Here is a 140684-nt window from a genome sequence, read left to right as displayed (position 1 = left end):
TGTGAAAGTTGCCAAAGGGAATGGTAAAGGGGTGGTAAACGTTAGAAAATTTACCATCCCTAGAAGATGTGATAGCCATAAACATAGGCAGGGTCAGCTCCCTCATAGAAGGAGGTTGCAAGAGAAGGGCATGCCCAGCAGGAGTGCCCGCTGCTCTGATGAAGGCGACTGTGCTTATACCACTCTCCCTCTCCCCACCATCCTCTCTTTGTCTTCCTCCACCTCCTGGGGGTGGCAGGACCTGCGGGAGGAATGCATCAAGCTGAAGAAGAGGGTATTTGAGCTGGAACGGCAGAACCAGATGCTGAGCGCCCTGTTTCAGCAGAAACTTCAGCTCACAGCAGGCTCCCTCCCTCAGGTGGGCACAAGAGATTCTCCTTCCTTCCTCACATCTCGGCTTCCTGCCTCCCCCCAGCCCTGTCAATATCATCACCCTCTCTTCTCCCAGACACCTACAGAAGTAGGCCGTCAGCCATTGCCCTCCATTCTGGGGGCTGTGGCCATCCAGGGCAGGCCAACCTAGCCTGATAGACCTAAGCCTTAGATGAGGGGGAAACTTCCTGAGTTCCCTTAAGCTTGGCTCTCCCCCACCTCCCAGGTGCTCCCCGCCCAGCTGGATGGTATCCCTTCTTGTTGACAGAGGAGATCCTTGCTTCTTCCGCCTTCAGATGGGTGGAGGCTGGAAATGCAATTACTTCGAGCTCCCAAGGGGCCCCTTTGGCCACTGCGTTGCCTTCTTGGCCAGGGGCAGGGGTGGGGCAGGGGTGGGGCGGTGTGTAAGGCACCCAGTGCTTGGTGTCACAGAGAGGTCAGGAAGGGCACTTCACCTGGATGACTCTGTGCATGCCTAGCTGCATGGGCTCACCCACTGACCCAAGCATGGCTGCAGACGCTGTCCCTGCTTCTAGCCCTGAAACCTGCCTTACCCAGGAGAAGCAGGAGGCTACTGGGAATGAGTCCTGGGCTCAGTTAAGATGTCACTTGGGGTCCACTGTGTCAGGAAGCCCCAAGGATGGGGTGAGACCTGGGTGGATCAGGAGCAGCTCCAGGTACCTGAGGTGAACGGTGGGTTCTGAGGTCAACCAGCACACCGCCAACCCACCCCGACCTTGACAAGAAGAGAAACACCTTGTGTGTGTGTCTGAATTTGTGTGTCTGTGATGCAAACCAGGCAGCTCTTGGCCCCCAGATCCTGAGCAGGATGCCCTCAGCTCTCTGGGAAACCTGACCCCTGGCAGAGGAAGCGTCTCACCACCATGGCCTTTCTGCAGCCCCTGTCTCACCAGGCCGGTGCAGACCTGGGTGAATCAGCAGCAGTGACTCTGCAGCTCCCCCTGCCCTGGGTCCGTCCCTGCTGTAGGGTTGACCCAGGAATCCCCAGAGGCCTGACCCACACCAGCCAAGCTTACCCTGTTGTCCACACCCTTCTCAGTGACTGATGATAACAGAGGTGTAGATCATCCTGAAATCGTTTGTTTTTTACTTATATGAATTCTGGGATTTGAATTGGGAATTTTTAAATGAACTTTGGAGTTTGGGACCATAGATTTATCTTCCCCAGAAGTAACATGACATAATGGAAAGAGCACGAACCTTGGCCTCAGATAAGCTTGGGTTGGGTCCCTAACTTATCTAATTCTTAGCTGTGCGACCTTGGGTAAATTATTTAACCACACAAACCACAGGTTTTTCCCCTTATAAATGGGGATAAAAATACCTATATTGCAGGTTGTTGTGAGGATTAAATGAGATAATATCTAGTGCTTGGCCCGTAGTAGATAGTCAATGACTGGTGGCTATTTGTCATTATTAATGTTATTTCCAAGTTGTGCTTTGCTAGGATGGAAGCTCCATTGAGCAAATGTTAATTAAGCTCTTACTGTGAGCAGTGCCTTTGCCAACAGGTATGGAATTGGACAGAGCTGTGGCCTGTGCAGAGCGAACGTAACCGCTGAGAGCTGGGGCTGCTGGACACTAAGGCAGGGCTACAGAGTGTGACACTGCTGACCAAGAGCCCAAGGGGCAGAGAGGCCATCAGAGATGGGGTGGGGAGGGTTCCTTGAAGGAGGTGACGTCAGACCTGGGCCCTGATGGATGGGAGATTTTAAAAGACTGCAGTTAGGGGTCTGGGAGAAGGGGTTCCCTGTGGAAGCAACAGAGCAGGGAATCCTAGGGAGCCGAGAGTTGTTTAGCTGGACTTGAGCAAAGGATGTATAAAGAGTGAGTGACAGAGAGCCGGGGATGGCGTCAGGGAAGAACCAGCAGGCCCAGCCGGAACGCCGGCAGAGGGGTTCAGACTTGTCTCTGGAGGCAGTGGGCAGGCAGAGGAGGCTATGAGCACAGAGACGCTTTAGACAAAAAAGAAAAAGATGCTTTAGGCTGCCTTGTGCACAGGAGATTGAAAAGCCACCCAGCCAGGTCAGAGAGACTGAAATACTGAGCAGTGTCCAGGCCAGAGGTGTGAGGATCATGGGCCTCGGGAGCGGCTGCAGCTGGCCAGGCTGGAGGGGAGGCAGAGACACCACAGAGACAGGATTTAACAGCCATGGAGAATGAGACGGGGACAGTTAAAGCTGACTTGTATCTAGTCGAGATGCCTAGCAGAAGGGGAATGAGAGAGAAGTGATCCATGATTAAGTACTACTTTTGTGGGAATTTCCTGGCAGTCCAGTGGTTAGGACTCTGCTCTTCCACTGCAGGGGGCGTAGGTTTGATCCCTGGTTGGGGAACTAAGATCCCACATGCTGTGTGGTGCAGCCGAAACAATACTACTTTTGTAATCCTCAGAGCAGAGACTTCACATGAGGCCATTCAGGGGAGACAGAAGTGATAACTCCCACCATCTCTTTTCCAGGACCCGGTAACAAATGCCTCTTCCGTTAGTCTCAGCCAACCCTATGGATGCTGGGTCACGGGTAGTCAGAACAAGAAGGGGCCTCGAGGCTCACCCTCTCTGTAATCAGGGAGGAGGCCCCTCAGAAAAGCAGAGGGTCCTGGAGGCTCGCTGGACACCTGGGTTAGGCCTGCCACTGCCTGCTGGCCCAGGAGCACTCCTCTTTCTCCAGATCTCCCTACCCTGTCCCACCTCCCGGCCACCTGGGCTTGCACTCCTTCAATCTACCTGTGCTGTGGTCTCCCGAGGCTCCTCTGACCAAGTGGTGAGAGCCACACCTTGGGCCGGGAGACGTCACCCAAGGAGCAGACTTGGAAGAATGTTTCCCTGCCCCTGGATGGGAAGCCATAGCCTCCTGTGGGAGTAGGGACCTGGGACGGACAGCACCTGTGCTAACCTCGCCTCTCCCCTGCAGATCCCACTCGCCCCACTCCAGCTGCCTTCAGAGCCACCAGCCTCCCCCTCCCTGAGCTCCGCTGAGGGACCGGCCACCTCGCTGCCTCTGGGGCGCTGTGCTGGGCAGAGAGAGGTAGGAGCGCTGGGCACTGTGGTCTGTGGCTCCGCTGGCTCCGGGCTCGTCAGCCGGTGCTCCACGGCTGTTTCCTAATGAGTCCCAGGGGAAGGGCTGCTTCCGGGCACACAGATTCTTGTCCAGGCTGGGTGTGAGCCCTCAGCTGTCAGCCTCGTACCAAGAAAAACAGATCCCCACCCCCAGCCACTAGTCTCACGAGCAAAGGCGTTATAGTACAGCAGTCAGACTCACAGTTAATACTTACTGAGCTCTTAGTCTGAGCCAGGCACTGTGCTGGACACCTGGATCTCATTTATCTTTTTTTTTTTTGGTAATTTTTGGCATAAATTTATAATCATACACATATTTATTTATCCCAGTCCAGAACTATTATTCATTCATTCTTTTGCATATCTGGTTTCATTCATCTTGTTTTGTGAGATTAATCATAATCACCATCCTATTTTACAGGTGATACAATGAAGCTTAGAGATTAAATAACTTGCTGAAAGTCATATAACTAGTTAAGCAGTGGACCTGGGTCTTGAACCCCTACAATCTGGCTCCAGAGCCCATGTAGTTAACCACTGTACCAGATTAGACGGGGCCTAAGAAGGGGCCTGGGAGAAGCAGGAAAGGGTTTGCAATGGAGTCATTCCCAGTCTGCTTCTCCACGGGGATCGGCTCAGCAGGACAGCTGCCTGACCTGAGGAGGCCCGGGCTTGCCTGCAGCAACTGACTTAGGACTTGGCCACATCACATCCCTTTCTTGAGTCTGTGTTCTTTCTGGAGCCTGAGAAATGGACAGGCCTCCCTCCCCTGGGGCAAACATAGATACGAGGGTTGTAGGTGGTCAGCCCTGCTGACCCGCAAATACTGGTAGCGAGTGGTGCTGAGATAACCAGAAAGGGAGATGGGTGCCCACCCAACCCTAGGTGTGCCAGGAAGGACAGTTGGGGTAACCCGGACTCAGAGACTCTTGAGGAAGCTTTCCAGCGTATCCCAGAAGCTATCAGTTCCTTTTTGGGGACACAGACCAGGCCAGCTCTGCTCCTGGCATACCCAGTGATGCCAGCTCGGGTGCCCAGCCTGCATACGGTCTCCTCCTCACGCCATTTCTCCCCCAAGGTGTGTTGGGAGCAGCAGCTGCGGCCAGGAGGCCCAGGACCCCCGGCCGCCCCACCCCCAGCGCTGGAGGCCCTATCCCCGTTCCTTCGAAAGAAAGCCCAGATCCTGGAGGTGCTGAGAGCCCTGGAAGAGACTGACCCCTTGCTTCTGTGCTCACCTGCCACCCCCTGGCCGCCTCCAGGCGAGGGTTCCGGCTCACCAGAGCCCATCAATGGCGAGCTGTGTGGCCCACCTCAGCCTGAACCCTCTCCCTGGGCCCCCTACCTGCTACTAGGTCCTGGTAGCCTGGGAGGCCTGCTGCACTGGGAGCGCCTCTTAGGGGGCCCAGGGGAGGAAGAGAGTGCTGGGCGGCCCTGGGGCCCTAGTAGGGGCTCCCCACAGGCCCAGGGCACCGGTTCCGGGCCACCCTGCGTCCCAGGCAGCAGCTCCTCCTCCTCTTCTGATGAGGCAGGTGACCCCAACGAGGCACCCAGCCCTGACACCCTGCTTGGGGCCCTGGCCCGCAAACAGTTGAACCTGGGCCAGCTCCTTGAGGACACGGAGTCTTACCTACAGGCCTTCTTGGCCGGGGCTGCGTGCCCACTCGGCGGGGACCAGCCAGGTCCCAGGCAGCCATCCTCCCCAGACCAGGGGCCCCCACAGCTGTCCAAGTCCAAAGGCCTCCCCAAATCAGCTTGGGGAGGGGGTACCCCGGAGGCCCACAGGCCGGGCTTTGGTGCTACCTCAGAGGGCCAGGGGCCCCTCCCCTTCCTCAGTGTGTTCATGGGTGCAGGGGACGCCCCCCTGGGCTCACGGTCTGGCCACCCCCACTCCTCATCTCAGGTGAAAAGCAAGCTCCAAATTGGCTCCCCTTCTCCCGGGGAAGCCCAAGGACCCCTTCTGCCCTCTCCAGCCAGAGGTCTCAAGTTTCTAAAGCTGCCTCCAGCCTCAGAGAAGGTACCCAGCCCAGGGGGCCCCCAGCTCAGCCCCCAGCTCCCCCGGAACTCCCGAATCCCCTGTCGGAACAGTGGCTCAGATGGCAGCCCTTCCCCGCTGCCGGCCCGCCGGGGTCTGGGCGGAGGAGAGCTGTCCCCAGAGGGGGTGCAGGGTCTGCCCACCAGCCCGTCACCCTGCCCCACAACCCCAGATTCTGCACAGCTCAGACCTCCCCAGCCAGCTTTGTCCACTACGCTTTCCCCGGGACCAGTGGTGTCTCCTTGCTACGAGAACATTCTGGACCTTTCCCGGAGCACCTTTAGGGGGCCTTCCCCAGAGCCACCTCCATCCCCACTGCAGGTCCCCACCTACCCACAACTAACTCTGGAGGTGCCACGGGCCCCTGAGGTCCTCAGAAGCCCTGGAGTCCCCTCCAGCCCTTGCCACCCAGAATCCTGCCCCTATGAGATTGCCCAGGAGAAGAGTTTGGACAAGGCAGGCTCGGAGTCTCCCCACCCTGGCCGCAGGACCCCGGGCAGCTCGTCCAAGAAACCTGGCCAGGGGCCGGGCCGGCGACCTGGGGATCCTGGCTACACACCTCTGCGGGACAGACTAGCAGCCCTGGGAAAACTGAAGACTGGCCCCGAGGGGCCCCAGGGCCCAGAAAAGAATGGTGTGCCAGCTAGGCCTGGCCCTGAGAAGGCCCGGGGAGGAGGGAAGTCAGGGGAGAGCACTGGAGACACAGCGCCCTCTGCCTCCAGGCCCCCTGAGCAGCCAGAAGCCAAGGGGGCCCTGCGGGGGGCCGTGGCCTTAGGCACAAGCAGCCTGAAGCAACAGGAATCTGGGCTCCTGGGGGACCCTGGGTCCCGAGTCTACTCTTCCCACTCCATGGGGGCCCGGGTGGACCTGGAGCCTGTCTCACCAAGGAGCTGCCTCACCAAAGTGGAGCTGGCCAAGAGCCGGCTGGCAGGGGCCCTGTGCCCCCAGGTACCCCGCACCCCTGCCAAAGTGCCAACCTCAACCCCCAGCCTCGGCAAGCCCAATAAGAGTCCCCATGGCAGCCCGACAAAGCTGCCTTCTAAGTCGCCCACCAAGGTGGTGCCCCGACCTGTGGCCCCACCAGCCACCAAGGAGCCCCCCAAGCCTGACAAGGGGAAGGGCCCACCCTGGGCAGACTGCGGCGGCACTACGGCCCAGCCCACACCCCCAGCATCTGGCCCTGCCGACCCAGGCCCAGGCCCTGAGGGGCGGGCCCCACACTCGGCCATTGAGGAGAAGGTGATGAAGGGCATCGAGGAGAACATGCTGCGGCTCCAGGGCCAGGAGCGGGCCCCCGGCACCGAGGCCAAGCACCGCAACGCTAGCAGCATCGCCAGCTGGTTCGGCCTTAAGAAGAGTAAGCTGCCAGCGCTGAACCGCCGCACAGAGGCCGCCAAGGGCAAGGAAGGGGCTGGCGGGGGCTCCCCGCTCCGGAAGGAGGTCAAGATGGAAGCCCGGAAGCTGGAGGCCGAGAGCCTCAACATCTCCAAGCTGATGGCCAAGGCGGAAGACCTGCGCCGGGCACTGGAGGAGGAGAAGGCCTACCTGAGCAGCAGGGCCCAGCCACGGCCCGGGGGACCAGCGCCAGGGCCCAGTGCAGGCCTGGGGCAGGTGCAGGGCCAGCTGGCCGGCATGTACCAGGGTGCAGACACCTTCATGCAGCAGCTGCTTAACAGGTGAGAACCTGGGACCAGCTGGCAGGGGCTTGGTGGCTGGGGGCCCTTTTCTCTACACGGGCATCCCTGGGGTTGGGACTGCCTTTCCCAGGAACTGGGCCTTCCTAGAGGTCAAAAGGTGTAGGAGGTCAAATGAAATGGCACCAAAGCATCTTGAGGGTTAGTGGCCTGGCCCAGAGGAGAGACTGGGGCCTCAAACAAGGAGCCAGGGGTTTGTGCCCCAGCTCCCCTCCTCTCTGGCTGGCTGACATTCAACTTGCTGAGACCCAGTTTCTCATTTGAGAAGAGTTAACAGTCCACATTTTCTTGGATTGTCTTGAGTCAGATGAGGCAGCCTGTCTGAGGTGCAGCATGCAGTAGTTAAGGGAGTGCTAGTACCTAACGGCTGATGCAGGTCTTCTCCCTCCGGGGTTTTCTATCCTGTAGAAAAAGGAGGGCTCCCGTCCTATCTTGCCCTTTGGCACCTGCCACAGACTCAGCAAAGGGAACTGTGGTTTAGAGAAGGGGCTACCCCATCTTGGGGTTGCTGTTTCTGGTCCAGGTAAGGCAGAATGTCCTCAGGAATCGGGCTCCAGGTAGGGTGTGGTTTGGACAGCAAGTGCACTCAAAGTCAGCTGGGGTAGGCAGGGTGTGTCGCATGTGGACCAGGATGTGACCGTGTCCGCTCTCTACCGGCAGACATTATCGGAGAGGTCTCTTAGGCTTGACCCTGGGTAGCTTTGGGGGAGTTCTCCCATATTCCCTGCCCCTGCTGATCCTCTGGAGTTTTCCCTGGGGTCTTGGCCTGTTCCTGGTGTCAGGAGAGGTTGATGTGGGAAGCCACCGTGATATGTCCTCTTCCCCAGGGGCAGGGGGCAGTGGGTGCCTCACTAGGCCCAGCACCATTGGAGGGAGGGAGGCCAGAATGTATGAGTGGGCCCGGGCCTCCCTCATGGCAATCTGCACTGCCGCCCCCAGGGTGGATGGCAAGGAGCTGCCCCCCAAGAGCTGGCGGGAGCCCAAACCTGAGTATGGCGATTTCCAGCCAGTGTCCTCTGACCCCAAGAACCCCTGGCCGGCCTGTGGGCCCCGAAATGGCCTGGTGGGCCCTCTTCAGGGCTGCGGGAAACCTCCTGGGAAGGTAAGTTCCTGGGGCGGGGGCTGGGTGGAGGGCCTGGCTCTGTGGCCCTGCCAGGTCTCTTACCGCCTGGAGGGCTCCCCTTCCCTGGGGCCTGGAAGCTGCTGGATGCCTTTCTGGTCTCCGAGGAGAATGGGGAGGGGAGAGGGCCTCCTGAGGGCTGGCAGGTTGCCAGGACTCTCAGACCCATACTCCAAGGGTCCTGATGGAGGGGATTAGGGTGGAGGAGGAATGGGCTCTGAGGTCTCCTGTACCCTGTACAGCCAAGCGGCGAGCCGGGGAGGCGGGAAGAGATGCCCTCAGAGGACAGTCTGGCTGAGCCAGTGCCCACCTCACATTTCACAGGTCAGCAGGGTCAAGGGCCAAGGCTGGGACCTGCCCCTTACCCCCTGCTCGCTTTACTCCTTCCTGTCACCACAGCAGGTGCCAGGCCCTATAGCAACTTGGTGCCAAGCATCAGTGGGCACTGGGGCTGCACAGGAATAAATCCCTCCCTGCCTTATAGGGTACCTGCCCTGCCCTCTTCCCCAGGACTAGGGGAGGTGGGGCAGGGCAGGCAGGGATGACTGAGCCGGTGGGGCCAGGAGGGTCCCTGACCAAGGGTGGAACCTGGGCAGGGGCAGAAAGCCATAAGAAGGCAGAGGGGCTGAGCCGCCTGCAGCTTCACATCCCTGACTTCCCCTCCCCTCCCCAGCCTGTGGCTCTTTGACTCGAACTCTGGACAGTGGCATTGGGACGTTCCCGCCCCCAGACCATGGCAGCAGTGGGACCCCCAGTAAGAATCTTCCCAAGACCAAGCCACCACGGCTGGAGCCCCCGGCCGGGGTGCCCCCAGCTCGGCCCCCACCCCTTACCAAAGTCCCCCGCCGTGCCCACACACTGGAGCGTGAGGTGCCTGGCATAGAGGAGCTGCTGGTGAGCGGGCGGCACCCCAGCATGCCGGCCTTCCCCGCCCTGCTCACAGCTGCTCCGGGCCACCGGGGCCATCAGACCTGTCCCCACGGTGAGTGCCTGGGCAGGGGGGTGGGCCTCTCTGGGAGCTCCACCCACCACCCACCTTCCCCTTGTCCCCGGATAGATCCTTGTGAAGACCCAGGCCCTCCTGCTCCTGTCCAGCTGGCCAAGAACTGGACCTTCCCCAACGCGAGGGCAGCCAGCGGCTCCTCTGACCCTTTCCTATGCCCGCCCCGACAACTGGAGGGGCTGCCCAGGACCCCCATGGTGAGCATGGCCGAAGGGGAAAAGGGAACAGCACTGGAGGGCAGGAGGGAATGACATGGGGTGAGGTACAGCCCTGTCCGGGAGGAGGACTGAGTGGGCAGCACCCCACCCCCCATCCCCCGCCTTCTCATACCCCTCTTGGGGAAAGGGCTTCTCTCCCTTCCGGAACCTTGGTGGGACTGTAGGACTGTGCTCAGTCGCGCCTCCAGCGTGCTTCCTCTGCAGCGCGCTTCCTCTGCAGCGCCCCCGTCAGGTGGGCAGAGCCTCTCAGGCGGGGAGGGGTGAGAGGAGCTTCCTCCCGAGCCTTCCCTCCTTCCCCAGGCCCTGCCCGTGGACGTGGACGGAAAGCGGAGCCTGGAGCCCAGCCGCCCAGCTCCTGCGCCCCAGGGCCCAGCGTTTGGGGGTAGCCGCACCCCCAGCACATCGGACGTGGGCGAGGAAGGGAGAGTGGCCAGTGGGGGTCCCCCGGGGCTGGAGACCTCAGAGTCTCTCAGTGACTCACTCTATGACTCGCTGTCCTCCTGCGGGAGTCAGGGCTGAGCGATTGCAGCGGCCACGCCCCGCTCTGGCCTCGGAGACCATGGACTGGGCCCGCTCGCCTCACGCCCCGCCCCCTCGGGGCCCGTGGGGCCCCTCCCTGAAGGGACCAAGCAGGTAGATGGACAAGAAGGTGAAGGGGTTCCCCGGCACACCCCACTGCCCACCGCTGCTGTGGAGGAGATGACCGCTCTCAGCTCAGGGAGAGACCCCACCCTTGGTCCCTTCTCTCACCCAGAGTAAGGCTCTTCCTCTGCGGGACTGGGGGTTCAAGGCCGCTGTGTCCCGGCCCCCAGCTCCCACTTCAGGCTGAGCCATCTTGTGGTGCTGGGCTTCCTGCCCACCAGCCGTGCCATCTCCACCCACCCTGGCAGCTCCCCTGCCTCAGAAGCCCCGTGCTGGTGGAGTTCAGGGGCGAGGGGTCAAGTTGCCTTCTCTCCGTCTGCCCTGGCCCTCCCCGCTGTCTGGATGGTGCTGCCCTCTCCTGCCCCATGTCTTTGGGGCCCATTTGTCTGTCTTTTTTGGGTTTTTTTTTGTTGTTGTTGTTGTTTTATATTAAAGCACCTGGCCCACTCTCCACCCACCCGCGCCCCCTCCCCCCATCCCCGCACTGCGGTTAATTTATCTGTTGTTAAAAACGCGGCTGCTCTGCTTCCAGCCTCTGCTTCTGCCGTATCCCTAATAAAACGTGGAGGCCCCTCCCTGCCCCTGACTCAGCTCATTCTGTGGGAGGACTCAGGGATGGACAGGCAGGTGGAGACTGCGTGGGCACCAGGGTGCAGGACTCCAGGCTCCCTTGTGAGGCAGCTCCCTCCACCAGGGCCACTGGCTGGAGTCACCCTAGAAGGTAACTAAGGGTTGGGGAAGTGGGGTCTGTTTAGACCTGGAATGGTGCCTGGGGGTGGGGAAATTCCCCTGGCCCAGGGCTTGGGCAGGGCAGAAGGCTGGGCTGCCCCTCAGAGAGAAGAAGATGGGGAGGGCAGCTATGGGCGTGCGCTCAAACCCTGGACATACCAGCTCAGGTGGGACGTGCAGACTCTGAGCTTCAGGGGCCCAGGGGTAGACAGAGTTAAGTGTCCACAGCCTCCCATTGTCATGAAGTGAGGTGCAACTGGGCCTCCAACTTGCTGCCTTCTAGTCTCTCCACGGACTTTGGGCTTTCCTCAGAGCTTCTTGCCCCTGTTTCTACCTCAGATTTCAGCCAGAAGTTCCCCTGGCTCTCAAATTCTCACTTTAGGATGGGGAGGCCAGGAATGAGGCTGTGTGGAAGGGTCTCCGTGTGACGTGAGAAGGCCATGGGGTGGGTGGTTGTCACCCTCCAGCCCTTGGATTTCCTGTTGGGTGTGGAGTTGGACAGTGACCTGAAGGTGACCCAGGTGGGCCCCAGCCCATCTCACATTGGCCAGTCAAATTGGGCCTAGGAAGGCCTCCTTCCGGCCCAGGTTGCAAGATGTGGGGTGACTCGTCTAGAGCACCCCCCCTGCCGTTGTCTGCACTCACTGCCTCCCCATGACATACCGTCTGGAGGCCACCTGGGCATCATGCATGCTGAACACCCCTGGCCTTGTGGCTGGGACTCTGGACAGTTCATCATGGAGGTAGGGGCCCCTGTACTGAATACATGATCTTTCTTGACATCACAGGCTTGCCAAGCTGAGGTCAGGGGTGCTTGGACAGGGAGTAGTGCTGGGCCTGTTCACAACTCGGTTATACCACTGGATGCTGTCCTGTGCTCTGCCCAGCCCAAGGAAGGTCAGGGGCGGGGAGGTTGTTAATGCCTCCCTTTATACTAGCTCCTTTCAGCAGTGTCTCTCCAGCCCTGAATGGTCCAGAGAGCAGTGAAAGAACTCCCCGTTAAATACCTACTGTATTGCCAGCCTCCTGATTCATTTCATAGATGAAGACATTGAAGCTCAAAAACATTCAATGGGGGAATTTCCTGGTGGTCCAGTGGTTAAGACTCTGTGCTCCCAGTGCAGGGGCATGGGTTCGATACCTGGTGGGGGAACTAAGATCCTGCATGCCACATGGCGCAGCCAAAAAAAAAAAAAAACCATTCAGTGATTTTCCAAGGCTGAGAAGTGATGGAGCCTGGTGGGAGTGATTCTTTTTGGGTGTGTAACTTTGCTCTCTTCTGCCAGGACTTTAATCTCCTCCTCCCTTTTTGGCCTTGGATCACTTCTGAAGGGCAGGGCTGGAGAGCACTAGACTGGGCGTCAAGAGTCTGTCTTAGCCACTGAGTCTGGTTCTGTGGGGAAAGTTACATCCCTTCTGTGGGCCTTGGTTTTCCTTATCTATGGACAATTGGGAAATTGGACCAGACCAGCTTTCTCCTCAGCTCTCTGCTCTTCCCACCCCTCTCCCAACCTGGCCGTTCTCCCTCCTGTTTCCCTTAGTTGATGTCATCATTGAGGAAATTAACACGACTTAGAGAAGGGTCGAGTCAGACGTCTTGATTTTCTTCAAATGTCAGGATCGCATTTTCTTCTATCTTCTGCTTCCAGGTAGCTATCCCACTGTCCCTTCTGCTTTTAGGGGCTTAAGGATGTTATTCCCAAGCTGCTGATCTCTGCCTCTTGCCAGGCGGGCTCAAAGAAGTCTACCTCCTTCTCTTTTTATTTCTTGGTTTCTTAAGCCCTTTATTCTGTTTGAACCTGATGGATTACCTCATTTCCTTGTTAAAACAGAATTGTTCGCCTACAGGATATTTATCCTACTTCCTTTCCGGGAAGGAGCTTGGCATGGTGGGTTCAACTCTGGATTCCACCTCCTACAAGCTGAGACCAAGGATCCGTGCATGTTTCTGTCACCAGGGTCTGCTCAGTCTGCTGCTGGGTTCTGTCCTGCAGTGTTTGCAAATGCAAGGTAGCCTCTTAGGCCCCAGGGCAGCGTGGGCCACCTGAGAAAAAGCTCACTGCCAGTCACCAGGGCAGAGTAGCATCAGCCACACCTGGTACCTGGAGCCAGCCCTTCCCTACCAACTCTTCCAAGGTGGGCAGCTCTCGTCCCTAGGTCCCCCAGCGTGCCACTAAGGGGTGCTGAGCCCAGACAAGCCACCCCTGGCGCACATGACTGTGTGTGCCCTCCACACAAACAGAATATTCCATCTGAAATAATTCTGTGGCAGGGGACACACAGGTGAGTTCAAGACACTCCTGGGAAACCAATTTCTCTTTGTACTTCAGGGAAGGGTTTGGCTAAAAGACCACTTGATCCTCACTATGGCAGGACACTTCGTATCTCAGTTTGCAACATCTGCTTGCAGGATTAAGGTGACCTCACTTTTTTCTCCATGAACAATGGGTGCATGTTTGCCTTACCATTGTGTATGACCCTTTCTGCTGGATTTCCCAAACAAAAGAAGCCCAAACTTCCAGACCCCCCTTCCTTGTCCCCCACAAATGGCATCAAGTCATCAGCAAAAGACTATAAAAAGGTTCCAGATTCCACCTTAATGGGTACCCTGTCTCTTGCAGGAAATGTCCCAAAATGTTAACAGGTTTTCTGTGGGTTGCCAGTGGTTTTTATTTTCTTCTTTACCCTCTTCTAGATTTTCTACAAATAGTGTTTTGTTTCCTTTATCAAAAGTTTTTAAAGGAAACAGTCATTCTCTGCAGCAAATTCTAGGTATATATCCCCTTCTATAGTCCTGGGTGAGTTAATTCAAGCATATAAGTAATTTTTTTTAAGACATATGAATTTAAAGTAAGTATAGGTGAGCATTTCTTTGATCTTGGGGTAAGGAAGACCTTTTTTAAAAACCTTCTTTTGTGGGCTTCCTTGGTGGCGCAGTGGTTGAGAGTCCACCTGCTGATGCAGGGGACACGGGTTCATGCCCCGGTCCAGGAGGATCCCATATGCCGCGGAGCGGTGGGGCCCGTGAGCCATGGCTGCTGAGCCTGCACGTCCGGAGCCTGTGCTCCGCAACGGGAGAGGCCACAGCAGTGAGAGAACCGTGTACCGCAAAAAAAAAAAAAAAAACCTTCTTTTGTAATTGTTAAAGACATAGATTATAAAAGTGCATGTTCGTGGTTTAAAAAATAATTGAGATTGAATAGAATATTCATATAAGGAAGAGGAAGAGTCTCTCATATTCCAACTCCCAGTCTTACTCCCCAGACATAACCCAAGTTGATTGGAATTCCTTTCAAATCACTTTTTTTTTCCTTGAAAATTATGTTTTATTCGGCAGACATTTTGAGGACTTCAAGCCCAGGAGACAGTCTCTCAGATAGCTCTAAGGGACAGCTCCGTCAAATTGCTTTTTAAATGCACACACACGCAAACACACAGAGTATGTTTATGTTGACCTTTTATTAGACAATGAGATTATTCTATAATTACTGATCTGCTTCTTTTAGCACTTACTAATGTATCTTGGAGATCTTTCCAAAGCCCATGAATATCCATTATCCTACACGGTCTTCCATTGTATGGGTGTGCAATGTTTACGCGTTTTCCCATGACAAACAATGCTGCAATGAACGTTGCATATGTGTCTTTGGCCACTCTTGTGTATTTCCATAAGATTGCTGCATTATAGAATATGCTTAACTAAAAAACTTTTATAGGTATTAACAAATTGCGCTTCATCAACAATGTATAAGTGAGACTATCTTCTACATGATTGAGTAGTATCAAACTTTTTTTTTTTTAATTTATTTTTGGCTGTGTTGGGTCTTCATTTCTGTGTGAGGGCTTTCTCTAGTTGCGGCAAGCGGGGGCCACTCTTCATCACGGTGTGCGGGCCTCTCACTATCACGGCCTCTCTTGTTGCAGAGCACAGGCTCCAGATGCGCAGGCTCAGTAGTTGTGGCTCACGGGCCTAGTTGCTCCATGGCATGTGGGATCTTCCCAGACCAGGACTCGAACCCGTGTCCCCTGCATTAGCAGGCAGATTCTCAACAACTGCTCCACCAGGGAAGCCCAGTATCAAACTTTTTATTCTTAGCCAATTTGGCAGGATTTAGTGATCATGCCTTGGAGTCTTGGAGCCCAGTGTAGGGACTTTGGCTTTTACTCAGAGTGAAATGGGGAGCAATTAGAGAGTGATAAGAATAAACCGTAGAGGGCAAGTATGGAAGCAGACCAGTAAGAAAGCCTCTTGGGCAATTCCAGTGAGAGATGGGGGCCTGTTCCACGGCAGAGGCACTATAAACAACAAGATTTGATAATGTAATTGATGTGGGGAAGAGAGGAGAGTCAAGGATAACTCCGACATACAGATGGCCAATAGGCACATGAAAAGATGCTCAACATCCCTAGTTGTTAGAGAAATGCAAATCAAAACTACATCGAGGGGGGCTTCCCTGGTGGCTCAGTGGTTAAGAATCCGCCTGCCAATGCGGGGGACATGGGTTCGAGCCCTGGTCCGGGAAGATCCCACATGCTGCAGAGCAATGAAGAGTAGCCCCCGCTCGCTGCAACTATAGAAAGCCTGTGCGCAACAATGAAGACCCAAAGCAGCCAAAAATGAATAAACAAATAAATACATTTTTTAAAAAAAGGATGACTAAGGTTTTTGGAGCAATTGGTAGGAAGAAGTTGCCATTAACTGATATGGAAAAGACTGTGGATAGAGCAGACTTGAGGGAGGGAAGCTCAGGAGTTAAGTACTGGATGTGTTAAGTTTGAGATGTCTATTGGACAATAACCAATGGAAAATGTGGAGTAAGCAGTGGGTTATAGAAGTCTAGAGTTCAGAAAAGAAGCCCAGGCTGGAGATATAAATTGGTAAGTCATCAGCATATGGATGTTATTTAAAACCAGGGGACTGTATGAGATCACCAAGAGAGTCAGAAGAGGAAAGGTCTGAGTCCCAAGCCCTGGGATACTCCATCTCTTTAGAGGTCAGAGGAAATAAAGCAGAAACAGCACAGAACATAGTGGGAAGGTACTTTGAAACTATGTAAATATTTCACTTTCATCAAACTTTCTATTTATGCATTTATTTATATCAGTATGGACTCATGGTGTCCTATTTTATTCAATGGTTTATAATCCATTACTACCATTATTTACTTCAGTGCTCAAATTGTCCATGATTTGGCCAGTAGGATCCCTTTAAAACTGGCTTTTGTTTTGTTTTGTCTTTTGACAAATCTCCATCATTCTTTTTGAGTACATACTTTCTGGTGTAACATGTTCAAGATTCATCTTCCCAAACCCAGCCCTGAAATCAGCCATTTTTCCAAAGAGTCCTGGTTTCTTTCAGTGGGGAACAATCTCTAGAAACCAAGATCTGGGGGCTGGGTGTGCTCATTATTATGGAGGAGTTGCTGTTCCCAGGCTCTAAAAGAGGGTTTCTTTTTTTTTTTGGTGGGGGGTACGCGGGCCTCTCACCGCTGTGGCCTCTCCCGTTGCGGAGCACAGGCTCCAGACGCGCAGGCTCAGCGGCCATGGCTCACGGGCCCAGCCGCTCCGCGGCATGTGGGATCTTCCCAGACCGGGGCACGAACGAACCCGTGTCCCCTGCATCGGCAGGCGGACTCTCAACCACTGCACCACGAGGGAAGCCCTAAGAGAGGGTTTCTTAACGATAGAAGTTAAAGCATTTTCTTATGGGGATGACAAAACAGAGAAAATTTGATGATGCAGGAGAGAAAAGAGGAAATTGATGGGCTTCAGTGCACAAGTGGACTTAAGCAGCATCCACAGGTACAAGAAGGCAGGTAGGTGAGTGTATGTGGTGGTGTCTACTTATAGAGAAACTTTATTTATTTATTTATTTTCTTTTGGCTGCGTTGGGTCTTCGTTGCTGCACGTGGGCTTTCTCTAGTTGCGGCGAGGGCTACTGTTCATTGCGGTGTGCATGCTTCTCATTTCAGTGGCTTCCCTTGTTGCGGAGCACCGGCTCTAGGCACGCAGGCTTCAGTAGTTGTGGCGCGTGGGCTCAGTAGTTGCGGCGCACGGGGTTAGTTGCTCCACGGCAAGTGGGATCTTCCAGGACCAGAGCTCGAACCCATGTCCCCTGCATTGGCAGGTGGATTCTTAACCACTGAGCCACCAGGGAAGTCCCAGAAGAAATTTTCTGATTGCTTTTATTTTCTCAAGGAAATAATCACGGTCATTGGCCAAGAGGAAAGATGGGAGAAAGAGTTGCTGGGGGTTTGAAAAGAGAGGAGGTAGAATGAGTAGCAGTCTAGGAGCTCAAAAGTTAGTGAATAGGTTAGAGAATATAGTAGGATTACCAGGCAGCATGAAGGGTCCACTTGAGGTGATTAGGAATTAAAAGTGAGACTTACTAATATGAATGTGTTGGGGGGTTTTCTCCTGCCATATTAGGTACAGAATAGGGAGCAAGTTGGATTAGCCAGGGCTGCCAATTTGCCAAATAAGTGCAACAAAGAGAGAGAGGCAAGGGAATCAAAGATACATGCATAGAAGCGATTCCGTTAACTGGCTGTGGGCTTTACACTGGTTAAAGCGGGAAGAGAGAGCAATAAAGGAGAGAGGCATGAAGTGGGGTAGAATCAGTAGATTGAAGGTCCTGGTGGAATCAAAAGAGTTTTGGAGATAAAGTACTAGGGGGAAGGAGTTGGAAAGATGTTGGGAAGAAAAGAGGTGACAGTCAGAGGGTGGGATGCATGAAATGGAGATTATGGGAGAATGGGAGACGTTATGGGTTGAACTGTGTCCCTCCCCTCCTTAAAAAATATTGAAGTCCTAAACCCCAGTACCTTGGGGAATGACCTTACAGAAGTAATCAAGTTAAAATGAGGTCATTTGGGTGGGCCCTAATCCAAAATGACTGATGTCCTTATAAAAAGTGGAAAATTGGACACAGGGGGAATGCCACGTGAACATGATGGCAGAGATCAGGGTGATGCATCTGCAAGCCAAGGAATGCCAGTGATTGCCAGCAAACCACCAGAAGCTAGGGGAGAGGTCTGAGAGGAGCAGATTCTCCTTCAACAGCCCTCAGAAGGAAGCAACCCTGCTAACACCTTGATCGGATTTCTAGCCTCCAGAACTGTGAGCAAGTTAATTTCTGGTTTTTGAGCCACCCAATCTGTGACACTTTGTTACGGAAGCCCTGGGACACTAATACAGAAGGGTTGCAGTTATGGGTAATGAGAAGGACCAGGGGATGACCATGGAAGTGAGTAGCTCAGATAGGGTAGAGGGCAAGGTCATTGGAAAAGAGGTCATGGAATGCAGAGGCCAAGGTATTGGGAGGATTACCTCTGTAGATATTGAGAGCTCTCAGAATTAGGACAGAATTAGCATCAGAGGGGGTGACAGTGAGGCAGGAACCAAAACCTCAAGAAATAAGAGGAAGTAACCCAGAGATTGATAGACAAGTGGAAAAGAGGGGCATGGTGGGTGGAATAGTCCGTTGACATGAGATTCAAAGCTGAGGGACTTTAGGGAAGAAAAACGGTCTGAAAGCACTGAGGAGTACAGGGGGTGCCTATACACCCACTGGCCTCATGGCACAGGGGCTGAGGGAGAGAAAGCAGTGCCCACTTGAGAGATCTGCAGGGAGGGCATCCTCAGGGAGAGCCAGGAGGTCAAAGGGAACATTTGAAGAGGCTGTGTCCATGAGAAGTTTGCTGATGAAGAGCCATGAGCTTGAGAGGGCCCAGTGGAAGGGTTTCGGGAGACGGGAACAGAGCAGGGAATGTGCAGGGCTGTGAGGATCAGGGTGTGGGAGACAAAGGGTCATCCCGTGTCAAGAGGATAGACTACAAAATATGGTGGCATGTTTATCAAGTTACCACAGAGGGACTCTTTTTTCACTGTAACCTTTTATACCTTTTGAATTTCATACCATGTGCATGGGCAAAGTGGTGACGATGTAGAATGGTCACTGCAGACAGAGCAGAGGGACCAGGGTAAGGACAAGCCAAGGAATTTTCAAAGGAGGCTGGAGCCCAATGGAGGCTGAGAAGGAGAAATGTCCAGTGGCACAATCTGCAGGAAAGTGGGATTTTTGTGGTTCCTGTTTCTTCTCTTAGCAGGGTGCAGAGGCCTGGTTCTAGGACTAGAAAAGGAAGATTGTGGGCTTAGTGCAAGGATGGGCTTTGTTGAGGTGGCTGGTGGTGTCATCCGCCATAGACTCCAGCTTGAGCAATAATAATAACATATAAGAGCGAACACATACACAGCATTTACAGTGTGCCAGGCACTGTTCTAAGTGCTCACACATATTAATTCAATTCATCCTCACCACAACCTTTTTAGGTAGGTTTTTTTTTTTTTTTTTTTTTTTTTGGCTGTGTTTGGTCTTCGTTTCTGTGCGAGGGCAAGCGGGGGCCACTCTTCATCGCGGTGCACGGGCCTCTCACTGTCGCGGCCTCTCTTGTTGTGGAGCACAGGCTCCAGACGCGCAGGCTCAGTAGTTGTGGCTCACAGGCCCAGTTGCTCCACGGCATGTGGGATCTTCCCAGACCAGGGCTCGAACCCGTGTCCCCTGCATTGGCAGGCAGATTCTCAACCACTACGCCACCAGGGAAGCCCCGGTAGGTATTATTTTAATCCCCATTTTAATATAAGAGTGAGGCTCAGGGAGCTTACGTAAGCTGCCCAAGGTCAAAGCTTGTCTGTGGAAGACCTGTGATTCAAACCCAGGCAGTCCAGCTCCAGAGTCTGCAGTAAACAAAGACAGAGGTGATGCCTGAGGGGCCTTGAAAGGAGCAGGATAAAGCGGAGGGGTTAAGGGGCAGGACTGGAGTTTCAATGCACCCAGAATGCAAGGGAGAGAGCATGCGAGAGCTGGGACGATGTGGGCTGTGGGCTGAGAGTGGAAGAGTAGACTTCTATACTGACTTCTATACTCTGAGGCTAGCTGAAATGAGCCAGAAGTGAAAGTCCTGGGAGGGGTGAAGATCGAGGAACCAGGGAGTGGGTGGTGGAGGACCATCCACAGGAGCACAGTTGAACACGGGTCTCTGATAAGTGCCGCGGATGACTCCTGCGGGAGAGCGAGTGGGCAGGGAAGAGTCTGAGCAGAGGGCAGCTGGGGCCTAAGGTGGCAGAAGCCACCATAAAATCGGGTTTCCGTCGTTAACTCGTAGGGTAGCTAACAAGGTAGCACTGGGGGCCTTCTCTAAGGCAGAAGCAATCCAAGGAGTTATTTAAAAGCCTCAAATTCAAGTATGCCGCATATGTTCTTTGTTTGAGATTCTTCAACTTGAAAAGAAAAAAATCATTTACTACGGAACAGTAGGAAAATACATGGCCACCAGGTGGCGCAATAGCGGCAGCGCCCATCTAAGAGGTTTTGCAGGCCTGAAGTGCCACCCTGTGGCGAGAAGACGAGATGCAGGGAGCCCTCCCTTCACCACTGGTGACCATCACACGGCATCCTGGCTACTCTCTCCCCACACCCAATACACGCGTTGCACAAAGTACAGAGAACATGAATACGTGGACTTGGACGGACATAAACTGTCCCTGTCAGAGTCTGTTTCACCTGGAACCTCCCTCGCCAGTCCAGCCCCAGCTGGACCTCAGGGTGGGCACTTTTCCCACAGCCAGTCCCAAGGCAGGCAGCGTTGGCAAGGGCGCAGAAGGGACTCTGGGCCTGGTTTGCCTCTCTCTTCCTGCCCCTTCTGAACTCAGGACACTCTGCAGGGGCCCTTCCGCCCCACGCCGGGCCTCCCCTTTCATTCATTCATTTCCTCATGCACCCACACTGTTGTTGACACAAGGAACATTCATTGAGCACCTAGTAGGTGTGAACACTGAGCTAACTAAACCAGGGACCCAGGGATAAATGTGGCATGTCCCAGCCCTTGAGACTCACAGTTCTAGTGCGTGATGCCAGTCACTGGGTGATGGATCGTAGGAGAGCGTGGGTAGTGCTCTGATGGATGGTGCCCGGATGCTGTGGAGGCCCCAGAAGGGGCTAAAACCCAGTCTTGGGGGCTCAGAGAAGGCTTCCTAGAAGAGGTGGTATCAAAACTAAGAACTGCAGGGTGGGTATGATGAGTCAGGCCAAGTGGGTGTGGGTGAGAGTTCTAGGCAGAAAAATAAATATACCAAGGCCTAGCAGTGAGGGATCAAACGGAACACTCTAGCATAAATATGAGTTTATTATGGCTGGAGGACTAAAAGATAAGAGGACAGAGGTAAGCAGGAGACTTGACTGTATGATGGGAAGTTTGGACTTTATCCTGACAGCAAAAATGAGTCATTGAAAAGTTCAGTGCTCGCCATCAGAAAGATTCGTCTAGAAATAGTGTGCAGAGTGCACGGGAGAGACCCAAGGCTGGGGACTGGGAGGCCGGTAAGGAGGCTGGAGCAATATTCCAGGCAAGATTCAGTAGGGCCTGCACCTAGGCAGCAGGAGTTGAGTTTGAGGGTAGTGCACAGATTTAAAAGATTTCCATATGCTCCTTAAATGGTGAGGTTCCTGGAGTTCCACTGGGCTCACTCAATCTTCATAAAATAATGCCTTTGAGATGCACCTGAGTTGTATGTATCTATAGCTTTCCCTTTTTATTGCAGAGTAGCATTCCATCGCTACTCTGCACGTATTTACATGCATGTATTAGTTAGTTTGTACATTCCCCCGTTGAAGGATGTTTGGATCGTTTCCAGTTTTTGGCTATTACAAATAAAGCTTCTCTGAACATTCTGTCCAGATTTTTGCGTGGATACAAATTTTTATTTCTCTAGGATAAATACCCAGTAGTGCAATTGCTACGTTGTATGGTTAATACATGTTTAATTTTATAAGAAACTGCCAATTGTTTTCCAGAGGTTGTACCATTTTACCTCACCACTTGGCAGTGTGAGGGATCCAGTTGCTCCACATTCTCATCAGTACTTGGTTTTATCACAATTAACAAAAAAAAATTTTTAGCCATTCTCATCAGTGTATAGTGGTATTTCATGGTTGACTTCATTTGCATTTGCCTAATACCTAATGAGGTTTAAGAGCTTTTCATGTGCTTATTTGCTATTTGTGTATCTTTTTTGGTGGTCTGTTCAAGGAGCTGACTCATTTGTATGGGTTTAAAATGTGTCAAATCTTCCACATGTCTATCCCTGACTTCTCTCCTGAGCTTCAGATTTATATGCAAAGGGCTCCTGGCACCTTTGTGGAAATCCCTGATGGTGGCCTTCTCAGCATGTTCAAAACCAAAAGTGCCATCCCACCCCCAGTCCTGGGCGTCCCCAATGGAAGAGCTAACGCTTGGAGGATTTACTATGTGCCAAACACCACACTAAGTGCTTTCTTTACATGTTTTAATTAACTTAATCCTCATAATCATCCTATGAGGTAAGTCTGTTTTTACCTCCATTTTGCACATGGGAAAATGAGACACAGAAAGGCTGACTGATTCTCCCAAGTTTGCAGAGCTGGCAAGTGGCTGGTAGGACCGTCCAAGACACCTGAGAGTTACCCTAGATTCTTCTCTCTCTCCTCTCTGCATCTATTCATTCACTAAGGCCTGGACATTTCACCTCCTGAATATTTTATTTCATTGTCTACATTCCTATCCTTATAACTACTGCTCTATTTCAGACCATCTTTTCTCTTGCCTGGACCATTGCTAAGTACCTTTTTTTTTAAACTATTATAGCAAATTTCAACCGTACAAAAAAGTAGAATAGTACAGCGAATATGTCCATTGCCCAGCTACGACCAATATAAACTCATGACCATTCACTTCACCTATACCCTCCACTCTCTGCTGCCACCCAACCTCATTATTTATTTATTTATTTATGGCTGCGTTGGGTCTTCGTTGCTGCATGCAAGCTTTCTCTAGTTGCAGCAAGCAGGGGCTACTCTTTGTTGCGGTGCACGGGCTTCTCATTGCAGTGGCTTCTCTTTTTGTGGAGCCCAGGCTCTAGGTGCGCGGGCTTCAGCAGTTGCGGCACGAGGCCTCAGTAGTTGTGGCGCACGGGCTTAGCTGCTCCATGGCATGTGGGATCTTCTGGGACCAGGGCTCGAACCCGTGTCCCCTGCATTGGCAGGCGGATTCTTAACTACTGCGCCACCAGGGATGTCCCTAACTGCATTATTTTGAAGCGAATCTCAGACAGCATATTAATACATCTATAGATATTTCAGTATGCACCTCTAAAAGATGACTTTTAAAGAATATCATCACAATTACATGATTAGCAGTATTTATATTAATTATATTATATACTTAGCATTAACAATACTTCTTTAAATCCTCAACTATCTAGTCCGTGTTGGTATTAGTTATCTATTGCTGTGTAAGTTAGTTAGTGGTTCAAAATAACAATAAACATTTATTGTCACTCAGTTTCTGTGGGTCAGGAATTCAGGAGCAGCTTAGCTAGTTCCGGCTCAGTGTCTCCTGAGATCGCAGTCACTTGAAAGCTTGACAGTTCCTGGAGGATCTGCTTTCCAGGTGGCTCAATCACACTGGCTGGCAATCCAGTGCTGGCTGTGGCTTGGTTCCTCTCTGCAAGAACTCTCCACCGGGCAGCTTGAACGGCCTCAGAACCCATGCCTGGTTTCCCTCAGAGCAAGTGCACCAGAGAGCCAAGGAGGAAGCTGCAATGCCCTTCATGACCAAGCTTCGTAAATCACACACAGTTCTGCAGTATCCGTCCCATTTTATGTACCAGCCTGCTTCCATGTAGAAGGTATGAATACCAGGAGGCCAGGATTTTTGAGGGGTGGGTGGGTGGGCATCCTGGAGAATGGTTACCACAGGTTCAAATTGCCCCAGTTCTCCCTCTCTCTCTCTCTCTCTCTCATTTACAGTTGGTTTATTTGAATCAGGATCCAATTCAGGTCTTCACATTGCATTTTCTTGAACTGGCTCGTAAGTCTTAACCTCTAGGTTCCTTTCCCTCAATTTTTTTTTCTTATTTCATTCTTCCTTCTTCGCCTTTTCTTTTTCTTAAAAAGGAATCTAGGTTGTTTGTCCTTAGAGTTTTACTAGATTTTGCTGCTTGCATCCCCATTATGTCATTTAACATAGTCCTCTGACCCGTCTTCCTTGTAAACTGGTACTTGATCTAGAATGTAATATGCCTGAGATTCAACTTTTTTTTTGGAAGTGTTGCTTACTTCCATCAGGAGGCATATGTCAGGTTGTCTCTTAATATGATGTTGGTGGCTATTGATTATCATCTCCTAGCTTCATTATTTCGTCAGAGGATTAAAATAGTGATACTAATCCTATAATTCCTTCATGTAATAGCTGGAGTGCTTCTATAGAGAGAAACTTTTACTTACTTTTCGATTACCTTGAAGTACAGTTTATACAGAAAAGAAAGGATAAATGCTGCTGTTTATTGACGAAGTGACTGGTTTCTTGCATCCATCAAAGCTGACCAATATTTTTAAAATATCATGAACTTTTGAGTTTATTGATGCTCAAATTATCCCATCTTCGGCCAGGAGGAGCCTCTTTAGATTAGCCCCTGAGTCCTTTTGAACGATACTACAGTAGTCATCTTTGACAGCTCCTTTGCTTTCTGGCATAACATTATGTTCCAGGTTCATCTTGTACATTTCCTGGGCCATTTCTCCAAGGAGCTCTGCTTCCTTTTAGTGAGACAGGAGAGAGACCACATCTGGGCATTAGTGTATAATTGCCTTTCAACTAGCCCCCTTCCCCAAGTCTACTCTCTAGTCACCTGAGGTGTGAGGACGTAAATCTGACCATTCCCTTGCTCAAGAAGCCCTTCAATGGTCTCTGCTGCCATCAGGACAAGGCCAGCTCCATAGCACCAAACAGCAGGCCCTCAGTTATCGTTCACCCCCTCCTTCTCATTTCCTACTGGTCCAATCCGTAAAATTTACAACCCACAATTGCACTCCCAGCACTCCCCATGCTGAATCATGCTCCTGTGCCTCTTCTCATACTAATCCCTTGACCTGAAAACACCCACTCCTACCACTGCCTTTCTAACCTCATCCCTTGTCTCACTTGACTCAGTCTTCGAGAGTTCACCTTAGTTCAGGTTATCATCAACACTTTTCCCTGAACCAGGAGCAGGGCTGTCTCTGTTGTCCATGGCCCTGTGTTTACCTGTAAGAACTTAATGTCTGTGTGTAGCTCTCCTGCACTGCTCCGCCACGCCTAGAAAGCAGTAACTATATCCACCTCTAGCCCCAACATGGAGCACATTACCTGACACCAAGTGGACGCCCCCATCTGATCCCCTGCTTCACACAACAGACCATCTATTCTCCCAGCACAGACATCCTTCCACTTCCGCTGCCCACCGATGCCTTCCCCGCTCTAGCTCAGCCTGCAGGTCTGCTAGGCGTGGAACGAGCTGTGTGTTAACCTCTTCCGTTTAATTTGTGACTGGTGGGCTAGTTGGGTTCGGAAGACTAAAAGGGAGCTCACTGTCCTGCTCTGGTTACAAAGATTGAGGGTGCGAAGATAGTACCTGAAACACCTCACATTTCCCGCTCCACCTCAGCTGGGGCCTCAGCCAGGAGTCAGAGTAACAGGAAGCTGTTTACAATGAGGGTGACAACCAGAGGGCAAGCGTGACAAAATGGAGTAACCTGACTGTAATGCAAATTTTGGTTTATAATCACATATATAAACTCTATGAGGACAAGGATTTTTATATTTTCACTGATGATTCCTACCGTCGAGAATAGAGCCGGGCCCAGTGGGTGACCACAGATACTGCAGACCACGATACTTGCAAAATGAGGGAATTGTCATGCTTTTTCCATTATGCATCCCCAAATGTCAAAGCTTGGCTGTATATTGGAACTACACGTGCTGCTACCATGAACCCCCTATGATAAAGGCTGGGTAGGAGGACCAGAAAAAGGCCTGGGCTGTGTATGGAACAGAGAATATCCCCAACATCTGTGGCAAGCTGGGGCTACAGACTGAGAGGCCCAAGTGGGGGTCTCTTTATTTCTATTCATACCTAGAACGAACTTACTCCTGTCCTACTCCCAGCCCCAAGAACAAGAAGTCAGACAGCACCCCAAACCCCCCATTCAGCTGTGGCCTTGAATTTCACACACACTTACACCAGGAAAGGTTAAGGAATTTTCTTTATTTTTTACAAATTAAGACTATGTAGATTCCATATATTTCTGAATCAAAAACACCTTTGTCTTCACAGTATGAGTTAGAGAATGCAGCTTGAGCTGGAAACCAAGGAACTAGAAAAGAAAGTGATAATTACAGTGATTACTGTATTAAAAACCTGTTAGGCATTTTCTTTAAAAGTAGTTTTTTATATCTTGTCATTCTTGGCACTGTTTCTAAAGAAAAACTCCTCATCCCAAGCAAAAAAAGCACAAGAGGTGGAGTTTGGCTTCAGGAGATGTAACTCAGATTCTCAGGCCTAGCAGAGAATCAACAAATGTATGGAGAGTTGCCATTGGGGGCTGAATGGGAAGGAAATCCCTTTTAGTAAATTCTCAAGCCACAGGCTGGAGACAGCAGCTAAATCAGAGGGCAGCATCCTCTGCAGAAGCGAGCCATTCCGAGTCGCATGCCACTCCAGAAATCACACAGCCTGGGAACAAAACTGTTTCATGGGATGGCACAGTGATGTGGTGCACTGTGAACCAGTAGCCATTGGGTCAAACTGGGTACTGGTTGTGAACAGGGAAAGCCAAAAATGGTGTCCTACTAGCAATGAGTTTTCAATGGCTCAGTTCCCCTTACTCTGAAGCCCTGTGAGTAGCCAGAGCCACAAATACTCCCAAGGGTGCCTGATCTTCTGTGCCAGCTGGCTGTGGCAGCTCACAGGGAAGGAGCTGGTGACCCCATTAGTACTGCCCCCCTACACTTGCAAACACAGAGCTGTAGGAAAGCAGAAGTCTTGCAGGTTTGGTTGCCCAGCCCCTGCCTAAAGAAGGCTGCAGATTTCCAGAAACAGGTGAACAGACCAAAACCTGAAGTGCATCTGTAAAATGGACATTTACCTACTGCCCCAAATCTCTGGCCTGACACTACCTATTAGTGCCCAAGATAAGACAAAAACGCACCTAAGGACTGTTATGAATGCTGCCTCCCAAGCCATCACGGCCCGTGCCACTGGTGTGAACAAAGACCCACTCAGTTAATGGGGGAGATACTACTCTCCCCTGCCCCAAACAGGCCCTCATTTGGGTCTGACAGGATTAGTCACAATTACCTCAGAGGCTCAGCCATGCCGCCCCTTCTCTATCCTTCCTCTCCCGGGACCCTTAATCACAGCCACCTGGTAGAGGCCACTCAGTAACTAAGGTAGTGATCAATTTAACCAAAAAAAAGGGCAAGTCTGGGAACTCTACATTATATCTTGCCATACATAATCAGCCATTTCATAGATGCCTGACAAGAATTTCCCTTTGTGCTGAAACCCTCCCACCCCACGGATGGAAAGCAGGCAGATTCCGAGGGCCAGACAAGGGACTGGAAAGGGAACCTACACAAATCTACACTCCTTTCGTAACAGCAAGGCAGAACGGCATGTATGCCAGACCAGCAGTGACTCCGGCAGCTCAGGGGAAGCAAAGCATCCACCAGAAGAGGCTTTTCATGTTCTCTGTAGGGGTTGGCAGCTCAGACATAATAAGCCTGAGTAACAATGGGACCAGCAAACATCTTTCCAATGGAAAACACACTGCCTAGTCCCATAGGAAATGCGCATAAAGCAAACAACGCTGAGGGAAGAAGGGCCGAGCAAGGCGTCTCTACCAAACAGCTCAGGTCCACTGGTGAAGCTCAGTCGTAAAGCGGACTCCTGGAGTTTGCTTCCTCTGCGGATCCCGCTCCTCATCACGGCGGACTGGCTGCCTGAGCAGAGGAAGAGGCTAGGGATGGGGGATGGCAGAAAAGGGAGCGGGGAAGAACCCCAAAAATATGAAGCCAAACTCCAAACTATATTTCGCTAATCAGTTTTTTGATCAAAAAATTCAAAATAGAGAAAACCACAAAGTACAAAAGCTTTTCTGATGCTTTTCATTATCACAGAACACGCAACCTGTAATGTGTGCAAAGAGGAAATGAGGGGCGGAGGGAGAGGAAGTCAAATTGGGGAAGGCTGGATGGTCATTTCACTTCTTCTCCTTCTTCTTATCCTAGAAATGGAGGAAAATTACCCAATTAACTTCTAGCATTAACATTTAAGCTAAAACTCTTGAGTCAGCCGATACCTCACTGCCTTTGGTTAGTGATTGGAAGGGATCCGGACAGTAAAAAGGGAGGAGAGATGCTCCTTCAGTATAGGAGGAACTAAATCTTAACCATCTTCTGCTGGAGGTCTCCCAAGTTGCTACAGACTTGACAACAATCAAGGTTAAGCAGTTGTTCCCGTTGCTACCCCATGAGTAGCTAGGTGGGCTGCCTAACCACTCCTGGCTACTCACAACCACGACAGCTCAGATACCAACCACTGAAGGCTGCAGACCAGCGGTCTACCCTAAAATAACTAAATGAGAGGCCAAGACCAAGCCAAGATCAACTTCCCATTAGGCCTAAGAAGAAAGCATAAATCCTCGGCATAAATCAACATTCGAAATAATACAGTCCAGTTGAACTCTTCATTGCACTGGGGGGAAGCCCAGGGTATCATTACATGGATGAAAAGGATGTTGTTTTGACTGAAACTGGAGGACCTGCTTGGTCCTCAGTCCAGTCGCGGTACGGACCAGACAGAGGACCACCAATCCCATCTGGTCAACTGCTTCCATCACCACTGCACCGACTCACATTCCACCTTACATTCTGTTAAGAAAGGCCTGTGCTTTCATTTGTTCCCCTACTACTGGAGTGGATGATGTTTGCCACTCACTAACCCTATATAGAATGCCTCTCTTGAAAAAAATTAAGACTAACAAATGGGTAAAATTGGCCTATTTCTAAAATATATATACAAAAGCTGGTGGTATTATATAAATCCTCTAGGATATCTTTTTGAGTCACAACTATCTTTACAACCTTTAAATTCCTCATATAGTAGACTGTTTCTTGTTGCCACTAAAGCTCTTTTCCTTTTGAAACTAATCTCAGGGATTCATTTTAAAAAGAAAAAAAAAAAAAAGGATGATTTTTACTTGTTCCTTTTTCTCCAACAGCTAAAGACTTCTAGTTGAACTCTTACTCAGTGGCCTGCCTTACAGTTACCCTGGACCCACACAGTGTGAGCAAGTTCTCAAGCTTTAAGTACACACAGATGCTGAGCTCAGGAGCCAGTCTTTCATCTTTGGGTGGTGCTAACCTTCTCATTCATAGCCAGGATCATCATGAGTTTTCTGAAGAGAGTAACGAAATCTAAGAAGAGGTCAACGCAGTGCCTGAAAGAGAAGAACCAGGTCACAAACTGCACTTCCCACTTTCCTTTATCCACAAGCCCACAAAGGTGCAGAACACAGAAACCCCGCCCCAACCCCAAGAGTCAACTTCACCAGCACTCCACCACCAACTAAGTACAACTCTAGTGTCTGAGATCCTCTTCAACTCAGTGAAGCCATGGAGCATAGAGAAAAGAAAATTTAGACTCTGCAGAGGCCTAAGTCTGAACCCTGGAACTACCATTAACTAGCTGAGATGTTGAGAGGATTACTACATTAAAAAAATTATATGCGTATCTTCTTCTCATTGTTAAAGGCTTAAAGAATACAACAGTATTAAGAGTAAAAGGTGAAAGATCCCTTTCCCTCTCCTCTGCCTAGAGGTAACCACTATTCAAAGTATGGATAATTAAATACATATTATTAGTCCAACTTTTAAAAATCTGATGTCTTTCAGGAATTGAGGGAAATGATGCTTTTTGGTGCACAGTTCCAAAACCATAGATATCCTATCACGTATGCCCCTGAAGGCTGGCCACATAAGTCAGCCAGTGCCATCTGGTCCACTCTTATTCCTACCGATGTGGAAAGAAAGGGGAGCCAAGCAAAAGATCATCCCAGAGAATCAGAAAAGGGTCGTCGAAAGGAAGATTATGCCTCCCCGCTTCATACTCATTAAAGACCAGGTTTCACACTCACCAGATATAATCTTTATCTCCATTTTCAGCCTTTTCAATAATGAGCTGAGTATCAAAAAGGACAAAGCCACACATGACCACCAGCCCCACATACAGGTTTGCCTAACAAAAGAAGAATGAGATGAGGTTACCATGTGGTAGACATTGTAGAGAAAAAACAGCCATACCTCTTTCTGGCCCTTGGCCGCTTGAAAGTACATCGAACGCTAACCCTACAGACATTAACATTCATGGGAACTGAAGCCCACAGTGAAGACCGTATTACTTCCCTAGGCACAATTCTGCACTTATTTTTTCAGGTCACTGGAAGAGCTTCAATCATTTTAACAAGGAGCCACTGCTGGACTGGCTTTAGAAAAATGATCTCTGAGCAAACCATATCCACTGCAATGCCCAACCCCTGTTCAGTTTGTACTTCCACCTGTAGCAGAAGGCTCTGTCCTGGGAGGGTGAGTGGTGAGGCTTCAAGAGCACTGCCCCACAAAGATGAGAATTCTGAGTCTATCTTGGCTAAGATAGACTTATTAAGCAAGAAAAAGAAATGCAAGGTAAATGGCTGCTGCAAAGTTATATGCAAATCTCACCTGGAAAAGCCAAATGGATCCAAAGAAAAGATTCCCCAGAGAAGACAAGAGCATCAGGCTCATGGCTGACATCAAGATACCTGTAAGAAAAGACAAAAAGCCATCTTGAGAAAAGCCAAAGCAAAGCAAGGCAACCCCATTAAGGCCATTCTTTACTTTCCCCCCAAAATGAAGGCTTTCAATTTCAACCCAACAGTCACAAGTTGGAGGTGAGGGTAAAGGTCCTAGTGAGAATTCTGGCTCAAGTGGAGACCCTCTCCCTATTTTCCAGTCCACACATACCTCCCAGAAACAGGTAGCTACGGCGCCTGGCATAGAGTGCACTCAGGGTGAAGCAGGTGAAGATCATTGCTGTGCCCAGGAAGGCGGTGGGAAGGATGCTGTTAAGGGAAAAGACCATTGTATCAAGGGCTACAGGTATATAACCTATATTTAGAAGGTATATTTAGAAGGTATATTCATAAGACACTACTAACATAGTTACCTGGGGTTGATGGCAATGCACAAGTCCAGAGCAGGGCCCAGGCCAACTCCTAGAAAACAAAAAGCCGCAGAACACAGCATTAACACCAATTTCTGAAGAGGATTCTCATCCAAAAGCTGATCATCAATAGCATGGGCATGCCTACAGTCCTAGAAAACAACAAAACAAGTGGACTAACGTAATTAAATCTTTCTCTCTTCCATCCTTAACTGTTTTCCAGAGAACAAATACTCGACTGAGTTATTTATGGACAGACCTGCACAACTGTCCCCTTGGCTGAAAATCATAGATGACCCAGGAGGAATAGACATTAGGAAAAATGAAGCAGGCATGTCAAACATTTTCCAGCTAAATTATAAGGCTGCAAAACTCTGAAAAGCAGTGATGTGAGACTGTAATGTAGGCCAGATCAGGAATTAGATGAAAAGGATAAAGAGCAAAGCAGTGCCTTGTGGCCAACAACCTGTAGTCATGAAGGCTGACTCCCTCTGTAGCAGAAAAGGCCAGACCGGTTCTGCAGGTGGACACTTGCCAACAGGAGGGTGCAGCGGCAACCTGTTCCAGCTCCAACATCTCCTCTACTCTGGTTTTTCTCTCCTTTTGATAACCCCACCCCTTTAGTACCTTCAAAAACTAGCTTTCCCTGATCTAAAAATCTTAAATCTCTAAATCCCTTCCTTTCTACAATTTCTTCAACACTGTATAGATTAGACGCACTCAGAACGAGCTGTACTAACTCAAATGTTGCTTTGCAAGTATTTTTACTATGTACCTTGAGACCTGTTTTCCTTAATGACAATTCTAGAAGATCTGCGCTTTTAATTCTTTTCTTGAGAATCAGCAAAGTGCCCTGTAGGATGGATCTCAATGTATGACTTTAATTAACTGTCCACAAGATTCAGAAGAGATGCTCCTATGATAGTTGCCAGTTGAGTTCAACTAGGTCAGATTCTTGGCCTAGTTTAGTCCCATGTCCACCATTAACAAGTTATGCTACCTAAGCTCTTAAACGTCATTCATTCAAGCATACAAATGCTTATTTTTGGATACAAAAGTAGAAGTCACAGACACTAGTCACAAAGAGCCCTCTAGATGGGGAAGCAAGATGCACCTACATGCAATAAGAAAGCAACACAAGGCACACTCAAATACAAGATAGGATGGTACAGTGTGCCAGTTGGGGTGCATCAGAATAAATATATATCTTGGGCCTTAATCTAAAGAGATACTAAAAATACAGTGTCCCTCCCTCAAAGTTAAACCAATCCCTTAACATACCTGTAAGGAAAGCAAATCCAGCAAGAAGTCCCAGTCTTTTTCGCTCAGTTTCATGGCTATGAGGTGTTGCCATCAGCCAAATCATCAACCCCAGGGAGCCCAAGGCAGAGAGCAGGCCAGCCTGTTAGATGCAGTCAATAATTAAACACTTGAAAGTATCAAATTTATTTTGCAAGAGACCTTATTGGGTTCAAATATTCACCTGGACTTCCTAATATTTGTTTCTAACCTGGAGGCAGCAGAAAAGGCAGTGAGGGCTGAGGAGAAAAACCAGAAGCTTGAAGGACAAGGTCAGGACCATGGTGGATGCTGGAGGCAGTCCATTAAGTGTAACTGCCCAAGTCAAATTATAAGTCTGACCCAAGAAACAGAAAAGATGAATCAAAGTGACAAGTGCTTGAAGCATATTCCAATCTGCAGAACAAGTAGGAATGACCTCTTTTTGATCACTTTAAAACACACACACACAAAAAAAACTGAATGACTGTGCCCACCCCCTCAAATTCATGTTTAAATCCTAACCTGCAATTTAATGGTATTTGGAGGTGGGGTCTTTGAAAGGTGATTAGATCATAAGGGTGGAGCCTTCACAAAGGGAGATTAGTGACCTTATAAAAAAGATCCCAGAGGGCTCCCTTGCCCCTTCTACCATGTGATGACACAGGAGAAGATGACTGTTGACATAGGAAGCTGGCCCTCACCACAGAACAAATCTGCCAGCACCTATCATGATCTTGGACTTCCCAGCATCCCAAACTCTGAGAAACGTTTGTTGTTTAAGCCACCCAGTTTATGGTATTCTGTTATAGCAGCCTGAATGAACTGAGACAGAGAGTAAGAACCAAAATGTTAATTTAGGATGATGGGGTTTTATATTTCCTTCTTCTCATTAGTCTGTTTTCTAAATTCTCTACAATGAACATGCATTAGTTTTATAAGAAGAAAAAAATTTTTTGTTTTAAAGCAAGTGGGAAAAGTTACAAGCATTAGAAAGAGAGGAAAATCATCAAGGATGTATGTGGACACCAAAGTTCCTTCCTTCTTTTAAAGGTAGAGTCAATCCTCAGTTTTCACAGTAGTTCTGCTCTATACAGCCACTGTAAGCAATGAATCAGTGATACTGAACAAATGCTCCTGGAGGAAATAAAGGTTTAAGCTCTTTCATTGGATATATATTGTCGACTCATCAACATAGAACTCGTGCCCAGCCGCACTGTAATTCATGCCTGAACAAAGCTTATCTAACACACGTATTTTCTCTATAAGGCACATCACAGTCTTGCACTTAGCAATACCACTCAGCACTTTTTAGCACTATGCCTGAGGCCATTTTAAACATCAAAATCACCAAGAAAAATTATAAAAACGCAGAAAATGTGGCACTAAATAGACTATGAAAAAGACACTTGTTTACAGTATGAGAGCTTGAAAGAAGGCAGTGTTGCCTTGTCCAACCTCAGCTAGAACATGGTGCAACGGACAACTCGAATTTTTTGCCACTCTGTGTATGGCTGCAAAGGTCCACAAAAGCACCGTGAGAACTGATTTTAGGGTTACAAATGAATTTTGCTGAGTAGGTAAATCACAAATACAGAATCCATGAATAATGAGGATGACTATATTTCACTATATTACTTAAAAAAACAAACAAAACACAACCAGAAACCAAAAGGGCCACTTCTGCCTAAAAGGTAGAATATGTTTTAGTCTGAACTTGAGGGATCAAAGCCCTATCTTTGAGTGTCTAGAGTAATATTTCACACAACCTCTGCCAGGAGGTGCCTGAGCAAGGGGATGCCTGATCATGCCACTCCCAGCAGGGGCAAATGCCAACACAGGTACACCCCTGTACTTACATTAAAAAGGTCACTCCAAAACGGACAAGTCTTGGTTTGTGAGCTTCAAACTTTTCGAGTATTCCTCAACCATCCCTTTTATTGCTTCTAGCCAAACTCAAACTCTCACTCAACAAAGGAAAATGAGTTTCTCCAAGAATAAAATGGGCCAAATCCTTAAAGGTCTCAACCCTGTCTCTCCTGATAATCATACAATCAGTGTTTTGTATCCAAGTACTACACAGTCATTCAGGCAAAAAAAAAGAGGAAGAAAAGATAAAAAAGTTACTGTGCAAAACCACCCCAGTACGCAGACGTCTCCCCAGTGGGTGGGGGTCTTGTGTGTCAGCAGCACACTGTTCAGTGTCAGGGCCAAAACATCCTGTTTTCAGTATCTAGAGAGGGCAGAGTTGCCAGAAAAATTAAATGGTTCTGCATGTCCTGATTTACAACTGGCTCTGGCTGGGTTCAGATCCCAAACTACTGAGAAGTATTAAGGAAGGACATAGGCTTGTACCACCCTGCTGAACTAGTTTCTTCCTAATGCGATCTGGGCCACAGCAACTAGAGGAGAAAACTGCTCTTACCTGAATGAAGTGGGTGACCACATGGACATAGGCCCCGGCAGCCGCAACAAACATACTGAGGGCAAAACTGGCATAGACCTTCTTCAGGTGCTGCTGTGTCGAGGGGGTTCTAGGAAAGAATGTTAATAATGGCCATTACTCTAGGACCAATCTCATCTCTAAGCTAAGAATAATTTTCCTTCTTCTTCCCAGGGAATATGTAAAAGTTTTGGCACAATAAAAAAAAGAATGCTTTGAAAACTAGGTTCACAAACAGAAAATCTTAAATGCTGAGGAAAGCCCCAATGCCCAAACTATGAACAATCATTACCCAAACTATAATAACTAAATGGCTTTCCAGCGACCACACCGCAGCCCTTAGACTTTGGGTGCTTTTATCAGATCCTCTGGATTCTAGCAAAGTTAATATGTTAGTTTATACGTACAAAAGTTAATACTCCAGGAAAAGGAAAAGAAACAAGATATAAAGGGAAATGTAATATGGAAGTACAGTTAAGGTCAAAGCACTTACATGTGGGAAAATTTAAGGAGTGCATCAAAGTTGATCTTCCGATCAAATATGTTCATGATGCTAGTCTGTGGGACACAGCCTCCACTCTGTGGAATCAAGGAAATAAGAAAAGTTATTTTAAAGATACAAGGACACACAAAATAACAAACAACTTTCTTATGAAAAACAGCAACATACAAGTTTGGAAAAATGAAAGTTATATCTAAAATCCCACTGCCCTAACACCACCATTTGCATTTTTATATATTTCCTTCTAGAATACATTTGCAATCATACACAACCATTTTAAAGGGGTCAGAGGAACCCATCTTCTTCTCCCCAAACTGTTTCGTTACTAGCATTTGATTTCTATTCTTTCTTTTTTTTTTTTTTTTTTTTTTTTTTTTTTGCGGTAGGCGGGCCTCTCACTGTTGTGGCCTCTCCCCTTGCGGAGCACAGGCTCCGGAGCACAGGCTCAGTGGCCATGGCTCACGGGCCCAGCCGCTCCGCGGCATGTGGGATCTTCCCAGACCGGGGCACGAACCCGTGTCCCCTGCATCGGCAGGCGGACCCTCAACCACTGCGCCACCAGGGAAGCCCTGTATATCCTGAAAACAATGATCAAAATCAGTAAATTAACAATAATACAATACCATTATCTAATCTACAGACCTTATTCAGATCTTGTCAACTGTCCCAATTGTCAGAAAGGGCATTTTAAAACTGAACTACAACCAGGTTACATTACATCAATACCATAAAGTCATGATCTTAAGTTTTGCTCCCTCCCCTACCTCAATGCAATCCTAAATAAACACATTTAACCTACAGAACTAAAAATCTAATCAAGAGCTTTCATCCTTCCTAAATATCAATCCTCCAGATTCTTATTAGACCCATAATACCCACTCATTTCAAATCAGCCAAAAACGGGGGAGAGGAGGGGATTAATGCTAAGTTGTTTGAAAGACAGGCCTACTACTCACACCCATTCTATCAGCACCTAGCCCAATACTCAGCAAAATTAATCCAGGCAATAAAAGTTACAATCCCCAAACTGACTTCCCGAGGAATCCTGGGCCAGTGGAAAGATGCCATCCTTAGAGTCACAAGCATCACTACCGCTTGTTTCCTGAGGTTCTCTCTCATATATGGAACAATTACAATGGCTGGCTTGCTCTCTCTGATTTCCTCTTTCCTTTCTCACCAACATCCCTACTCACCTCAACTGTATTGTTAGTTTTGTTCTTAAGGATATATACAGTGAGAAGCTGCAGAACCTACTAAAGCCGTTCCTCTCACCTCCAAGTCACGGGGTTCTGGGCCCTCTTGATCTAGATGGTGCAATGGTTGCAGGCTATTGCACAGCCAACCAAAGCCTTCCATAACCATGATGAATCCGTCCTCTAGAGAACACACTTACAGGGTGGCAGAATCCAGCACCTGGAAAGTGTCTTTGTTTAAAGCTTCCATTAACAGCCTTAATGACATCCCTAGACAGAACTTGCAACAGCACCGAAGCAACCTTCAGAGCCAAGTTTCTCAGTATTCACAACAAAGCTAGAGTGCCTCCTGCTTCCAATTTCAAGAGTTCAGGTGTGTGTGGGGGTGTGTGTGTGTTAAATCCTCAAATATCCTGGGGATTATTAGTCAGAAAGGGGCAACACTCTGTAACCAGACCCCACTGAATGGAAACTGTGGGAGGGGAGAATGGCAGTTTGCTCTCTGGCATTTCCCAGGGGGTATTGACTGTCTCTCTTACAACTGCTGATGGAAAAACCAAAACCATCAAAGGTTGTGAGGGTAGGAACAGAGGTGTCAAATATGAATTTCTCCATGATTTAGTGCCTTGCAATTTAAAATGATTAAAAAATTAATTAAAACCAGTTTTCCAACATTACTACCAACTCTAAAATTTAAGTGAAGTATGTAATCACCAAATTTTCTGGATGCAAAGGTACACAGCAATTTTAGTAGCAGCAGCTTCATGGGGAAAAATGCAATAAAGTACACATTTAATAAATATGACATAATTTCAGAACTGTTAAAATTAGAGGGGAAAAAAGTTAGGTCTTAGAATCAAGGAAATATACGACAGTTTGCTCTTGGTCTGTTCCAGACAAACAAGAACTAACATACAGATAAGTAATGAGTTAAACTGTTCTTATAACTTTTGCCAGATAGACTAAACTTACCAGTTTTCTATCTTAGCCTCAACTACTTGTGCTCAGAAGCTGTAGAGAAAAGGTATCTACGTTTCAATGGTTCATATGCAAACTCAGCTAAACAAGATTAAATTGCATTCATAACTCAAAAATAGCAGCTCCCATACCAAAAGTATTTTCAGCCCACAGGGACAGACAGCTCTCAACAGGGCTTGAAGTATTCAAAACCATTAACCAAGTAACTCGGCTAACATTCCAGAGGGGCCCCCATAGTTAGGCGACAATCTCGGTTTAAAAAAAAAAGTACAGGGAATTCCCTGGCAGTCCAGTGGTTGGGACTCTGCATTTTCACTGCCGAGAGCCCAGGTTCAGCCCCTGGTCAAGGAACTAGGATCCTGCAAGCCGTGCAGCGTGGCCAAAAAAATAAACAAAATAAAAAATAAAAATAAATGTAAAAGTACATTAAAATGATTAATTTTATGTTATATATATTTTACCAAAATAAAGGGAAAACGTATACTACAAGTTACTCAAAAATTATTCATTATAGGACTCCCCCTAACATACACTGAAGCCCATTACGGAACGGATACCAGCACTGGTCTGTCTCACCCTGGACCCCAACTCATACAGAGTTCTATACTCAAATCTAAAATAGGGAGGTGGACAGTGCCTCAGAGACTCATGGGAAATATGCCTGTACTGCATTTGTAAATGAGAAGTAAATGTTCAGGTGTTACATAACCAAATTCCTTTAATTTAGTTTAGAGACTCATTTTATGCCTTCGTACTTTGAAAGGCAGGATACCAAAACTTGTCAAAATTTGTCATGCATATATTGCTCAAGCTTTGTTGGAAGTGTCACCATCCGTGGTTCCCCAGGCCAACCTCTCTGCCAGAGCCACCCGAAAACAAAACAAAAAACATATTGCACAATAGGACTTCCCTGGTGGCTAAGTGGATAAGAATCCCCGTCAATGCAGGGGACACGGGTTCGAGCCCTGGTCTGGGAAGATCCCACATGCCATGGAACAACTAAGCCCATGCGCCACAACTACTGAGCCTGTGCTCTGGAACCCGCACGCCACAACTACTGGTGGCCATGCACCTAGAGCCCGTGCTCCGCAACAAGAGAAGCCACCACAAGCACACACATCGCAACAAAGAGTAGCCCCAGCTAGCCACAACTAGAGAAAGCGCGCGTGAAGCAACAAAGACCTAGTGCTGCCAAAAAAACAAAAACAAAAAAACCCTTACTGCATAGGTTTATCAAGATAGAAAAACTCAAGTAAACACATTGTTTTGAGTTAGGTATTCCTGGGGTCTGCTTTTGTTTGAGGAGGAAAGGGCAGCAGGGGCAGGTAGGAGGGGACAGATATTCTTATCAATTAACACCTCTGTCTTCTTACATATTGTTAAATCTATTGTTGTTTTCTAAGAATCTTCCTTACCCATGTCCTAAAACAAAATATTATTATCAACAGCCAAGCCTTAAATTAAAAAAAAAAAATTCTCCTCAATCTTATTCCAACACCTATTAAGTACAATGCATATGAAACATGGCCAAGTGGCCAAAAGCTATACAAAACAATCATGCACTTAGTATTCATTTTTTAAAAATCCTTGCCTTTGACAAAGAAAAGCTTGCTGGCTCCTGGAGCCAGCCCAGAAGCTGCCTCAGTGTATACAATTTAACAACATTAAACAAACCAAAGAAACATTGTTCACACATTTAATTAAACATTCAGTGCATGAATTATATTGGTTCTTCATTCCTGTTGTAGTAATTCAACCATCTTGAATCCTGTTCCCACACACCCAAAGGGACCAAATTGATACTTGAGAGAAGAAAAATCTCATGTGGTTAAAAAAAAAAAAAGGTGGCGGTGGGGGAATTCTAATTTTTTTTAGTAGTTCTTTCTACTGAATAGTTTGTAGACTCTACAACCATGTCCCTAGCACAGTGGTTAAGAGTACAGCCTTGCTGTGTTTGAATCTTGGCTACTTCTTAGCTGTGTGATGGAGCAAGTTTCTGGCACTTAACCTCACTGGTTTCAGTTTCCTCATTTGTAAAATAATAACACTTAATATTCCCTACTTCATACAGATGAGGACTAAGTGAGATAATACAACGTGCTAAGAATAGTGCTTCGAATAGTGCTTCGTGCTAAGAATAGTGCTTCGTACATAAGACCAGCTCAATATATTAACCATTGTTTTTACTAGTGTAATTCATTACTCTCATGTCCTCAGTGCACGATTTTCCCCCTTTTCTTAAATTTTTGTTGTTGTTTATAATCATTTAATGAATGTTCCAAACACACCCTTCACAGGCTACAGGTGATGATTTTCCCTTTTAGAAGTCTAGTTTTAGGGACTTCCCTGGCAGTCCAGTGGTTAAGACTTTGCCTTCCAATGCAGGGGTTAAGGGTTCAATCCCTGGTCCCCCTGGGATTGTGGGAGCTAAGATCCCACATGCCTAGTGGCCAAAAAACCAAAACATAAAACAGAAGCATTATTGTAACAAATTCAATAAAGACTTTAAAAATGGTCCACGTTAAAAAAAAAAATCTAGTTTTAGAAGACATTTATCATAGGCCTAATTTACATATGCTCTGTATTTTAATTTTAAAAACGTATTATTCAAGAATTAGAAATGAAAAAGGAGGGGCTTCCCTGGTGGCGCAGTGGTTGAGAGTCCGCCTGCTGATGCAGGGGACACGGGTTCGTGCCCCGGTCCGGGAAGATCCCACATGCCGTGGAGCGGCTAGGCCCGTGAGCCATGGCCGCTGAGCCTGCACATCCAGAGCCTGTGCTCCACAATGGGAGAGGCCGCCAACAGTGAGAGGCCCGCAAAAAAAAAAAAAAAAAAAAAAGGAAAAGAAAAAGGAGAAGTAACAACTGACACTGCAGAAATACAAAGGATCATGAGAGATTACTACAAGCAACTATATGCCAATAAAATGGACAACCTGGAAGAAATGGACAGATTCTTAGAAAAGCACAACCTCTGAGACTGAACCAGGAAGAAATAGAAAATATAAACAGACCAATCACAAGCACTGAAACTGAAACTGATTAAAAAATCTTCCAACAAACAAAAGCCTAGGACCAGATGGCTTCACAAGCAAATTCTAACAAACATTTACAGAAGAGCTAACACCTATCCTTCTCAAACTCTTCCAAAATACAGCAGAGGGAGGAACACTCCCAAACTCATTCTACAAGGCCACCATCACCCTGATACCAAAACCAGAAAAAGATGTCACAAAGAAAGGAAACTACAGGCCGATATCACTGATGAACATAGATGCAAAAATCCTCAACAAAATACTAGCAAACAGAATCCAACAGCACATTAAAAGGATCATACACCATGAGCAATTGGGGTTTATCCCAGGAATGCAAGGATTCTTCAGTATACACAAATCAATCAATGTGATACACCACATTAACAAAGTGAAGGAGAAAAACCATATGATCATCTCAATAGATGCAGAAAAAGCTTTCGACAAAATTCAACACCCATTTATGATAAAAACCCTCCAGAAAGTAGGCACAGAAGGAACTTACCTCAACATAATAAAGGCCATATATGACAAACCCACAGCCAACACCGTTCTCAATGGTGAGAAACTGAAACCATTTCCTCTAAGATCAGGAACAAGACAAGGTTGTCAACTCTCACCGCTATCATTCAACATAGTTTTGGAAGTTTTAGCCACAGCAATCAGAGAAGAAAATGAAATAAAAGGAATCCAAATCGGAAAAGAAGGAGTAACAGTGTCACTGTTTGCAGATGACAAGATACTATACATAGAGAATCCTAAAGATGCTACCGGAAAACTACCAGAGCTAATCAATGAATTTGGTAAAGTAGCAGGATACAAAATTAAGGCACAGAGATCTCTTGCATTCCTGTACGATAATGATGAAAAATCTGAAAGAGAAATTAAGGAAACAATCCCATTTACCACTGCAACAAAGAGAATAAAATACCTTGGAATAAACCTACCTAAGGAGACAAAAGACCTGTATGCAGAAAATTATAAGACCCTGATGAAAGAAATTAAAGATGATACAAACAGATGGAGAGACATATCATGTTCTTGGATTGGAAGAATCAACACTGAAAATGACTATACTACCCAAAACAATCTACAGATTCAATGCAATCCCTATCAAACTACCAATGGCATTTTTCACAGAACTAGAACAAAAAATTTCACCATTTATATGGAAACACAAAAGACCCCGAATAGCCAAAGCAACCTTGAGAAAGAAAAACGGAGCTGGAGGAATCAGGCTCCCGGACTTCGGACTATACTACAAAGCTACAGTAATCAAGACAGTATGGTACTGGCACAAAAACAGAAATATACATCAATGGAACAGGATAGAAAGCCCAGAGATAAACCCATGCACATATGGTCACCTTATTTTTGATAAAGGAGGCAAGAATATACAATGGAGAAAAGACAGCCTCTTCAATAAGTGGTGCTGGGAAAACTGGACAGCTACATGTATGAACGAAATTAGAACACTCCCTAACACCATACACAAAAATAAACTCAAAATGGATTAAAGACCTAAATGTAAGGCCAGACATTATAAAACTCTCAGAGGAAAACATAGGCAGAACGCTCTATGACATAAATCACAGCAAGATCCTTTTTGACCCACCTCCTAGAGAAATGGAAATAAAAACAAAAACAAATGGGACCTAATGAAACTGAAAAGCTTTTGCACAGCAAAGGAAACCATAAACAACACGAAAAGACAACCCTCAGAATGGGAGAAAATATTTACAGATGAAGCAACTGACAAAGGATTAATCTCCAAAATTTACAAGTAGCTCATGCAGCTCAATATCAAAAAAACAAACAACCCAATCCAAAAATGGGCAGAAGACCTAAATAGACATTTCTCCAAAGAAGATATACAAATTGCCAACAAACACATGAAAGGATGCTCAACATCACTAATCATTAGAGTAATGCAAATCAAAACTACAGTGAGGTATCACCTCACACCAGCCAGAATGGCCATCAAAAAATCTACAAACAATAAATGCTGGAGAGGGTGTGGAGAAAAGGGAACCTTCTTGCACTGTTGGTGGGAATGTAAACTGGTACAGCCACTATGGAAAATAGTATGGAGGTTCCTTAAAAAACTAAAAATAGAACTACCATATGACCCAGCAACCCCACTACTGGGCATATATCCAGAGGAAACCATAATTCAAAGAGAGTCATGTACCATAATGTTCACTGCAGCACTATTTACAATAGCTGGGACATGGAAGCAACCTAAGTGTCTATCGATGGATGAATGGATAAAAGAAGTTGTGGCACATTTATACAATGGAATATTACTCAGCCATAAAAAGAAACGAAATTGAGTTATTTGTAGTGAGGTGGACGGGCCTGGAGTCTGTCATACAGAATGAAGTAAGTCAGAAAGAGAAAAACAAATACTGTATGCTAACACATGTATATGGAATTAAAAAAAAAAATGGTTCTGAAGAACCTAGGGGCAGGACAGGAATGAAGACGCAGACGTAGAAAATGGACTTGAGGACACAGGGAGGGGGAAGGGTCAGCTGGGACAAAGTGAGAGAGTGGCATGGACATATATACACTACCAAACGTAAAATAGATAGCTACTGCGAAGCAGCCACATAGCAGAGGGAGATCAGCTCGGTGCTTTGTGACCACCTGGAGGGGTGGGATAGGGAGGGTGGGAGAGGGATGCAAGAGGGAGGAGATATGGGGATATATATGTATGTATAGCTGATTCACTTTGTTATAAAGCAGAAACTAACACACCATTGTAAAGCAATTATACTCCAATAAAGATGTTAATATATATATATATATATATATATATATATATATATATATATATATATAATTGAATCACTAACTCACAGCTAGCTATATCCTGAAGGCATATTTACCCTAATGAGAGAGTAAAATTAAATGGGGGGGAGGGGGAATCTAAGTAAATTATAAACTGGAATTTGAAGGAACCTGGTAAATCTTACTACTGATTAAAATGACTTTTGTTTAAATGGCATGCCTCTCCGCTGGTACATTTACACTGTACCTCCTGTCCCCCAGGACCACAAAGGTGTTTTGAGTCAGCCTAATGACCACTAAGTGATAATGTGATGTGGTAGAGAATTTGATGAAGTAAATGTTTATTAGCTTGATGCTTTCCTTGCCACCCCTAGGAGGTAGATCAGTTTGATTTCAGGAAATCCAAGAAATTCTGTCTCGACTAGGGCTGGGCTTTGATTGTCCTAGATTTGGACTCTAGATGTCCCAGCCCATCCCTTAACTTGAACCAAAATCCCTGGATTAGGTAACCCTGAATCTCTAGGAGGCTGCCTCAGAACCAAACCAGTAACTGGAGATGGAATGCCTACTTCCTTCAATAAATTATTATTATTTTTTTGCATCAAATGGACACTGTTGAATCTCCCTCTCTATAAGCACAACTGTTTGACAAACTGAATCGCAGAACGGTCCCAATGTCCTAAATACATAATCATCCTCCAGTATAAACCAGCAATCCCTGCCTAATAAAAACCATATTTAGCCCAAATGAGAGTAGACATAGATTAGGACAAACAGCACACCCACTCAGCCCTCATCCTTGAAGCTCTTTTTTTCCCAAGTGTTTTGGATTCCAGTTAATTCTTCAGGAACTTTTCTCACACTTTTCACAGTAAGCACCCCCCACACTTAAGTCTCTAGAGTAAATCTAGACCCCCATCATCTAATCAAGTGTTGCGACCACAAATCAGCATTCCCCAGCTGGCTCAGAGAGGAGCCTACCTTAATAGAGGGTCACTGAAGTGGCCCTAAAAGCCAGTCTCTACAGTTTTTCTCTCCTTGGTTCGAATACTGTTTTTGAAAACAAAAATGAGTATGTATAATATAAAAGCTACTTCATGAAATTTGGTTAGAAACTCTAGAGGAAAACAAGGTGGAGTAAAAGACACTTCTAGCAGATTCTACCGCCAAGTCAAAGTAGCAAAGGAAAATTTAGCAGGATAGTGCATCAAGAGAATATTCAGTGTTTTCCCAGAGGAGACTAATACCCTTGGGTAGTTTATGAAATAAAGTGAAACTCTTCAGGCTAGCAATAGTACCTTTTATAACAGTACCACTGACTGCATTTATATGAAATTAAACAAATTTCAAAGTGTTTTATTATATACACTATTCCCTTTGATCATCACACACATGAAGAAAGGGCAAGAATGATTAGTCCCACTTTAAAGATTAAAAAGTAAGTTCAAAAAGGCAGCATAATAGTGGCACGAGCACTCGATTTGGAGTCACAAGTCCTGCCATATTCTACCACATAACTTTGGAGAAATCATTTTACCTAAGGTCATCTAGGCTTCCTCATCTGGAAGGATGATTAGCTAACACCTGCTCTACTAAGCTCATTGAATGCCAATAAGAAAACCTGTGTGAAATTACTATGAAGTGCTAAACACTTTACAATGGACATTAAATGGACATTAGTACTGACCAACATCAGAGAGTTGAAATAAATAGTAGAGCCACGGACTTCCCTGGTGGCGCAGTGGTTAGGAATCCGCCTGCCAATGCAGGGGACACGGATTCGAGCCCTGGTCCGGGAAGATCCAACATGCCGCGGAGCAACTACTGAAGCCCGCGCGCCTAGAGCCCGTGCTCCGCAACAAGAGAAGCCACCGCAAGGAGAAGCCCGCGCACCGCAAAGAAGAATAGCCCCCGCTCGCCGCGACTAGAGAAAGCCCGCGCGCAGCAACGAACACCCCTAATGCAGCCAAAAATAAATAAATTCATTAATTTTTTTAAAAAAATAGTAGAGCCAGAATCAGGTTAGGGGTCTTCTGACCTCTCAAGCCTGGTGCTCTTTCTACTATTACACCTTACAGCAGAAAAGCAAGTTTTCCTTAAAGCAGTTTCAACTATAGGTCAAGAGAAATTGTAAAACAACAACAACAAACATATTTTGATTCCTATTATACTTTTCTGCATTTTTCAGCATTTCTAAGTACGAACCATATGCATAAATCAAGAAAAGATGTGGAAATGCTGACCAAATATCTGGATTAATTTTACCTTTCCTTTTTAGGAGAGCGAGACTTCACTGGATCAATAGTGGGGAAGGGAGAGAAGGGAAGAAAGAGGGTACTAAGCCAGGTTTCCACAACAAAATGAATAATGGAAGAAGGAAACTCTGAATCCAAATTACAGACTGCGTTTCTCAAGGATTCAACCATTCTGACCCCACTGGAGGAAAATGGCAGAGAATCTAAATGTCAACATACTCTTGAAGCCAGGCCAAAAAAAATATTAGACAAGGAGGAATAATAAAACACCAAAGAGGGTAAATCAAATAATTACAGAAATGTGTTTGCAGAAGCCGTAAGAAATGCAGTTATGAAACTTTTATCTTTCTTGAACTTAATTCTTAAACTACACATGCAACCAAAAGATAAACTTGAAATAAATAAGTAACTAGAAAAGCCCATTCGCCATTAACCTTTAACCCTGTAATTTTTGTCTATGTTTCAGGCACAGTCAGCTCTTCTAGTGATTACACATTCACAACTTAACTATTGCTGGAACAGAGACTCAAGTTCAGAAAGGTTTTTTTTGTTGTTTGGTCAATGGAAGGCTCATGCGGCAGGCAATGCAACTTGGGCTGGCACCGGGCTGCAATTCCTCACTTAATAAACACACAAAAATACCACAGCTCCAGCACGTACGTCCAAGAAAAAAAGAAAAGCAACCGCCCAACGACGCCTTTCCTGAGCGGACTTTAAGAAAGACGCCCACAAGGCCCAGGACCAAGCAAAGCCAAAGCCACCTCACCTGTCCAAAGGTAACCAATCAGACCAGAGCGGGGCTGCCCTGGGGGGCTGGCAAGCCAGGCCTGGCCCGGGTCTCTCCTCACCTCCCGCCTCTGCTGTTGGCTTCCAAGTAAATAAGGAGCCTCGCAGGTCACAGAGACTTGTGACATCACCCGCCCCGCCGTGACAGGGCAGCCTGCCGGACCAGGCCCTCCTGAGTCCCAGCACCCGCCGCTCACCCAAATGGGGCCCGGCCAGAGGACCCCCAGCAGGCCAGGGATCTGTCGGGTGGGGCGGCGATGACCACAAACCCGTAAGGTTTCGCTTTCATTCTCCTCGGAAGGAAGGTGCGGGGGACGTGCCCTGAATTCAAGGGATCAAGGCTGGGCCTGGGCCGTCTACACCGGGCGGAGGAGGAGGAGGAGGGACGCGCAGTGGGGGGGGGGGGGGGGAGGAAGGCCAAGAAGGAGCCTGCGCTAGTGCTAGCGTGCAGAATCCGCGCCTCGACGACCCCCAGAGACCCCTTGGACTCGTCCCCGCCCCTCCCCCGCTCCGGTACAGTTGCGCATGCGCGGTAGTAGTTGTCGTTTTCCTCCCCTCCCCGCCTAGCTTTCCGGAGTCCAGTTGTCGACCAGGGCCCACTTTCCCCAGGATGCAGTCAGTCCGAAAACGGAGACTACTCCCACTCTTGCTCAAGCAACAACTGCTAATCCTCTTTCCATTTCTCACTCCCGGTTTGCGCAATCCTAGCTTCAGACGTACCTTCTGACCCGCCGCTCAGGAGTCCAAACAGCTCGCTTACCACCGGATGTGCTTCTGACTCTCCCAGGGTCTGCTCCGGACTCTTTGCCTCGCGTCCGCCCCTCGAGGGAAGCCCCGCCCCAGCGTTCCGCTTAAGGCAAGTCCTCATTGGCCGTTGGTTGCACTTCTGCCTTTCCATTGGCTGTACGTGCATAAACAACGGCTGCTTACTTCCGAGCCATTTGCTTAACGCCCGTGTCGATCAAGACTCTAGCCGCCAACCAGCGTCGTAGCGAAAGATATCCGCCTTCTTCCCTCATAGTAGGAAAGGGTCGCGGTCCAAAGCCGCCTCTAGTGGACAAAAAGAAGAGGGGCAGGCCCCACCCAAGACACGGGGCAAGTAATTCAGCCTCCAATACGCGCGGTGGGATAGCACCGCAAAGTCCCGGGATTCTGGTTTTAGGCTGGTCATGGAATGTTAAAGGGGAAAGAGATTCAGAGAACACCTAGAAAAGCGCTCTCACAAGGGCCAATTTACCGTGAATCTAGTGAAGCTTAGAAGGCTCAGCGAATCCTCCAGGAACTCGAGGAGGAATTAGCAGCCCCAGTCCTGCATCGGACGCACGGACCCCACCCTGGAGATCACCCTCTAAGCCTAAGTGGTGGTTCTGGGGTCTTGGGCGGGGCCAGCGGGTTGCAAGGACCACCTCCCCATCCACCTTGCTTGGGGGAGGTGGGTATTAATGCAGTGGGTGGGAGGGGAACGAGTGTGGCTATCTGGCTGAGTTGCTCTGGCAGCCCTGAAGAAACTAAGCCAAGGAAAATCAAAGGACTGGAGCTCCCCGAGGACAAGAAGCAATACTTGCGCAAGAACTTATAGTAAGGAGTTCTAAGACTGATTTAAAAAAAAAGTTTCTGCACTATCAATTTTTTTTAAAACTTTTTTTTTGCTAATTTATCTTTCTAGTATCGCTTAATATCTTATAAAAATAATACAACATGGTCATACGAAGAGGCAAAGAGTATGCAGCCAAAAAAAGTAGAAAAAGATAAAAAAGCATATCGTGGTTGACAGGCCAGTTAGTAATAATAATGTGGGTTTTTGAATTGTGTTATGTTTGTGGTTTTGTCAGCATTTAAAAATCTGTAATGATTTCTTATTCTAAATAAATATTGACTTTATTACATAATCTTTTATTCTTTTTCTTAAATACAGCCTTATAATTGTAGATGTTTGGGGCTGCACAAAACATAGATCCAACCCTGCCCCTCATTTTACAAATAAGGAAACAGGCCCATGGACAGAAAATGTTCTCGCAAAATAAGAAATTTAGATTAAGCATTTGATCAGTGAAGATCAAATCAGAATGCAGGATTTAGGAAACTGCTTTCTAGAAGGATAGAATAGCTTTTTTTTTTTTTTTTGGCCGCATCTCCCAACCAGGGATGGAACCCGGAGGAACCCGGGCCCTCAGCAGTGAAAGCACGCAGTCCTAACCACTGGACCGCCAGGGGATTCCCTAGAAGGCTAGAATAACTATCTTTTCAGTAAAGAATACAAATGGGCAGGGTATGATTCTCAGTACACAAATGCAGATATGCAATAAACATTTTATTTTCTATAGTGCAACCTAATGTTTACTCTGAACCTTATTCCACTGGAGTGGGAGAAAATACATTATCAGTCTTCCTTGAGGTTTCTCTCCCTACCCCACCCTAATTTCGGCCACATTTCTGGGGGCTAAAGTGCTTGGGAACAGGGCCTATCTGGTTCCTGGTCATCAATTCACACAGGTTGCTGCAGAAGTTTTTACCTTTGTACTGGTGTGGCTCTTTCAGGTACAGCAGTAGCTATTTCCTTGCCATACTTAAGCCACAAGAAATCTTCTGTCAAGCTAATATTGAATTCTCCACCTAGAACAAGAGGTTGCTAAGAGTTTGGCCTGTACAGTGTTGACCGGCATAGTTTATTCAATCATTGATGACATAGATTATTCCCTCCATTTCTGACTCAAGGTCTCTCATGAGGTTGCAATCAGATGTCAGCCAAGGATGCAGTTATCCAAAGGCTTGACTGGAGCTAGAGGAATTACTTCCAAGGTATGGCTGACAATTTGGTGCTGGCTATTGGTAGGAGGCCTTAGATCCTCTCCAAATGGGCTCCTCTATAGGGCTGTTTGAATGTCCTCACAGCATGAGGGCTGGCTTCTCCCAGAGTGAGCAATCCCAGTGATAGAGAGAACTAGGTGGAAGCTCTTTTTACAACTTATCTTCACAGTTGCAGAGCAATCACTTACAATAATACCCTTATTCCCAGGCCCCTGTCCTGGGTCTTGTGCCTCAGAGGGCCTCATGCTTTGGAAGGCCTTCCTGGAAATTTTCTAAGTCTCCCTCATGTGCCTGGGACCAACCTGGGCCAGTAGTGCCATCAAGGCTCAGCCCAGACCAGGTCCTGCTGAGCCCTTGTCCCAATTTCTCCCCTTCATGGGGTTCTCCAATTCCAGGATGCCCGAGAAACTCTGAAACTCATGCCTGTGGCATTATCCCAAGGCCCTGTGGTCAGGTCTCAATTCCAAGAGGGCATCCTGGTGAGCCGATCACTCGTGCTAGCCAGCACAGTATTTCTTTTGCGGAATCGCATGAGATTGGGTCTCCAGGATCATGCTGACATGCCTACTTGGGGGTCAGACAGAAGATGAGCTCAGGCCTCTGGGCTACCAACAGTCTTCTACTAACCTTTGGGCTTGAGGTGTATGTATGGGTTCCTGTATTGATCCTCTCCTGTCAGTGTTCTGACTGTGGAGCTGTGTGAGGTCCATAGCACCAGAGGACAACAGAATGACAGCGGGCATCTTTTATCCTGTACATCACTACACTCAAGCCACTTCCACCCCCACCCCCTGCCCACCCTACCACTGGCACCCAGGGTAGTCACTCCATCTCCTCCAAAGACTCTGGGACGTATGTCAGGCAGTCCTCTGGGAGTAGCCCCCACTTCCTCCTCCAAGATCACTTCTGGGTGCTTTTGAGACTGTTGCTCCACAGTGCCAACAGGCCCTTCCCAACTAATGTCCTCTTTTGCTTCTGAATGCTGTGGTGATACAATGTTCTCACCCATGTCAGTCTTAAGTCATGCCAAAGGAGGCATGCACAAATGATATCATTCCTCTTGCTCTATCCATGATGTGTGGAAGGTAAGGATGTGGTTAACACTGAAAGAGATCACAGTCTGGGAATGCTGTGATTATGGTTTAAAGAGTATAAGAGAAGATATGGTTAGAAGAGGTGTTGTTCTATGCTTATGGTATAAAATTCTGAATGAAAATTTAACATGACCATAAAACAAATTATTGTTCAAATTTTCTTGCATATTCTGGGTAAGACTTGCATTTGTGGTCACCATAAACAGAGCACAGTAATAATTTTTGAGAGAGTCATGGGTGACATGTGGATAATGTGGTGTCATGGGTAATGATATAACCTGGAGAAAACAAATAGTATAAGGGAACTACAGGAACAAGAATATCTATATTGTTTCACTATAAACTGAGTACAAAGACCCTTGGCATTGTATTAACAGTGTTACTAAACAACCCAATCAAAAAATGGGCAGAAGATCTAAATAGACATTTCTCCAAAGACATACAGATAGCCAAAAAGCACATGAAAAGATGCTCAACATTGTTAATTATTAGAGAAATGCAAATCAAGACTATGATGAGGTATCACCTCACGCTGGTCAAAATGGCCATCATCAAAAAGTCTACAAACAGGCTTCCCTGGTGGTGCAGTGGTTAAGAATCCGCCTGCCAATGCAGAGGATACGGGTTCAATCACTGGTCCGGGAAGGTCCCACAGGCCGCAGAGCAACTAAGCATGTGCTCCACAACAAGAGAAGCCACCGTAATGAGAAGCCAGTGCACCGCAACGAAGAGTAGCCCCTGCTTGCCGCAACTAGAGAAAGCCCATGTGCAGCAGCGAAGACCCAATGCAGCCAAAAATTAAAAAATAAAAAAAATAAGGTTTAAAAAAAAATGTCTACAAACAATACATGCTGGAGAGGATGTGGAGAAAAGGGAACCCTCCTATACTGTTGGTGGGAATGTAAACTGGTACAGCCACTATGGAGAACAGTATGGAGGTTCCTTAAAAAACTAAAAATAGAATTACCATATGACCCAGCAATCCCGCTACCGAGCATATACCCAGAGAAAACCATAATTCAAAAAGACACATGCACCCCAATGTTCATTGCAGCACTATTTACAATAGCCAGGTCATGGAAGCAACTTAAATGTCCATCGACAGTGGAATGGATAAAGAAGATGTGGTACATATATACAATGGAATATTACTCAGCCATAAAAAAGAATGAAATAATGCCATTTGCAGCAACATGGTTGGACCTAGAGATTATCATACCAAGTGAAGTAAGTCAGATAAAGACAAATATCATATGATATCACTTATATATGTAGAATCTAAAAAATGATACAAATGAACTTATTTACAAAACAGAAACAGACTCACAGACTTAAAAAACAAACTTATGGTTACCAAAGGGGAAGGGGGGGGATGGATAAATTAGGAGTTTGGGATCAACACACGACTATATATAAAATAGATAAGCAATAAGGATTTACTGCATAACACAGGGAACTATATTTAATATCTTGTAATAAACTATAATGTAAAATAATCTGAAAAAATATATATAATTGAATCACTTTGCTGTACACATGAAACTAACACAATATTATAAATCAACTATACATCAGTTTTTTAAAAAGTGTTACTATTACTTTTCTCCTTGTAGGAGATATGAAATTAGCCAGCAATGACACATTTGACAGTAAAGAACATGAAGAACATGATTTCTGAACCTGAACAAGAAGAGATGATACCTGGACACTGAAAAATCATCACATCCTCTGATGTGTACAATAAACTGATTGCTATCCATTAGTCTAAATCTTCATCAATAAGTCATTATACCTCGTATAGGCTCATAGATTTGGTAATCCATTTTAAAAATGAGATATAATTCACATACTATAAAATTCCTCCTTTTGGAGCTTGTACAATTCAGTATTTTTTTTTAGTATATTAACAAGGTTGCACAAACATCACCACTACCTAATTCTAAAACATTTTTGTTACCCCCAAAAGAAACCCTGTACCCGTGAGCAGTCCTCCCCATTCTCCTTTCTCCACAGTGTCGGCAACCATTAACTTCCTTTCTCTATGAATTTGCCTATTCTGGACATTTCTTGTATTAGAATCATACAATATGTGGCCTTTTGTGTCTAACTTCTTTAACTTAGCATAATATATTCAAGGTTCATTCAAGTTGTAGCATGTTATCAGTAATTCACTCCTTTTCATGGCTGAATTACATTTCATTGTACGGCAATACCACATTTTGTTTGTCCATTCATCCATTGACATTTGGGTTGTTTCCACTTTTTGGCTATTATGAATAATGCTGCTGTGAACATTCATGTACAAGCTTTTGTGTGAACATATGTTTTAATTTCTCTTCGGTCTATTCCTAGGAGTGGAATTGCTGGATCTGGAGCCATAATTGGGGTGGTTTTTCTAAAATGGCCTTGAATGCTTGACACTTATCAAGAGATTAAGTCTATTTCCTCTCCCTTGGATCTGGACAAGCTTATAACTGCTTCCCATAATAGACTACAGAAGAAGTAGTGCTGTATAACTGCCAGGACTAGCTCATAAATGCTGTGCAGCTTCTGCCTGTTTCTCTTGGAGCACTTCTACTTGGAATACTCTCTGGAGACTCTCTTAGAACCCAGCTGCTAGCTTGTGAGTCTAAGCTATTTGAAGAGGCCATGTAAAGGTTCTCCCACCAACAGTTGCAACGGAATCCAACGTCTGAGTCATCCTAGCCCAGATGTTACACGTGTGAGCAATGGAGTCTTCAGATGAGTCCAGCCTCCAGAGGATTCCAGCAATTCAAGTCTTCCCAGCTGATACCCTGCTGTGCCCTATCCAAATTCCTATCTCATAGACTCCACAGGCCTAATCAAATGATTGTTGGTTTATGCCAAGTTTGGGGTGGCATGGATAAATGTGGTCTTTCTACAAATCAGTAAGAAAAAGACCAAACCAACAGAAAAATGGGCAAAGAGTGTAAACAGGCAGTTCACCCAAGAGAAAACCCAAATGGCCAATAAACACTGAAAAGTATATGTTCATTCTCACTAGTAACTAGTAAAATGCAAATTGAAACAATGGTATACCATTTTACACAAGATTGACAAAATCAAAAAGTCTGACAACTCCAGTATCGGTGAAGAAGTGGAAAAACAGGAAATCATATGCTATTGGTGTAAGGAAAAACTAGCATAAACATTTTGGAGGACAATTTGACAAGATCCGGCAAAGCTGAAAGGAACATACCTCATAACTTCTAGGTATATATTTTAAGGCATATGTATAAAGATACAAAATTAAAGCTATTTATTGCAACATTTCTTGAAAGAAAAAAATTAGAAACACGGTATATTTATACCATGCATTCTCAACTGGGGCAATATCACCCTGAAAGGGGTGAAAATTGGTTCTTAGGGATGCCAAAAATTAGATGTGGTCTATGGTATTGACCCTCCAAAGTTCAATCCTATCGAACAAAAATCTTATTCCTTAGTATTTAATTTCTGTTGTTGGGAGAAATTAAAATTAAATGTTATTCATTTAATAACTCATAATTAATGAAATTTTCCCTTTGGGGGAAATTACAAAAGAAAGGTTGAAAAACAGATTAATACAGTGAAAATCCGTGCTGCTGCTACAACAAATGTAGTACGTTTATATGTATCAACATGGACTCCTCCTGAACACAATGTGAATGAAAACGAATTAGATAATGTTACACGCAAAATGGTGCAATTGACTTAAATGTAAAATAACACCCAGAACAATAATATATATTGCTTAAATATATACATAGCAAAGGTTTAAAAAAAAAACGGACTGTATAAACATTAGATTCGTGACAATAGGAGTCTCAGAGGAGAATGCTTGGTGAATTAGATTAGGGAAAGGAAGTTTCAACATATTTATAATATCCTATCTTTTTTTTTGTTTGTTTGTTTTTTTTGTTTTGTGGTATGCGGGCCTCTCACTGCTGTGGCCTCTCCCGTTGCGAAGCACAGGCTCCAGATGCGCAGGCACAGTGGCCATGGCTCAGGGGCCCAGCCGCTCCGCGGCATGTGGGATCCCCCCGGACCGGGGCACGAACCCGTGTCCCCTGCATCGGCAGGCGGACTCCCAACCACTGCGCCACCAGGGAAGCCCTATCCTATCTTTTTTAAAATAAATTTATTTATTTTATTTATTTATTTTTGGCTGCGTTGGGTCTTCATTGCTGCACGCGGGCTTTCTCTAGTTGCAGCGATTGGGGGCTACTGTTCGTTGCAGTGTGTGGGCTTCTCATTGCGGTGGCTTCTCTTGTTGCAGAGCACCGGCTCTAGGCATACGGGCTCAGTAGTTGTGGCACGTGGGCTCAGTGGCTGTGGCTCACGGGCTCCGTGGTTGTGGCTCACAGGCTCTAGAGAGCAGGCTCAGTGGTTGTGGCACACAGGCTTAGTTGCTCTGTGGCATGTGCGATCTTCCCGTGCCAGGGCTTGAACCCGTGTCCTCTGCATTGGCAGGCGGATTCTTAACCACTGCGCCACCAGGGAAGCCCTATAATATACTATCTTTATGAGAAATTATCTGAAGAAAAAGTTATGAAATCTTAACATTCATTAATTCTAACCAATGGGAATGTGGGCATTTATTTTTATTCTCTGCATTTTTCTCGTTTTTTTTTTCTCCCAAACTTTTCAAATTGAAAGAAAATGAAAATTTAAATATTAAAAAATCCTTTTTTTTCTAGGTGTAGGTGCAGTGCATCTGTTTTGAGTGGGTCTGTGTCAATGAAATCCAATTTAGCAAGATAGAATATGAATGGATGAAGCAGACAAGGTTTGCATATAAAACAAATAGTTTTTAAAAACCCTGCCTGCTTCACCCCCGGCTCTCAGGCCCCTACAGACCTCCCCTCCGTCCTGTCTCTAATCCAGGGGAGGGAAATTCTTCTTGGTTTGGTGAAATGAAGAGCCTTCTCCTTTCTTATCTGGCCAAGACACTATGCCCACACCCTTGAGTATTTTGCCAATGAGCGAAACGCTTGGCAGGCATTATTTGTACACCGACCCTGTCCTACTTGCCATATTTTCCCCCAAGGCAATAAGCATAAAGCAAAGTAACTGCTTGATAGGCGAAAATAGGGGGAAAATAAAGGGGAACATCTTAAAATGTGATTTAAGACACTCAGCCATAGCTGCCATGTTTGGAGTATTTACTATCTGATATCTAGATCCTTTTACAACATTGTGAAAAATTTTTTAAATATTTGTTTATTTATTTGGTTGCACTGGGTCTTAGTTGCGGCAGTTGGGCTCCTTAGTTGTGGCATGCGAACTCTTAGTTGTGGCATGCATGTGGAATCTAGTTCCCTTATCATGGATCGAACCTGGGCTCCCTGCACTGGGAGCATGGAGACTTAACCACTGCACCACCAGGGAAGTCCCACAACATTGTGAAATTTAAACTGACAAGATTCCTAAATTAGACTTTGTTTTTCTCCCCTTTGCTGCTTTATTTGTCCACATCACTGTCTACCCTTTGGTTCCCATTCTACCCACCAATGCCAAGCTCAGTTACATAAAAGGCACCTCCCAGGAGGGCCTGGAACCTGGCTTTTAGAAAGCATAGAAATATTCTTAGGAAATGGCTCAAAGAGACTGTTTCTATATAGGACCGAGGCCCAGGGAAATGGCCATCACCCAGTTCACCTGAAGATCCTCAGTGTGTATATGTCCAACCTAAAGTTAAGGGAGCATTTACCTGGGTCTGAGAGGTTTCCCAGGATGCAGGACTCTCAGTGCTAAAAGTAAAACAGGCAAATTGGGATGATTGCCAGCCCTAAACCTGGGACAGAATTGGGGTATAGGATGGAGGGCTAGGCAGGGAACATGGCAGGAGAAGAGAAAGCTAAGTGACCTCCTCCCACAGGAATAAATTTGAAGGAAAATTCTGTTGGGTTTCCAATTATTTCAAAGAGCATATATGCAAATATTAACCAAGAAGCAAAAGACCTCAGGAAGATCTCTTAAACCCTGTAACTTCCTCATATTTGTAATGTTATTGTCTGTTTTTATTAGTGAGCAGAAGCAAAACATGTAATTATAGGTTAATTTTTTTCTTTTTATTTGCTTTCTGTAATAATACTAGTTAATATGTATTGTGTGCTGCTTTTTGTATGCTAGACAGTGTTTAAGATGCTTTATATTATAAACTAATTTAATCCTTGCAATCACCCTGCAAGGCAGGAGCAAGTATTACATTTAAGATGAGGAAATTAAGACTCAGTTCACCCAAGGTCACAGAGCTCAAATTTGAGCTCTGGATACCTCATTCTGAAGCCCATACTTTTTTTTTTTTTTTTTTGGCTGTGCTGGGTCTTAGTTGTGGCACTCAGGATCTTTAGTTGCGGCATGCAGGCTCTTAGTCACGGCATACGGGATCTAGTTCCCTGACCAGGGATTGAACTTGGGTCCCCTGCATTGGGAGCACAGAATCTTAACCACTGGACCACCAGGGAAGTCCCTCAATCATTTTTTTTTCCATGTGTTTATTTATTTATTTATTTATTTATTTATTTATTTATTATACAGCAGGTTCTTATTAGTTATCTGTTTTATACATATTAGTGTATACATGTCAATCTCAATCTCCCAGTTCATCCCACCACCCCCACCACCACCACCCTCTTTCCCCCCTTGGTGTCCATACATTTGTTCTCTACATCTGTGTCTCTATTTCTGCCTTGCTAACTGGTTCATCTGTACCATTTTTTTGGATTCCACATACATATGTTAATATATATTTGTTTTTCTCTTTCTGACTTACTTCACTCTGTATGACTCTAGTCTCTAGATCCATCCATGTCTCTACAAATGACCCAATTTCATTCCTTTTTATGGCTGAGTAATGTTCCACTGTATATATGTACCACATTGAAGCCCGTACTTTTAATCGTTAAGCTATACTTCCTCTCACTGTAAAATCGGCATGTATTTGCATGTTAATGCAATTTTGTAAAGTTTTGTCTTTTTTTAAAAAATAAAATATTTGAAAGAAAATAGCAGTTGTACTTGACTTTAAGGGCTAAGGGAGATTAAGAAATGGTGGGGAGGAGGTGGGAAGGCAGCAACAGATTCTTCATCCCAGAAGTTAGGGAGGAGGTGAAAAGCAGGCTGAATTCCTCAGCCTAGGGCAAGGATGGAGAGGAGCAGAAGCAGGACAACTTGGAATGACTGGGGGCCCTACTCTCAACTTAACCGTAGGGAGGCTGAGTGGTTCCCCAACAAATGGCGATAAACGTGGCTTCCCTGAGGTCACGTCTTCTGAATCTTACACCTTTCCTTGTCTACTTTTATAACGCCACTCCCTCCTTCAAACTCACTGACCTTGTTCTGCTCTATGGTTATGAGAACAAGCAGCTAACAGGAAAAACCACATTAAAATCCACATCATCATCTATAAATGTGTGAGTATTCAACATTCTGTTTAAGATTCAGGAGGAGGCTTTTCACTTCCCAGATCTCATTTGCATTTCCACTGACATCTGGAGGACAGGAGTGAAGAAAATTGAGCTTTCCTTTTCCAATTACAGTATTGTGGGCTGTTACTACTGAAGACTGGCAGGAGAAAAAGACTAAAAAATATAGTTTGCAAGATTTTTTACTATCAACTCAGTCCCTTTTAACTTTTCAGAGTGCAGCGATTAACAGTAACAAGAGTATTAGAAGAATGCTTTACTCTTTTCAGAGTAATTTTCCATCTGTAATTTCACTTTATCTGTATAACAACTCAGTGGAGAAGGTAATGCAGATATTATTAGTTCCATTTTACAGATGAGGAATCTGAAACTCAAATAGATTAAGTTAGTTTCTGTAAAGAGCTATGAGAGATGCTTCATTCTTAGAAGTAATTAACTCTCTCCATTTTACTGTGGAGCTTCAGTCTGCGTTCCAGATCAATTACTTTAGTATCTCCCAGCACTCTAAAGTCTACACTCTGCTATCCCATCACCACTTCCAAGCCCCAAACACTTGGCCAACCTCTTCATCTGCTTTCCCTGGTCCTGCCTCTGTCATGTAGTGCAGGTAGTGAAACAGAGCAAAGGGCTCCTGTGCCCAAGGTGCAGAAAACCAACCTCTGACAGCGGGAGTTTGCAGCAAAGTAAGGATTTATTGCAGGGTGCCAAGTAAGGGAGTGGGAGACAAGCCTCAGATCCTTTCCCACTCAGTCTCTGAGTTAGGGGCTTTTTAAAGGGTAAGAGCAAAGAGGCTGGGATTAATGATCATCTTGTGATAGTTCTGTGACACTTCTTAATCATAGTTTTGGAAGCCAGGGTATCTCTGGTTTATGAGTCTCTGGCCAGGTGGTCCATGGCTTGGGGGTCTGTTAGCTCATCTTGCCCTGGAGAAACAATCTGAGTTTGTACGGTAGTGATATTATCTACAACAGCAGTTTTAGTCATTAATGCTGTTATTGACAACAGCAATTTTAGCCATCTGACTCTGACTGATTAGCACTCAGTTAGTACAGGATTGAGGTCAGAGGGGACCGGAAAGGGAATAAAGTTTTGGATAGAGAGGTTAATCATAAACTCCACAGGGAAACTCGGTTTTAGGGGGACTCGATTTCAGTAGAAAGGCACTACATTTGTATAACCGTTGCTTACTGCACTGACTTCTTGCATCACTATTCACAACTAATGACACAAATCTTTTCTTCCTTAAGGCTTCAACATATCTTTTTTTCTTTGCCTTACTGTGATGGTTTTAAAATAGGTCCACAAGTTCCTTGACACTTCTCCCTTCAAGAGCTGGAGCTTAATTCTCCTCCCTTCAAGCACAAGCTGGACTTAATGAGTTGCTTCTAATAAATAGAATATAGATCTTCCTCAACTTACAATGGGGCTATATCCCAATAAACTCATCAAAAATTGAAAATATTTTAAGTAGAAAATGCACTTAATATATCTAACCTACCCAGCATCATAGCCTGGCTTACCTTAAATGTGCTCAGAACACTTATATTATCAGCCTACAGTTGAGCAAAATCATCTAACACAAGGTCTATTTTATAATAAAATGTTGAATATCTCATGTAATTTATTGAATGCCATACTGAAAATGAGCAATATAACAGTTGTGTGGGTATAGAATGGTTGTAAGTGTATCAGTTGTTTATCCTCATGATCACATGACTGACAGGGAGCTGCAGCTCCCTGCTTCTGCCCAGCATCAGGAAAGAGTATGGTACTGCATATCAATAGCCTAGGAAAAGATTAAAATTCAAAATTCTAACTACAGTTTCTAATGAATATGTATCACTTTCACACCTTCATAAAGTTGAAAAACTGTAAGTTTAACAATGGTAAGTTGGGGACTACCTATAAAGTGGAAGTGATGAAGATTAGGAAGACTAAGTCAGAAAAAGCACTGCAGCCTCCTCTCTGCTCTCTCTCTGATCACTCATGACCAGCTTCCATGTCAGGAGGACACTCAAGCAGCCCTGTGGAAAGGCCCAGGTGGTCAGGAACTGAGGTCTTTTGCCAACAACTAGCAAGGAACTGAGGCATCCTGCCAACAGCCTTGTGAGTGAGGCATCTTAAAAGGAGTCAAGGGAATTCCCTGGCGGTCCAGTCGCTAAGAATTGTGCTTTCACTGCCGAGGGCGAGGGTCAGGGAACTAAGATCCCGCAAGCCATGTGGCGCAGCCAAAAAAGAAAAAAATAAAAATAAAATACACCACTTCCCTGGTGGTGCAGTGGTTAAGAATATGCCTGCCAATGCAGGGGACACGGGTTCAAGCTCTGGTCCGGGAAGGTCCCACATGCTGCGGAGCAACTAAGCCTGTGCACCACAACTACTGAGCCTGCACTCTAGAGCCCACGAGCCACAACTACTGGGCCCGTGCACCTAGAGCCCATGCTCCACAACAAGAGAAGCCACCGCAATGAGAAGCCCGCGCACCACAACTAGAGAAAGCCCAAGTGCAGCAACGAAGACCCAACACAGCCAAAAAAAAAAAAAGGTAGTCAAGTCTTCAGATGACTGGAGCTCCAGTCGATAGCTTTATTGCAACCTCATGAGACATCCTGAGTCAGAAGCACCCAGCAAAGCCTCTCCCAGATTCCTGACTCTCAGAAACTGTAGGATAATAAACGTTGCTTTGGTTGTTTTTGTTTCAAGCCTCAAAGTTTTGGGGTTATTTGTTAGGCAGAAATATATAACTAATACCCTTACTTAGTTTCCATTCTTGATTCCAGCTGATAATGTGACATAGCTTGAGAGTTTCACAGCTTGAACACATTTGGGTGCCAATCCTTGGGGTAAAGAGGGGAACTAAATGACATGGAGATTCTGTGGAAGATCTAGGCACATGACCTGATTAGGGTTTTAAAACCAACATTCTAACAAAAGAGAACAAGAGTGGCATCCAAGAAAGGAGTTAAGCTATTGGAACAGAAAAAGTGAGAGAGAATGAGGGCTTGGGCTAAAATGGCCACTTGTGAAGACGGAGGGAACCAAATGGATATCTTACTGTATAGGGAAGTTTTGTGTTTTGTGTTTGGGGAAGACTGGGGGAAGGAAAAACAACCTGGCTTCTGTCTGAAATCACTGTCTTCGGGGAAGCCAATGCCTTCTAACTGCTGAATCCAAAAATCCAAAGGCTTTTTCCTAATTCTTCTCCTCTCTGAAACTCCGTGTTCCTTTGGCTTTGCTGGCACAGCGTTACCTGGATCCCCTTCACCCTCTCAGACTGTACCATCTCTGCCTTTCCTCCTCATTCCTCCACATCTATCAACAACAACGCATTCTCTCTTTCACTCAGGGTTAAAACTTGGAGTTATTCTCAACTGTTCTCTCTCTCTTTTCTTTCTTCAACAAATATCTGTCAAATCCCTAACATGCACCAGATTCTATGTTAAACATTAGAGATGTAAATAGGCACGGCCCCAGCCATTATGGAGTTTTCACTCTACTGGGGAAGACAGACATCAAACAATCACATAAGTGAGGGAAGTGAGGGAATTCCCTGGCGGTCCAGTGGCTAGGACTCCGCTCTTTCACTGCTGGGGCCTGAGGGAAGGGGGTGGGGGGGCGGGAGGGGGGTGGACTGGGCAGGTGGGTTTGATCCGTGGTCGGGGAACTAAGATCCCGCAAGCCACGTGGTGTGGCAAAAACAACAACAAATCACGTAAGTGAATATACACAAGGCGTATAGGGTTTTTTTCCCCCTAGTCCAAATGTCTCTGCTTTAATACTTAAATAACTTTATTTAGGTATAATTGGTATATAATAAACTGCACACATTTAAAGTGTATAATTTCGTGAGTTTTTGACATGAAACCATCATTATAATCAAGATAATGAACATATCCATTGTCCCCCCAAACTTCCCCATGTCCCCCTTTTGTTTTTGTGGTACACGGGCCTCTCACTATTGTGGCCTCTCCCGTTGTGGAGCACAGGCTCAGCGGCCATGGCTCACGGGCCCAGCCACCCCGTGGCATGTGGGATTTTCCCGGACCGGGGCACGAACCTGCGTCCCCTGCATCGGCAGGCGGACTCCCAACCACTGCACCACCAGGGAAGCCCGGAAGTTCCATTCTTATTATTGATTTTTGAGAGCTATTTCTATGTTCTGGATACAAGTCCTTTGTCAGATATGTGATTTGCAATAGTTTTTCCTAGTTCGTGGCTTATTTTTAGTTCTCTTAACAATACGTTTCAAAGAGCATTAGTTTTTAATTTTGATGAAGTCCAGTATATCCATTTGTCTTTTTAAGGATTGTGCTAAGGATAACTAAGAAATTTTGCCTCACACAGGTCACAGAAAAGGGTAAACTGTAGCCTGAAGGAGAAGACTGAAGAGACAGGGCCAGAGACAGTCACCGGGAGGGGCCCTAGGCAAGGGGGGTGGGGGAGGAGGAAGAGACCCAGTTGCGGGTGATTAAGACATTGGGTGGATTTTCACACAAGCAGAGTAGTGGATATAGTTTATTAGCATTCAGCATATATTCCCACATTCCCAGCATGTATTTTCCTTCTAGTGTGCTTTCCTATACTGCAGAGGCTGAAAAGATAAGGATTATATTTCTCAGAATACCCTGTAGCCAGTCAGATGTACGCAGGTGAGATTTAGAAGGCAGAAGTGAGACAAAGGCCATCATGCTGCTGCCTGGGCTATTTCTCCAGGCAAGCAAGCCCATAGAGATGTGATCTGTTTCTACTGCAGTAATCCAGTGACGTCTCAAGCTTTGCAAATATTGAGAGGTGGTTGCATCAGAGTGTAGCAGCGGCAGTGTCCTGATCATAGATTCCAGATCCTTGGATGACAGTTGGCAACCACTTGTTCTCAAGCTCCATCATCAGTGGAGACCTCTAGGTGCCCCACCCTCTCTGACTATGGCAGAGGTAGCACCTTCCCTGGCAGAGCACTTTTATCATGTTCTGGAGCTCATTGCTAGAGTTTTCAGCCCAGAGTGGGCCCCTCTAGACTTTCCAATTGATTTTGTAAGCACCTATGTCTTCATATCCTTGTACTACTTGGAGGGCTTTTTTGTTTCCTGCATTGAACCCTCAGTCATACAAGCAGTCAGACTGTATCTGAGAGGAATGATGAAGAGTAAAAGGGCTCAGTGGTGTGGGAAGAATGTCACAATGTATGAAATCATTCATTTGTTCAATGAGCATGTAACAGACACAAAGTGGGTGCTGTTGCTAGATACTAAGAATATCAGCCTGCCCTGAAGGAGCTTACACAATCTGATGATTCATGATCTGATGACAGAGATATATTAGGAAACTATGTGCTCATAGACATGTTCTCATCAAATTTGGAGAAGTCATGAAAGAGGTGACCTGTAAGCCTAGTTTTGATGGATGAATAGGAATTAGCCAGCCAAGAGGAAGGGGAAGATCCTTCTACAATAACAGTTTAAGTTATTATGAAAAAGTTTTAAATTTCTGTATTCACATCCCCTCCACACACACACACACATACCTCCCCAGGAGAGAGAGGACAGAGCAGATGTGTGTCTCTAAAGACCTTAGAGGAGGCGGCTGGGGATAATGTAGGCGCTTCCTAGATGGGGAGAGAGCAGGCGGAGGCAGGAGTTTGAAAGCATTTTGAGTAAGGGGGTGGACGCAGTTGACCTAAGAGAGATCCTGGGCTTCCCTAGAGACTAAGGGTAAGGCAACCTCAAGCTGGCCTCAACTTTTCAGTCCTCTTTACCCCCTCACTTCTCACAAGAGAATCAGAATGGCATGGGATTCCAAGTCCACAGCCAGGTTCAGTGCCAGGGTCTCTGCTTACTAGCTATAAGGTCTTGGACATATTATTTAACTTCTTTTAGTCTGTTTATTCATCTATGCAATGAGGATAATGATAGTATCTCCCTCCCACAGTGTTGTGAAGGTCAAACCAGATAGTGGATGTGAAAAACAATGTTGTAAATTATAAAGCACTATAAAAATATTAGTCACTATTATCAAATAGGTACCTAAGTCTTGTTGATTCTATGGCAGGTATATCTCTGTTATAGACTGAATTGTGTCCTCCCCAAATTTGTACGTGGACAACGTGACTGTATTTGGTGACAGGGCCTTTAAGGAGGCAGTTAAGGTTAAAGGAGGTCATAAAGGTGGGGTGCTAATCCGACAGGACGGTGTCCTTATTAAGAAGAGGAAGAGACACTAGAGCCCTCTCTCCATATGAGTACAGAGGAAAGCCCAGGCGAGGGCACAGCGAGAAGGCAGACATCTACAAGCCAGGAAGAGAGGTCTCACCAGAAACCAACCCTGATGGCACCTTGATCTTGGATTTCTAGCCTCCAAGACTGTGAGAAAATAAATCTCTGTTGTTTAAGACACCCAGTCTCTGGTATTTTACTACAGCAGCCTGAGCAGACTAATGTAATCTCCGCCTCCCCCCCGCCCCCCTAGCCTGTTTTACTTCTCTTCATCCCCCATCCTGATTCTGTTCAGGCCCTTGTCTTCTCCGTATCATCTCTGCAGACCTCTCTGTTTTCTCAAATGCTGCTAAAGGAATCCTTCCAAAGTGTATACTTAATGGGGCTTCCCTGGTGGTGCAGTGATTAAGAATCTGCCTGCCAATGCAAGGGACACAGGTTTGAGCCCTGGCCCGGGAAGATCCCACATGCCGCGGAGCAACTAAGTTCGTGCGCCACAACTACCGAGCCTGAGCTCTAGAGCCTGCAAGCCACAACTACTGAGCCCACGTGCCACAACTACTGAAGCCTACGCGCCTAGAGCCCGTGCTCCACAGCAAGAGAAGCCACGACAATGAGAAGCCTGCGCACCGCAACAAAGAGTAGCCCCCGCTCACCACAACTAGAGAAAGCCCGCACACAGCAATGAAGACCCAACACAGCCAATAAATAAATAAATAAATTAATTAATTTAAAAAAAACAAAAAACTGACTAGGACACAGGACTATCTACAGCATAAAAGACTCAGCTGAGCATGAGACTCCTCTAAACTTGATTCCCATGCCTTTCTAGCTTTGTCTCCTGTCCTCCCACTACATACCCTATGCCCCAGACTCACTGAAATTCTTACCAGTGCTCAGACATTCTGTGCTTTTTTCACAGTTCTCCATTTTCACTTGTATGGTTCCTCCTTCCTGAAATGCCTTTTCCCCTTCCTGATCACCCCTCCTTCCATCACCTTCTCATTCACACTGTCTCACTTTTTCCACTGGCACCTCTATTTATCCTTCAGCCCTGGATCAAATGTCATCTGCTCCCTGAAGCCTTAGGCAGCACTTTGCACAACCTTCTATTACAAAACTTACCACATCGTTTTGTAAACACTATTTTCAGAGTCTTTCCTACTAGATTCTGAGAACCTGAAAGACACTTATTCATCACTGAATCTTCTTTTGTACTTGAAACAAAGCAGGTACTGAATACGCATGTCTTACATAAACAAACCAAAAAACCCCACCACCCAGACAAGACATACACAAAAAAACTAAACAACAAAAGGCAGTAGAGGAACCACGAGTTATTTATCAGGTATCCTCCATGGCACCTAGCCCAGTGTCTTGCATGTAGTAGACTCTCAGTAATATTATCACTGAATTAAGTTCCAAAGGAAAAGTAGAGGAAATAAGAATTATGATCATTTAAATCTGGGAGAAATCCAGGATGGGATTTAAAAGCTGGTATCCACTAAAATAACACCAATTATCCTATCTGGTGCCTTCAAACTTCGTCCTTACTCCTCCTCCTCTCTACCTGACCGCCTCTGCTCCAGACTCTGAGCTCTTTTGAAGTGGGGAGGGGGGAGTCTCTCACTCATCTTTGTATCTTGCCGTCTTTATCTACTGGTAGTTAGCCAGATGCTTTGCATGTGATAAGCATCCAATAGAGTTTGTTGCATTTTGTTAAATACCAAAGATTATGCTGAACCTGGGGTGGGGGTGGATTTGAATAGGCCGCACAGAAGAAAGCAGAAATCCAGGTCAGGGACACAGCAGGAGTGTATGTGTTTCCTATTGCTGTTCTAACAAATTACCACAAACTTAGTGGGTTAAAACAATACAGATTTATTATCTTACAGTTCTAGAGGTTAGAAGTCTGAAAACAGGTCCTACAGGGCTAAAATTAAAGTGTTAGGGCTGTGTTCCTTCTAAAAGCTCTAGGGGAGAATCTGCTTCCTTACCTTTTCCAGTTTCTAGAGGCTGCTGCATTCTTTGGCTGGTGACCCTGCATCACTCTAACCTCTGCTTCTGTTGTCACATCTCCTCTCATTCTGACCCTCCTGCCTCCCCCTTTAAGGACCCTTGTGGCTACACTGAGCCCACCCAGATAATCCAGGATAACCTTCTCATCTCAAGATCCTTAATCTTGTCTGCAAAGTCCCTTTTGCCACATAAAATAACATATTCACAGGTTCTGGGGATTAGGATGTGGTACTTTGGGGAGCCATTATTCTGTCTAGAACAAAGCTGAAGACATAAGAATGCACAGCTAATGTTAGGAGATGGACCTTTCCAGCTGAAGTAAAGGGTTTCTGAATATTAGAGCCAGGTAAGATAGGAAACGTAGATTAAAGGGGCATTGGGGTTTGGAGATGATACAGATCATTGAACACCAGATTAAGTTTTGGCTTTATCTGTATAAAGTAAGAAAGCTTTGAAGGTGGGTGAGCAGAGAGTTAACAATGAAAGAAGTAATCTAGCAGACTCCAGAAGATCCTAGAGTATGTATATTTGGTGATCAAATAAAACCAAAAATAAAAGGTTTGGGACAAAGAAACTGCACCAAAGTGAATACATTGCTGTTTACTGTCAAGTCTCTCCTTTCTGCTACATGTTCCTTGAGAATCCATAATAAATGACTGATGAGTTATTTCCTCTCTTGAATTCTAAATTTTTTGTCTAGTGGAAGTCTTCAGTTGTGCTATAACTCATCTGTCCTAGAAGAGTCTGCTACAGCAATTGGGAAAGTGTGTTTGGGGTGGGGGGAGGAGGAGAGGGCATAAGATGTGAGTTAACTGATTTGTCCAACTGAATGGAGGAGGCTGAGCTTTTTGGGAGTTTCAATGGTTTGCAAAGACAGGGACTTCACTTTTTGGTTGTAAACAACAGAAACCTAACTCAGACTGACTTACAAAAAAGTAGAACCTACCAGCTTTAGATTGCATCAATATGCTGATGATTTTCATTTTTAAGCAATTTTTTTTGGGGGGGGGGTTGTGCTGGGTCTTAGTTGCGGCAGGCGGGCTCAGTTGTGGCATGCAAACTCTCAGTTGCTCCGCGGCATGTGGGATCTAGTTCCCTGACTAGGGATCAAACCCGGGCCCACTGCATTGGGAGCTCAGAGTCTTAACCACTGCGCAACCAAGGAAGTGTCCTGATAATTTTTGTAAGTTTATTTATTTTTGGCTGTGTTGGGTCTTTGTTGCTGCGTGCGGGCTTTCTCTAGTTGCGGTGAGTGAGGGCTACTCTTTGTTGCGGTGCGAGGGCTTCTCACTGCGGTGGCTTCTCTTGTTGCGGAGCATGGGATCTAGGCTCACAGGCTTAGTTGCTCCGCGGCATGTGGGATCTTCCTGGCCCAGGGATCGAACCCGTGCCCCTGCATTGGCAGGCAGATTCTTAACCACTGCGCCACCAGGGAAGTACCCCCTGATGATTTTTAAATTGATATTGCCAGCCTGGATCTCCAGTCTCATACATACCCAAATGCCTGGTGGCTAACTCTACTTGGATGTCCAATCAGCGAATCAAGCTCAACATGGCCAAAGCACTGTTCCTGATCTTCCCTTTCTGGCTGTCCCTCACCAAATCTACTCCTCCCACAATCTTTCTCCATTTCAGTTAATGAAAACTCCACTCTCCCAGTTGCTCAGGTCAAATGCTTTGGAGTTAACTTTCATTCGCCTTCCACATTCCAAACTGTCAAATAATTATATTGGTTCTACTTTCAATCCATTGAAAATCTGACCATTTCTCTCTACCTGTACAGCTACTACCTCACTCCAAACTACCATCATCTCTCACCTAACCTAACTGGTCTTCCTGCCCATGCCTCTATTCCATTTATTTTCCATGCAAGAGCCAGAAGATCCTTTAAAACATAAGTTAGATCATGTCACTCCTCTGCTCAAAATCTTCCAATGGCTACTGATCCTACTTAGAGAAAAACCAAAGTCATTGCAACAGCCTACAATGCCCCGCACAATATGGCTTCTCGTTACCTTTCTGACCTCATCTTTTACTACTCTTTCCTTTGCTCAATGCACTCCAGCCACATTGGCCTCCTTTCTGTTCCTCTAACACATCAGGCATAGTATGTACCCATCATTCCCTCTGTTTGGATCATTCTTCCTCCAGATAGTCACATGGCTTAATTCCTCACTTTCTTCAGATCTTTATCCAAATGTTATCTTAATAGTGAGGTCTGCTCTGATCGTCTTATTTAAAATTGTAACACCCTTCCACCTCTATCCCCTTTCAATTTTATTTGTATTAACATGGATCACTAACATCTGTACATTTTACTTATTTAGTTTATTGTTTGTCTCTTCTCCTACCCAGAATGTAAATTCCAGGAGAGCAAGATGTATGCCTTTTTTTTTTCTTTTCTTTTTTTTTTTCCTTAGGCCGTGCAGCGCGGCTTGCAGGATCCTAGTTCCCCAACCAGGGATCAACCCAGGCCTCCAGCAGTGGAAGCACAGAGTCCCAACCACTGGGCCACCAGGGAATTCCCTGTATGCCTGTTTTTGTTCACAGCTGTATCTTCAATGCCTAAAACAGTATCTGACCTATAATGAACTCTTCAGTAAATATTTGTTGAATAAATGAATGAAAATGGTTGGAGTCAGGTTCTCAGCATGCTATTAGAACTCTATCTCTTAGCTTCGCTTTCCTCTGCATTGACTTCATTCTCAAAAAGGCTTGAGGTGTTACGGGTAATGGCATGATGGCTACCAGCAGCTCCAGAGTTACATTCTCACAATCCAGCAGCCTTAATGGGAAGAGAGTGCCTCTTTCCTGATTATTCCAGTGAAAGCCTTAGAAATGAGTTTTATATTCTGGCTTGGGTTAAGTGTCAATCCCTAAAACAGTCTCTAAAGGTAGAGCAAGAAAATGCTGTGACTGGCCAGGCCTGGGTCATGGGGCTTCCTGGGATGGGGGTGAAGTTCAGCTCTACGTAGACTGAGAACAGGGGAATGTAGTTCCCTAAAAGGAAATGGGGTGCTATCACTTGAAGAAGAGGGATGTAGATTTGGCCAGCAGAAACAACAGATGTCCATCACATCATAAATGATGACCCACCCATCAGACCTAGTCCAGAACAGCATTCTTCTCCTGCCCCTCCATTTTCACCTCCAACTAGATCAACCCCTGAACGTTGGTAAGGTCCTCTCCTCCTAAATGCCTTTTCACCTGTCTCTGTCAGTTAAGGTATTCCCCGTCCCTAAATGGCCGGTTCAAATATGATCTCCCTTACCATGACTCTTTAACAGATGTGGTCTCTCTCCCACTTCTGAGCATCCTAGTTGTTTCTACTTCTCTCGTCGTTATCTTTTCACACTGTACCCTATATCTTACTTATTTGTACACATTATGAGCTGTTGTGGAAAAGGGCTGTTTCCCGCGTCAGCAACTGCGATGATTAGATACGCACCAGGGCCGCCAGGGTGCGCCAAGCGCCAGGCGCGAGGCAGCCGGGGGCCGGAGGCGCTGTGATTGGCAGTTGCGGCAGTCAATCGGGCGCAGGCGGGGGCAGGGCGGGGCGGGCCGGCCGAGAGGGCCGTGGGCGAGAGGCGGGGCCTTCATGAATGGGGCGCGAGGCGCGCGGCTGCAGTCAGCGCTCGGGGGGGAAGCGGGAGTCCCAGCCGGGAGTGGGTGGGAGGAAGCGAGGTGGGGAGGGGAGGGAAAGAACGCGGGGGGCGGGGAGGGGCAGCTCCGGGGCGGCGCGCCGAGAGCGGCGAGGCCGCGGGTGTGAGCTAGAGCCGTGGCCGTGGTTCCTGTCGCTTTGGTGCCGCTGTCCGCTGCGCCGCCTCCTGCCGGACCCCGAGGAGCCCCCGACCCGGCGGAGGAGTCGGGATTGGGGTAGCCGGCGCTGAGGGAGGAGTCGGGTCCGAACGGCCGCGCCAAAGACCCCCGGGCGTGGAGGTGGGGGGCTGAGGCCCCCGAGGGGGCCCCGCCGCTATGGGCAACCTGGAGAGCGCCGAGGGCAGCCAGGGCGAGCCTCCCTCTGTCTCGCTGCTGCCGCCGCCCGGCAAAATGCCGATGCCTGAGCCCTGTGAGCTGGAAGAGAGGTTCGCCTTGGTGCTGGTGAGAGCTGAGCCTAGTCCCTTCCCCCTCCTACCGCCCCGCAGGTCCCAGCGCCCCGGGTGGGTTCCTTGGTCCGGCCCACCCCTTCAGTCAGGGCCCCCGATGGGTCTCGGCCCCCAGCGCCTACCAGGAACCTCTGAGCAGCCCCGTCGGGGACCTCCCGACCGACGCCTCAACCGCTGGACACTTAGGAGGAGGGGTCCCCAACCCGGGACCGCCCCAGGATCCAGACTTCTTCCTCTTCCCTTCCCCTTCTGCCGCCCTTCGCACTTCTCCTCACTTCCCTGACAGTCTCCGCATGTCCCTAGGATTCTCATTCCTAAACCTTTGGCTGGTGCGGGGGAATTCAGAAGCTCAGGGCCGGCCCACTCCCCAGCCTAAGTCCGGGTTCTCTGACTGGGGAGACCGCCTCTCATGTTAACATGGAGGCTTTCCAGGGAGTGGGTCCTACTCCCAGCCCAGACCAGATGTTTGGGGGAGAGGAGGGGGAATGGAGGGGGACTGGCAGCTCGTGAAGGGGGTGGAATAAAGAGTGATGCCATTCTACTTGTTTTCAGAACGGCCTGCAGGCATCCTGCAAAGTTACAGTGGGTTTGCCTAAAAGAGCTGAACATGTGGATAAGCCATTTCACTAGTGTATTTTTCCAATTGAAACAATACACAAACCATCCTACCTCTCCCCCCCGCCCCCACCCCGCACAACCCCTTTTATGTTAAGCCCTAGTGGCTGGTTTGTGTTTTTTGCCTGTGCTGCTTTTTAGTCTTTCTGTAGGTTCCTAAATGATCTGTATGGATGAGTTTTTAGAGCTGACTTTGGGATTCTTCTTTGATGTGGGAACTGGACATTGATGTCGGTGGCTCTGTGGACAGAGAGCATCTGAGCTGGTATCACTGAGATGGAGGCAGAGAATATGTTGGAGCTAAAAATGAAGTTTTGGAGAAAGAAAGTGAGCTAGGTGAAGGAACGTTTGCTAACAGAGGTAAATCTTAGAGAAACTTGGGGAAATAGAGCACAGAAACTTGGGGAAATAGTTCCCAGTTCCTCAAAGAACTCTCTAAGAGGCAGTGTTAATGCTGCCGTTATTGTTACTATGGCCTGAAGGGCTGAGTTTGCCTTTGCCTGTGAGGACGGTTAAGTTGTGACTTAGCAGCCTTATTGGATTTCATCTGCTTTGGAATAGGAAGATTAGATCTGTTGGCACCAGTGAAGCTGTCTAGAGATCCTGGCCTCTCTGATGGTGCAGAGCCTGACATCAGCCCACTGGCACCATAGCCAGATCAGAGAGGGTTCACGGGGTTCCAGGGGGAAGCTGGCACCTATCTGCCCATCAGCTTTGTGAAGGGCCAAAGGGATCTGGGCCACATGTCTTGTGGCCCTCTGCCTTTCCCCCAGCATCCTCAGGGGGATGGGGTGAGTCAGTGATTACTAATGTGCTGTGGCCATCTCAGAGGCTGAGGAGAGCCTGGGACTTAGTGCCCTTGCAAACAAGAGCTCAACTGTTGGGGGAAAAGAGTGGGAGGGAATCTGCCCTCCAGTGGGGGTGTGAAAACCCCCATGGAGTGGCATGAGGTAGCTACAGAAATTGGAGAAAAAGGGATGTAAAGGGATGTTCAGAGGTGGACTGGGTAGGGGGCTGCCTTAGGTAGGCGCTACCAGGCTGTTTGTTGTGAGAGCTCAGAACCAGAGTTGGTCATGTCCTCACTGGAGTTTGGTTGACACATTTGTTTAGTTGGCAGATTAATGGCTTAATATTTACAAAATGCGTATGGTATCCTGATTACTAGCCAGAGAGCCTAGGTCAAACCGGGGACCGTACCACCCACTTGTAAGCCTAACTTTCAGCATAAAGTTTTGATTTGTTTCCTCGTGGCTTTTGTTTTGGCCTTGTTACTGTGTGCCTGAGCCACTGCTAATGGGGAGTTGGAACAGGGCAGGCCAGGGCTAGTTAGCTGTCTTAGGAAAGGAGGAGATTTTACCTCAGTTTTCTAACACAGGGAAATCATGCTTTCTTGGGGATTTGAGTTCTTCGCTAGGGACTCTTAAAGATCCCTCTTTCCTCTGTTCCTAAAACATGCCCTTTCCACTATCCTTTGGGAACAGTACTGACTATTGGATATTTGACCCTGGAACAGGCTCAGGTATATTTCCTGACAGTCAGGAGAAGCATAGTACGGTAGAAAAAGCAGGAGCTGTGTCTTAGCAATTGTCTTAACCTCTCTGAGCCTAGATTTGCTCATCTGTACAATGGGGCTAATGATTCCCATCCTGGTGGGATTTTGAGAATTAAGTGAGGTGTGTATATAAGGTGCTTGGCACCCAGTAGGTACTCAATATAGATTAGTTTCTTTTCTTGATTGTGTAAAAGAGTCAGACAGGTTGCTCCTTTTACACCATTTTCTTCCCCAGATTGATTTGGTTTATGGACAAGCTATTTGTTGGTTTTGCTGAAGTGATGTACTGGTGTCCTGGTTAAGCATATGGATTTTCAAGTCAAAGTGGGCTCAAATAACTGGCTTCTCACAGTCTCCAGTTAGAAAAGTGTTTGACCTCAATCAAGTTACTTAATCTCTTTGAGTCCCAGTTTCCTCTTATAAATGAGGATAATAATAGTATTTGCCACATGAGGTTATTGTGTGAATTTAACGAAACTAGAAGTTAAGTACTTAGTTAGCAGAGTCTGGTATCTACTATATGCTTGGTAAATGGTAGTTTTTAAATGTGTAACTCTCAGCAGTGACTCAGATCTGAGATCACTTGTATTCCCAAAATGGTATTTTAAGTTCAGAAATCTGATGAAACCAGTTACCCCATTCTGTATAGCCAGACTCAGGATATGCTGCTGCTGTTACATGGAGGGCTTCCCCAGTCCCAATGTATCTATGGAAACCCCCCCTGAAAAGCACCCTGGCTGGGGAAGTTGTATCATTGCTGAGTCAAGACCACAGGCTCCCAGCTTTCTGGTGCAGACACATGATCTGACCCACAGCCTGTCAGCCGAGGTTGGAGAGCTCGAGGTCTGAAGCCATGAGGTGATTTGTGCAGGACATAGTCCTACCCCAGCCCAGTGCCCTAACCCAGGGCTTTCCTACTGGTATGCTGGGATACTGATCCCCTCAGCCCTGGCAGCAGCTCAGGTCCCAGATTGGTCCCGTCTGGCTGGATCAGCTTCCACCATTTACCCTGTGTACTTACTGTGCAAATAGTATTTTCTAGGTGTGCCCTGATATTAAAAAGGTTGTGGGGCTTCCCTGGTGGCGCAGTGGTTGAGCGTCCACCTGCCGATGCAGGGGACACGGGTTCGTGCCCCAGTCCGGGAGGATCCCACATACCGCAGAGCGGCTGGGCCCCTGAGCTATGGCCGCTGAGCCTGCGCGTCGGGAGCCTGTGCTCCGCAGCGGGAGAGGCCACAACAGTGAGAGGCCCGCGTACCGCAAAAAAAAAAAAAGGTTGTGAAGCTGCTGTGTTACACTGTTTCCTTGGGATCCTTCCTTACCCCCTGTCTTGGCAGCAGCCCCTATTCTGTTGAGGACTGAGAAGTTTAGGATGGTCAGTTATTGGAGCTCCTCTTTATTAATACCAGGATGAGAGCCGATCTCTGGTCCGGTAAAGCCCCCTTCTGTGTTTTGGTCCCGACTAGTCTACTACCTTAGTTGCTCAGAAGCTAGTATGCTGGCCAGTACTGACCTTTCCTTAGATAGAGAGGGGAGGCAGAGGGCTTTAATGGCTTTAAAAGAATAGCTGTCTGCTTTTGCTGTGTTTGCGCCCTGATTTTTCTGTTTACTGGCTTACTACAGATTTGAAACGAAGTCTAAAGGTTCTAAAGCCAGAAAAAGCCCTGGATATCCCTCAGGAGGAGGCTCTCAGGGCATGAGGGTGGGGCTGTGTGACGGGCTGTCCCTGCCGTGGCCCCTGCTTTCACATTTCCCTGGTGAAGACTGATGACTTGGTGTTTTGCTATAAGTGTAGCATTGATGTGGGAGCTAAGCTGGCCTGGGTGCTAGTTGTCAAGAGGCTTTGAGAGGCCTCCTTTGACATAGAAAGGGGCTGGGAAAAACTTGGACTAAATATCAAGTTCCAAATCGCCATGGTGGAAATGTTTTTCCCAGCCCTGGGGATTGTGGTGAATTAGTTCAGGCTGGGATAGGACTTGGGGGAGGGCAAGGGCCCTTGACAGCTGTCAGAGCAACCCCCTCGTTTAGAGACCCCACTGAGAAGACCCTAGGCCACAGAGAGAAACCTCATTCCTTGACTTTCCCATACGACCCTGCTTTAGATTGGGGAGGTGTAGGGGTAGGTGGGAGGGAGATGGAACTGATGCAGTGGACTCCTTGTGATTTGGGAATGTTTTCATGGCTCAAAGGGAAACTCAGCTTTTTTCCTTTTTTCTCTTAAAGTAATACTCATTCTCTAAAAACAAGTTTGAGCAATTTAGAAAGAAGAAAAGATTGAAGATCTGGGTTGAAGGAAAAAGTCCATATTTTCTCCATTCCTTTAGCAAATGGAGACAATGTGTTTTATTTTTTTATTATTATTATTTTTAATTTATTGTTTTATTTTTGGCGGCATTGGGTCTTCGTTGCTGCGTGCAGGCTTTTCTCTGGTTGTGGCGAGCAGGGGCTACTCTTCACTGCGGTGCGTGGGCTTCTCATTGTGGTGGCTTTTCTTGTCGCAGAGCACAGGCTCTAGGTGCGCAGGCTTCAGTAGTTGTGGCTTGCGGGCTCTAAAGCTCAGTCTCAGTAGTTGTGGCTCACAGGCTTAGGTTCTCTGCGGCATGTGGGATCTTCCCGGACCAGGGCTCTAACCCGTATTCCCTGCATTGGCAGGCGGACTCTTAACCACTGAGCCACCAGGGAAGCCCAACAATGTGTGTTAAAACTTTTCATGTTTTTGTCTCTGCATAGGGTTTTTTTTTAATTAATTAATTTTATTTATTTATTTTTGACTGTGTTGGGTCTTTGTTGCTTCGCGCAGGCTTTCTCTAGTTGCGGAGAGCAGGGGCTACTCTTTGTTGCAGTGCATGGGCTTCTCATTGTGGTGGCTTCTCTTGTTGCAGAGCACAAGCTCTAGGCGCACGGGCTTCAGTAGTTGTGGCTTGCGGGCTCTAGAGTGCAGGCTCAGTAGTTGTGCACAGGCTTAGTTGCTCCACGGCACGTGGAATCTTCCCAGACCAGGGCTCGAGCCTTTGTCCCCTGCATTGGCAGGCAGATTCTTAACCACTGTGCCATCAGGGGAGCCCTCTGCACAGGGTTTTGTACAATGTTGTGATAATAACGTGTGTGTGTGTGTGTGTGTGTGTGTGTATGTATACACACACACATATATTTATCCAACATGGATTTTTTTTTTTTGCTTTTGTTATTTCATTAGTTTTCCCAGGGTAGTCACTGTAAACATTTTTAAATGCTTGTACAATGGTCCATCAAGTGAATGTACCATTGTTTACTTAACTCTCCTCCTATTGTTGGACATTTAGGTTGTTTGCCTCGTTTGCCATCATAAACAATGCTGTGATGAACATCTTGGTGTACCTTTTCAATAGTTAGAGTTTTCCTTGGGATAGAAACCCCAAGTTGAACTTCCTAGATTGTAGGATATAATGTTTTTAAGGTCCTAAATACATATTTCCACTTTTTTTTTTTTTTTTTTTTTTGCGGTGCGCGGGCCTCTCATTGTTGTGGCCTCTCCCGTTGCGGAGCACAGGCTCTGGACGCGCAGGCTCAGCGGCCATGGCTCACGGGCCCAGCCACTTCGCGGCATGTAGGATCTTCCCGGACCGGGGCATGAACCCATGTCCCCTGCATCTGCAGGCGGACTCTCAACCACTGCGCCACCAGGGAAGCCCCACATTTTTTTAAAAAAGTGAGTAATTCATGTGAGTGTCCTTAAAGGGATGTTGCAGGATTAAGGATAGCTTCTTTTCTCCTGATTATGAAAATAAGACATATTTATTAAGCAAATTTAGAAGTAAAAAGTGTGAAAAGTATAAAACATATGGAAAAGTATAAAGAGCATTAAAATCACCTGTAATCTCTCCATTTACTATTAACATTTTGATGTACTTATATATATTTTAACAATTAGAGTCATAGTGTGCATATTGTTTTGTAAACTGATTTTTAATTTTACTATTTGAAGCATTTTCTCATTTGTCTAAATGTTCTTCAGTCTTATGATTTCATGGCTAGTAAAGTATTCCATAATACAGTATTTTATTACTGCCTTATATTTCTCTCTGTCTCCACTTTTTGCTACTATAATTAACACTGTGATGAATTTTCTGTGCATAAATATTTGTTTGCATCTCTGATTATTTCCTTGGGATAAATTGCTTTTAAAGGCCTTTGAGAAGTATGACTTCTAAAAAAGTTGTACCAGTTGTCTTTTCCACTGATAGTGTGTCTCCCTTTCTCCATAAGCTAACCATTACTGCATGGTTTAACTTTAAACACCTTTGCCAGTTTAATTAGTGAGCAATGGTATTTTGTTTTAATTTGTATTTCTTTTAACATTTCATCATAAGTGTTTTGGCCATCTTTTTTTTTTTTTTTTTAACATCTTTAAAAATATGGAACGCATCACGAATTTGCGTGTTATCCTTGCGCAGGGGCCATGCTAATCTTCTCTGTATCGTTCCAATTTTAGTATATGTGCTGCCAAAGCGAGCACTTGGCCATCTTTTTTATGTGTTCTTAGCTCTCTGCTTGGGATTTATTATACATACATATTTCTATGTAATAAATGTATATGTTTCCACACTTGTTCATTATAAAATATTTTTCATATATGAAAGCATATATAACTATTATGTAAGATTAAAATAATAATGAAATGGATAACAGTGTATCCACTGGAGAGTTCCACTGGAGAGTTCTTGGAATTGCTTCCTGCCCCTTAATTTCTTCTCCCTGCTATTTTATCTGGGATGAAAAAGCCCTTTAGCTCAGGACTTACTGGGTCTGTTTCTGCAGCTGGGACAGTCCAGGTGGCAGCCACACCAGTGCTTCATAGCTCTGTCTGTGGGGAAACAACCGCTGCAGCTGGTGAGAACAGGAACTGGTTGTGGTGGAAATAGCTAATCTTCAATGAAGTGAAAAAAGAAGCCAAGGTGGAGAGGAAATGAGACCACAGATCCTCCCCTGCCCCTGGGGTTGCCTGGGAAGGCTGGTCGGAGGCAGGGCCCCAGTTCCGTGGTTGAGACCAAAGAATCTGCCCCAGAGCTGACTGTAGTCGGCCCAGGGGACAGCAGCGCTGGCGGCTTGAAGTCAGCATGTTATCTGCCCAGCCAGGCTGGTCACCTCCATTCTGGGGAATGTTTCTCCTAAGTCTGCGCTGAGCTGAAGCAGCGCCAGGGAAAGGCCGGGGGTTCATTCCAGTTCGGAAATGCACTTCAGAGAAGAGGAAGGACCTTTTTCTTTGAAGATAAGAGAGGGTGCTGTCTCTACACAGCCCCTGCCCCCTGCTCCTTGCTGGGTACTCTAGGGCCCCCTCTTTTTGAATAGCACCACTTGGGAACTGAAGGGTTTCGAGGTTGTCATCCATGAAGAAGAGGTTTCCAGAATAGAGATGAACTAGGCAGCTAGAATCCCTGAGTTCCCATTTCCAGTCTCTCCGCCTCCCTCAGCAGAGCCACATTTTTCTATCTTGTTTTCCTTCCATGGGAGAATGAGTCCCCCAAGAAAGATACAAAGGTATTAGGCTGCCTCTCTGTCCTTGAAATACTCTGGTCGTCTGTGCCTCCCACACTCCTCTCTACTTCTTCTGTTTTCACCTTTCAGAATCCTCTTTCCAGAATCTCTTACGCTTTCTGTCTTCCATCACTTTACAACGAAGTTGTGGGTTGGAAGTTTGTGTGGTGGGTAGGGGAGGACCTGGATATGGTTTTGGCGGAGCAGTTTCCCCCCCACTTTACTAATATGCATACTCTTCTCAGTTTATAAAGTACTTTGAGGTACTTGAAGGGTGTTCTAAACAATGTTCAGAACCACAAGGGGATATCAGAATTACTTATGTGACAAATTTTGCAAGTAGAGGAAGGATTTAGGCTGTTGTATGCTCACGATAGTTCAATTCTTGTCCTCATCTCTTTCCTCGTTCCCTCCCCATCTCTTTTACCACCTTCTCACCCTCACCCGGGTTATTGACAGAGCTGGATGGGCTGGTGGTCCTGCCTCTGGGTCCCTAAAAACATTAACGGGGAAGGAATATACTCTCTTCTTCCCCTGCTTGCTCATTTCTACTCAGATCTGGACTAGAGAGTGTCATAGCCCTCCTCCAATTGCTCATGCCATCTCTAAGTAAGAGCTGGGCATGAGCCTTGTGTTTGGGTACTTTCGGAGATGGTTATCTTGTTTTAAGGACTAGCTACGGTTTAGAGCAGAGTTAGTTTCCGCTCAGTTTTTACCAGCTTCCTTGCAGGGAGCTGGAGAGCCAGTCCCTAGATCTTCCCAGTATTTCCCATGAAACCTTAAAAAAGATATATGTCCTGGAAGGAAGTAGCTGGTTTGAGACTCTTGCAAGCTTAAGATGTTTTGAAAGAAAAAACATCAGTTTTGGAATCAGAAGACTTGGGTTCTGGTCCAGCTTGATAGCCTTTTTTTTTTTTTTCTTTTCCCCCAGCTGATGACCTCAGGCAAAGTCTATAACTTTTCTGAGCCAATTTCATCCTTATGAAATTGGTGATGATAATACCTACTTTACAGGGTTTTGAAGATGTTTAAAGTAGACAACGTAATGAAAATAGTTTATAATCTATAAAGGTTCTACAGTTAAATGTTTGTGGCATATACATTACCCAGTGTATACCACCCCTATTCCCATCACTTAAAGTGGTTTTCAGTTGGGGGAGGTACTGTCCCAGAAGGGAGCTTTTGGCAAGTGAGGATGTTTTGGTTATCACACTGACTTGGAGTGGGGAGGGGCGAGTTACTTCTGACATTTAGTGCCCGAGGGCTGGGGGTGTTAACCATCCTACAGCATTTGGGTCAGTCCCACACAGTAAAGAATGATCTTACCCAAAATGTGATAGCGCTTCTGCTGAGAATTATCTTCTACTAATCTGTACCTCTGTTGTCTTTTTTTTTTTTTTTGGATAACTGTTTTTTTGTTTTTAAAAAAATTTATTTACTTATTTATTTTTGGCTGCATTGGGTCTTCGTTGCTGCGTGCGGGCTTTCTCTAGTTGTGGCAAGCGGGGGCTACTCTTCGTTGCAGTGCGCGGGCTTCTCATTGCAGTGGCTTCTCTTGTTGCGGAGCACAGGCTCTAGGCATGTGGGCTTCAGTAGTTGTGGCACGCGGGGTCAGTAGTTGTGGCTCACGGGCTCTAGAGCGCAGGCTCAGTAGTTGTGGCGCACGGGCTCAGTTGCTTTGCGGCATGTGGGATCTTCCCAGACCAGGGCTCGAACCCGTGTCCCCTGCATTGGCAGGCGGATTCTTAACCACTGCGCCACCAGAGAAGCCAGGTGTTGTGTTTGGTTTTTTTTTCATTTTTATGGGAGTATAGTTGCTCTACAATGTTGTGTTAGTTTCTATGGTACAGCAAGGTGAATCAGCTATACATATACATATATCCTCTCTTTTTTGGATTTTCTTTTGTTTTATAAATTTGTTTATTTTATTTCTTTATTTTTGGCTGCGTTGGGTCTTTGTTGCTGTGTGCGGGCTTTCTCTAGTTGCGAAGGTGGGGGCTACTGTTTGTGTGATGCCCGGTCTTCTCATTGCAGTGGCTTCTCTTGTTGCGGAGCATGAGCTCTAGGCACGTGGGCTCGGTAGCTGTGTCCGCGGGCTCTAGAGCACAGGCTCAGTAGTTGTGGCGCACGGGCTTAGCTGCTCCGCGGCATGTGGGATCTTCCCAGACCAGGGCTCAAACCCATGTCCCCTGCATTGGCAGGTGGATTCTTAACCACTGCACCACCAGGGAAGTCCCTGGATTTTCTTCTGTACCTCCGTTGTCTTGTGTCCCAGTTGGGGATGAAACTTTAAGAGCAGTAAAAGTAAAGGCAGAGCAACAGTTTTTGGTGCTTTCTTGGTTTTCCCATTTCCTATTACACCTTCAAGCAAGAAGTGGACCTCCATCTTTTTATTGCCTCTGTCTGTAGGTCTAAGGACTGATTCCCTGGTTCCTTCTGTACTGTGGGCTCTACCCTAAAACTTGTCAAGGAGCAGTTTGGGGTATACACACTTCACTGCTGACCTTTACTAACCCCATTAGCTCCTCAAGCCAGGGTAAACGTTCTTTTAGGTTGGGAATATGTTTGAGAGCTTTTTGAACAGTGCTTCTGGATCTTTTGAAAATCTGATTAAACTTGTGACTCCTAATTCTGTGCACACATACAGTCCTTTGGGGGTTTAAAACCCGTTCTTGGATCTGCTAGGGAATCCCTGGCTTTGAGCCTAGAGGAATGGGAAGGGAGAGCTGGGCGAGGAGAAGCCGCAGCAAGAGCTCCTTGACACAAACAGTACTCAATATTTTTGTAAGGGGAATGGAGCCCTTACAAAAGGGCTATCAGTTCAGATAAAATAATGCCTCTGTTGGTGGTTCCAAAAAAGAGAGCTTGTTGAAACTTGGTTGACTGCCATCCAGAGGGAGATACTCTGGCCCTTGGACATCTTAATTTAACTTTAAAAAAAAATTTAATTTAATTAATTTATTTTTTATACAGCAGGTTCTTATTAGTTATCTATTTTATACATATTAGTATATATATGTTAATCCTAATCTCCCAACTCATCCCCCCCACCCCGCCCTGCTTCCCCCCTTGGTGTCCATACGTTTGTTCTCTACATCTGTGTCTATTTCTGCATTGCAAACCCGTTCATCTGTACCATTTTTCTGTAATCCACATATATGTGTTAATATACGATATTTGTTTTTCTCTTTCTGACTTACTTCACTCTGTATGACAGTCTCTAGATCCATCCACGTTTCTACAAATGACCCAATTTCGTTCCTTTTTATGGCTGAGTAATGTTCCATTGTATATATGTACCACATCTTCTTTATCCATTCATCTGTCCATGGGCATTTAGGTTGCTTCCGTGACCTGGCTACTGTAAATAGTGCTGCAGTGAACATTGGGGTGCATGTGTCTTTTTGAATTATGGTTTTCTCTGGGTATACGCCCACTAGTGGGATTGCTGGGTCATATGGTAATTCCAGTTTTAGTTTTTTAAGGAACCTCCATACTGTTTTCCATAGTGGCTGTATCAATTTACATTCCCACCAACAGTGCAAAAAGGTTCCCTTTTCTCCACACCCTCTCCAGCATTTGTTGTTTGTAGATTTCTGATGATGCCTTAATTTAACTTTGACTAAGGATATTTTGTGGTGAGGTCTTCCCCTTTGAGCCAGACCCTCAACCTCCAGGAACATCCAGGTGGGGATGACAGGATGTACTTTGACAAGCCAGGGGAACCTGTGGCATCCTTGCAGTGAAGCCCAAAAGTTAGGTCATATCCTATGTTTTGAGGTACTATCTGCCCAAAGCCACAACTCTCTCCATCAGGCCTAAGGTCTCTGGAAATATCCAGGCAGTTGTAGCTTCCCAGGGTGTGCCTTAAAGACGACTTCGACATCCAGTCTCTAGCAATTACTTCTATGCTTAAATCCTTTTGCTTTCTACCTTACAAACAAACAAACAAACAAAAATTACCTATACTTGTTTTGACTGCTCAGAATATTTCATACCAAAATTTTTGAAGAAAAATTCAGATCTTTTGGGAGCTTTATTATGAAAAAAAGTTTTTTTCAGAAAAACATAAAAAATGTTGTTTTTTGGGTTTCCCTGGTGGCGCAGTGGTTGAGAGTCTTGTCTGCCAATGCAGGGGACACGGGTTTGAGCCCTGGTCTGGGAAGATCCCACATGCCGTGGAGCAACTGGGCCCGTGAGCCACAGCTGCTGAGCCTGCGCGTCTGGATCCTGTGCTCCGCAACAAGAGAGGCCATGATAGTGAGAGGCCCGCGCACCGCGATGAAGAGTGGCCCCCGCTCGCCTCAACTAGAGAAAGCCCTCGCACAGAAACGAAGACCCAACACAGCCAAAAAAAAAAAAAAAAAGTTTTTTTCTGGGTGGAGTCTCCCATCTCATCCTTACAGGAATGGCTCAGTTTCTGGTCTCCACCAAATGCCTAGATTTAACTTGTATAGGTTAAGGAAAGAGAATTCAACATTTGTCGGGTATATGCCACATGCTTTTACATGTATTATCTCATTAAACTTGACAACAATACTGTAAGGCAGTTATTTTACTTCTTTTTTTTATTAATTTTTATTGGAGTATAGTTGCTTTACAGTGTTGTGTTTCTGCTGTACAGCAAAGTGAATCAGTTATACATATATCCCCTGTTTTTTAGATTTCCTTCCCATTTTGGTCACCACAGAGCATTGAGTAGAGTTTCCTGTGCTATACAGTAGGTTCTAATTAGTTATCTATTTTATACATACTAGTGTATATATGTAAATCCCAATCTCCCAATTCATCCCACTCCCCCTTCCCCCCTTGGTATACATAAATTTGTTTTCTACATCTGTGTCTCTATTTCTGCTTTGCAGTTGTTCATCTGTACCATTTTTCTAGATTCCACATATAAGCGACATTATACGATATTTTTCTCTTTCTGACTTATTTCGCTCTGTATGACAGTCTCTAGGTCTATTCACATCTCTGCAAATGGCACTATTTCGTTCCTTTCTATGGCTGAGTAGTATTCCATTGTATATATATACCACATCTTCTTTATCCATTCCTCCGTTGATAGACATTTAGGGTGTTTCCATGCCTTGGCTATTGTAAATAGTGCTGCAGTGAACATTGGGGTGCATGTATCTTTTTGAATATGGTTTTTATCTCTGTTTTACAGGTGATGAAAACAGGGCTCAGAGGGGTTAAGTAACCTTGAGAAAGTCTCAGCTTAGATGTCACTTAGAGAGGCCTTAAGTAAAAGTTTTTGGTTAGATTTTTTTGTTAATGCTAAAAGGACTGCTAGAAATACAACTTTTTTTTTTTTTTTTGGCTGTGTTGGGTCTTCGTTGCTACGTACAGGCTTTCTCTAGTTGTGGCAAGCAGGGGCTACTCTTTGTTGCAGTGCGTGGGCTTCTCACTGCGGTGGCTTCTTGTTGCGGAGCACGGGCCCTAGGCGTGCGGGCTTCAGTAGTTGTGGCGTGTGGGCTCAGTAGTTGTGGCTCTCAGGCTTAGCTGCTCTGCGGCATGTGGTATCTTCCTGGACCAGGGATTGAACCCATGTCCCCTGCATTGGCAGGTGGATTCTTAACCACTGTGCCACCAGGGAAGTCCACAACTTCTAAAAGGTGCTTAATCCTTGATTTTATATATATATATATATTTTAAGCTGCCTAGAAAAATTTCTGAAAGAATACAAGTAAATCTAATAACAATGATTACCTCTGAAATGTAGGGAGGGAATCATAATAAGAACAGGAAAGTCAAAGGGAATTTAGTTTTATCTATAATGTTAACATTTCTTACAAGGAGAATGTATTTATATGTCAGTTATATAATTAAAAGTTAAATAAAAAGTTCTTAACCTCATTAGAAATCAAGGAAATGAACATTTCAATGATACACTTTTATACTAATCATCTGGGCAAATTTTTAAAGATTGACAATGTCTATGGTTGTCATTAGTGGTACATTAATACACCATTAGTGGTAGTGTAATTTGGTACAGACATTTTAGAAGACATTTTATAGGGTCTACCAGTTTCAAATGTGCATACCCTTTAACTTGGTCATCTCACTTCCGGGAAACTGTCCTACAGGACTGTTTATACATGGGCATGAAGGTGCATGGAAAGGATCCTCAGGGCTGCATCGTTTAACAGTAAACACCTGGGAAAAACCTGATTGTCCATTTCCTGTCCATATCTGTTTCTTTTCCATTCATCTGGTTACTCCAGGCAAATACTGGGAGTTATCCTTAATTTTTCCTTCTTCCTTCTCCATACTCAGTCTATTACTCTGCCAATTCCATCTCCAAAATATGTCTCAGATCTACCCATTCTCTCTATCTCTACTGCCACTGCCTCAGTCTAAGCCGATGTCAACTCTGGCTTGTATTACATCCAAACAATTGGCCTCCCAATTTCCTCTACTGCTCCTTTCTCCATCCTCCCAGCCATTCACAAAACAGCCAAATTTAAAGTATAAGTCAAATAGCATCATTTTCCTACCTAGAAATCTTTAATGGCTTCCTTTTGCACTAAAAAAAAAAGCAAACTCCTGGCCTTGGCCCTTAAGACTGCATTATTTGGCTCCTGCTGACTTCTTTAACCTTACTCACCCTCCTGATTGCCAGCCTCCACATTAGCCTTCCTTTAGTTCAGGACAAGTTCCTTTCTTGTCTCAGGGCCTTTGCACAAGCTGTTTCCTCTCCTGGAATGCCTTGTCCCTGGATCTTCAAATGGCTCAATCTAGTTTATGCTTCAGGGCTCAGTTTTAATAATGCCACCTCTCAGAGAGGCCTCTCTTCTTTATTATTCTCTTAGCATCCTATTAACTTCTTTTGTATTATTTTCCATTTTAAAATTATTTGTTTAATTACTTGCTTATTATCTGTCTCCCCAGACTATCGACTCCATGAGGGTGGAGACTTTCTGTATGCTTATCACTGTCCAGCCAAATACCTGGCACCAGCTAGGCACTCAATAAATGGTTGTGGCTGATGGGAATCTCGAAGATACGTGTGTGTGTATGTATAAATATAATCGTCTAAAAAGGGAATTAAAAGAAGAGTATATATAATGCTTTATAAAGCCACATGTTTGTATGTAAATGTTAGAAAAAAGGCCTGGAACAGTCAACACCAAGCTGTTAGTCCCTGTGGTGACCTACAGAGGGGAATGGATAGGGTTGGGGGCTGAACAGTGACTCCTTTTTTATTCTATAAGCTTTTGAGTTGATTAATTTTTTAACAGTATGTACCCATGTATTTGTTCCTCCTTTAAGGGAAAAGGAGGAATAAAAATAGGGGAGGAGGACTCAACTTTTATTGCAAAAAAGAAAGCTCCTCTCTCTTACTCCCTGTGCTGACCCAAAAGAAGAGAGCAACAGGGGGAAAGGACACCAGTGAGGTCATTCCCTGCCCTGTACTGAGCTTGGCACTAGTTTTCATAGTAGAAGGAATCCTAAGAGATGCCCTTATGCCCTGAGGCATATTTTAAATTCTTAAATGTAGGCCCAACCTTGGTCTCTCAGACACAGCCAGGTTGTATATTTTTAGCCCGTTTTCATTTCTAGGCTAGTGAAAGCTGCACCTCCAGCCTCAGTTTAGCAGGTGAAGTCAGCAAAGAGAATAAACGAGCTCTGGGCTTCACTGCAGCTAAGCTTCTCAAAGTTAAGTCAGTTCAGCAGCCCCAACCCCCAAGGAAACTATGTTCTCTAGATTCTTGTCTCCCAGAAATATGGATAGCTAATCATTTTCACAGCTAATGTTCATTGCGTGCTAATGGTATGCCAAGCATCTGGCAAAGCTCTTTATACACATTGTCTCATTTAATCACCATAACTATGAAGTAGTTATAATTATCTCCATTTTATAGATGAGGAAATGGAGGGCCAGGATGGTTAAATAGCTCACCTGGGATCACACAGCTAGTAGGTGGTGACGTCAGAATTTGAATCCAAGCAGTTTGACTCCAAAACCCACATCCTTAACCACAATCTCCTTCTCTTTCCAGGGTCACCACCCGCCCTCCCCCCCACCCCCACCCCCACCCCCACCCCCACCCCCACGCCTTCAGTACTGCTTTGGTGGGGATTGTGTACATTACGGCAGAACACAGGGAAAGTAGAACAAGTCTTCCTTTGCTAAGAGGCGTGGTGGGAAGATTTGGGCTTTAGAGTCAGCCAGACTTGGGTTTGAATCCCAGCTATCCCACTAGGACTTTGACTGTTCAACAAGTATTTCCTTGTTTATTTACTGTGTGCCAGTGATAGCACTGGGTATACAGTGGTGAAAAACAAATATCACCTCTGTCTTCATGGAGTTTATGGGAATGCAGATATTAATACTTAACTACGAGTTATATGTCCTCGGGAGACAAAGAACAGGTTGTTACGAGAGAGTATAACCAAGGCTCCCCTCTAAATGAAGGCCAGAGGCAGCCTTGGAATCTCTGAGAGACTTTCTACTTTCATTTCATTTTCCTTCCTTTCTTGATTTATTAAGGAAACAGGTCTTAGGTGCCTCCTGTATATACAGCACTTTCTCGAGTGCTTTGGAGAATACCAAAGAAATAGAAGATAATGCAAGTTGGAGAGACAAAATAGAACTGTACTTTGAACAACTAGAGAATTAAAACAAGTGCGTGTCCTCAGATTATCCGTGAGGCTCTCTATATGCCTCAGTTATTTTATCCATAACATGGGGATATTTGTCTTGCCCAATCACATGTTTTTGTGAAGACCAAGTGAGATCATGAAGTGATGAGGTGCCACACAGCTCCAAGCACAGAAGGACTAGAGGGTTAGGGAAGGATTAACATGGCATGGGATTGCAGATCAGGCAGTGCTGTCAGGAAGACATGGACTTTGTCAGGTCTTACAGGGGACAGGTGTGGATCAGGAGAGAGAAGACTGAAGGCCAGAGCAGTGTGGGAGGGGATTAAAGAGGAAGAATTAGCCAGATATATGAAGGGCAGCCAGGAGCCCCACCTGCTGGGGTAGAGGATCCTCATGTCTTGCCTGGTCCATTGTAGTAGACTCCTTAGTTGTCTCTCTACTCCAGTCTTGCAGACCCAGCTCCACCTTCCTGCCCCCCACCCCCCATTCATCTTCATAGCCATGTGTAAAGATCTGGATGAGAGGTTTTCTAGGAAGAGAGAGTAAACCTTGGGATGGGAAAGAACTTTGCACATTCGAGGAACTGAAGGAATGCCAGATTGGTCAGCAAGGATGCTAAAGAGATGGGGAAGGCAGAAGAAAGGTAAGCAGGGCTCAGGTCATGGAACCTTATCAGCCTTGATAAGGAGTTTGGGGAGTGACCCGATCTGCTTTATAATGTTAAGAGTTCACTGTGTCTGCCGTGTGGAGAGCCCTGGAATCTGGCTTCCCTCTGGGCACCGTGTTGGCCTGAGTGAGATCAGGCTCCTCAGTCAACTCTGCCCAGCAGAGTCGTCGTGCCCTTCGCTCTTTCAGGTTTGACTGGTGTCCAACCCTCCTTCCTACACCCTCCTCGGCCCAGAAAGGGCAGTGCCTCTGCTAGGCTGGCCCCAGTGTTTGGCGTGCCTGTCCATGGTCTGAGCCTATAATTTGGTGGGTTGGCTGGTTACAAAAATAAAAAGTGTGACCTATAACTAAAGCTGAGCGGATTCAGTAAAGAGGGAGCTTTTAATTTGCAGGGGTCCTGGGCTGTATTTAACTGGAGGAGAAATGTGTCTCCTCCCTAAGCGCTGCTCCATTTTCTCCCTTGAGTACCTGCTCTGCAGTGAGTTAGGGTTTTTGGACCTGGGGGTGAGCTTTAGGGAGATATTTCGAAGGGAAGTTAGGGTCCAACAACAGGTTTGATGTCGCTTCCTGGGAGGTTGGCATTATTCAGTCTTGCCTCTCATATAACCCACTTGGAGGGAAGTAGAGTTTTTAAATGTTTGATTGAGTGATCACTCATTTATTCATTCAACACAAATGTATTGAGTGTTTATTCTATTTTAGACACTAGGGATCCCATAGTGAACAAAAGAGACAAAGGGACTTGCCCCACGGAGTTCACGTTTTTGTTGGGGACGACAATAAACACATATACAGGTCTGTCATAGAACGTTGAGTAGGGATAAGTGCCATGGAGAAAAAGAAGGTAAAGGGGTGGCGAGTAAGAGGGGCACTATTTTAATGAAGAGGCAGTTTGAGGGGCTGAAGTACAGGAGAAAAGTGAAATTGTGAAGACAACTTTCTGTGGACTCTGGACCCCAGCTCCTGAGAGCCCCCCAGGACAGGGGCTCCCTGAGCAGGGCAGGGTTAGGTCCATGCTCAGCGGGGGGCCTGGCTGCTTCCTAGCCCAGGTGGGCCCAGTCAGAGCCTGTGGTTGCCTCTTCCTGGCTCCACTGGTCAGAACTGTCTGCAGGGCTGGGCAGGGTGCTGATTAACTGTAAATAGATACTTGTCTTTCCAGGGCTTCTCCAGCCTGATCCTCTCAAGATTTCCTGAAGTCACTGTGTGTTCTTGGCTAGAGGAGGACTAAGAAGTCTGGCCTGGGAAGCTGCAAGGAGTGCAGGGGTTCCTTCTGCCTGTGACTGCTGCTCACCAGGCCTTTTTCAGGGGCTTCGGGGCTCAATGGATTTGGATTTGAATCCCGGCTCTGCCATTTATTAGCTCTGTGACCTTGGGCCAGTGCTGTAACTTCCTCAAGCCTCATTTTCTTTATCTGTATAATCAGGATAAGAATACTTCTAGGGATTTGGTGAGGATTAAATAACATATATAAAGGATCCAGGGCAGTGTCTAGCATAGTGGGTGCTCAATAAATTTTTTTTTTTTTTTTTTGCGGTACGCGGGCCTCTCACTGTTGTGGCCTCTCCCATTGCGGAGCACAGGCTCCGGACGCGCAGGCTCAGCGGCCATGGCTCACGGGCCCAGCTGCTCCACGGCATGTGGGATCTTCCTGGACCGGGGCACGAACCCGTGTCCCCTGCATCGGCAGGCGGACTCTCAACCACTGCGCCACCAGGGAAGCCCGCTCAATAAATTTTAAGTTGAAATATTCTAAGACCACTAACCTCTTAAAGTCAGGGGTCTGGTATTAAGGAGTCCAGCGAAAATATTCAAGAAATATGGATTATTATTGATGGGTAAGAGACTGGTTCTGTGTACCTCAAAGTTGTAAAATCACTGAATTGCACACCACATATTAGTCACCTGGCTTTCCTACTCCATGTTGGGCTTGTCATGACCTCTGCACGGGCCTTAGCATCTCCAGGAACTAACGTAGCCCTTGGCCTATCCTTTAGCACATATCATCTCTAGTACAGCCATGGAAGGATCGGCCTTTAAGAGTCTTCTGGACTGGGGAACTTACCAAGGCCAGAATAGCCAGCATAGGGCTACCGAGGTCCAGACCTCTGCTCCTGGGACTGTATTGAACTCTGGGGTGGTGGTGGCCACTGTTATGTGGGTTCATTTGCAGATTGAAGGGATCACAGACTCCCTTCCCCTCAAAACCAGCCTCAGAGTGAGGCCCAGACAATGTTCTAGAATTGATGGACGAAAGATAGCTAAGTGGGAAGGAGCATCTTAGTTTGAACCTTCTGTGTCCAGAGTATGCTTGGGCCCCTTACTTTGGACAGACTTCTTGCTAGTGGTTGTGGTTATTTTGTTTTTACTTGCCGCTCAGCAGAATCAGCATCACACAGTCATTATCCTCAGGCCCTTGGCAGTCAGGGCACTTGGTGAGTCCCTTGTAAAGTGCTCACGTCTACAGATTATTTTCTGATGCATCTGGCATGAGTTCCAGATTGACAGTGCAATAGCAACTATCAATTGCTCCCTTTGGGCTTGGCTAATTACTGCTGGCATCGTATGTAAGGAATTAAGAATCTCTTATGCTTTTACAGGGCAGCAGGGCCTGGTGAGCTCCCAAAGCGTTTATCTTTCATTTCCCCAGAATACCCTTGTTAAAAGTTGTGAGCAAAACCTCAGGAATTGAAGGGTAGCCAGCCAGACAGTATTGGGTGGCATTTGGCTTCTCAGTTGATTCCCTCTAAGAATTGTAAAGAAACCATCTAGTACTTGGTGCCTACAGATGCCTGTAGGGAAATGTCAAATGGTGTCATAATGTTGTAAAAGCACTACTAGCTGCTTCTAACTGTCTTGGAGGTGAGAAGGCAGAGAGGTTATTCCAGCCTTATCCTATGGCGAGGTGAAAATTTACTCAGGACTCTGGAGGGCCTCTGGAGGCTGCGAACTGAGAACGGTGCAGGTGTCATCTTCCTCGCCTGGAGACAAGGAAGGGAGAGGGATGCAGTACCAGCCCTCAGAGACTCCCGAGTGCAGCACGGTGTTGATTCGCTCAGCAAGCGCTCATTGAGCACTTAGGATTGTGTCAAGTGCCAGAGAAATAAAGATGACTGAGATAGTGTCTGCCCCTAGGAGTTCAGTCTGGAGGGGAAGACAAACACATTAAACATCTAACTGCAGTCTTCAGCTTGGGAAGCACAATGGTGTAGACATGCAGGAGCATCTGGGGAGCACAGGGAGGGGCTTGGGAAATACTGCCTGTAGGAGGAAATCTCTGCTGGCTAAAGGGATAATTAGGAGTTGGAGAGAAGTGTGGAAGAGAAAGCAGGTAGAGTGGCAGCATCAGGGTGAGACAGAGCGATGTATTCAGAGAATCCTCCCGCAGCTGCGCGGGGCCCTTGGAGTGTAAGGTGTAAGGCAGACAGTGGTGGCGGGGTGGGGATGGCTAGAGTAGTAAGGAGGGCTTTGAATGCCACGCGGATGGACCATACTTCATGCTTTTTGTTGGAGAGTGGCATGGTCAGATTTTGAGGTGTGAGTGGGTCAGTGTGGCAGCCATGGGAGGGGAATCAGAATTGGAGGTGGGCAGCCGAGTGGGAGGCCTTATAGTGTGGTGATGATGATGGGAGCCTGACCCAGAGCTGGTTTGCATGGTGGAGATGATAGGACAGACTCAATAAATAGTTTAAAAGATTAAATTTGGAGACTCAATGATGGATTAGATTTGACATTGGAAAGGTAGAGATAAGGGAAAAGGGAGGAATTCAGGATGATACCCAGATTTCTAGTTTGAGATGGAAATGCATATTTGAGAGTCATTGGTGTCTATTGGTCAAATAAAATTTGGGGCCAAAACATTCTCCTGCCTCTCTCTATATTCCCACAGACAGCACAGCCCTTCAGGGACTGGGAGGGACAACTCCTGAGACTTATGCAAGGTCACAAGGAGAGAAACAGTTGTTGAGAAGACTCGTTAGCTGAGGGGGCCGAAAACACAGATTTGTGGTAGATCAAACCTCAGGTTTGCAGATGGCAGGTTTAACCTGCAGAAGTTGGGAGACAGCGGGGAGGTGAGGGACTTGAGATAAGGCGGAACACGAAAAACAACTTTCTTTGCAAAATCTCACTCCAAAGGTTAGAGGAATTGTCCCAGATCACTCAGCAGAGCACCTTAGTTAGTCAGTGCCTCAATTCTGTCCCCCCAAGTTCTGGTCCCAGCTTTCCTGTGAATCCTCTGGGTGGCTGTTGGTGTTTTCAGTCTTACCTTTCAGAGGGGTGTGTGTGCAACTGCTCTAACCTAGAGAATTAATAAGCATATAAATAAATATATTTAACCTATACTCTTCAGCTACATGTATATACTCTCTCTTTTATGCATTTTAAAGTACTGTGAAATTATATTTTATGTATGTGGTTAGAAGCTATCTTTGAGTCACCTGCAACTCTTTGGAGTAGCTCATCCCAGTTACCATTTATAGAGCCCTTCTCCTGGGCCAGGCACCATGCAAACTCCTTTTCATTCTTTCCTCCCTTCACTTAATTCTTATAGGAGGTAGAGATTATGATTCACATTTTATAGATGAAGAAACTGAGATTCAGAGAAGGCTAGTAACTTTCCCACTGTCTCATGAAAAGTACCAGGATTCAAATCTGGTCGTCTCTGTTCCAAAGCCCATGCTGTTATTTATAGCTCTCTGAATGTTTTTTTTGTTTGTTTTTTTTTTTTGCGGAACGCGGGCCTCTCACCGTTGTGGCCTCTCCCGTTGCGGAGCACAGGCTCCGGACGCGCAGGCTCAGCGGCCATAGCTCACGGGCCCAACCGCTCCGTGGCATGTGGGATCTTCCCAGACCAGGGCACGAACCCGTGTCCCCTGCATCAGCAGGCAGACTCTCAACCACTGCACCACCAGGGAAGCCCCTCTCTGAATGTTTAAAATGCCATTCAGGTATGAGGGAATTTTCACCTTGTGGTGTCCAAGAGGGGAGTTCCCTTGTCTTTTTGCTCTGCATGGTGTCCTTCTTACTCTGAGACAGAAGCCTTGAACTTCAGGTGTTGGGCACACATACCTCATTCAGCTAGTTTCACCCAGTGTTGATGGACAGGGAGGCACCATTTAATGATCAACCAAAGCCAGTCAGACAAATACAGGTGGACCTTCCCAAATTAGAAATGGAGATTTAGTTTCTTTGTAAGGAGATGGCAGGGTATGGTGGGAAAAGCCATGTCCTGGCAAAAGTTCTACTGGAGGCCACATATCTGGGTTCGAATCTGGGTTCTGCCACTTTATGACTTTGAGCCAGTTGGTCTCAGATTCTTAATTCTCTCACCAGTTAAACAGGCATAATACCACTTACCTCCACTGGTTGTTAAGAACAGTAAGTGAGATTTTGTGAGAAAAGTGCCTGGCATATAAGAGACGCTCAGTAATGTTTTCCTCCCCATCTGTGGCCCCAAGTGAATATGGCACCTAGGACACCAGACATTGAGAGAAGCAGACAAGATTCAGGGTCTCTCTGGGGTGGTAGCTCTCAGAAGGCTACTTCCAAAGAGGTGTTTTTTTAGCTGGACAGTCAAATGAGATGTAAAAAAGCTGGGGCATTCAAAGATGGGGTAGGGTGTGGGCAGTCATAACCTCTGTGTCAAGCTCTGGCCTTAAAGACATGAGGAGGGACAATGTTGGGAGGGTGGCTTGTGGATCAAGAGCAGACTGGGGTCTTTACGACTCCTCCCCAGAGAGGAGAGGAGCACTGAGGCACTGAGATGCGCCTCCATTTGAGAGCAATTGAAAAAGCAAGGGGAGACAAAGGACTTGAAGTGCCTCTCCCCAGCTGATACGACTGGTGACAGATGTGAGCCCATGCTGGGACGTAAAGCAGGAGTCATGCCCCTCCCACACGTAGTCTGGATGTAGGAAGGGATTCATTAAGTTTTATGTTTTGATAATAAGCTCCTGGATTTATGAGGCTCCTAGAAAGCCCAAGCCGGGCCCCCAGCTGGTACACTGGGTGAGATGGAGCGCTGCCCCCAGCCGGCCTCTGCCATCCACACAGGCAGCTCACAGCACCTATTAAGCTTTTTCTGTGTGTCAGACGTCCTTGTCTAGGAACAGGTGTGGTCAAGGGAAGTCCGTGCCCTCACAAAGCTTACAGTCTAGTTCAGGAAATAATACAGAATGTGAGTAGTAATATGAGAGTGCAGTAATTTTTTTTGTGAAATCTTATAATTAAAAGATCTAGCATAGTGCTTGGCCCAGAGTAGACGTTTATAAGCCATAGTTTTCCCTTTTTTGGTAAATTTACAAGAGTTATCGCAAGGCAAAATAGGACTTCCAGTTGGCACAGTGTATGATGCCTAGAAGACACTAGTATTTAGTATTGAAGGAATGATTGAATATAATTGTGGATGGGAAGCAAGGGCATGAAGCCCCACAGAAGTTCAGGGGAAGGAGTGTGCAGAGGTCTGGGTTGTTTGGAGGGGGCTTCATGAGGAACATTGATCGTATTGATCCTGAAGGATGCATGCAATTTGAAAAGGTTCAGAGAAGGGCTAAAACAATTGGTTGTCTCAGAAGAGGCATTGTATGGAAATACAAACTCAGGGTCAGATCTGGATTCAAATCTCATCTCTATCGCGTACTGGCTGTGTGACCCTGGGCAAGTTCCACGGCCTGCCTTTCGAAGCCTTTGTTTCCTCACCTGTAAAATAGGAATGATGTTAGTCCCAACTTCATAGGGTTCTTGTGAGAATTAAATGAGATAATCGTATAAAGTTCTTCTTTTTTTTTAATATTTATTTTTGGGCTGCACCAAGTCTGAGTTGTGGCATGTCGGATCTTTTGTTACGGCGCGTGGGCTCTTGATGGCAGTGCAAGGGCTTCTCTCTAGTTGTGGCACGCAGCCTCATTAGTTGTGGCGTGAGGGCTCTCTAGTTGTGGCATGAGGGCTCAGTAGCCCCGCAGCATGTGGGATCTTAGTTCCCTGACCAGGGATCGAACCAGCGTCCCCTGCATCGCAAGACGGATTCTTAACCACTGGACCACCAGGGATGTCCCTCATATAGAGTTCTTATCAAAGTTTTGTCAATAAATGTTAGCTTTTGTCATTATTTTATCATTTTAATAGTAGTATCATTATTATCCTACTCATGCCCACCTACTTACCTTAGTTCCCTAGACCTTGTGTCATCTGGCTGTTCCCTGCCTACTGTAATTTCCTCATATATACTTTTATTCCATTATTGTAAATCAGGGACTCCCAGACTTTTTATGGTGTTTTGTGTGTCTGTGTACTTGCAATTGCTATGTCCTTGCCTAGCATATCACCATCTTCCCCTGCTTCATTGCTTTTCCTGCCTTCCTCCTGCTTGATGTTTTAAGACTAAATCCTATAGCATTTCTTCCAGGAAGCCTTACTCGACTCCTCTGTCTATTAGATTTTGTGTCCTCGGAATCCTACAGTGCCATGTGCACCTGTTTCACAGCTGTGCTGTATGCACTCATCCCTGGTGTGCTTGTCTACCTTGCCCTCTGGATATAAACTTCCTGAATGTAAGGATCCTGTCCTGTTTATTTTTATATTCCCAGCTCCTAGCTTAGTGATTGGCATATTGTTATTTTCCAGCTAATTGTTGAATGAGAAATCCAAACCCCACCCCCCCCAAAAAAAAACATAGCTAGCTTTATGTGTAACGTTTACTACCTACTTCTGACTTAAATGCTTTACATATATTAACTTTAATCATCATAGCAACCCTATGAAGTAAGTATTATTTCTGCCTCCATTTTATAGATGAGGAAACTGAGGCTCATAGAGATTAAGTAAGTCTCCCAAGGCCACACTAGTAAGTGGTGGAACCAAGATTCATACCAGGGCAGTGTGGCTCCTCATTCTGTGCTTTAACCAGTCTGAGATTTGTGATAGGATATTTATTGAACACCCAAGAAAAGGTGAAGAGACATTAGCTATAAATTACAACTCCATGAACATATTTTAAAGGCATTAGTAAATGTGTGGAGATGCTGTTAGGGGGCGAGTGTAGAACTTACCAGTCTCACTTATGAAAGATTTGCTAGAGAAGGTGGGATTTCACCCTTTGTGGATTGGATGAGGGGCATGGCTGGCAATTGGGAAGGAGATGATCTCTGAGGATAATGTAGAGTAGAAATCTTAGGGGCAGGAAAAAGAGGAGTATATATATGGGGAAATTCAATTTGCCCAAACTTTATTGAGCACCTACTACAGTGATAAACAAGCTGGTGATGATGGTCCCTGTGCTCAGGAGCTTGTGGGCTAGCGGGCTTTAAGAAGATGAGTCTGGTTAGAAGATGAGTTGGGGAGTGTCTTAGATTTATGGCGTGAACTGAAGGACAGAGTTGAAACTCAGAATGAGAAGTGGGAGTTTGCTGAGGGAGAAGCAGCATTAAGGAAAGTGACTTGGGCTGTAGCACATAAGGCAGATTATAGGAGAGGGACCAGAAATAGCAAGGACAATTGTAAGAATTTGGATAATCCCCTCCAGAAATAACCAGGGACTGAGCCAAAGACTTGGTGATGGGAGAGGTAGTAGCAGGATCAATCATTTATTTATTAAGCACCTGCACATGATTCAAAGAAGGATAAGGCATGACCCCTACCCTCCAGGAGTTCATGTTCTAGTTGTAAATAAAGGAAGTACACACATGAAAAGACACTATACGACTTCATTCAATTTGTGTTAAGATCCATGGTATCAGTGACCAGCTACTTTTTTCCTCTTTGCTTCACTCATCTGGACTTCATTTCCAAGGTCACCTCATGGTCCAGAATAGCTGCTGAAGTTCCAGCCATTACCTCTGCATTCCAACCAGCTGGACGGAGGAAGGAGAAAAGAAGGGTATACTCCCTCCCTTTAATGACACTCTTCTCAGAAGTTGTACACACTACTTCTCCTTGCATCCCACATGGTCACATAGCCACACCTGAATGCTAGGGAAGATGAGAAATATATTAATTCTTTTAATTTTTAAAATTTATTTTTTAAGTTCAAGTATAGTTGATTTACAATGTTGTGTTAATTTCTGCTGTACAGCAAAGTGACTCACTTATACACATATATACATTCTTTTTTATATTATTTTCCATTATGGTTTATCCCAGGATATTGAATATAGTTCCCTGTGCTATACAGTAGGACCTTGTTGCTTATACAAATATATTAATTCTGGGTTGCTAAGTACTCAGCTGAACATTGGAGGTTCATTAATAAGGAAGGTGAGAGGAGGTTGGGGATAACAAGCAGGTCTCTGCCATATCATTCTTCACATATGATTATGCTTTGGAGCTCAGAAGAGGAACTGAGCTGTGTTGGGTAGTCACAGAGTTGGATTTTGAGTCAGGTAGTAATAGGTAGGGATTCAGAAGATTGGGGAAACGTCAGTTACAAGCAAATCCTATGGCAAGAGTGGCTGTTCCGAGAGAGAGTCCAGGAGAGAATGAGCTGGTCAGAGATGCTGGGGCCAGCCCAGGGAGAATCTTACGTGTGAAGCTCTTATTTAAGATGCTAAGAACAGTAGGCCAAGGAGTTTAGGTTTTCTTGTGTAAATGGTAAGGAGTCAGAGAAGATTTCTGAACTGAAAAGAAACATGATTTATCTTATGTGCTAGGAAGTTTAGAAATTTCATCCACATGCAGGTTGGAAGTAGGGGTGCCAGCTAGAAGGTTATCCCAGAAGGTCAGGAGTGAACAACAAGGGCCAATCCGATGGTGGCAGTGGGAATGGAAGGGAAGGGAAGGTATGGATGAGAGACCCTGGGAAGGACACGCCCTGGGTCCTAATGGTAATGGGCTGTGGTCTGAGGAGAGAGAAGATGCCTTTTGTAGGATGTTACCCCAGAAATGTTGTGTCCTCTGTGAGGTAGTGCTGCCTATTAGGTCTCCCCTGGCGGGAGGGCAGAATGTCATGAAGAGAAGGGTCGACCTTGGTTGGCTACCAGGATAATGTGAGGCTCTGCCCCAAGACTCCTTAGCTTTGGAAAGCCAGCTGCCCCCAGCAGAATAGTTTCCATTCTGCGTAACTGGGGACTGTGTGGGTCTGGCTAACCGCGAGGAGGGGCTGAGGAGCCAGCAGATAGATCAAGTTGCTGTGGCAGTGACTTTTCAAGCTGGGGCTTGGGGCCCCTAGCTAACAAAAGTCCTTCTGTCCGAGGCTGTGTGCTTCTTGACTGAGTAGGCCAGAAAGGTGTCCGTAGCCAGGGCCAGGTTACCTGCCAAGGTTACCTGATGTCAGGTATGAGGTCAACAGTGTGGCAGAGGGTAGAGCTGGGGGGCTTTGCTGGCACTGGGGACATGGCCAACTTCCTGTGCCGGCTCAGGATCCGACGCAGGAGTGTTCCAGGGTGAAGAAGAGGCCTCGGGGGGTATAGCTGTATTTGGATAAAGCCACCTCTTTGTTTGATTGATGCTGGCCTTCTAGGACCTCTCCTTTACCCGACTTCCCTGGTGTGAGTTGCAGAGCTCAGCCTGAGACATCTGGCGAATCCATCTCTTTTTCCTCCAGGCTGCTCAGGGACTTGGCCCGTAACTGCTCAACAAGTCATTTCTGGTTATAGAGTCATCAGTGACCACAGAAGCACGTTCTCCAGACAGGGCTCTGAAAGCTGGCTTTTCCCTGGCAGCTTGTCCCCAAAGTGATAGCTTCAAGTAAACAAAACCAGAAAGCCAGACCTAAGCCATTACAGACACTTAAGTCAAGGAGCACCCACCCATAGGTCTAGTAGGGTAGCTTAGGCCTTGAGGAAACCGTGTGTGTGGCTAGAGCTGTGTCACACCCATGAGCCCCTGTGCATGGGGCTGCAGATGGAGGGAGGTGAGGAGGGAGGGGCAGCTGCACCATTGAGGCTGTGGGGTTTGGTAGCACCAGGGCAGGAAGCCTCGAGTCTAGGGAGGTGACTACTGCTGTCCACCCCTTCCTATTCTTGAAGTGTTCATCCCACTCCATCATGGGCAGGGCTACCTCTTCCTCCAGCCAAGTGTCATGAACTGTTCTTGTGATTTCCTTTCTGCTGCAGGATACAGTTCTTCTCCCAGAGCCTTTCCCAGTTGGCTCAGGCTCATTCCAGACTCTGTCTCAAGTTATCTTCTCCAAACCTGAGCTCTGAAAAGAAGGATGGGAGGGAGGCAGGCAAGGAGAGCCGTCCTGAGCTTCGTCTCCCAGGTTGCCAGCAAAGCCAGGCTTGGGTTCGGTCTGTGGGAGCTGCAGTGAGACCTGGCCACCGACCTGGTCTGCTTCCTCCCCTGCGTAACTCCCGCCAGTCACGGGGCTGGGGGAAGGTGTGGGTGTTTGCAGGGACTGCTGTGCTTCCCATGTCTGGGCCTTCTTAATTTTAGCTCTTGGACCTTTGACCAAACTCTCTGATTTTTTTGGTTTCCTTTTGCCAGGATTGTACTTCTGGGGGGCAGTTAGGAGGAGCTGTGCTGAAACAACGAGATAAACAAACAGTGACGCAGAGGCGGCAGCAGCAGCGTAAGCAACAGGCTGGGCCTGCCGTCTGGGCCGGCTGGGTGGAGGAGGACTCCCGCCCTGCACACTGGCCAGCTGGCTTGTGTTAAAGCGCTGGCTGAAAATAACTCTCATTGTCTGGGAGCTGCTACTGCGCAGGGCTGGCAGGTCTGGCTGTGGCCGCCAAGGGGGCCGAGGCAGCAGGGGCCGGTACCTCCCACCTCCTTGGGCTCTTGCCCTTTGGGAGCAGTGCCCAGCTGGCCACAGCTGCGTCTACTGCCCACCAGGAGAGACACATGGAGAGTAGGCCGGGCCACTCCTAACACTCTGTCCTTTTGGTGGCTGGGCATGGCCCTTTGTGCCCAGTGTTGCCTGTTTCGCCATTGACTTGGGGGCATGAGATGTGAGGGGATCCTGGCAGGAACACAGGGCGGGAACACAGGGCTCCAGCTGCTCCTACAGCAGTCTCCTGGACTCCCAAACCTGGGACCTCACCGCATTCTCCTCTGCCATCTGTATAATGGGCTGATCTGTGGATGCCCGAGAGGCTTTGCTGGCTGCTGTGACCCGGAGCTGGGGCTCAGCAGCATGTAGTGCCCGGGACAGTGCCTCATTTCATCTCTCGGGAAGTTCTAGACTCAGCTTCCCAGGGCTCCCCACCCCCGTGGGCTGAGCCTGGCGGCTGGGGCTGACACACTGGGGAGAAGTGGCCAGCTGTAGGGGACTTGGTGGGGAGGTGGTTCTGAGAGGGAAGACGTCAAGAAAACCACCAGCTCACATTCTGTATTTGCTCAAAATAGACAGCCCTTGCCTGCCTTCCCTCAAGCCTCCAGAATCCCCTTCACAGGAAAGTTTCAGACATCTCTCTCCCTCTCCTCAGAGGAGCTATGCCATTTTTGTCTCTATTCCTGAGATTTATCATGATTGACTGGGACCAGTAGAAGCAGCTGGGAATTTTGGGTGGTTCCTATTTCTGTTTGTTGGGTTTTCCCCAGGCCTGGCCCAAGGAGACTGACAGAGGCAGGGGTGAGTCCCAGCACAGGAGCCACAGCTTTGAAGGAAACTCCAACCCTACCGGCATTTCCCTTCCCCTGCAGTGGGAAGGAAATGAGGAGGGGCTAACTGACCGGGGGTGCAGAGCAGGAAAGGGAAAGGAACCCCTACGACTAGAGCCACCTCCCTCCTCCTCTGCTTCTCTGGGGCCAACAGGGGTCCGGTGGGGAGTAAGGAAGCCTCGCTGGGGGGACTGGGCCCTTTTGCTCCCGCAGAGCCCGGGAAGGGGTTGGACCCTGAGCAGGGGACTCTGCCTGGCCGCAAACTGGCAGTAAACCGGAGCGGCCTTGCCGGAGAAGCATCAGATCCACCCCTTTCTGCTTCTTCCTGTTGTAGGTTTTTATTATTAGACTTCTGGCTGGTTCCCTCTGATTTAGGAATCAGTCCCGGAGTTGCTTTCAGTCTGAGTTCCTCTTCCCCGTCTCTTCCCATCTCCCTGGGGTCTCCCTTTCCCTCCCCAAGGATGGTGGTATTTCATTTCCTCCTAGGCTTAGAGGAAACCAGAGAGGGATCAAAGGAGGGGTAAGGGATTGCTGTGTCCCCAGAGTGTGGAGAAGCAGTGCTGAAGGAGGAGGGACAGAGGCAGCAATAGAGGGACAATCCAGGAGCAAGAGCAGGTCCTTGGGATGTCAGAACATTACTCAAGGTTTCTAGGAAGAGCGGGGAGGGAACTGTGTGTTCCAGACACATACGGACCCAAAGTATTTATCATTTAATCCTCATAAAACCCTGTGAAGTCGTGAGATTATCTCCATTTTATGGATGAGCTCACTGAGGTTCTGTGACTCTGAAGAGCCCGAAGTTGATCTTGAGCTCTGATTCCGCCTTCAGTGCCCCCTGCTCCGGGACAGCTGAGCCTCCTTTCTGTTAAGCAAGGACCTCAGTGAGGAGTTAGCAAGAACTCAGCCCAGCTTCTGCCTCAAGAGAGCCTGAGGTCTCTGCGGAACCACGGCAGGAAAATGTCAAGGAAACAAAACCTCTGACCGAGACCAGAAGGAATCATGTCAGATTTGCTCCCTGGCTGTCCCCGGAGCTCAGGAAGCTGCCCTTCCTCAGGACGTTGAGCCCTGCTGGCCTCACGCACGTTTTCTGGTGGAGGCAGAAGCCCCGGTGCCCTAGTCTGGCAGGGGGAGAACTGCCAGGCCCTGGTCCTGCCCCCTAGCCAGTGGCTCCCACCCCCCAGTCAGTGAAGGACTTCTTGTGAGTGTTGGAGGCTGGGGAATTCCCCCACCCACCTCCTTCCCCATCACACTTCGGCCCCAAAGGAGCAGAGAAGACCACCATCACTGTCCAGAAAGTGCCACCCAGAACTCTGGACTGGAGCATGTGGGCCTGTGGTTGGAGCTGATTCATGCTTCTGCCACCCATTTCCATACACTGGTGTCCCTCTCTCCTGGGCATCTAAAGTTTGGCCAGGTCCCTCAGGTTCCTCCTCCATGCTCTTAGGCTAGGGTTCCCAAAGGTGGTGACTCTGCTTGTCTTTGAAGCCCTGGGGGGACGTTTTCTCACCAGTTCACCTGGTGGGGAAGTGTGAGGCCACAGCAGCTGACAGTGGGTGGCTGAGGGAGGAGGTTGGTATAGACGGGATGTGATGTCTGCCACAGTAGCGACAAGCTCCCGCCCCCGGCCCGGTCGCGTTCTTCCAAGGGAGACAACTGTTTTCTATCTTCACGGCACAGACTTGGGGGAAAGGAGCAGATGACAGTGAAGTCATCTCAGGACGCACACAGAGCCAGAACCAGGCCTGGTCTCACTTGGGCTCAGCTGGCAGCAGCCTGGCCCTGGTTAGGTGGGAGAACTTGCTCTGGGCCACCTTTGATCTTTGGGTCCCTGTTCTGTTGTGGCCTCCTGCTCCTGTCCTGTTATCCACAGAGACATGCTGAGATTGGCCCTTAGTAAAGTAATTCCAGAGAGAACATCTGGGGTTGTATTTGCCCGTCCGGCCATCCCTGCTACATCGGCAGTGGGGAGGATTCGTTTAGCCCCTCTTGCCTGCGGAAGCTCAGGCAGGTTAGCAGGGCAGCAGAAACCATGGGGAGAGGTGTGAAGTGTTGGTCTCTTCCCCTTCTTTTCTTCTCTTGACCTCTTCTGTATTCCTAAGTTCTTCTACTTCTAAACACTGAGCAGGGATCCCAACGCTACTTCCTTTTTTGAACCATAGTGACCCTGTTTCCAGCAAGGAGCTGGGCCCAGAGCTCAGAACCGGGACATCTTAACCATAGGTTTACCATCAACTTACTCTCCACTCAGTGCCTGTCACAGGGTTAGGCACTATTGGGGGTTGGAGATCGTATGAATAGATATAGTCCTTTAGGAGCTAGATGAGCATACAACCGGCTTAATCGTATGTATGTAAATAAATGCATAATAAATAGATACATGTAACAGAAATAAATGATGTTTAAGGATTTTCTTTTAGTTTCTTAGAAAATGGAGGCCCCACTCCCAGGATACTCCTGCTGCTTTTGGAATAATGCAGGGCCTGTGTGACTCCTTGGGATCCCGGGCGCACACGATTCATGTTCCCAGGGATGAGGATGTCAAGGAGTGGGCAGAGGTAACCAAGTGGTCATGCTTCGTTTACCCGGGAGTTAAGAGCTGAACTTGGAGCAGTAGGTAAAGGAGAGAAAGATGAGAGGAAGGCCTTCCAGGTGGCCTGAGTGTGCTGGGGGAAGAGGCCAGATTTGTGGGTAGTCACGTGGGTCGTCAGACAGCTCTGATACTTCAGGTAGGAGATCATATCTGATTCAGGGGTTGGGGGTGGGGTGCAGGTGAGTGATCTGCCTTTGGAGGCAAGGGCTGTGACCTGCCACCAAGGCAGCCGCCGGACTGGTTAGAGGAGGGCCTTGGCTGGACGGGGGTAAAAAGGGAGGGGAAGGTAGGGCTTCTGGTCTGGATGGAGCTCACCCATGGATGCCTTGGCTTTTACTCACTTACACTTGTATTCACTTATTCACTCAGCAAACAGTAGTGAACAAAATAAAATGACTCCTGGTCTGTCCTGTACTCTAGGTTAGAGTGTCTCAACGAGGGGTTGGGACACTTTACTGTGTCTTAAATAATTGGGAGCTGTGTCATAAGTAATTGATACTAATAATTAAAGTCCTGAAATTTTGTAAATTATTTCCTTAAAAATTTGAGCAGTTACCTTTATGTTAATGTTCTACTCATTCACTTGTATCCTGATATGAGGGAAAGGAGTAGACTTGTGACATCTGGACAGGCTGTGGGTGGCTCAGGATTCACCCATGGGCATACACGTGGTGCAGGAAGCCCGCTCAGCTCTCAGACCGTGGGGGGAAATCGATTGAAGGTTGCCACTTTAGACTGGTAGCTTTCAAACTTTTTTGCCCGGTCCCATGTTAAGAAAAACATTTTACAGCGTGATCTGTGTGTGTGTGTATACATGACATATAAAAAGAAACAAAACTTCATGAAACTTATTTTATTTTATTTTATTTATCTGTTTTTGGCTGTGTTGGGTCTTCGTTGCTGCACGTGGGACTTTTCTCTAGTTGCGGTGAGTGGGGGCTACTCTGTTTCAGTGCGTGGGCTTCTCATTGTGGTGGCTTCCCTTGGAGCATGGGCTTCTAGGCGTGCGAGCTCCAGTAGTTGCAGCACTCAGGCTCAGTAGTTGCAATACGCAGGCCCTAGAGCGCGCAGGCTTCAGTAGTTGTGGCTTGCAGGCTCAGTAGTTGTGGCTCGCAGGCTCAGTAGTTGTGGCCCACAGGCTCTAGAGCACAGGCTCAGTGGTTGTGGTGCACGAGCTTAGTTGCTCCATGGCATGTGGGATCTTCCTGGACTGGGGATCGAACCTGCGTCCCCTCCACTGGCAGGTGGATTCTTAACCACTGCGCCACCAGGGAAGTCCGTGAAACATTATTTATTCTTCCTACTTGCAATGAATTCTGGTATCTTCAATCCTATTCTATTTTAATCTGTTCATTTTCTTTTTTTAAAATTTAATTTTATTTAGAAAAAAATTTTATTGGAGTATAGTTGATTTACAATGTCGTGTTAGTTTCAGGTGTACAGCAAAGTGAATCAGTTATAAATACACATATATCCACTCTTTTTTTTTTAAATTCTTTTCCCGTATAGTCCATTACAGAGTATTGAGTCGAGTTCCCTGTGCTATACAGCCCGTTCTTACTAGTTATCTATTTTATGTATAGTAGTGTGTATATGTCAGTCCCAGTCTCCCAGTTTATCCCTCCTCCCCCACCCCCTGATAACCAGTCTGTTCATTTTCATTTAAAATAAAGTTACTCTTGACTGACTAAATTGATTCCACAGCCTGTGGTTTGGAAAACATTGCTCAACCAAGCTGAAGCAAATACGAAGGGGAAGCAGGAGGATGGTCATGCCTCTCTGAGCCTTCCTTATCAGCCACATAGTGTCAGGGTGAAGCCTGAGGGACCATGCCTCAGGGAAGCCTGTCAGCCCTGTTGACTCCGGTTCTCTCCTCAGAGCTCCATGAACCTGCCTCCTGACAAAGCCCGGCTCCTGCGGCAGTATGACAACGAGAAGAAGTGGGATCTGATCTGTGACCAGGTACGGGGTTTGCGGTGGGCCCCGAAGTGGGGGTGTGTCTTGAGCTGGACGAGGCAGCAGGACTGTGGGCACTGACTGCAGCTCTGGGGTTCCTTGTGGAACCCTGGCCTGGGCGTGGCCTCAGTCCATGCTTACTTCCTGTTCCAAAACGCCTCTCCTAACAGAGACCGGGCTGGTAGGCCAAGTTCCCCTCTAGCTGCCACAAAGAACTGTCTTGATTTCTTCCCAGTGAGCAGCAGCCTCAAGGAGGTTTGTGTAGGTCTGAGGTATAGGGTCTGCTGTGGAGGAGTGTGGTGTTTTTCCCAGCAGAGCTTGTTTCTGCCTTTCCCCAGGGTGAGGGCTGTCCCTGGCTGGGAAATCCAAAGCACCATTTTTCTCTCACTCTGCTCCAGACCTGGCAAATAGCAGGATTTTCCCCATTATTTACAGGCCTCTAGGAATGAGAAGCCCCAGTCCTCTAGTCTCCTGTTCCCAAATCTCAGAACATGAGGATTGGAAGCTCTCCCTACATGAAAGTGTTTAGAGCCAGAAGAGAAAATAGAGATTATCACTTAGCTCAGAATCAAGAACTAATGCCTGCGGCCTTGCTCTTTCCCCTGCACACATTTGAAGATCACAAGTCATGAGTTTCTGAACTCAGACAGGCCTGTCTGCATTGCTGGGAGAGTTGGCTTTTAGTTCCTTACCTCTTGGGAGGTGTGGAAGCACCTGGCACAGAGTGTAGGCAGTCTGTTTACCCAGCACTTTCTGATGGAGTTTTGTCATAAACATAATTTTTTTCAAGCCCTGAACAAAATCACAATAGCTAACATTTACTGAGTACTTATTATGGACCAAGCACTTTATATATATATATATATATATATATATATATATATATATATATATATACATACACACACACACATATATATATAGAAATATTTAATCCTCACAAATACCTTCTGAGGAAGGCACTGTTGCATTTTATAGAAGCAGAACCTGAGGCTCAGTAACTTGCCTTTCACTGGTAGGTGGTGGAGCCAGGGCTCAGGCCACCAACTCCATCTGTGCTGACTACTGTGCTCCTCTGCTTCCCAAGTCATGCTGCTTGACCTAAGGTAGAATCATGCTTCAGAGAACCTAGTCCAGGCTGCTTCTTATCCAGGGAAGGCCCATTTCCTTGAATTCTGCATTAAGAGGAGTTGGTGAGCATGGTGAGCACCTACCTGGGGTTTGGAGAACAGTAGCCCTTTGGTACTGAGTTTCTTTAATTGATAATCTCTCAGTCTTTTCTAGGTCACATAATGTCAGCTCTTTCTCAAACCTTTCCTTTTTTTCTTTCATTTGTTTTTAGGTTCTGTTTCCTAACATTATATCATTCTCCTGGACCCTCTCCAGCCCCTAACTCTTCAGAGATATCTCCATTGTGGAGGCCCTTACAGGACCAGAATGCTTAAGAGTTTTCCCCCGGGTCAGATGAGGGGGTTGAATGGGGAGCCTGTGCCCTGTGTGGAAGGGGACGGAGCAGTGATCTTGCTGAAAGCAGCCTGCAGCATTTGGGGTTGCTTGGATTGTTGGGGACTGGGACCTGGGCAAGGAGCAGAAAGTGTGTTTGCACTCCTGAGCTGTGTTAACACAGCAAAACCAGTCCAGTCCCAAGTCTGGGCTCAGGGCTGAGAAAGTTGGCTTCTACAAGGCCTAGCTCCCCTCCCCTTCGCCTTCCTAACCCCGGTCCATTAGCTGGCTAGGAAGTGAACAACATTTCCGAATCATGTCTTTATTTTGGGTGCTGTTTAGAGCTATGTAATCCCCGCATCTTCTTAGTAAGCAGCAGGCTCTTAAAATAATTTTTAATGTAGAAAAATATTTTAGGCTCAGGGAGTACTAACTGAAGGAGGAGAAGATGGCAACAGTTGAGAAGTAGCTGAGGATAAGTCAAGAAGGGGAACCTATGGTTTGGGTGATGTTAAGGGCCAGGTGCTAACTTCAGGAGTCCCCTCACGTCAAACACCGTGAGTGCCCTACTTCCTCAACACTCCCCTCAGAACCTTGGGTGTCTGTGTACACACACGTGTTTCCCTTACAGGAACGATTCCAGGTGAAGAATCCTCCCCACACTTACATCCAGAAACTCCAGAGCTTCTTGGACCCCAGCGTAACTCGGAAGGTGAAGTGCGAGGCAGGGAGGCCCCTTTTTGCTGCCCTTTACAGTCCTGGGGGGTTTAGGGGCAAACCGTTTTGACTTGGGTTGGGACTGCTTCTGAGCAATGGGAGTTGGGTTTCTGTGTTCTGAGGCCATGGCCCTGGAGTGGCTGGCTAGTAACAGACGGAAGGACTATAACTGCCCTCTTGTATGCCTTCCCTTTCCTTTTCTGCCCATTTTGCTTGTATTGTAAAGTTGGCTTGGGGACCTCCATCAGTGACAGAGAATTCCATGTTTACAGAAGTTCAGGAGAAGAGTGCAGGAGTCAACCAAAGTACTGAGAGAGCTGGAGATCTCACTTCGTACCAACCACATTGGGTGAGTCAGATTTGACCATCAGAGCCTTTTCACCTGGCCTCTTAGGACCTGGTGTCCACTGAGGATAGTTTGCCTGTTTCATCTCCCTGCCATGGGGCAGATTTGCCTCTTGAATGGCTTTTATTTCCCCAGAGAGCTTCAGACTGTTCCTTTTCTGGCTTTTCTCCCCCTCAGCTCTGCCAGCTGCTGACTGGATGCTGCTGGCAAGCTTGGGGCCTCTCCTGGGGTCCTCAGCCTGTGGCTTTGAGTGGAAGACATTCCCACAGCAGCTGAGACTGGAGTCTGCCTGTGGCCTGGGGCTGGGCCAAGGGAGGCCCAGAGAAGGCTGGGGATGGAGGAGTGTGTTGCATTGGGTAGCTAAGACCTACCTAGTTCACGGACTGTTTGGTACCCAGAAGATTATTTGCTTGATTATAAGACAATTTTAGTTCATGAGCAGAAGCAGCTTCCTGAAGTACCAGGAAAGATCTAAGGCAGTGGGGACCAGGAGCTGAACATCTTCCGTATTCACTGACCAGGGTACTGCCAACCCATTGACGGGGCCCCTAGAAACTACATGAGTCTTTTTTGCCAGAGAAGTGGGGAACCAGGGCCTGCTGAACAGACAGAGGGCTAATGCGTGAGATACAGTGAAAGACGGATATGGTCTCAGTTTTATAAAACCGTAACCAGCCAGAGTAAATATAGTGAAAGTGAGAGAGAGAGAGAGAGAGAGAGAGAGAGTGTGTGTGTGTGTGTGTGTGTGTGTGTATGTATGTACGCAAAGGACAGTGAGGGACACCTGATGGAGAACTGCAGGCAGGGCTACAGGCCTGACTGAGGGGCCTGGCATGAACATTGAGAGCTTACACAAGTGAGAAGTTGAGCCTGGGTTCCGGGTGGAGGTTTCTGGGCAGGTTCCAGCCCCAGGGTCCTGGGCTTCCTGAGAGCAGGGGTAGAAGGCATATGACATCATACGCCTTCCCCTCCTGTCCCCTCCCTGAATGAGGCTGCCTGGGGTTCTTATGGAGGCTACCTGTATGCAGCCAGCTGCCTCAGCAACAGTTGTAGGGGAAATGGCACAGGAAAGAACAGGAAAGGGACAGTTCCTGGCCTCAGTAGCTGTGCTTGATGGCCAGAGTTGGCTTTCACACCTCATCTGTGAACCCGACATTGAGAACTGACCTGCTTGGAAATGTGTAACTAAGCCTTCACCTTTATTTGGTGAAGCTCACAGAAGGAAAAACTGCAGAGCCTCATCAGCTACCCCACGTGAGAGAGCAAGAGTGACACAGATGGCAGCTCCAGACGCCATCTACCACCCTGCCTTGCTCCACAGGGCCTTTACCCCTCCCTGCTCCCTTCTCTCTCAGGCCCTCCTGTCTTCCTTATTAAGTCCTGCTACGTGAGGATGGGGGTCTGCTTTTCTCAGGAGAGGGCCACAGAGCAGTGTGGGGCAGTCCCCTCTGCCTGCCCCTTCTACCTGGTGCCATCCCCCCTGGCCATTGGCCAGGAGCTGGGGCCAGAGCAGCATGGTTCCCAGGCCCGGGCCTCTTGGCAGTTGGCACACAAGCTAGAGGTCTGGACCTGGTCCTTGGTTCCCAGGAGCAGCTTAGTGTCTGGCATTTTAGGAGCTCCTGTCATCCGGACTGTGGCTTCTCTGGGAGAGTTATGTGGGAGGGCCCGGATCCGTCCCGGATTTTGGGGCAGGAAGAGTTTGTCAGGCTGTCAGGCTGGGGTGTGGGTGCTTCAGGGCAGTAGGAGCCCAGGGCAGGGTAGGGAGAGGAGGATCTTGCTTCGGCAGCAGCCGGATCAGCCCCAGGCCTGCAAAGATGGGAACTCGGGCCTGGAGTGGGCGGGCTGGGAAGTAGGATTCCAGAGCCTCTCCTGCTCCTCCTCTCCCTGGTTTGTATTGGTTTGCGGCCTTGCCTAAGTGCCCTTTAACCTCTCCTCAAAGTGTCAAGATCCCGAAAATAGCAGTGTAGACTCAGACAGGAAATGAGAAGGGGGTGGGGAGCTGGAGCGCAGACAGACAGGAAACGGGAGGCCTGTCGGCCCCCAGAGAGGAAGCTAACTTCAGGCAGCTCCGGTGTCAGTCAGCCTCAGCCAGAGCCTGCTGCCAGATCTCAGCCGGGCCTGGTGCTCTGGCCCGGCCTCTCTCTGTGTAGCCCGGGGTGTGGCCATCAAACATGGCGCTGGTGTTCCAGCTGCGGGGGAGAAGCGGCCTTGCAGGGCTGTTTGGCGCAGCTGGCCTAGAAGGACACCTGGACGCCCGGAGGGAACAGAGCACCGGAGAGTCAGCGTCCATCCCGAGAGTTTTACGTCTTTCTGGGTCCTGTGTGTCTATAGGCCAGGAATGAGCCTGTCCTGTAACAGTCCTGGGACTCGCTCCTGACTTTCCTTCCAGGAATGTCTGAGTTCAAAAGGCCTGAAGGCAGAAGGGTGAACATGCCCCGGTCCCCTGTCTTTAGGGTGCCTAGTTGTCTTCCCTCCTGCCTCCCTGGTTCACCCTCTTAGTGGCCAGAGCCCTTCTGGGGTTACTTGAGTTCCTGACTGTCCCCACATCCTTTTCCTATTCTGCCAGACTCACCCTGACAAAACACTGAAGTCCCCCGTATCCCTCTGCTCACTACTTCCCAAAATACTTTTCCTTGAACTTGGTGGAGAGCCTTTTGGCCCAGTATGCCTCTGTTCCAGACTCTCTTTGACCCTCCCTGCCTGTCTTTTAACTGAGACTTCGGTCAAGTGGGGGACCTGCTGGCTTCTGTCAGGAACAGCTCTGCATGAGGGCTACAGTAAATGCTCTGTCTAACCCTCAATTCCTCCCAGGAACGTGACATCAGGACGCTGCGCCCAGCCACGTGCTAGACACCAGAGACCTAGAAAATGATCGAGTGGGGCCCTGGCCCTTGAGGAGGGGGCTCCTGAAAGCTGGTTTGACTAACATGGTGTTGGAAGGCCTGTACCTTTCCTCATCCCTGGCTCTCCTGCCTAGGGGCGGTCCAGGCTGGTGATGTGACCATGGCTGGGTCTGCCATAGGCTTTGATCTTCAGAATTCTCCCAGCCTGGTGCTGAGTTCCAGAGGATCCAGGAGGGGGTGTCATTTTGTCAGAGACACCTTTTCCTCCTCTCCCTCAATCCACTTTAGCAGACCCCTCCACTGTGTTTCCTTTATCTGCAGGTGGGTGCGGGAGTTTCTGAATGATGAAAACAAAGGCCTGGATGTGCTGGTGGATTACCTGTCATTTGCCCAATGTTCCGTCATGTGAGTACCACCTGGGACTAGGGTTGGGGAACGGTGAGGAAGGACATGGTCCCATTCTGCTTTGACGAGGCAGGGTGAGCTTGCAGTAGTGAAGATGGGAATGGGAACCCCAGGCAGGAGGGGAGGGCCCGGGCAGCAGCGTAGGGGTGGACAGGCGGCCAAGGGGCTGTCTGAGATCAGTGAAGAATGCCAGGTGGCTGGAGTAGAAGGTGCATTTTGGGGAGCAGGAGGAGAGATGTGGAAAAAGGGAGCTCAGAATCGAGCCCAAAGGATCCAGACTCCATGCTGGGAGCCGTCCAAGGAAATGTCCTGGCTTCTGGGAGAGAGGCCCTGTGGGATTCGTTTGCTTTAGGAGAGCTCAGTCTTCAAGAAGCAACTTTGGGTCTCCAGTTGTGAGAGGGTTCCTCCAGGTCACCCCAGGAGCAGTGAGCATGACCTTTGACGCAGACTGAAAGTGAAGCATTCAGGAGCCTTTTGCAAGCAGGTGGGGGGTTTGGAGGCAGCTGGAAGTGAATTAGTGCAGAGGAGAAGGCAGTGTGGGGTAGTGGAAGGAACGAGGGCTTTCGAGTTAAGACAAAGCCCAAAGCCGGGTGTGGGTCTCTTCTGTCCTTTACTGTCTGCGTGACCTCAGGCAAGTTTGCTGAGGGCCCCTTATGTAAGAGGAGATCCATATTCCAGGGTTGCCATAAGGATTAGATGATAATGTGTGTAAAGCAGTTGTAGTATTTGGAACATAGTCTGTACTGTGGTAGCCGCTTTTTATTTGTTAATTGTTATTATTTAAGGTGTTGTTCCCTACCATAATTACCTAAGTATATGGAAAGAGGGATTATATTGATCGTTCATGGCATGGCCAACACATTCAGACTTAGACCCAAGACTTACGTCGGCCCTCGGGTGACTGATCAGGTTTGCCCGTGACTTTCCCGAGTGTTAGCGCTGAAAGTCCCGCGTCCTGGGGAACTCCTCGGTTCTGGGACTCAACCCCAGCCTCAACTTCCACTTTTCTTGCTACTGTGCTTGCCCCTGGGCTGTTCTCCTTCCTCAGCAGGTTTTCACCCTCATCTCCTTAGGGTTTCGAACTAATGCCTCTCCTAGGTTTGGCCTTTGTCATTTTTTGCAGGTCATCCCCTGTTAAAACCAAGAGTGGCCCACTCCCCATTCCCGTCCCTACAGAAGTCAAGCCTCATGATCCTCCTATCCCTTAAAAGAAACTGACTCTTTTTATAGAAAGAAATGAAAAACATTTGCTGAAGCGATTTTTTTTTTAATTCAGAGCTTTTATAGCAAAAGATGTAGATTATTTTTCCAAATAAGCATATCTTGTTTCAAAAGCAAACAAATTCCAGCTGCTTGAAACCAAAATACACTGGAACCTCAGTATTGTAGTGTCCACAGCAGTACCTTTGACTGTGTTTTTAAAAGAAAGACTCGGAGCAGGTGAGGTAAGAGTGTGTGTTTTGGGAAGGGTTGAGGGGGAAGGAGCTAAGCCAAATAGAGTTTGAGTGAAGGCACTTATTTGTAAACTGCACATCCCAGCTCTGGGGAATACTATTATTCACGGAGCAGACTCCTCTGATGTCTGCTTGAGAGCCCTGTTAAGCATCTGATCGACAGGATCCTGAAGTCTGCTCCTGCTTCCTTGGGAACACTCAGGCATCTGCAGATACCGCTTCCTATTTCAGAGAGCCTCGGCCTCTGTGCCTTTGACCCTGGGGCTGTGCGTGTCTGAGCAGAAGGCTCCTTGGGGGAAGAGCCTGTAGGAAATGCTTGCTCAGTCCTGGGTGGCCTACTGGGGGAAGAGGACAGGAAAGAGGAGTGGGGCTTGTTTCTCAGGGCGGGTAGATCCCGATGTGGGGATATGTAAAGGAGAAGGCCTTGTGGGTTTGTGATCTTGAGCTGTCCTCCTTGCCCTGGCTACACTCCCAAACTGCTGGTGGTGGGAGATGTCTGGTCCCAGGAGCAGGAAGTGACGTAGAAACCATCCCAACTCCTGTGGGGACTAAGGACCCCGGTTCACACCCTCGACCTGTGATTTCTTCCCCGAGGGAAGCTGAAGCCCAAGGAGCCTCTAAACCAGAAAAACCTAGAAGCCTCAAGTAGAACCATGGAAAGAAAACCCGGTCATTAAAACCCAGTGCTAGTATGAGACCATGGTGCTTTTCCTGAACATAGAGGCCTGTCCCACTCTGGGTTTCTCGGGACCCCCATTCCCTTCCACTCAGACCTGGCCTCGTGAACCTAGTCCAGAGCCACCCGGGCCTCACCCTCAGGGCACTGAGAGGCCCCTTTGGCTGTTGCCATTTGCCCCCTAGTAATCCCTTCAGTTGGCCTGTTCCCCAACACTGCTCTGCAGGGCAGATTCTCCAAGGGGAGCGGCAGCTTCTCTGAGATGCCCCCTCTATGGCTGGGAGTGCAGAAAGACTGCCAGCTCCCCGTGTCCCTTTGGGCCCATGGGGAGGTGACTCCTGGAGGCCAGTGGGGGGCAGCGGCTGGCCTCGGTCAGCACCCGCATCTCCTCAGATCCCCCTCCTGGTTGCTGCCGGTGACTACTCTGCCCTACTCAGTCCTCCTGACCAGGGTTGGGTCTCTTCTGCCCAATTCCGCTTTCTCTTCTGCTGCCCTGCTTCTTGTTGCCCTAGACGTCTAAAGGGCGGGGGTGGGCTCGCCAGGCAGCTTGGCACTGAATTTCTCCTGTGTGTGCGCTTGTGTCCTTTCCTGCTCCAGGTTTGACTTTGAGGCTCTGGAGAGTGGTGACGATGGTGCATTTGACAAGCTCCGGTCCTGGAGCAGGTCCATCGAGGACCTGCAGCCGCCCAGCGCCCTGTCAGCCCCCTTCACCAACAGCCTCGCTCGCTCTGCGCGCCAGTCTGTGCTCCGGTATGTGTGCTCTCGCTCTGCCCGCCTGCCTCCCACCCTCGTCCCCGTCCAGGTCTTGGGTGACAGCGGTGAGTGCTCATGCTCCTCCCTTCACTCTTGCTTCCAGGCTCAGCTCTCTTGCCCTCTGCCTGCCAGTCTGTCTCTGGTCTGTCCTCTCTGTCTCCTTGACTCTGCCCAGCGATCTGTCCTGGGTAAGTATATCACCCTCGGCTGTGCCCACCCCATCTGGGGTTCCAGCCCTCCCCTCTCCTCTCCCCGTCTCTGGGGGCCCCTCCGTTCATCATTCTCACTCTGCCGTTCCTCCAGGCCTCTGGGCAGGGCTTGTCCTCACCCAGCGCCTTAGTCTTCACCAGCTGGTCCAGCACCTGCCCTCGTGTCTGTTTCCCTCTGCTCTGCACGCAGCCCCATCAGCTGCCCGGAGACCAGCTCCCCCCGAACCTGCTGCTGCTCACCTTCCCTTCACTTCTTCCTTTAGGCCTTTTTTGTTCCTCCAAGGCTGCAGCGTGTTCATTTGTCTGTAGTATCTGAAAAGCCATCCTGCCCAGAGGCAGGTGGACGGACCGGATGATTTCTGAGAGCCCCTCCTACAGAGGGAGGCTTTCTTGTGGGTCCTGTGGCCCTTTCCATGGCCTCTGTCTCTCAACCATGCTTTTCTCCTAGTCTTCTTCTTTGGGTTTTGCCCATTCTAGTCATTCACGAGCAGATACCACTTGTGTTTCCTTTTTTTTCCATGAAACATCACTAGGGGCAAAGTCAGATGTAGTCCCTAGCCCTTCTATAGCCTTTGGGGTCTGCTCTGTCTTTTCTAGGACACAGATGTGGGATGGGAGCTAAGATGCTCCTGCCCCAGTGAGTGTGTTGAAGATGCAGTGACTAGAAGGAAGAGGAAGGATGGCTCAAATGAATGTCTCCTGGACCCATCTTAAGGTCTAGGAAGGCCTACACACCTCGTGTTGTATTTTGGAGGACATCTGGGCTTAGGATGGTTTGGGCACTGGTTGTAATGCTGGGATCCTGGATAGCTAACTGACAAAGACCTGTTCCAGGGAGGTGAAAACAGTGGCGCGCCCTGCCCCCTGCACCTGCACCCCCTGCATCTCTCTGGGCTGCTGGTGCAAGGTCCTCCATCCCCCTTTTCTTCTGCTGCTGAGGGGCAGCCTGCTGTCTGGGTGGTGGCAAGTGCTTCTAGACCCTTCACCAGCAGCCCCTCTCCCCCAGGTATAGCACTCTCCCTGGGCGCAGGGCGCTGAAGAACTCCCGCCTGGTGAGCCAGAAGGACGACGTCCACGTCTGCATCCTCTGTCTCAGAGCCATCATGAACTATCAGGTACGGCGACGGCACTAGCCACGGGCGCTCTGCCTCTTCTGCCTCACCTCCCACACCAGGAGAGCTAGGAAGGCACCAGCTTGTACAAGACGAGTTTGCTGGTGGGCCTGCAGTCAGGGAGCTCCGGCTGGGATCTGTCTTCCCCACCGTCATGGTCTCCCCTCCTTCTGTCCTTTCCCCTTGCTACAGTATGGATTCAACCTGGTCATGTCCCACCCTCACGCTGTCAATGAGATTGCGCTCAGCCTCAACAACAAGAATCCAAGGTGAGTTCTTTCCTTCCCTCCCCTTTCCTCCCCGCTCTGCCCAGGACGCTGGAGAACTGGGCTGCACTTGTCCCTGCCAAGAAGTCCTGCCTGGCCTCGGGTCCTGCGGCCTAGGTCAGCGCCTTGGTTTGGCCCCTCACCTCTGCTGGAGGAGGAGTGTTCTGCTCTCCTCTGGTCTCCGCAGCTTAGGGAGGGAGAAAGGCTGCCTTCCCCTGCCTTCTTTCCCAAACCCACCCTCTCCCTCACCACCGAGGCTGTCTCTACTCTCTTGAAAGGACTCACCCAGTTGTGGAAGTGAGCTGTGTGGTGGCCAGGGTCAGGGGCTAGGGTGTTAATCTTCATTCTCCACCCCTTAGGACCAAAGCACTTGTCTTAGAGCTCCTGGCAGCCGTGTGTTTGGTACGGGGAGGTCACGAAATCATTCTTGCTGCCTTTGACAATTTCAAAGAGGTCAGTTTCCTATACCCGTGTGCGTGCGTGCGTGTGTGTGTGTGTGTGTGTGTGTGTTTGGCGGGGAGGAGGTGCGAGCCAGGTAGGTAAGGACCCTTTCCTGTGATCTCACACATCCTAGGGATTTTAACAGCCTAGTGCTTTTAGCTAGGTAGTCTGCCCCCTGCTTTTTTAAACCAAAACCAAAACTTCAGTCTTACTAGATCTTGTGTCGGGAAAGCTCCTGATTGGCCAGCGAAGGATGCCCTCACTTGAGGGCTATAGTCCAGCAGTTCTAACCTGCTGTGCAGCAGAATACCTGAAGAGCCTGTGTTAAATGCACAGACCCGTGGGAGACCTGGCCATCTGTGCTTTAAGAGGCTCCCCAGCTCGTTCTGAGGCTGTGAACCCACTGGTAGAACCCGAGGCAGTTATATTTGCAGTGGGAGGAGAAGGCAAGCAGGGATCCTCCTGGGGTGTTGGCTGTCGTTGGTGAGGGGAGAGGGAGCTCCTAATTGGAATTCCCCAGACTCTGGGCCTGGCTTTGAAACCCCCATCTGCTTGAACATAGGATTCCTCAACATACAGCTGCAGCTGCTGGTCCCACCTCTTCCTCCTTTTTGGACCTCTTCCCTAGCATCCATTGTTCAAGCCAGGAAATGGCTTTTCCTCCTTGAAGCCAGAGGCTCAGAGGAGTCTCTGGACCCCTCTCAGCACAGAGGCTTTCCTGCACCCAGGCCCCTCTCCTGCGTCCCCGCTAGGACTTCAGCCTCCTGCCTTGGCCATGGCCTCCAACCTTCCTCCACCCTCCCTCTTTCCTTCAATAGCTCGGCAACACCAGACCCCTGTGTTTCTTCTTGGCCTACACTCAGAGGCACCCAGAGCCCAGACTAAGGGCACACCCTTTACTGAGCTCCCTCAGGGACCCAGAGCAGATGCCAGGTCCCAGGCTTTCTTCTGTCATGTCCCAAGTGACCCGTTACATAGAAAGAATTGTGGTTACACTTGGTCTGAACCAGTCCCTTTGCTGGATGTTCCTGGGAACCAGGACTCAGGGGCTTGGGTTCTGCATGGGACAGATCCTGTTACTGAGAAAGTTTGCTTGTTCAGGTATGCAAGGAGCTGCACCGCTTTGAGAAGCTGATGGAGTATTTCCGGAATGAGGACAGCAACATCGACTTCATGGTGAGGGGCTGGTCCTGGGTCAGGTGCATGCCCAGCAGGGCCGCCTACTCCTTGAAAACGGGGGCTGGGCCAACAGCGTACTTTGATGTTCTGTGTAGGACCTAGAGTGGTTCTCTATTCAGTAAATGCTCCTTGTCCACTCACTCACTCACCCCAGAAAGCTTTTAGAAACTCCAGGACAATTTCTGTCTTGGGTCTACCTCCTTTCCCGCTTTGTGTGGCCGTACTGTCCCTGATTTGGATCCTTTCTGAGCTGCTTTCCTCTTCCCCAGCTTTTCCTCTAGCTTCACTTCCCTTCAGTCTAGGGTATACAGCTAGTAGGGTTGTCTCAAGGAATACCTGCTGGTGTGCAAAGGAAATCATCCAAATCTTCATTTACACCTATTTCTCATGTAATTTACTTGTCTTCATAAAATGAATATTAAGTTTGTTGTTTTTTAAGTTAAAATTCTCTTATTGCTCCCTGAAAGACTTACCTTTTTTACTCCTTTTGATTATCCACCTGATGATGCTGGCTCTAACGGCCGCCTCCCCTCCATGTCTCGGCTCTCTCTGCCCCTCTGGGCTGCTCCTTCCCCAGGTGGCCTGCATGCAGTTTATCAATATCGTGGTGCACTCGGTGGAGGATATGAACTTCCGGGTCCACCTGCAGTATGAGTTTACAAAGCTGGGGCTGGAGGAGTTCCTGCAGGTGAGCTGGGCTAGAGTCCTCACGGGATGAGGCTCTTCGGGGAAGAGGACTAGCTTAGCTGTATCACAAGGAGTTTTTCTTTTACAAGAGCCTGGTCACGGATGCTCCTGGCACCCTGCCTGTCTTCTGTGACCTGGGACTCTGGCCTTTGCGCAGAGGGCTCCTAAGTCAGTCAGCTCCACAGGGCGAGAATCTGACACGGCTACAGTAGGAGCTCCCTGGGTCCTAGGCTCTAGGAAGGGGTCATGGAGGCTGATGAGGAGGCTCCCCCAACTACTACTCTCTCTGCTTTCCGCCAGAAGTCAAGGCACACAGAGAGCGAGAAGCTGCAGGTGCAGATCCAGGCATACCTGGACAACGTGTTTGATGTGGGGGGTTTGCTGGAGGATGCCGAGACCAAGAACGTGGCCCTGGAGAAGGTGGAAGAGCTGGAGGAGCATGTGTCCCATGTAGGTGGTCCTCCTTTGCTGCCAGAACCACTGTTGAGAGTGGGGAGAGTGGGGACATCTGAGTCTAGGAATCCTGAGCTGACCTACTTACCTCCCGATTGAGCCTCAGGGAAGCCTCAGAATCCACTGGGGCTCTCTAGCGCATGCTCTGGCTGAGACACTGGTTCATCCGCGGTGGAACACACATTGACCTCAGGAATGGATGTGAGGTGGCCTCAGGCTTGAAAGAGGCAGATGGTGGCCATTTGCCTTGTACTATTTCATGTGGTCTCAGATCCTGGGCTCACAGGAGTGACAGGGAAGCCACTGGGCCAAGCTGCCTTTGGGGCCCTGCATGGAGGGGTCGGGCCTGGGTCCTGACTGGGGTTCAGACTGTGCTGAGTGCCCAGACTTTAGGGCCATCCCCAAACCTGCCCTTTTCATCCTGCAGCTCACAGAGAAGCTTCTGGACCTAGAGAATGAGAACATGATGCGTGTGGCAGAGCTAGAGAAGCAGCTGCTGCAGCGGGAGAAGGAACTCGAGAGCATCAAGGTACCAGGTTACGTGGGGAAGGGAGCCCCTGAATGGTACTGGGTGCTGGGGCCTGGGGATCTTGCTTTTCGTTCCATGTCAGTCATGTCAAGTCCTCGAGAATCCAGATGTTAATTCACCCCTGAGGCACTCAAATGAGGGTGGGCTGATGATTTCACCCCATGTTTTAGCTGGAGAGGGAAGCTGGAGCCAGAGTGGGCCAGACATACACACAGGAGGGTGGGAGCAGGTGGGGCACCTTTGGAGCCCCTGTCTCCTCCTGCCAGCCCACCCCCTTGCTTCTCCCTCACCCGTACCTCCACGTGCCTCCCCAGCCCAGTGTAATGAACAGGCTCAGAATAGCCCAGGTACTTGGGGCTGTTTATTAGGATATCCACCATGTATTCCAAATTGGAGAGCAGGGCCTCTTCACATTCCAGTGTCTTCTCTGTTCCCCACCTAACTTTTTGTTAGTTATAAAATCATGCCCCAACCCATCTCTTCTTCCACAGGAATACAATTATGCTGGCTCTGTTGAGCTCAGTACACATCTGCCAAGCCCCTGCTAAGAGTCTGAAGCGCTGAATTGGGAGTATGGAGGATACAGAGGTGGCTAAGGCAGGGTCTTGTCTGTAGGGGGCTTCCAATTGAGCGACTGTACAAACCAAATGAAATGAGAGCAGGACTGAGGCACAGAGGGCTGAGAGCTGCCATAGCAGGCTGCTGGTGGGTCAAGGAGAGTTTCACAAGGGCAGCCTTCTACCTGGGCCTTGAGGGACCAGTGAGACTGGGCTGGAGCAGCGAGGAAGGACACTGCAGGGTGCCAGCCAAGCAGTCTTGCTCTTCGCCCCCCTCTTTTGTTCTGCTGCATTCCAGTTTTCCCTGGGTTTCTGCCGCTCTCTGCCTCTGAGTACCCTCCCAGAGACCCTTGGGTAGGAAGTCTCACTCCCAGGAGCATCGCCTGCTGCGCCTTCAGGTGCTCTTTTCTTAACGGAGCTATCTGCCCAATAGGAGACTTACGAGAACACGAGCCACCAGGTACACACCCTGCGGCGGCTCATTAAAGAGAAGGAGGAGGCCTTCCAGCGCCGATGCCACTTGGAGCCCACCGCCCGGGACCTAGAGTCAGTGGGCAGCGAGGCCCTGGCCCGGGTAGGCCCTGAGGAACTGAATGAGGGCATGCCCCCCTCCGACCTGGACCTCCTGGCTCCGGCCCCGCCCCCCGAGGAGGCCCTACCTCTGCCTCCGCCGCCGGCTCCTCCCTTGCCCCCTCCACCTCCCCCGTTACCAGGTAAGCAGGACCCTTACCTGGTAAAAGGCAAGAGGTGCAGCCTTATTGTGGGGCCAGACCAAAAGCCCAGTCAGCAGCATCTCCACAGGGAGAAACTGGGGATGTGGCTGGAAGGATGTAAAGTCAGGTGGGAGAGGCTGAGGGAGGGTTAGAATCCGAGGGAGGCTCAGATTACTAGGGAAGGGATGTCTACGAGCAGATGTGGATCTGTTTTAAGGAGCGTAAAGATGCCGCTCCTGATTCCTCTGAGGACATCCAAGGAGAGGGCTTAGACGAAAGCAGGAGAGAGTGGGTCAGAGACAGCATGACCTGCCCCGTCAGTTAGGACCCCTGGGAGCCACTTGGGCAGGGAGTTCATGCAGACTCCTTCCCTGATAGTCTTTAAGGACAGGTAGGGCGGACAGAGGGGAGTCTCTTGGCCCCTGGGTCACTGTGCTATTTCCTCTTTTCCCAGACAAGTGTCCCCCAGCCCCACCTCTCCCCGGCGCTGCTCCCTCTGTGGTGTTGACAGTAGGCCTGTCAGGTGAGTGTCCCGAGGGCTCTGGGCAGGGCTAGTGGGACCGAGGGAGTGTGTCCTTGGCTCCTGCCTCACTGATCCTCCTTCCAAATTAGCCATTCGCATTAAGAAACCTATCAAGACCAAGTTCCGGCTGCCTGTCTTCAACTGGACAGCACTGAAACCCAACCAGATCAGCGGCACTGTCTTTAGCGAACTTGATGATGAGAAGATCTTGGAGGTAGCAGGGCCTGGGGCCCTCAGGGCTGGGCTTGGGAGCTGGGGACCAGGTTGCCCTTTAAGGTAGATCTCTTGGCTTTGGAAGAGCCCTCAGACTCAGCCCTCCATGTACCAGAGCTGAGCTGATGCTGGTGTGCTGCCAGCGGGTCCTCTTGTAGGATGAGGCCACAGCATTTTCCTTTCTCATCAACTCCTGCCAGGACCTGGATCTGGACAAGTTTGAAGAACTGTTCAAGACAAAAGCCCAGGGTCCTGCCCTTGACCTCATCTGCTCCAAGAACAAGACAGCACAAAAGGCTGCCAGCAAGGTGACCCTGCTGGAAGCCAATCGTGCCAAGAACCTAGCCATCACCCTCCGCAAGGCTGGCCGCTCAGCTGAGGAGATCTGCAGGGCCATCCACACGTGAGGCTCCCACTGACCTTGCCCTGGTCCCCAGCTAAGTTGGTAACCCACCTAGGATCTCCACCTAGGATCCTAGCCTTCCCTGGATTCCAGGGCATTGACAGAACTCCCTCAGTCATCCAGTGGCTTGGCCAGAATTTACTGCATCTGTGCTGTGTGCCAGGCACTGTGTGAGGTGTTGGGGAGTCAGCCCAGACCTTCATTCAAGGAGCTCCCAGTCTAATGGGAACAGTCCAGTAACACTGGGTGACAACACCAAGGTAGTGGAGGTACAGGCAGCTTTGGGAGAACAGGGAGGGCTAGGTAGCTGAGCTCGGTGATGAGGGAAGGCTTCCTGGAGGAGGTGATGTCTCACTTGCGACCTGAAGGATGTGTATGAACTCCAGGTCAGGGCCTGGAGGGAGAGGCATGGTGCCCTGAGGACTGAAAATTGACTCTGGCTTTAGTGTAAGGAGGGGAGTAGGAGAGACAGAGTAGAGAGGCGAGCAGGAGTCTTGCAGGCTGGGCCTCCTAAGCCACGTCCAGGTGTTAAGACTTCTCCGTAGTTGCAGAGGGAAGACATTGAAGGGTTCTTAAACAGGGCATGGACTGTGACCCTAGGACTGCTACTGGTGCTGAGTAACCCCAGCCCTGGAGTTACTGGAGGTGAGACAGTGAGTCCTCTGCCTCTGGCTGTGTGCTGCTCAAGACCTCACCCTCAGTCCTTGTAGGAGCTGGAAAATGAAGGGATGACAGATAATGTGGGCAAAGGCAAGACCTGAGGTGGTCCCTCCCTCCTACACAGGTTTGACCTCCAGACACTACCCGTGGACTTCGTGGAGTGCCTGATGCGCTTCCTGCCCACAGAGGCTGAGGTGAAGCTGCTGCGGCAATATGAGCGGGAGCGGCAGCCCCTGGAGGAGCTGGCGGCCGAGGACCGCTTCATGCTGCTCTTCAGCAAGGTGGAGCGGCTGACCCAGCGAATGGCTGGCATGGCCTTCCTGGGCAACTTCCAGGACAACCTGCAGATGCTCACGCCGGTACGGCCCCCACCTGGCCCCCACCTGGCCCCCACCCGTATCACGGTTGTCTGCAGCCGCCCCTCCGCCCTTTACCTGCTGGTCCCCTCCCCTGCCAGCCCCTCCCTGACTTTGCCGCATCCCGGCATGGGGTCACTCAGCTATTCATCTTGCCTTCCAGCAACTCAACGCCATCATTGCAGCCTCTGCCTCCGTCAAGTCCTCACAGAAGCTGAAGCAGATGTTGGAGGTGGGGAGGGGTTGGGGATGGAGGTGCCGGGAGTTCCCAGGTCCTGGGTGGGGGGCTGGCGCTATACAGAGAGGAGGAAGGAGCCCTCGGGTCTTGCCCTGAGTTCCTCCCGTGCCTCTTTTGGACAGATCATACTTGCCCTGGGGAACTACATGAACAGCAGCAAGCGGGGAGCTGTGTATGGCTTCAAGCTCCAGAGCCTGGATCTGGTAAGATGGTGGGCACAGCAAGTGGCCAGGAAGCTGGAGGGGGCAGCGGCTGTGGCGCCAGGGTGTTCAGCCCTCTTGCACTGACCCCTGTCCCCCTCTACCAGCTGCTGGACACCAAGTCCACTGACAGGAAGATGACACTGCTGCATTTCATCGCCCTGACGGTAAAGGAGAAATACCCGGACCTGGCTAACTTCTGGCACGAGCTGCACTTTGTGGAGAAAGCTGCAGCAGGTGAGGGGAGCCTGGCCCAGCAAGCCTGCCTCGTGTCCAGCGCAGGACAATCCCTGGAAGCTATGAGGAGGGGGAGCACTTGGGTGCCTTTCTTTCTTGCTTTTGTTTTCTTTTTTCTGACCACTTCAAAGTTTTCCGCTGGGGCCATGGGCAGGGGCCACCCCAGAGGGAGCCTTCCTACAGGCACCAGGCCCCCACCCAGCCCTTTCCACTTGGGTGCTGTGGGAGCTGGAAGGGAAAGGCAGTGGTGGCTCTTCACTGCCAACTCCCCCAAGCTGGCCCCAGAGCCTGTGTCTCTGTGATGTACGTGAAGTGCTTAGAAAACCCATAAAGCCCCCCACAGACATAGGGTGGCTGTTATCTTTGCCCCCCTCGTGAAACTGGGGAAGGCCTGGGGCAGCTCTGTTTTGGAGCCCAGCAGTCTGCGGCTCACCTTCCCTTGCTACCTTCGGGGTCATGAGCCCACGGCCTCTTTTCCTTTTCCTTGCCCCTGTGAGAGCTTGGCTAGCTTGGTTCGCCCCTCTCTGTCCACGCTGGTAGCTCTGGAGTGGGGCGTGAGGAACCGAGTGAGCCCATGCTGAGCGGGAGGGCTGGAGTTTGCTGTAGTCCTGGGCTGTAGTCCTCAGCCCGGGCTCTGGTGATGACAGTGTCCCTGGAGAACGTGCTGCTAGACGTGAAGGAGCTGGGCCGGGGCATGGAGCTGATTCGGCGGGAGTGCAGCATACATGACAACAGCGTCCTGCGCAACTTCCTTAGCACCAACGAAGGCAAACTGGACAAGCTCCAGCGTGATGCCAAGACAGCCGAGGTGAGCACAGGGTGGAGGCGGGTGGGAGAGGCTGTGGCCAAGGTGTCGTGCGCCTCTGGCGGGCTTAGTTCTGGTTCTTGGGTCAAAGAACTTTTGTCAAGCAGCTGGCTGGCTGATCGTAGTGGAGAGGGGGCGCCGGGGGTGGCAGGCAGCTGCCTCTGGAGACGCACTCCAGGGGGCTTGGCGAGCCCCTAGTTCTTTGCCCTCCCCCAGGGGCTGTGGGGGGCTGCGGCTTCCTGTGGGCCTCCTGCCCCTGCTGGGAGCCGGGCTTCTCCTTCCCCCACCGGGCTGACCCCTTCTGCCCACCCCCTCCCCAGGAGGCCTACAATGCTGTTGTGCGCTACTTCGGTGAGAGTCCCAAGACCACGCCTCCTTCTGTATTCTTCCCAGTATTTGTCCGATTCATTCGTTCTTACAAGGTGAGCAGAAGAGAGGCTTTTAAAGAGGAGTTTGGCTGAGAGAAAACTGGTAGAGGGAGAGAGGGCTGGGCTTCAAGCTTGGGCCTTTTCCGTCTCCTCCTCTGAGTCCTGCGAGGGAGCGATGGAAGCTGGCCATAGGCCTCTTAGCTGTGAACTGGTGGGCAGGGTGGGGGCCCAGGCCCTTCCTGTCATTGTTTGGGGCAGGAAGTGCCCCTCCAGAGAGTGGCCACCTGGGGTTGCTGGTCCCACTGACACCCACTCTCCACCCCCTCAGTGTCAGCCCCTCCCCTCACAGCTCACAGCCTGTGTGACACACACACACACACACACACACGCGCGCACACACCCCGCCCCCATCTTTCATGGTACGTAGGAAGCAGAACAAGAGAACGAAGCCCGCAAGAAGCAGGAGGAGGTAATGCGGGAGAAGCAGCTGGCTCAGGAAGCCAAGAAACTGGATGCCAAGGTGGGTGGGACCAAGAACTGGGGCCTGGAAAACACGGCAAAGGATTAGGAGGGGGTGGAGCAGAGAGCTGGAGAGGCGACAGAACTGGAGCCCACAGACCACCCAGAGGGCCTGATGATGGAGTCCAGAGGGATGGAGAGGGGGCTACGGGAGGGGATTCCTAGGCGATGATGGGGGCTGGGCTGGCGAGCACAATCAAGGGCATCCTCAGACTGCATCTTGGGGCAGGAACCAGCCCCGTGGTACGTTAGCGGTGACTCCCTTTCCCTGCAAATGCTCGGCTCTAGACCCCATCCCAGCGGAACAAGTGGCAACAGCAGGAGCTAATTGCAGAGTTGAGGCGGCGCCAGGCCAAGGAGCACCGGCCTGTTTATGAGGGGAAGGATGGTACCATTGAGGACATCATCACAGGTGGGGCCCTTTTCCGTCCCTGGTGCCTGGCCACTGGGCCCAGCTCCCAAACCCCAACCATAGCCCTTTGGGCCCTCCTCCTCCCACCCCACCCCCATGGGGCCTGACCACTGTGTCTCTCTCCTGGGCCACAGTGCTGAAGAGTGTCCCTTTCACGGCCCGTACTGCCAAGCGGGGCTCACGCTTCTTCTGCGATGCAGCCCATCATGATGAGTCAAACTGTTAACCCCCAAGGCTGGGGCCCTTGACAGGTACTGGGCACCACAGCTGCCCTCTCTGCATGCCCACCTCCCAGGAGTCCTGCTGGGTCCCACAGGCGCCTCCTCTCCTGCATGACTTGAAACCATCCTCGGGCAGTGCCGTGGTGATGGGGACACATACTTCTTCCCTTGCATGCCCCATGCTCTGAGAAGCATGGCTTAGCCCCTGCATGTGCCCTCAGGGAAGTGGTTCTCTCTCCCACTAATGCTGTCTGGCTTGTACTAAGACCCAAGGGGTAGGGAGTTGCCAAAACAGGCAGGATCAGGCGCGCGCCGCTGATCACTGAGGCTGAGAGTCTCTGGTCCTGGGCCCAGGTATCATTTGTCCTTGTCTCCTCGTAAGAGCTCTGGCAGTGGCTTCTGCCCAGGGGCATCAGATGACCCTTGACCTCTGTTTCCTGATACCCAATCTGCCTGGGGTCTCTTCCCAGCTTCTAGATCTTGGGGAGTCCACCTTGTTTCTGTCACTCCCCAGTGGCCTCTAGAACCCCCACCTGTTCTTCTGACTGTGCAGAGCCCGCCCCAGAAATCTCCCTGACCAGCCCCTCCAGTCTCTCTTTAATCTTCTCCCTCATCGACCTCACGCCTGGCTCTTCGCTGGCCCTGCCTGTGCGGCTGGGCCCTCGGAAGGTGGGCCTGGCCCAGCCTCCCTGTTTGTTCACAGGCCTCTGTTTCCCCTACAGGCCTCCACCACCAGCCCCTTGTCGTTCGCCACCAAGCCAGGAGTGCCGCACCGCCTGCTGGCCCCCCTCGGGCTCCAGGGCCCCACTGAGACCTTCTTGGAGGCAGAAGCACTTCAACCCTGAGTCCTTCAAGTCCAACCAGTGGACCTGAAGCCCTGGAATTGGCCAAGGGCCCAGCAGAGGGCTATGCTGCTCTCAACCCAGTGTCCACCCTAGCTCTCAAAGCTGCGTCTTGCCTGCCGCCACTGTGGGCACGAGGTCTTTCAGGGCTTGGCACTTCCCTGGTGCCTCCAGTACTGCACTTTGCTCCCAAGGTCTTCAACATCATTTCCTCAAGGGTCAGCTCAGGGCTGGAGAAAACCATTTCCAGCTTTAGGCTATGAACGGGCACCTAGGCCCACCACCACTAGAGCCAGAGGGACGAGAGGAGAAAGCAATTTTTCCCCCTTACTTTTTGCAACCCAATGGTCAGCTGCGATCCAGAAGTGTCCAAGCTTAGGGAGCCCTGGGGCGGGGCCCTGCCAGTCTCAGATCGTCTTCTACCAGGAGCAAGGCTCTCCTAAGCCTGGGCAGTGTGCCCTAGTGATAAGGGGAGAGGAGAGGTGCCACGCTCCCTGCCCTTGGCCCTTTGCGTTCTAGGCTGACTATCCTTGCCGAGGTGGGCAGAGGACTAGTTTTCTCTGCCTAGAGAGAGGGTGTGCCAAGAACGTCCTCACCTCCTTCCCCCGGCTAGGTTTTGTTGGCAGGGGCAGGGTCATGTCGGTCTTAGCTATTTTCTCCGTCCCCTGCCGGTTTCTTCTCGGCCCCTGGGAGGGAATACAGGGGCCCACTCCTTTTTGTACATGTACCACTTCCTTCTCTCTTGTACATAAACTCCAGACTTTCCTTCTCTTAACAAAGGCTTGAAATACCAGGCCTGACTCTGTCTCCTCTGAGTGTGGCGGGGGGGGGCTAAGCTGGCCCTTTAGGCTGACCCAAGCCACGGGGATAGAAAGGAGGCTGGGCAGAGCTGCCACGCTTGGGGGAGGTGAGTGCGGAAGCCTGGAGGAGAACCTGGCTAGATGAGCTCCAGCCACACAAAGGGAGGCAGGCCCGCCGTGAGGCACCAGTGCCCCCTGCTGGCCATGTGGGCACCTGTCCAGCTCCAGCCGGCCCCAGTGCAAGCACACAGAGAAGACAAAAGAGCCACTGGCCACGTTATAAATATTGTTATTTAAAAAACAAAACCAAAACCAAAACGAAACACACATACACTGGGCCCCGGGGCTGGAGGAAGGAGTGGTGGTGCCCCAAGGGCCCGGGCAGGCAGGAGCAGGTACTGATGCTAGAGGGTAAGGACCCCGCCCTCTGCCACCCAGGCTGTGTCCACCAGCCTGTCACTCTTCCTGGGGGCCCCTTCTCACATTTTATCTACTGGCACCACCCACCCACATGGCATTCACCACCAATCGCTGGTCTGGGGCTGAGGGCTGGGCCCACACTAGCTGTCCGGGAAGCTGGGAGGACCCTTAAACACCGCGAGCAACCCTGGGAGGTGCTGGCAATGATGTGTTGGGGTTGGGGCTACTTGAGGAAAAGTGGACACGGACCCAACTAAGGAAGAAGTCTGGGGCAGACAGCGAGGGTAAACTAGGCCACAGCCTCACACAGACCCGAGGCACGGTGCCTCATCAGGTCACTGGTGGTCATCCAGCTGTTGCAGGAGCGTCCGCCGCCGTCTTTCCAGCTCACCCTCGCTCAGCTCGCTTTCCGACGTGTCCCAGCCCGTCTGGTGGAGCAAAGGCACAGCTCACCCACAGCTTCCCCCCGAGGGCTGCCGAGGCCTGGGCACAGCGCTGACTGGGCTGGGGCCGGGTGCCTGCCTCTCACCTTCTCCTTCTTGATTCCAAAGCCTGCGGAGCGGTTAGGGAGCTCTGCCCGCCGGAGGTCCCTGTCCTTGTCCTGCTCTGGTTCTTTCTCATCACTCTCCTTGCCCGCTTTCTCCTCGGGGTCTGTCTCGCTCTCAGGACTGTTCTGTAAGAGCCCAGAGCCCGCCTCCTCAGTTTCTGTGGAGAACAGCCCAGGAGGCGGGTGAAGACATCTCATAAAATAGCAGGGCCTTGGACGGAAGTTCCTTCCCTACGCACCGACTTGTGTCTTCTCTTCTTAGTTCTCTTTTTTGGTTTCTTGACTTTCCGAAGGCCATGATCTGGAGACAGAAAAATCCCCACTAAGTCCCATGGGAGAAGGGAGGCCTCATCCTTTTCTCTGCTCATTCTTCACAGACAGGGACCTGTCTGAGGAAGTCTCAGTCCAGTTTTCCTTCCTTCTCTCCGTTTCCTGCCTGGGCAGGGACGCGAAGTTCTCCTTACTCTCCGACAGGTGCAGCCCTCCCACTCCACTCTACCCTCAGAGGGTGGGGCTCCCTGAAGGCCTCCTCTCCAGCTCCCAACTGCTTACCTGATCCAAGGAGAAGGCGGGAGGATGGGGAACCCCGTCCTCCAAGGGCAGCACCCCCACTTTCAACAGAATCAAGTGAGGAAGAGGGCTCAGAGCCTGACTCCGAGGGGTTCCGCCGCCTCCGCCTGGGGGGCCGGAGAGATGGTGGGGGCAGCTCCTCATCTTCTGACTCAGAGCCCTGGGGAGATCGGCAGACACGTGTCGGCACAGAGGTTACCTGGGCTCCAGAGGCCCTCAAGTATGGGAACTGGGGACAGAGAGGAGAATCCAGGACCAAAGGAATCCTCAATCTTCCTCCAGGGGAGGTGATGTAGGGGAAAAGCAAGAAAAGTGGCTCTTATTTCCCCCCGACAATCCAGCCTCACCCCACATCCTTTCTACCCGCCAACTCACTGAGGGCGAGTGGGAACGCTTGTGATGGTGCTTCTTGCCCTTTCTGCCGTGTTTCCGGCCTTTGCTGTGGAGGTGCTGGCATTCAGTCTGGTGGAGGCAGAGGGAGGGGTGAGGAAGGTTAGCCCCAGGAAGGACCCTGCATTCTACAATCCGGTTTTGCCTCCTCTTCTCAGGCTAGGGCCTTAGGTCTATCCAGGGTACCCTAAGACCTCCCCTTCCTTAGTTGTCCAGGAAAGGAGAGCCCTGGTGGTAAGAGGTTACCGAGGCTTCCGTTAGGCCAGCCTCAGGTGTTCAAGAGCCTGGGGCAGATGCAGGGGACAAGAAGCTCTGCCTCACCTCCAGTACCTGCAGGAACTCCCGGAAGAGCCGGATCCGCTCCGACTCCAGGGTGATCTGCTCAAAGGCTGAGTCGCACACAAAGCGCTCACGGACCTTGAACAGGAGAGCACTGCTGATCAGACCAGCCCCAGCACAGCATGGATGCCGCCATGAGCACAGGGCAGGGCTGGGGCAGAGGAAGGAAGGGAGCCGAAGCTGGCCCCGAGATGTGCTATGACTGGGGTGGGCCCCCGGTGGTGGAGAAGCACCGCTGCCCTCAGGACTGAGGGGGTGGTGTTTGGTGCCAGGCTGCAGTCCTGACCTCTTCCCAGGCAGTGCCCAGCTCCACAGCAGGCACAGCCTGCCTCAGCATGCTTCGAAAGGCAGCTTCTCTGCGCCGCAGCCTTCGTGCCTCCTCCTTCTCCTGCTCTCTCTCCCGCGCCTCTGCTTTCTCCAGCAGCTGAGGACAGACAGGACACAGAACAGCGTCACCCAGGAGGGTGGGCGCCCCGACTCACCCAGACATACCTTAAAAGGTGGGAAGTTGGAGCCTGGGCTCCTACTATCATTCCCTGAACTGGGGGAAGAGTCACACTGGGGCAGTGAGTGAGAAGGCACGGAACAAGAGTGAGGGACGAGTTTGAGAACGGAGCCCTGGCTACAGCCCCTCCCCACGCGGCCCCTCACACTATTGAAAGTCAGCTTGATGTTGCCTGCATCCAGCGCAGCAGCCCTCTTGTCAAAGCTTATGACGTGGGCGAAGTCCTCAAAGGCTGTGTTCACCTCCACGCAGAAGCCCCGGTCCTGTGGGCACAGCAGCGCATGAAGCAGGGGGCACCACAGGCCCGAACCTGAAGCTGGCTGGCCTCCAGGGCAGGCAAGGGTCAGACTATAGGATGCTCAAGTAGCCCCCTCCCCTGGAAGGGATCCACAGGACTGGGATGCACTTGGAGACCAAGTCGTCCAAGTCCTCACCATCTGATAACTAAGACTCCCATGCCCACCCTTGGCTTGGTTGTCACAGGGAACTGGGGGCGGGGTTGGATCACAGGGGTGGGTGTGCAGGGTGTGTGTGTGTTTCTCACAATTAATTCTTTGTCCCTTTGGCTTAAAGCTTGAGCCCCTGCTGGGTCCTCCTGCTGCTCAGTAAGTTCCTTGCATTCCAGCATCTGCAGGTCCCACCCTCCGGCTATATTTATTGAGTGCTTACTAAGTACCAGGTACCATGCTGAGTGTTTCACACACATTATCTCATTTAATCCTCACATATCTGAATTTAAGCACAAGTCCTAGTATCCTAATTTTATGCAGAAGAAGAAACCAAGGTTTGGAGGAACTAGCGAAATTGCCCAAGGTCTTCAGGGCTAATATACGGCTGAACGAGAATTCTACCCCAGGTCTTTCTAACAACAAAGCCCCTACTTTTAAGCACTACACCCACACAGATCACTTCATCCACGGGAGAAAAAGAGGCCATCTGGTGTACAACTCCCGAAACACTATTAAAAATACCACACACAGACCTGGCGCTGTGCTTCTCACCTTAGTCTCAAAACACCCCAGTGAAGCAGAGGCTTAGGAGAGTTCTCTCACTTGGCCCAAGATGACTCAGTGGAAAGTGAAGCCACTGGAGTGCGAGGTCTGGGGCACGGGCCCAGGTTCCCTCCCTCTCCCTCCACTCAGCTCAAACTTGACCCGGCCTTCCTGCTGATGGCAGAGGCACACTCTTCTTGCTTCTTCCAAGAGGACTTCCTCAACCCATGCTCTCCAGCCCTTCTCCTCAAACATACCAATCTCTCTCGCTTAGGGAACTGCAAGCTTCAGTCTCACCTCTTCACTGGCTCCTTCCGTCAAGTACACAGCTCACTTAACCTGGAACACCCTTTCCACCCTGCTCTCCACCTTCCTCAAGCTAACAACCTCTGCTTCTTTCCCTTTGTTTCAAAATCTTTAAATGCAGCGCAAAGGAAAACAAACATTTATTAAGCCTACTATAAGCAAGAGACTACAAGTTATTTAATTTCACGATCTTGCACGTGTATCATCCCCATTTTACAGATTAGGAAACTGAGGCTCAGAGACATTATATAACTTGCAGAGGTCTCAACCAATGAACAGCCAGGAGTTACCCAACTCTAAAGACTGTGCTGCACTCATTCTGCCCTCTTCACGGACACTGCTCTCCTAGAGGTTGCTCACGTCCCAAGAGTCAACTCCAAGGACGCCTTGGTCCCCACTCTTCTCGTCCTCTGTTCACTTCTTCAGCGCTCCCCTCTCCAGGGTCCCCTCCTGTCTCCGACCTCTTTTACCACCTCTCTTGCATGTGCTTGTTCCCCTGAGACCTGCAGTTAGTCTTTTCAATCTACACTGTCCTTTGCAATCTCATTCCCCACCTCTCTCCTGATTTTCAGACCCATACTAGACTGGATATTTTGCAGACACTTCAAATTCAGCAGATCCCAAGAGAATTCATTTCCTGGGAGCCCCCCACCCCACTCCCATGGATCTCTCAGGCCCAGATCTTCTGTCTTTCAGCTATTCCAAGTCCAGGACTCTGCACTACCCTATGGGATGCGAGGTACCATCACTGTCTGCCTGGCTGGTAGATGGTCTCAGGGAGCCCTGGGTTCATCTGCCTTCCATAGGCAGGAGCCCAAAAGGGGGAAGAGGAAGGAGGAACTATCTAAAAAAGATTCTTTCTCAGGAGGTGTGGAGACACAGGACTCAGCAAGGATAGGACTCCCACAGGCCTATCAGCAGTACCGGCTGCTCTGTGGCTAAAAGTTAAGAGTCCAATAAAATTTAGCTCTCCTTGGATTAGATATTTCTACTTTATATAATTATCCTATTTAAAATTTGGTATGTGCTTTATAACTCCCTGCCCCAGGTTGCTTTTGAGAATAATTCCAGAAGTGGAATTCCTATTTTCTCCAGCCCTGTTCTTCCTGCTTAATCCTTACCAATGGCACCATCGATCCACTCCTGACATCTCCGACTCACTCCTTCCTTCCCTCAGTTTCACAAAAAAATCCGTCAGTTCTACTTCTGCGTGACTCTAGCCTACTGGTTTTAAACTTTCTTTTTTAACAGCAGAAACATTTTTTTCCATAAAAATCTCATGCAGAACCTCGATGTATAAAAGAGAAACAAGCTGTTACACTTGAAAAGAGAGGAAGGAGCATAAAGTACCCCCCCCACTCCCCCACCCCCTCCGGCTTGTCCCAAGGCCCCTCTGAGGAGACCTAGGGAGTTTCAGAAACTACTGGAACATCACAGCTCTGCTCACTGGCCATCCCCACTGCCCCCGTCGAGCTCAATCCCACCTAGATCACTGCAGCAGCTCCTGCCTGGTCTCCCTACTCACCCTTCATGCTTCGAACCCTGCCTTGAGTCCATGCTGCCCGGATTTTTCTAGCAAATGGCCCCAACAGCAGGAAAGCGGTCTGGGGGTGAGTCAGAAGAGGATAACTCAAGCTCAGAATTTATCTTAATCACTGGCCACTACCACTCCTAGTATCCTGAGGCTTCGAGTCCTACCACACCTATCCCTAAGCATACAAGCACTCTGGCTGCAAGCGCTGCTCTACACAACCACCTGGGCTTTTCCAAGACATCAGCTAATCACATCATTCCCAGCTCCCCATTACTTACAAGATAAAAATCCAAATTCCTTATTTTAGCATTCAAGGAATTTTACAGGCAGGGCTCTCCTTCCCAACTGGGGCATGTGGTTCCAGAGAAACAGAGGAAGCCACAGGACATTATGATACATCTTACCTAATGGTAAGTAATTTTAAAATATTAAATTTATGTTAACAGAGAAGTATTACGGTATTAAAATGCAACACCTGCATGAATTCTTAAGGCAAAACACAGGACTTTAAAGAAATGTGTGTGCAGTGGGACATTCCTTGCTTTATTCTCAGACCCTCTCCACCTGAGGTACCAAGTTACTCCCCTTGGTAATCAGGTGAAGTCTGAAGGAATACTCCCCATTTTTCAGACGAGGAAACATGCTCAGAAAGATTAAGTAATCTGCTCAAAGTCACACAATTTGTAAGTGGTTAAGCTGGACTTTTACCCCTGCAGTCTGCCTTCACAGCCCTGCTCCTAACCACTATCCACACTGCCCTCTCAAACCCATGAGAATGGTCTTCACTTCCACAAAGAAACATGCTTCTCTTTGTTATCTTTTTCTGAAACATGGGGCTCTCTTAGTCCATCACTCACTTTTCCCCCTTTGATAGACATGGATGTTGAGAATTCTCCAACGTGCGTGTGCGATCGGAAATGGCAGGTGAATTCGCTCCCACATCACGGAGGTGACAGAGAGGAGTGAGGATAGATAAGGACAGGCTCCTTCTAAAAGGCAGTGGCATCTCAGCTCAAGTCCACTGAATGCCTCACAAAACCAGCCCGGTGCTGCTAGATAAGCCAAATTTCCAAGAGACGCTGAAGATCCAGATTTTAATTGTAGTCTCTTGATTTTAAAATGTTAGCATCAAATTCCAAATTTTTGTAAACTCTGTACAGGCAGAAGGAACCTATCTGTGGGCCACCAGTTTATGATTAGCTGTGCTGCTTGCTCCTCTGTGCTCCTGTGGGACGCTACGCCCAGGACCTCCACCCTCCTCCACCTACTCGTTCTTAGAGGTGCAGTTCAAATGGCAATTCTTTCGATTCTCTGTAGTAACACTTGCCCCTCTGTAGAGCCATTGTCATGTCTATCTTCCTACTAGACTATGAGGCTCCTTATGGGCAGAAATTGTATCTTATTCATTTGTGTGTCCCCAGCACACAGTAAAGGATCACAGTAGCTATCTCCTGAACCGAGCTGCAGTGCTCCCACAAAACAGGCCTTACTGGGGAGTTCTGTCCTGGGAGCTTGCCCTGCACCCAGCCTGCCTCCATCCACAGGCCCAGGCTTCCCTCACCTTAAGGATGTCCTTAATGATCTTCTTCTCATCATGGAATCGTGCCTTCAACTCCTCCACATAGAACTTGAATAAGTCCAGAGGGGTGGAGCCTGCAGGGAAGGGAGGGAGGGGGGCCTGGCGGGCGGCAGCTTCCCAAGGCTTGAGGGTGGGGTTGAGGACAGGACCAGGGAGTGGGAGTGCAGAGAGGCTGGCAGGGCAGAAAGCCAGGCTAGAGGAGGGGGAGCCCGGCTGCCTTACCCGGCTGGCCCAGCATGTTGGCAAAGCGGACATCAGTGCTGACCGCTGGGTACAGCTCCATCCAGGTGGACATAGAGTGCAGCTGCCCTGTCTCGTGCAGCTCATCCAGGAAGGTCTAAGCAGGGAGAGGCCAGTTACAGGGAGAGTGAGAAAGGGAGGGAGGCAGAGCCAAAGACTGGGGAAGAAGACAAGAGCTGGCAGAGAGAGGCAGGGACAACCCAGACTGAGGAAATGCAGGCAAGAGGCAGAGATGAAGAGATACAGATGGGGAGGCAGAGAGCAATGTGAAAGCAGAGAGTGTAAAACAGAAAGGGACAGACTTAAACGGAAAATGGGCTGGACCAGGAGGCAAAGAAGCGGAAACTTGCCTGCAGCATTATCTTCCCATGACTTGGTTTCAACTTCCCAAATGTGTTACAGCCAAGTAACCCCCACCACTACCAACACCAATGCCACCTCCAAGCTGGGGGACAAGCTAGCTATGCCTGTCTGGCTCCCCAGTGAAGGGAAATAAACTTGGCCTAGATGGTGAGCCATGCTTGTAGGGCGCTCTCTGCTGGCAGTTTCTGGGTGGTGCGTATGTCTAGTCTCCCTAGAGGAGCACAGCCCAAGGCTGAGGGGACACAGCGGGAGCAAAAGTGCAGGCACAGAGAGGCCTTGTGGAGCTGGGACAGGGCTGGGCATAGAGAAAGCAGTGGGACTGGCCGAGAGGAGGCAGGGCATGGGTGAAGAGGTGACGGTCTGGGGCAGAGCTGAGCTCTGATCCAGAGGGCAGCAAAGCTACCTGAAAGGCCTCCCGGTTCTTGCGCTGCTGGCGACGCTCCCGAAGCCGGGCCCTCTCCCGCTCCTCCTCCTCCTCCCTCTCCAAAGCACGGATGTGCTCCTCAAAGCAGATCAGCGCATCTTCCTTGTCCATGTCTAACCGCAGGAAGAAGCCTCAGTGGGCACCGCACCAGCGGGACACCCTCTCAGACCCAGAACCCCCAGTGCTTCAAAGATGCTGCCCCTGTAGGTGTTGGGGACACCCAGGGTGGTGGGGTTAGGGGAGCAGGGGGACTCTGCAGGAGAGGCTATTGGAATGATGGTTCTTGAGGAGGGTTCCTTGATTATATGAGAAAATATTAGAAGTATTCAGCTCTTGTGAATTTGGTTACTAGAAGTCATCATACAAAATCAGTTATCTCAGGATCTGAGATTTCATTTTTTATGGGACTGGGAATCAATCAGGCTTTGATATAACTTCAGAAGGTGAATATCTGAAGATACTGCCTGTGATGATAGGCCAGCAGCAGCTTATTGCAACATTTGTGACCACTTAAGGCCCACCCTACCAAGCAATTTAAGACCATATTCACATGAGCTATAAAAATCATCTCCAAGTCTTCTGATTCCTACACCAGTGCTCTTCCCCCAAGGACACATATTGTCCAGGTAAACAGTGGACCCTGGAGGGAGAAAGGAGGTGTCCTGAAGCATTCTGGGATCTCCAGAGTCCAGAGAGGTTCTGGACTGCGTAAGTGCTGGGGAATCCTAGACATCCAGGAGGGCAAGAGGTGCAGGGGAGTGGTTTGAGGCTGGTGCTAGGGGTCAGCGAGGAAAAGGGAAGGGACAGGAAGGAGTGGAGACCCAGGCTTACTCTGTAGCTGATGGTCCTGAGCAAAGCTGGGGTTATCCATGAGGTACTGCTGGGCCTGGGACCATGTGGTTTGGAAGTTGACGCTACTCATCCCATCCAGGATGCTCTTCAGGGCCTGGATGTTGCGGCGCCGGAGCTGCTTGGCCTGTTCCTAGGGAGCCACAGGGTCAGGGTGAGGCAGGGCAGGCTGGAGCTACTCAAGTGGGCCTGGGTAGAGGAACACCTGGGGAAAGGCAGGCAGCTTGGGGACTCTGGGATGGCCAGACTCGAGGCCTTCATGTCCCCGGAAAGGGGAAGGAAACAGGTTACAGACCAAGCCCTCACAGACCTTCCTGTTCTCCCACACCCAGAGCTGTAGGCCCAAAGCATAAATGGGGGATGTGTAGGTGCCACACCAGCTTCTGGGTAAGGTGCTGGGACCCTGGGGGCAGCAAGAAGTGAATGGCTGGGTCCACAAGGAAGCAAAGACATGGAAGGTCTTAGATGAGACTGTGACTGATGGATCCAGCCCAGTGACTGTTACCTTCTCCTTCTTGGCCAGGAAGAAAAGGACATCATCATAAACCTCTTTTCGATCCCTCTCGGGGACCACAGCCCAGACCTCCAGCTCCCCAAAGGTCTGTTCTGCCCGCCTGTGGAGCATATGGGCCGTGAGTAGGCAGGCAGAGAACAGAGACTGGGCCCACAGGTTCTCAGGGTTCCCAGGCCCCACCCCAGCCCGGCCCCCTGACCGGTAGCGGGTGGTGGAGGTCATGCGCTCATGCTGCTCCAAGAAATGCTGCAAGGTCTGCTTGGCCTCCTTGGCTTTTAGCCGGGCCTCTTCCTTCTCCTCCTTCTCCCGCTGCGCCTTGTAGGCATTGAATGCCTGCTTTTTCTCACTCAGTTTGGGCAAGGCACTGGGGTGGACAGGGTGGGAGTGGGATGGGGACAGAGGAGTCAGCCTGAACCACGCTGCACAGCCCACAAAGCAGGGTCATGGCACACTGGGGACAGGTCTCATAGAACTAACAGGTGTCCATGCATGGGCACAGCAGGCTGCAGGGGCTCCAAGGGCACAGGGAGGCAAGACAGGTAGGCCTCTGGGATGTGGGGAGGGGTAAGAAGCAGTGAGGGGACAAGATGGGGCTCTAAGACACTGCTAACACTGGGCCCTTTTGTTTTGGGGTTCTCAAGTTGCAGTCAGGCCCCTGCCCTATCCAGCCCCGTTTCCCCAATTAATTCAATTCAAATCAATTCAATTCAACAAGCATTTATTGAATGTCTCATGTCAGATCCCTTTCCCCTCCTTCTCCTGGAGGCTCTCCAGCTTCTCTTTCCCAGCACACTCACCCATCTATCACTCTCCTCACTCTGGCCCCCCTGGGGTTTCCTGGGGAATCCCTGGCTCAGCTGCCCCCATGAACAAGGTCTGGAGGGCCTGCCCAGACCTACCTGTAACGGGGGTCGGTGACCACCATCTTCATGGCCTGTTCCCACGAAGCATTGGAGGGGACAGCCTGGAATGGAGCAGGCAGGGGTCACGGGGCCTGCCCATCTCTCGCCCCCTCCAGGCCTACCCTGGGAGCCCCACTCTCAGCACCTTATCCCTCAGCAGCTCCTTGAAGGCCTGCTTTGCCTTCTCCCGATTGCTCCAACTGAGGCCAGACCTCTCCGGTTCTGGCTTTGATTCCTCTTCCTCCTGCTGTGGTGGCTGATGCTGTCCAGCAGAACTGGGGAGAAAAGGGGACTCAGCCACAGTGTCCCCCAGTTCCTATAACTTTCAGGGCCCTGCGTGATCAGGACACTCCCTCTTGCTCCCCAGGGAAGCCATTTTCTGCTCCTCAGAGGTCATGCCCAGATCCTCACACCTTTCCCGAGAAACCTGGCAGAGGTCAAGGGTTGAACCCAGCTGGGAGCCTGAGACCAGTGTCTGGAATGCCACGGGGGGCAGCCCTCACCTGCTGGGGCCCTCCTCCGGCTGCTGCAGGAACCCCTGCTCCAGGGGCTGGGCAGCCTCTGACACGTCGCAATCTTGAATCCCACCTGGCTCAGGTTCTAGGAGGCCCGTGGGCACCAAGGTGGGGCCAGGCGGCACAGGTGGGGGGTCAGGCTGTGGCTGAGGAGGCTGAGGCTGTAGTGTCCGTGGCTGCTGCCGTTTCCTGCAGGTGAGCCGGAAGGGCAGTGTCCAGTAGAGCAGGGATAGAGGTGGTCAGGGGATGGCTGGTCTTTCTATCCTGTGAAGGACTGGGGCCAGAGCAGACCACTCCACAAGGAGACTGAGAGCTGGCTCTTCCTCCCACAGAGTAGGGATCATGGGGAGAGGCCACTCCCACCCCTTAGGTGGCCCCAGGTACGGGTGGATAGGTAGGCAAGGTGGGCAAGTCACTCACCCTGCAGCCTCTTGTTTGACTAGAGCTGTAATAGGAAAGGATAACATGGTTATAGGGTAGCAAGGGCCACACCCAGAGCCCCTGCCTGGGCCCACCCCCTCCTCACCCTCCAGGTCATCCAGGTCCTTGGGCCGGGTCCAGCGGGACTCCTTACTCTGGTTGTTATAGTAGTAAGGTTTGCCTGTGTCCGACTTGTACTCTTTCCAGGGACACTGGGATAGCAGGAGCTGTAAGAGGATGGGCCAGGGAACATCAGTGGGCTGGGCATACCTTCCAGCCACAGTTGGGGGAGCTAAGGGGACCCAGTGAGTAGGGGACACAGGAGTGTTTAGCGACCACCTGGCCTGGCTCAACATGGGGGAAGGTGGACTTCCTGAGATCCTAGGGAGGTCAGGGAATGGTCAGGGATCTTGGGATCAGAGGAACCACGTGTATGGTTAGAGACTCAGGGGAAGCCAAGGACGTGGAAGGGTCAGGGCAGCTGAAAGGAAGGAACAGAAAGCCCCACTCAGGACCTCTGCCTTGGACTTGAGCACGCTGGGCTTCTCCCACACGGACTGCTTGTCGTCAGCATTGTAGTAGTAGATGCGCCCATCAGGGGCCATATGCTCACTCCACAGGGCCCTCTGGGGGAGGGGAGGGTGCACAGAATGGTGGTCAAGGCCCCTTTCCCAAAGCTTCTTCTCCTCACCCCAAAAGTTTAACGATTAGCACCCCTTTCTACCCAGAGACCCCTGAGCTGAAAGAACTCACCGGAGGGCCCGTCCCAGCCACAGCAGCTAGAAAAGAAGCCAAAGGAAACATATTAAGTCCTTGCTCCAACCCCTATCTGATCCCCATCTATTCCTCCCTTATTCCATCCCCAATAAATATCCCCTGGGCCCATCAACATCCCAGGATCCCTGGCATCCCAACAGGCATGATCCGGGGTGGGCTCTAGTCCATGGTCCCCTCTCCCCCCCAACCTCCGAGCCTGGGGGGAACAGACCCCCAGAAGACTCACAGCTGGCGGTGTCCACACCTGGAGCCGTCTGCCGAAGAAAGAGGAGGGGGAAGGGTTGGGGCCAAGCCCAGTGGCCCCCAAGACCCAGGCCATGGGGGATGAAGAAGCAGGCCAGGCCAGGATCCAAGTATCCTGCTCCCAGGGATCTCTGCTCCCTAACAGGCTTCCCCTGCCCTCTCGGGCCATGGCTCTAAGACCCCAGAGGGAAACTGCACAGCAGTTCCTTTCTTCATTTTCAAGTGAGAGTATTTTGTTGAGTAAACCTCCATGGCACATTTTTTCCACAGTGAATACCAAATGCCACATCCTACCCAGACTCTACTACACTGAACAACAGCACAAGAAGGTACAGAGAGATCCCCAGGTACTGCTGCTTCCTCCAGAGACACAGAAGATGAAGAGGAAATTGTATTCAAGTGTCCACAGTGCTAACTCTGTGAGGGTAAGCAGTGTCTGGCATGAGTGTGTTTCCTTAAGGGAGCTGGGCATAGCAGGGGGAGTAAAAAGAGAGAATGCATGTGCCTTTGGGGAAGAGAGAGAAACCAGAAGAGCTGAGTACATGGCTGGACTGGAGAGGAGGACTCAGTGTGGGGAGTGCAGCTGGGCCGAGGGTGGATGCGATCAGAAGAGGGAAAGAATGGAAGCCAAGTCCCTGTTCTCCAAGTCAGGCCCACTGGGCTGCAGGGCAGAACCTACTTCCTGTCCCCTCAGTGCTTACCGCTGCGGTGACGGGCACCGCTGGCATCAGCATCCCTGGCATCATGGGTGGTACCATTCCTGGTATCTATGGATACAAAGAAGACAAAAACCAGCTACCGAGGTGAAGGTAAGCACAGGCTGTGAAGGGTCCTGAGAGATCCTGTCGGGGCTGTGACCCTCACATGGGCGCCTCTGCAGGCAATCCCCAGGCTCTGGGCTCTTAGCCGAGCCTCAGAGTGTCCTCCAGCCATTCAGCAGACAAATCCACCTGGGCCTGGCCCCACGTTCCCTCCCTCCCCACCCCAGCTTCTCAAGTCCAGATATCCACTCTCACCTCTACCCGCAGCTAAAATGACAAGGGTTTTCAGAGCCCCTGGTACAGGGGGGAGGATTACCTGTGTGAGTGGTGGTGGCGCCCCTATTGGTGGAAGCATTGGGGGCATGATGCCAGGTGGCATGGGGGGGATGGCCGGTGGTCTCTGACTCATCGGGGGGAGCCCCATTGGAGGAAAAGGTGGGGGGATTCCTGGAGGAGGCATCTGGAAATGAGGAAAGGAAGAGCTCCTGAGTAGAGAAGACACTGCTTTGCACCTGTCAGGAAAGAGCCACTTGGCTCCCACCCCAACCCTCCACCCTGGCTCTGAGACAATTCCAAGGTTTCGGTTTGAGAGGCATGAAACCGCCTCCCTCCTCAACACTGAGACTGATAACAGGGGGTCCCTCTGGGTATAAGAGGCAAGCACGCAGCTTCTTGAAGCAGGGAAGGGAGAGGGAAAAGGGAGGTGGAACTGCCACCAGACTGCAACTGGAAGGCTCCACTGCTTCAATGCCTGTCCCCAAAGAGGCCTTTCAGATGCAGGGCCAGAGGCAGGTGTCCAGTCCCAAATCCCCCAGTCCCCTGCCTCCTACCTCTTTTTCCCCAGTTTGATGACCACCAGGTGCTATTCCAGCCTGACTTTTTTGTATAAAGAATACAGACAAGGGGAATTCCCTGACAATCCAGTGGTCAGGACTCGGCACTTTCACTGCTGAGGGTGCGGGTTCAATCCCTGGTCGGGGAACTGAGATCCCACAAGCCATGAGGCATGGCCAAAAAAAAAAAAAAAAAAAAAGAATATAGACAAGGAGCAGTGAAAGAGAAAGGCAGCCCTACCCTGCCCTCACACTAAGGGGGTCTTTTTCCATCCACTTCTCTTTTCCCCAGCCCCTGTGTGTCCCAAGGACAAAAAGACAAAGGGAGAACTGTCAACTTTATGGACTGAGAGCTTGAAAGCAGCTCCTCCCACCCCGATGCCCAAGCAAAACCATCCCTCATCCAAGGGCAACAGAAGGGGGCATTACACAAAAACCATACTGGTGATGCAGCAGTGCTAGGGACTAGGGAGTTGGGGGTGCAGGCTGGAAAAGCCAAGCCCAGGGAAAGACATAAAACTTACGAAGGGTGGTGGCATCATGGGGGGCCCCGGTGGGAAGGGGGCAGGCGCTGCTGGGGGCCGGGGACCAGAATCGGGAACCGACTGTTGAGGGAGAGAAAAGTCATAGGACCCAGGATGGGCAAAGAGATGGGCTTTTGCAGAAGGGAAGCAGAGGGGTGAGGATGAAAAAGGAGCAAAAGTTCAGAGGAAGGGTCTCCAAGCCCATTTTCCTGCCCGCTCCCAGCTCTGAGCCCTGGGTAGCTCTGCTCTCTCTTCTGCTAGCTCAGAGCCAGCTGGCTGAGCTCCTTCAATGTCATCTTTATTTTGGAAGTTTCCACTTTGCCAAAGCCAAGAAAAGATGGAGGAGGCTCTACTACAGGCACAGATGGGCTCTTCCCAAGGCTTTTCACCCACCCTCCTGCCTGTGGGCAAGGCTGTGCTTCCCTTAAACCAGGCAAACAGAGGTCTCTCATCCCCAAAGTACTCAGGGAGGAAGTGGCCTCTTTTCCTGTTCGCCTACCTGAATTCACCCAGTACAGAGACTCAACCCAAAGGTCTCTAAACATAGTCACTAGTCCTTCCTAAGTACTAGTTTCCCTATCTCTCCTCTC

General features: G+C 48.8%; 4 protein-coding genes across 11 annotated transcripts in view; 2 read left to right on the top strand and 2 right to left on the bottom strand.

Annotated features, from left to right (window-relative positions):
- Positions 1–10709, top strand: part of NCKAP5L (NCK associated protein 5 like) — a gene marked incomplete at its 5' end in the record, with an annotated part of 12233 nt that extends 1524 nt beyond the window's left edge. Inside the window, 8 exons of the mRNA XM_079715498.1 lie at positions 239–358; positions 3309–3422; positions 4533–7162; positions 8120–8282; positions 8543–8624; positions 8974–9282; positions 9358–9500; positions 9822–10709. Of these exons, the coding sequence (XP_079571624.1) occupies positions 239–358; positions 3309–3422; positions 4533–7162; positions 8120–8282; positions 8543–8624; positions 8974–9282; positions 9358–9500; positions 9822–10040 (3780 nt within the window). The 3' untranslated portion in view covers positions 10041–10709. The remainder of the gene's footprint in view (positions 1–238; positions 359–3308; positions 3423–4532; positions 7163–8119; positions 8283–8542; positions 8625–8973; positions 9283–9357; positions 9501–9821) is intronic.
- Positions 10710–25992: 15283 nt separating this feature from the next.
- TMBIM6 (transmembrane BAX inhibitor motif containing 6) lies at positions 25993–36307 on the bottom strand. Of its 2 annotated transcripts, XM_079714814.1 has the most exons (10): positions 35222–36307; positions 34711–34819; positions 32289–32409; positions 31011–31059; positions 30809–30906; positions 30527–30606; positions 29944–30044; positions 29172–29247; positions 27936–28032; positions 25993–26121 (listed from the first exon to the last, which is right to left on the bottom strand). In XM_079714814.1, exons 1-9 carry the CDS (start codon positions 35275–35277, stop codon positions 28009–28011), a joined length of 714 nt encoding a protein of 237 aa, XP_079570940.1. In that variant the 5' UTR covers positions 35278–36307; the 3' UTR covers positions 25993–26121; positions 27936–28008. The 2 variants fall into 2 exon arrangements, with proteins under 2 accessions (XP_079570940.1, XP_079570939.1); XM_079714813.1 differs by lacking the exon at positions 27936–28032.
- Positions 36308–69802: 33495 nt separating this feature from the next.
- Positions 69803–124716, top strand: FMNL3 (formin like 3; the record flags this gene model as incomplete). Of its 3 annotated transcripts, XM_079714448.1 has the most annotated exons (27): positions 69803–69928; positions 103890–103973; positions 106042–106122; positions 106400–106476; positions 109638–109721; positions 112449–112607; positions 113826–113928; positions 114118–114194; positions 114551–114644; positions 115734–115808; positions 116389–116499; positions 116799–116948; positions 117379–117480; positions 118471–118750; positions 119205–119273; positions 119363–119487; positions 119687–119889; positions 120674–120908; positions 121069–121137; positions 121266–121346; positions 121451–121580; positions 122228–122388; positions 122706–122807; positions 123181–123273; positions 123561–123684; positions 123819–123935; positions 124628–124711. In XM_079714448.1, the coding sequence occupies 26 exons, from the start codon at positions 69803–69805 to the stop codon at positions 123908–123910; spliced, it is 3087 nt and encodes a 1028-aa protein (XP_079570574.1). The 3 variants fall into 3 exon arrangements, with proteins under 3 accessions (XP_079570574.1, XP_079570575.1, XP_079570576.1); XM_079714449.1 differs by lacking the exon at positions 123819–123935 and having other exon boundaries at positions 124628–124716; XM_079714450.1 differs by lacking the exons at positions 112449–112607; positions 123819–123935 and having other exon boundaries at positions 113820–113928; positions 124628–124716.
- A 1176-nt stretch (positions 124717–125892) lies between these two features.
- On the bottom strand, positions 125893–140127 carry PRPF40B (pre-mRNA processing factor 40 homolog B; the record flags this gene model as incomplete). 5 transcript variants are annotated; one of them, XM_079714159.1, is made up of 25 exons in its annotated part: positions 125893–126395; positions 126497–126640; positions 126754–126815; positions 127067–127244; positions 127448–127546; positions 127796–127891; positions 128100–128237; positions 128465–128581; positions 132712–132803; positions 132952–133066; positions 133736–133869; positions 134588–134738; positions 135111–135219; positions 135319–135483; positions 136019–136083; positions 136167–136296; positions 136525–136725; positions 136957–136981; positions 137063–137183; positions 137472–137582; positions 137710–137735; positions 137960–137987; positions 138678–138743; positions 139054–139197; positions 140095–140127. In XM_079714159.1, the coding sequence occupies 25 exons, from the start codon at positions 140110–140112 to the stop codon at positions 126303–126305; spliced, it is 2628 nt and encodes an 875-aa protein (XP_079570285.1). In that variant the 3' UTR covers positions 125893–126302. The 5 variants fall into 5 exon arrangements, with proteins under 5 accessions (XP_079570285.1, XP_079570283.1, XP_079570286.1 ...); XM_079714157.1 differs by having other exon boundaries at positions 127460–127546; XM_079714160.1 differs by having other exon boundaries at positions 127460–127546; positions 136019–136053.
- Positions 140128–140684: the final 557 nt, after the last annotated feature.

Source organism: Hyperoodon ampullatus (assembly GCF_949752795.1).
Source record: "Hyperoodon ampullatus genome assembly, chromosome: 11".
Lineage (NCBI taxonomy): Eukaryota > Metazoa > Chordata > Mammalia > Artiodactyla > Ziphiidae > Hyperoodon > Hyperoodon ampullatus.
The sequence above is the reverse complement of the archived record's forward strand: the minus strand, read 5'-3'. Positions and strand labels throughout refer to the sequence as shown.

What these genes read in the sequence shown, in the direction of transcription:
- TMBIM6 (XM_079714813.1), bottom strand. Translation starts at nt 35,277, where the DNA reads ATGAACATATTTGATCGGAAGATCAACTTTGATGCACTCCTTAAATTT. An exon ending in TGGATTTGCTTTCCTTACAG is followed by an intron (nt 31,060 to 32,288) that starts GTATGTTAAGGG and finishes TTTGTTTTCTAG; the next exon opens with GAGTTGGCCTGGGCCCTGCT. An exon ending in TGCATTGCCATCAACCCCAG is followed by an intron (nt 30,907 to 31,010) that starts GTAACTATGTTA and finishes TTCCCTTAACAG; the next exon opens with CATCCTTCCCACCGCCTTCC.